Source organism: Nuphar pumila, chromosome 3 (genome assembly GCF_984573655.1).
Source record: "Nuphar pumila chromosome 3, dmNupPumi1.hap1.1, whole genome shotgun sequence".
NCBI classification, from domain to species: Eukaryota; Viridiplantae; Streptophyta; class Magnoliopsida; order Nymphaeales; family Nymphaeaceae; genus Nuphar; species Nuphar pumila.
The window spans coordinates 16,433,392-16,577,570 of NC_143251.1; the positions used below are offsets into that span (position 1 = coordinate 16,433,392).

The 144,179-nt window shown below is 37.1% G+C and overlaps 3 protein-coding genes and 1 long non-coding RNA gene across 4 annotated transcripts in view; 2 read left to right on the forward strand and 2 right to left on the reverse strand.

Moving 5' to 3' along the window:
* LOC149842127 (squalene monooxygenase SE1-like) overlaps positions 1 to 9,810 on the forward strand; it is a 14,641-nt gene extending 4,831 nt beyond the window's left edge. Inside the window, exons 4-8 of the mRNA XM_089998926.1 lie at positions 5,317 to 5,485; positions 6,233 to 6,451; positions 6,677 to 6,952; positions 7,130 to 7,408; positions 9,410 to 9,810. Coding sequence (XP_089855052.1) covers positions 5,317 to 5,485; positions 6,233 to 6,451; positions 6,677 to 6,952; positions 7,130 to 7,408; positions 9,410 to 9,514 — 1,048 coding nt within the window. The 3' untranslated portion in view covers positions 9,515 to 9,810. The remainder of the gene's footprint in view (positions 1 to 5,316; positions 5,486 to 6,232; positions 6,452 to 6,676; positions 6,953 to 7,129; positions 7,409 to 9,409) is intronic.
* Positions 9,811 to 62,824: 53,014 nt separating this feature from the next.
* On the forward strand, positions 62,825 to 86,527 carry LOC149842129 (uncharacterized). The gene is made up of 5 exons (XM_089998925.1): positions 62,825 to 63,319; positions 63,855 to 64,876; positions 64,956 to 65,117; positions 69,197 to 69,593; positions 84,599 to 86,527. The coding sequence occupies exons 1-5, from the start codon at positions 63,029 to 63,031 to the stop codon at positions 86,342 to 86,344; spliced, it is 3,618 nt and encodes a 1,205-aa protein (XP_089855051.1). The 5' UTR covers positions 62,825 to 63,028; the 3' UTR covers positions 86,345 to 86,527.
* A 5,742-nt stretch (positions 86,528 to 92,269) lies between these two features.
* LOC149842130 (uncharacterized) lies at positions 92,270 to 98,754 on the reverse strand. Its single transcript, XM_090001288.1, has 5 exons — positions 97,632 to 98,754; positions 94,055 to 94,112; positions 93,877 to 93,960; positions 93,656 to 93,797; positions 92,270 to 92,870 (listed from the first exon to the last, which is right to left on the reverse strand). The coding sequence occupies exons 1-5, from the start codon at positions 98,185 to 98,187 to the stop codon at positions 92,457 to 92,459; spliced, it is 1,254 nt and encodes a 417-aa protein (XP_089857414.1). The 5' UTR covers positions 98,188 to 98,754; the 3' UTR covers positions 92,270 to 92,456.
* A 2,118-nt stretch (positions 98,755 to 100,872) lies between these two features.
* Positions 100,873 to 117,930, reverse strand: LOC149842131 (uncharacterized). The gene is made up of 4 exons (XR_016430757.1): positions 117,840 to 117,930; positions 115,971 to 116,078; positions 115,350 to 115,712; positions 100,873 to 101,128 (listed from the first exon to the last, which is right to left on the reverse strand). It is a non-coding gene; the product is annotated as an uncharacterized LOC149842131 (long non-coding RNA).
* Positions 117,931 to 144,179: the final 26,249 nt, after the last annotated feature.

Genomic DNA, 144,179 nt, shown 5'->3' on the forward strand with positions numbered 1-144,179 from the left:
AAGACCGTTTATTGCATTTACTACTTCATTAAAAAGACCTTGTCCAAATATATCATCAACATCTAAAAAGTCTAAAAAAAACTCTTCTATTTGTATTGGAATAGTGGAAACATCAACACATCTTAAAATAAGTGTCATTTGTTCTTGATGACTTGCATCGGGTGTCCAATCAAGTATTATTGAAACATATTTTGCTTCTTTAATTTTTGACATAATAATATTTTTAACACTATTAGCTAACAATAATATCAATTCATTTTGTATCTTATGTCCAAGATAATGATTTTGTATTTTATTATTTTTAATACGTCTCATATGTTCTTTCATTGTTGGATCAAATTGTGCTATCATTTCAATTAAACTTAAAAAAAATTCAGTGTTTTCTTGATATATCTTCTCATTACGTCCACAAAATGCTAGGTTATTTGTTGCAAGAGTCTTAACAATGCCCATAATCCTTACCAAAACTTTTTTCCAATATTCTTTTTCTCTATTAATTTCTTCTTGAATACTTTTGTCAATTGTCTTTTTTTTCTAATAATCTTTTATCTAACTCAACCCAATCTTTCATGTTAGTAATATGTTCACTTAATGTTTCATGACTTTTTAATATTCTACTAAGGTTCTTCCAATCTTTACTTCCTTAATTAGCTAATTGAATTTTATTAGGTTTCAATATGAATATCTTACAACAAAAACAAAACACTTTATCTTCTTTCGAATAAATTAACGATTTTCTATCATGTTTTTCTCCATTTGATAATTCTTGATAATAATAGAACATAGAAAAATGTCTAGAGTCTTTATCAAGAGGAAATTTTCTTTTATTTTCTCTAATTGGGCCTCTTTCAACTAATAAATCTCGTAATTTTATATCTATTGTTGGCCACTATCTTGGGTCATAAATATTGATAGAATCATCAACTATTATTTGTGGTTCCCCTTCTAAATGTTCTTGAAGTTTCTCATTTACTTTTCCATGTTCTTCCTCTATATTTTCATGAATTTCTTCAGGTATTGTTCTTAGTTCTTTTAAATTATTGACAATTTCCTCACTTTCTTTCATTTCAACATCTTCTAAATTTTTTTCATTGTGGGTATTAGTATCATTATTCAAGTAATTTATATTTTTCCTATTAATAACAAACTTATCAAGAGCACCCTTTTGAGAAGCAACTAAATTTTTGATTTTTCTTTTTTTTCACGTTTTTTATGTCTAGATTCAAATTTTCTATAAGACATAATAATTTTGACAAGATAGAAAATGAAAATATAAATACAAGAACAATAAACCTGATAATTTCTTGAGAATGAATCCAACATTTGTTGGGCACACCCCACACGTGAGAGACCTAGTCAACCTGGACATGGAGCACATAAGATTACAAAATTTATTTTTAACATGATAGAGAGAGATCATTTGTGCTAATTATTTAAACAAAAAAAATATTAATATTCTAACTAAAATCAAAATGACTCTCAAAATCAAAAGAACAATCAAATGACACTCTGGGTCAAGAAAAGATGAATTAAGGAATTATTTGTCAAATTTGTGGCAAAAAGAATCACTTGGCTCTTAACTGTTATAATTGGTTCAATCACTCTTTTCAACCTAAATATATTTCTCGAGCAGACAGAAGATGTTTAGGGTCAGATTAATAACGAGGAGCAACAAACAAAACATCAACAAGATCAAGAGCAACAACACTAACCTCAAAATGATCAGGTTGAATCAAACAATCTTGAAGGTACCGTATTACAGTTAAATGTCCACAAGGCAAAGCAGGAGGCTCCCTGGGGTTCGAGGGAGGGCGTTCGCAAAGTTTTACAGCGCCAGGACAGCAATTGTAGGTGTGTTCATGCTAAGACCAGTGTGGCCAGGTCTCCGATCTTGGGTGTGGTTTCTTCATGTAATAATGATCCCCCTCTTTCAAAAAGGATAAAAAGATTAACCTCAAGTGTGAACACTAGGTTCAGGGCATAAATAATGCAGCCGGTTCATACTCGGATCAGTTCAGGTTGATCTTGGAATTAAAAGGTAAGTAGGACTTGACCACCTAAACTGAATACCAGTTAGAAGAAACAAGAATGATTTTCCTGCTATTGCATAATGAACTCAACATGAGAATCTCTTGGACTTTAAAAATCCTAGCATCGTGCATAACAGTAGTCAAGTCTGATCATGTTAATGTTCCTCTTTATAGTAGCAAGGCAACCTGGACCAATTTCAGCCAAAACCTTGAGCAGGTTACGTGATTTTTTCTCCATAGTCCATTTGAAGAAGAAAATTTTCTTTAATGTTGCATCACATAAACACATAATATGTAGATTAATTCATGAATAATTTATTCATATATGATCTAAATCAGCAAGAATGCAGGCATGAGGAGAAGAGAAAGTGACGAGTTATTAGCAATCAGCAAATCATTGTAGGAAAGAACCCACAAAAAAACAAGAGAGAAGATTATATATAACCACTGGATTTCTTTATTATAGATTGTAGAGGAAATCAATGTAAAGCAATTCACAGATATGGCATGACTAGTGGTAGTTAAAAGTTAAAACTGTTTTATTGCAATTCAACAATAAGTAAAATTGTGTATAACTACTCTGGATTTTCCTATTAGTTATGGATTTTGGAGGAAATCAATGTAAAGAAATTCACTAATTGACAAACTAGTGGCACAGTGGCACTCAAAGCCATTCTATTGCAGTTCAACAAAAAGGTAGTTTCTAGGAGTTGGCCAGTGCAAAAACCATAATGACAACAATAATAAAATGAAAGACACTTTAAAATCACATGGATTATAAAAAGATACACTTTTGTACAACATGCTATAGTGATTTAACATGGCACAAATGCCTTCAGTTCGGTACTAAGAGATGCAATTTGTCATTTAGAAAGAACCTTTCATAGTACAACCATCGTATAAAGATCAGCCTTTAGCAGGTCACAGATTGGTTGTGGAAACTATGAAAACTTTTCAGTTCTTTGTCCCTAACCAGAAGCCTGACAGGAAAACTAAAAACTAAAAAGCGTGTTCAAACTCTACAAAAGCTGCTCAATCCATTGACACACATGGAATGTTAGCTTTCTAGTTACTGGGGTTTAGGACAGAATTGGCAACACTGAATATGATGCCCAGTTCTGAGGGCTGAGGAGTCTGGTTTCACTCATCCTCCATGTCATCGACTCATCCCCCATCTTCATACCTTAAATCCTATGTTACAAGTTGTTTTGATCAGATCTGACCTTATAGATTTTTTGGATTCATCATGGCCAATTCAATAAGAATCAACCCTTTGGTTCAACCACTCTTTCAAACCCAAAGATATTCATCAAGCTGGCAGAAGATGTTCAGGGTCAGATTAATAATGAGGAGCAGCATACAAAACATCAACAAGATCAAGAGCAGTAACACCAACCTCAAAATCAATCAAACAATCTTGAAGGTATTACAGTTACAGGAACCCTAAAGGACAAAAATGGAAGTCTGAAGAGAGAGAAAGAGAGCATACCATCTTGGATTCTTGAATCTTGGGTGATTAGGAGATAATCGGAAGCGGCAGCGGCACCGGTGTGGAGAGAGAGAGAGAAGGGGGGTAGTGTGGGGGAGACAAAACGTTGTGCCCCCCCCCCCCTCCTCTCTTTTAAATTTTTATGTGGGTCTGGGTCCCCCCCCTACTATCGTGGTATAAAACTCATGAGTCATACTATGAAACTTTGGGAGAGGGTGATTGAGTCTAGGTTGAGGAAGGTTGTCATGATATCGGAGAATCAATTTGGTTTTATGCCTGGAAGATCAACTATGGAAGCTATACATCTTCTTAGACAACTTATTGAAAGATATAGAGAGAGGAACAAAGATTTGCATATGGTTTTTATTGATTTAGAGAAGGCATACGATAGAGTACCTAGGGACGTTCTCTGGTGGACAATGATGAAGAAAGGTGTTTCTCTCAAGTACATTAGTATAATTAAAGATATGTATGAAGGAGTAGTAACCAATGTCCGCACTTGTGGAGGGGTGACAACCAATTTTCCGATAACGGTTGGGTTACATCAAGGATCTGCTTTAAGCCCTTTCCTATTTGCGATAGTGATGGATGAGCTTACGAGATCAATTCAAGAAAATGTACCGTGGTGTATGTTGTTTGCTGATGATATTGTTTTGATTGATGAGTCTAGAGCTGGGGTTAATGCTAAGTTAGAATTATGGAGACAGACATTGGAAGCTAGAGGTTTTAAGTTGAGTAAGAGTAAGACTGAATATATGGAATGTCGGTTTAGTAAGCAACGAAGTAGTGATGGGAGTGTAGTGAAGCTTGGTGAGCAAGATATACCGGTGAATGATTATTTCAAATATTTAAGATCCATCATTCAAAAGTATGGAGAAATTGATGGAGATGTAAATCATAGGATAAAGGTTGGGTGGATGAAATGGAAAAGTGCTACTGGAGTGCTGTGCGATCGTAGAATGCCATTGCGGTTGAAGGGAAAGTTTTATAGGACGATTATTAGACCTGCTTTACTATATGGTACGGAATGTTGGGCTGCCAAGAGACATCATATTCAAAAAGTGAGTGTAGCTGAGATGCGGATGCTTAGATGGATGTGTGGAAATACAATAAAAGATAAGATTCGGAACGAAGAGATACGTAAGAAGGTAGGTGTTGCACCCATTGGAGAATAAGATGCGAGAGAATCGTTTACGGTGGTTTGGACATATTCGGCGAAGGCCTAATGATGCTCCAGTTAGAAGGTTGGAGAAATGGGAAAATATATTAGTTAAAAGAGGTAGGGGTAGGCCTAGGAAGACTTGGATGGAGATGATAGGAAAGGATATGAATGCTTTGAACCTCACCGAGGACATGGCGTTGGATAGAAATGATTGGAGGAAAAGGATTCATGTGGAAGACCCAAAATGAATTTCTTTTTTGGTTCATATCGCTGACCCCAATTGTTTTGGGATGAAGGCGTAGTTGTTGTTGTTGTTTTGTTGTGTCTGGGTCCCTGACCCATATGGGATTTTTGTGGGTCTAGGGCCCCTCCAAAATTTGGATGCCCTAGGCGGTGGCCTCAATTTACAATGAAGCGGGCCATGTGTGTGTGTGTGTGCGCGCGCGCCACAAGACGCGCATGTTATGTGCCTATGTGACATAGATCTCAAATGTGAAAATCTATTTGTGCACTCTGCCACTTTCTTGTTCTACTAATCTTTCTAAATTTTGAACTCTGAAAATAGCTTTCCAGTTTCCACTGCATCTTATGTTCCTATTTTTCCTTTGGGCATGACAGTTTTTTTCTTTTTCTAGTGTTCGGTTGGAACAAGGAACTGTGACTGCACTGGTTGAAGATTGTGGAATCATTAAGGGCATCAGATACAAATCTAAGAATGGTGATGAACTCAAGGCATATGCGCCACTTACAATTATATGTGATGGCTGCTTCTCAAACTTACGACGTTCTCTTTGCGCTCCTCAGGTAAGTGGAATTTTTTACGACAACTTGACTAGTATGTTTCTTTGGTCGATACTTGTGCTTCACAAGTCATGGATTCTTCTTTGCTTTAAATTATCTGTGTGTGGGTTATTGTTCTTGGGATTTTCTCAAGAGAAAATGCTATGTCAAAATGATTTGTGGACTTGAGAATGTGGGATTCGGATTTGACTCGAAAGTTCATTTAAAAAAAAATGGAACACAAGTTCAGATTTTTTTTATTTTTAATCAATAAAAAACTATTTTTTGAATATTTATATTAAAATGCTTTTTTATTGAAATAAAATTAAAATGTAATAAAATATTATTTAAAATATTAAAATAATGTTGTCCGTGCCAGTGTCCATGTTGGTATGTTTGAGTGTGTCCGCTCATGTCACTAAGGACATGCAGCCAAAATGACATGTCCCTAGGACAGGGGAAATGTCACAATAAGTGATTTTTTTTGGGGGAAATAAAATGAACATCATAATACAAATATGATGCAAACTGTAAAAATATTGCATGATGACATTACAAAACAGTGACGTTTTGTATTTCTCATGATTGTGTTGGGTTTTCATAGACTTTGAAATTCTCATGATAAAATCACGAGGGATTCAACATTTGTCTATGTTTATGACTATGGTATCATAGAAGGCTGTCTATCACACAAATTTAATTGCGCTGTGACACTTTTTATATTATCTTTGGTTTTTCTTTCCTTAGAACTAATATTTTTCACTTCAATAGGTGGATGTGCCTTCTTGTTTTGTCGGTCTTGTTCTGGAGAACTGCAAGCTTCCATACCCAAATCATGGACATGTTGTTTTAGCAGATCCTTCTCCCATTTTATTCTATCCAATCAGTGGAACTGAGGTCCGATGCTTGGTTGATGTTCCTGGTCAAAAAGTTCCCTCAATAGCTGATGGAGAAATGGCTAAATACTTGAGAACTTTTGTGGCACCTCAGGTATTAAAGGCTACCTGTACATACCATTTTTTGTTAATTCCTCGGTTCATCTCTTCTTAACTTTGACAATACAGTTTATGGTAGTGGATGTGATTATTTCTTTCATTATTTTATTGTTCATCAAGTTGACTTTTCCATATTGACTTTCCCTTCATGTCATCTTATTATAGGACCTTAATTGTTCTTTGGTGCTAACCTTTAAACTTTTTCTATTTTTTGCATCAGATACCAAGTCAGTTGCATGACTCTTTTCTTGCTGCCATTGATAAAGGAAATATTAAAACAATGCCTAACAGGATCATGCCTGCTCGTCCTTGTCCTACACCTGGTGCTCTTCTTATGGGAGATGCTTTTAATATGCGTCATCCATTAACTGGTGGAGGAATGACTGTTGCATTATCTGATGTTGTTCTTGTGTCAAATCTTCTTCAGCCTCTCCGTGATCTCAGTGATGCTCGATCACTTTGCAAGTACCTGGAGTCCTTTTACACCTTGCGCAAAGTAAGTAGCTGCACTGGATGAGATGCTTGTTTCGATATAATCTGAATACTGAGCAACTTTAGATTTTTTAATATAGCTCTTTTTTTTTGTTAACCATTGATTAATAATTTGATCAAGTTAACATCGGGGGATTTTTTTTTTTAGTTGAACCTTATCTTTTGATCCTTTTACCCGCAGCCAGTTGCATCGACGATAAATACTTTAGCAGATGCACTCTATAAAGTTTTCTGTGCATCACCTGATTTGGCCATGAAGGAAATGCGCCAAGCCTGTTTTGACTATTTGAGCCTTGGAGGTGCCTTCTCATCTGGACCAGTTGCTCTGTTATCTGGCTTAAACCCACATCCTTTGAGCCTGGTTCTCCACTTCTTTGCTGTTGCTCTCTATGGTGTTGGACGTCTTTTGATTCCATTTCCATCTCCTAGACGCTTATGGATTGGAGCTCGGCTCATCTCGGTAAGAGAATGGTTATCATGCCCATTTTTTTTACACAGAAAATAGGAATATCTCTGGTTATTCTTTTTGGTTTCTGTTATAATTTGTGAATATTCTGCAGCGGCAAACAAATATTGAAACCTTTTTCTATGAATGATGTCCTCTTTGTGTTTATAATACATATGGGAAAATTGGATTTATGAAAGCAAATTCCAAATTGCCATAGGAAACTACACTATAATTTCTCCATTTATGCTAGTGATTTATTATGCTGTTTTTTTTAATAATTGTAATCATTAAATCTTCCATTGAAGCACTTTTTTCATTATTGATTTTATCTATGCAATTAATTCGAGATCACTTCTACTGTTTCATCTGCTACACCTAGTAATTTGGTCATTTATAGATGCATCGACAGAATTTCCACAGATATGATCATTTATTGGCTTGTTCCACTCTTGAAGTGCTATATCTTTGTTGGCAGCTTTAGTTGCACATTTGGCTAGCTAATATCATGGTTATATATTTCTTTCCTTTTTGGTATCCTAGTGAATAGTTTTGTTTTCATGAGGACAAGCCTTGAGTTTTTTTATTGGGACACTATCACATTGGATATTGGACTTCTAATCCTGTATTTTATCCCCTTATACATTAGTCATTTAGTTTTTTTGTAAAACTTCATAAACATCACCATATCTCTAGTATCTAAAGCCGTATCCGCATGATATATCTGGGACATAACCACTGGTTAATCTGCAGACTTCTTAATGTTTTCAAGAACATTGTAAGCATGACAGCCTATGTCACAGTGACTCGGCCAACTAGGTGCCGCACCCATGTCGACGCGACGTGGGTGCGCGTGCGGGTGCAGCACCCGGTGTGGTCAACCTGACCCTGGGTGCAGTCAATGCACCCAGGGTCATTTATGTCCAACTTTTGGACTATATATATATATATATAATTTTTATATTTTTATATTTTTGCCGCACCCCTGCAACCCCGCACCCAAGTTTTTTGAAAATGCTGCACCCCCGCACCCGCACCCATGTGACATAGATGACAGCTTAAAAAAGAGAAAGGAGAGTCTAACTGCATCATTGTTGGGAATTCCAGCCCTCACAAACTTTGAGCAGCTTTCTGGAATCAACCAAATACTGATGTTTGAGCCACACAAAATGTTACATAATTATTATTTGGTCAATAGAATGTTCCTTTAACTGAAGTTATCAGTATAACCACCATACAAAACCGCATTGTTTTGTCTATCTGATGGGATTTCAATACCCATGTTAAAGCAAAGAAAACTGTGCAACCTGTCTGTGTATGTGTATGTGGGTGAGTACTTATAATTCAAGTAAACATCTCTTCGTAGTGAGTATCATAATGTATATTACTTTCATTTTCTAGAAAATTTATCTTCATTTTCTTTTTCATTTTAGTCTTATTGGAAAGACGTGAGAGAAGACAGTGAACCAAGTGAAGAGATTCCTATATGAATAAAAACTGCCAAATTCATGATCCTAAAATTACGGTTGAAGTAGAGTCAGTAACTGTTCTAGATCTTATTATTTAAATGATTTGGATCTGGTCGTAGTTGGCATCCTACATGTAAGGTTAACTGATGGATCCAGGTTTAACAGTATTCCCAATCACGTACAGAAACTTTTAACGTTCTGATTGGAATAGGTAAAATGGGCATTCCATTTTAGAGTAAACTTTTGCATGTAGGAATAATGAATTATAGGCATGTGAAGGTAAAAAGTGTCAACAGAATTGCTGGACATTGTTGAACATGAAATAGTAAAAGATGTTGAGCATAACCACTAGCTTTGCAGTTTACATGCATCAGAACATATAGCACTGCCATTATTATGAGCTGTATTTGGTTGATGATTGTCCTGACCCTTATGCATAGACTCCATTGCTGAACAATTTGATTTGGGGAGTGCCTTTTTATGTGGACATTTTTTTTTTGCTGAGAGGTGCTTTCTGGAGTCTGATTGCTTTGAAAATGCTGTGCAGGGCGCAACCAACATCATATTTCCAATTATAAAAGCTGAAGGTTTTAGGCAGATGTTCTTCCCAACCACCATGCTAGCATATTACAGGAGGCCCCCAGCTAGTTGAGTTCATGCCAAGCAATTTGTTGCAGTATATATGGCAACATAATGTTGTAATTCTGTGTTCAATGCTTCGATGTTGTGTGCCCTTGTTTGCATCTGGCAGAGTTATGCTTATGTGTTTTTTGGAATGGTTCAACATGTAGCTTTGTCGGCACCATTGTAATGGAGGCACTGAGAAATGTCAATTTTCTGTGTCAATTGTAGTAACTAGTATATGCTAATGTCACCCTTTTGGGTTTTAGAATGTAATCCCATAATCTTGTTAACTCTTTGTTATTGATAACTCACACGTTGGTATGACACTCTTTTCTTGTATTTACTTGGTAAGCAGCTGGGCATGCTCACATACTGCATCAAGTGCTACTGGTAACGAAGGTTTTGCAGTATATGCTGATCCAGAATTGTTTTCATCTACACTGGTTCTGAAATGCCGTAAATGGTGTCCTACACTGTCACGCTACAGGGTTACTTTTACCACCGTCCATGACCTTTTCTTATTTCTTGTCTTTCTCTTCCTTCCCCACCATTATCTGTAGCCCTCTTATCTCTGATTCTTTATCCCTTTTCTGATGGTGAAGTGCGGCCAGGAAATGCTAGTGTGCATCACCATTGTGGTACACTCAAGTTTATGGAACAATTTTCATATATATATATATATATATATATATATATATATATATATATATATATATATATATATATATATGGTACAAACGATTGTACCTACAATCTAGTTTGAATCTCATGATGTGAATTGTTTTGACACAATCTAACCTTATAGATGTGTTCAGCATGCTCAATTTAGTAGGAAATGACTCTTGGATCGTTTTTTCCGATGGGAAAACATGTTTTTATGAGTTGAGAAAAATAGATGCTTTCATAGCCGTTGTTTTTTTTATCACTGAAAAAAACGGTATACAGGTCAGATTCTGGCGGTTCAAAAGCTGGTTCCCACTAAACAAAACCTGTAGATCGCATCTACACTTTAGATGTGAGGAAAGAAAAAAAACAAAAGTGTGTGGGTTCTGCCCCATTTGCTAGGCCGCTTGACTGTAGCAAACCTTGACCCATATGTGTGTGGAGAGAGAGAGAGAGAGAGAGAGAGAGAGAGAGAGAGAGAGAGAGAGAGAGAATGGTAGTTCTACACCAATACCATGCGGTGGTAATAGGGATGCAAACGAATCGGGTTGGAACAACCAAAGTTCATAGAAGTTGCATACTTGATCCGGTCCATTTGCATCCCTAAGTGGTAGATTCTCTCTTTAGCTATGGTTTTAGTCAGCAAATGTTAGATCTAACTATACAATTATGTTTTAACATGTTTTTTTAGCGACTCGAAAACATTTCATTATAAGGATAGCCAAGGTGAGATCGACGAGAGATCAACCAACGAGGGAAGAAGCAAGAGATTACCACGACACAATGGCTTCAGCCATTGCAGAGAATGATCCCCATTTTGACGCAGCCATGTAGAAGATGTCAGTGAGGATGAATTTGCAAACAGTAAGAGGGTCTTGTACCTGGCCCCTGTGAAGACGATCATTACGTTCTTTCCAGACTCCAAGATTCTTGAACTTCAATTCTTACTGATTCCCGGCAAGGAGGAAGGATGGTTTGAAAGTATAAACATTCCCAGAATTGCACTTTTTGTTGGAAAGGCAAGTTGGGATTAAGCAGACCCTACCAGATATTATCAATGAGAAGAAATTACAGACTATGGGTATCATCCCGTGAAGGGAACCAGTTAGGGGAGTGGTTTTTTCATGATTTGCACGACACTCCTCTGGCTAAGTTTGTTAAGTATTTATAAATAGAGTTAGAGTTACAACTCGATTTGCGTACAATGCATCTCTCAAAACTATACAAATGAAATCACCTGAACTTCAGATCCAGAAACCCTCCCCTCAAGTGTTCTGCTGATTATAGAGACGAGGTCTGGACGACGATGATTTTGGACCTAGCTTGGAGTGGTGAGGATCTTGGACCAGTCCGCCCATTCCTTGTCCTGCAATGAGCTTTCGACTGAGAAACATCCCAGAATTGCACTTTTGATCAAGTAGTTCAGCATAAACATGATTTTCTCAAACCTGAAACTATACATTGTGGAAGGTTAACTTTTGAAGCCATTAAAAGATCAGATTATATAATGCAATGGAACAATCTAAATCATGCATTTAATGAAACAATCTCTCTCTCTCTCTCTCTCTCTCTCTCTCTCTCTCTCTCTCTATATATATATATATATATATATATATATATATATATACCGCTTGATCTAGAAAAAGTGATGGAATGGGCTGTTTATACTAGAGGGCAAACAATATTTTTCCAACAGATGATGAAAAATTCAATTCGTGTATTCATTGGGGTTTGAGTGTTTTTCTCTTGTAGGAAATTTTCATATTCGGAGCGAGTTTTTTTGCCTTGCATTCCAAATACAAATACAACTTTTTTGAAAAACTTCTCATTGCATAATAAAAGAAGGTAAGCACACATTAGAAACCACATATTAAAAATGATATATTTTTTAGATCTTAACCATGAAATTAACTTCATGCATAATAAAATGACATTTGTTTGCGAAAGTTTTAGTGGAAAATTGTATGTAATGTTGTCATTCCAGGAAACATGAAAACATGTTCTTTATGGGTAGCTGGGATAGGCGTTTATGGAGTTTATGCATTTGAGCTTTGTCAAATCGATCCTTCAGTGAAAATACAAAGGAGAAAAGGCCTCACTTCCCATCCCAATTGCATAAATGCCTATCTTAGTGCTGAGATTTCAAACTGGACCACCATGAGCGTTTGACCAAGATTTTGACTCGGAATACTACCCATCTCTTGCAGAGAGAGAGAGAGAGAGAGAGAGAGAGAGAGAGAGAGAGAGAGAGAGAGAGAGAGAGAGCCGAAAGAAATTCAACATTACCACTCATGAAGATCAATAAAATGTTGAACCCATGAATCGAACAAGAGCAAAGTCAAAACAAATAAAGAAAGCAAAAGAGAAAAGAACATCAGACAGAGAAAACAGGCTCACGCCGGAGCCGTTTGCCCAGATTGCGGCAAAAGAGAGGTAGCGCCAGTAGGAGGGAGCGGAAGATCACTTAGATGCATACACAAGATCGCATAAACATCTACCAAGATTTTATGCACCAGGTTTTGAATGTTAACCGGAATTTGACGAAAATGAGCATCATTTCGTGCCATCCCAACAAACCATCAAGAAGTAAGCAACCATGTTCGCCAGATGAACCTCCACCTTGTGCTGCGCCAAATACAAACCGGGCCCAAGATCAGATCTAGTGCAAAAAACTCCTCCTTAACAAACACTTCCGGATGCCTCCAAGTCCTGCTAAAGAGTTCCACAAATATTGGGCAAGACCAGAACAAGTGAAACATAAATTCTTCTGCAGCTTGACAAAGCATGCACCAACTCGGGAGCTGAATGCCCCACTTCTTTAAATTACTGTGGGTCTGGATCCTATCGTGCAAAATTAACCATGCCAGGACTCGAGAACAGGGAGAAGGAACCTTCTTTCAAAGCACATCCTCGAGCAACCAATCAGCCTCTGGGGGGAGCAACGATCTATAGACTTTTTTGGTGAGAAACTCTCCGCTTGGCGCCAGCGCCCACTGCAACCACTGATCAAAATTTCTGGAGTCCTCAAAATGGTCTCTAAAGCAGGCTAAAGCCCTCAACCACGATTTACGCAAGTGCGAGAGCGCCAAACCCCAGGTTCCCAGACAAACCGGGATAAGAGCAGGAGCCTCATATTTAGCAAGAAGCAAACGGGCACAAGGGTTATTCGGTTGGTAGGCCAACCAACATTGCTTGGCGACAAGAACAATGCTCCACAGTCTGGGCGCATGAATGCCTAAACCAACCATACGCTGAGGTAAGACCATCGAACGTCAACCAATCAAGTGACACTTACCCTTGAGTTGACACCCAGACCATAGAAAACCTGTCAGTAAGCGCGTCACCTGCTTCTCTACTCTCACAGGCAGCACAAACATAGACATGAAAAATTCTGGAATAGTTAAAAGAACATGTCTGACTAAGGTTAGACGGTCGACGATGGAGAGATAAGATGACTGCCACGAAAGCAATTTGCGCTTCACTTTTTGAAGCGGCGGAGCCCAAGCAACAGAAGAGAGGTACTTCACTTGTAACGGCAAGCTCAGGTACATAATAGGTATGTCAGAAATAGAGCAATTAAAAATTCTCTTTCTAGCGGCAAGCATATTGGCATGAACATTGAACATGGTAATAGAGCATTTGGTCTCATTTAGAGAAAGCCCAGATAGGGAGAGAAAGAACTAAATGATAAGCTTGAACCTAAGCATCTGCTGAACATTTGCATGACTAAAAATGATCATATCATAAGCATAAGTAAGAATATGACCCGGGAAGTCTGAAACCTGCAAAGGATCATTGAAACATGATACCGCAGCCCGCTTAAGCAAGACCACAAGACCCTCAGCAACAACATTGAACAACAAAGGCGAGAGGGGGCACCCTTGCCGCAAACCCCGCCCCAGCTTGAACTGGTCTCCTCTAACACCATTGATATTAAACATGGTCTGGGCATTTGAGACCAGCTCCCGCACCCAACCAGAAAAACAACGACCAATACCAAAATTTGCTAACATTTGAAATAAGAATGGCCAATGCACAAAGTCAAAAGCTTTATGAAAGTCTAATTTAAGGACAAAGTAAGGTTGACCGCTATGCTGCAAGGAATGAACAACCTCAGACGCCATGATGAATGAGTGTTGGACCCTCTTATTATGGATAAAGGCGAACTGAGAGTCTGAAAAAAATTGGTTAGCCACCGATTTCAGCTTATTCACCAAAACCTTGGCAAACATCTAATAAAGAACACTCATAACTGAGATTGGGCGAAATCGTGAAATATCAATGGCCTCATCATCTTTTGGAATAAGCGAAATAATAGCAACATGAAAATGATAAGGCAGTCTGGAGTTATGATAGAACTCGTCAAACATGCTCACCACGTCTAATTTAATACAGTCCCAAAAGATTCTAAAAAAGTCGACATGAAACCCATCAATGCCAAACACTTTTCAACCCGACAGATCCTTAATGGCCCTAAAAATCTCATCGTCAGAGAACCTTCTTTGCATAGATCTGGCTTGTTCAGGTTGAATTGACCCAACTAGGACATTACCAAAGATACCCTCTGCAGTTAACAAAGCAGAATATAAATCCTTAAAATATAGTGAGACTGCCAGATTAACGTGCTGATTGAGATAGGAAACACCCCCAATGGAAATAAAAGGAACGACCTTCCTCCTATGACGATGAGAAGCATATGAGTGAAAAAAAATAGTGTTGCCATCACCAGCTGCAAGCCATTTTACCCTAAACCTTTGCTTTCAACGAATTTTCTCTTTGACCCTCCAGCTTTTCAAGAGCATAGTTAATTCTAAAGACCTGGCCTGGAGACTAAGAAGTTGCAAATCAGAAAGAGAGCCAGGAGAAGACATAGACTGATACAACGTAGAAATCTCCTGATCCCATGCGGCCATTTGCTGAAATTCTCCATATTATGACTATGAAGCCAAACTTTGATATCCTTAGCTAGACGAGAAAGCTTATTTTGAACCCGGAGCGCCGCCCAATGCTCATCAACAGGTTTGTTTCAAGAATTAGCAATAACCGAGAGAAAATCTGGCTCCTGAAGCCACCATTCTTCAAATGCAAAGCTCCTGGTAGGTTGAAAGTCATCCCTCCAATGAGTGATGATCGACCCATGATCCGAGATAGAGGGAGCAAACAACACACACTTAACGTCGGGAATGAGGTCCAATAAATTGTGTGTGTGTGTGTGTGTGTGTGTGTGAGAGAGAGAGAGAGAGAGAGAGAGAGAGAGAGAGAGAGAGAGAGAGAGAGAGAGAGAGAGAGAGAGAGAGAGAGAGAATCTTAGGGAGACTAAATGTTCAGGTGCCTCAACTCGCATGGGATTTGGATTCAGAATGATTTCAAATCCTTGGGCAGCCTGATCAGTTGCTGTGATTCTGATTCGAAATCACAGGCTGCTTGAAATCTCATGTTCATGAGATTTCAGGCTTTTAGAACGCTTTCTTAGGTTCCCTTGAGAAAGCTATTCTGTGGGAATGAACCAAACATCCCCTAAAAGTGTGTTTGCATGTTGTGGAAACCCGAAGGTTTCTATGAAAACACACAAACCATTATGTTTCTATGGACTCCAGTCACTCCACTACGACAATGCAAATGTTGCCCTCTTTCTAATCATTGATCCTACTGTTGGGTTTTCCTCCTTTGTGGGGCCCATTTATTTGCTAATTATAGCTTCTGTTGACTGACAATTTATGGCATGGTCATTGGTATAACAAAAAGTCATTATTTGGAGGGTTTTCCGTGACATGACCATTGGAGGTCTCAATAGCTATTCATTATTTCCCTTTTCATTAATTGCTATTCTCATCTCTTTTGAAGAGAGGAGAGTGGGTTGTAAATAACAACAGTGTGTGTGTTTTTTGCAGCAGAGCAGTACGTGTGGTTCTGCTAGCAAGGAGTGCTTCATCACTTCTCTTGGGTTGCTTCGTGTGGTATGTTCTTCAGAACATTTGGTGAGGTCTTTCCTTTTCTTGTCTTTCTCTACACCTGTGTGTGTTTGTAAGGCTTATGCCTCTTGTGACCACTTTGTAAACTCTGTTTGAAGATAGTGGAAGGTGCTGACCTATCGGTCGTCATGGACGTACCTCAGTTTGAGGAAACCACGTAAATCTTGTGTGTTTCTTTTATTTATGTTGCTATATTTATATTGCTTCTATTGATTTACACTTGAGAGAAAACACTTGTTTTTCTCAACATTGGGCGTATGATTAGCTTGAATGGCACAAAGTGAATGACATGAAAAACAAAAATGAAAGATCTTTTGGTTTATAAAGATTTGGATGAACCCATAGAGGGTGATAGCGGCAAACCAGAAGAGATGAAAAATGATGAGTGAAAAAAGCTAGACCAAAAAGCTATTAGTTTTATTCGGCAATGGATTAATAATAGTGTTTTTCATCACCTCTCTATAGAAAATCCAATACATGGTCTTTGGACCAAATTGGAGAGTCTTTATGATAGAAAGACGACAGTGAATAAAGCTTTCCTATTTCGAAAGCTTGTGAATCTCAAATATAAAGAGGGTACTTCTATTGCAGAACATTTGAATGAGATTAAGAACATTGTGAATCAGTTGGTCACCATGAATATTACCTTTGATGATGAGTTGCAAGCCTTATTACTTCTTAGTTCACTTCCTAAAAGTTAGGAAACCTTGGTGGTCACAGTTAGCAACTTTGCATCTGATGGAATGGTAACAATGAGCCAAGTTACCAGCAGTCTGTTAAATGAAGAGTCAAGAAAAAAATCATGAAGTCCTTCTCTCTCCGAGGCACTTGTGATAGAAAATCGGAGAGAGGTAGGAGTAAAAGTAGGGCTCCGCACAATCGTGACAAATCTAGAAGCCGTTCAATCTTGAGTTCAAAGAAAGACGTCGAGTGCTATTATTGTCACAAGAAATGGCACATGAAACGGGAGTGAAAAAATTCAAGTTCAAAGAGCAGAACAAAGAGAAAAAATCAGATAAAAAGCAAAATGATACAACTGCAGTCACAGATGGTGAACTCATGATTATCTGTGATGATTCTAGCATTAATTTGATTGGACAAGAGACATATTGGGTAATTGATTCTGGAGCTTCATTTCATGTTACCTTATAGGTTGATTTCTTTACTTCTTAATCGCAAGGTGATTTCAGAAATGTTTGAATAAGAAATAAATATGTGACAAAAATTATCGGTATAGGTGATATTTGCTTGAAAATAAATATTGGCTGCAAATTGTTGCTTAAAGATGTGAGACATGTACCGAATATTCGACTAAATTTAATCTCTACTAAAAAGTTGGATGATGAAGGCTACAACAACAATTTCAATGATGGAAGGTGAAAGCTATCCAAAGGTTCTCTGGTGTTAGCAAATAGAAAGAAGACTTGTTCTCTTTACACTATGCAAGCAAAGATTTGCAAGGGTGTTGTGAATGCTGTGGAGAATGACTCATCCACCGATCTATGGCATAGAAGGCTCAGGCATATGAGTGAAAAATGATTGCAAGTTTTGTTCAAGAAGGAGCTTCTAGGGGAGATAAAAGGCACATCTTTAAAAACATATGTTCATTGCTTTCATGATAAACAAAATAGAGTATCATTCCGTAGAAATATTGCATCTAGAAAATCTCATGTTCTATATTTGGTATATTCTAATGTATGTGGTCCTTTAAAGGTTAAGACATTTGGTGGTGCACTATATTTTGTTACTTTTATTGATGATCATTCTAAAAAAGTTTGAGCTTATACACTAGAAACTAAAGATCAAGTTCTAGATGTATTTAAGTACTTTCAAGCCATGGTTGAAAGAGAAACTGGTAGACAGGTGAAATGTGTGCGCTCGGATAATGGTAGTAAATACATTGGGTCATTTGATCAATATTGCATCAATCATGGCATCAGGCATGAAAAGACAGTTAAAAAAACATCTCAACAGAATGGGGTTGCAGAGAGAATAAATCATACCATTCTTGAGAGAGTTAAATGTTTGCTGTCACATTCCAAATTGCCAAGATCTTTTTGGGTTGAGGCAATGAGGACAACAGTTGATCTTATCAATTTGTCTCTATCTATTCTGTTGAATGACGATGTTCCAGAGAAAGTTTGGACAGGAAAGGAAGTCTCTTATGACCACTTAAGAGTATTCGGTTGTAGAGCTTTTGTTCATATTCTAAAGGATGAGAGGTCCAAGCTTGATCCAAAAGCAAAGCAGTGCATATTTCTTGGCTATGAGCATGAAGAATTTGGCTACATATTGTATGACCCAATTGATAAAAAGGTTGTCAGAAGCCAAGATGTTGTTTTCTTGAAAGATCAGACAATTGAAGACATTGACAAGCTTGAGACAACTGAGTCTAGCATTGCAGATCTTGTTGACTTAAATCCTCTTGATTCACCTATTGTTCAGGATATCATTCAAGAGATGCAAGCATCTCATGATAATGTAGAGGAAGAAAATGTTGAGCCAAAGATTGAGGGGGAGCAGTTACCCCAAGAGCCACCTCTACAGTCACCGTTAAGAAGATCTGTTAGAGAGAAACAATAGTCTAGAAAATACTCTTCACATGAGTATGTGATGATAACAGATCAATGAGAGCCAAAGACTTATCAAGAAGTTTTGGAGCCAGAGATCTTGTTTACTTAGATCCTCTTGATTCACTTGATATAGCTGCAAGTATGAACTTAGAAGTTAAGCAACTTGATATAAAAACTGCTTTTTTGCATGGTGACTTAAAAGAAGAAATTTATATGAAACAACCTGAGGGTTTTATTGAGAAGGGTAAGGATCAATTGGTTTGCAAACTGAAGAAGAGTTTGTATGGATTGAAGCAAGCACCGAGACAGTGGTACAAAAAATTTGATTCTTTCATGACTGAGCATGAGTATTCAAGAACCACCACAGATCATTGTGCGTTTGTGAAGAAGTTTCTAGATGGTAATTTTACTATTCTTTTGCTTTACGTTGATGATATACTAATTGTGGGACAAGACATAAGCATGATTAAGAAGTTGAAGTTTGAACTGAGTAAGTCCTTTGCCATGAAGGACTTTGCTCCAGCAAGACAAATTCTTGGGATGAGAATTGTACGTGATAGATCACATGGGCTGATCTGGTTATCACAAGAGAATTATATTAAAAAAGGTTCTTGAGAGGTTAAATATGGACAAAGCAAAGCCTGTTAATTGTCCACTTGCAGGTCATTTCAATCTTAGCTCAAGTCAATGTCCTCCAAGTGATGAATAAGAAAAGGAAATGCACAAAATTCTCTGTGCTTCAGCAGTTTGTTCTTTGATGTATGCCATAGTTTGTACTCGTCCAGATATTGCTCATGCAATTGGGGTTGTTAGTCGATTTTTGTCAAATTCGAGGAAAGAACATTGGGCAACAGTGAAATGGATTCTAAGGTATCTTCAGAGCACTTCAAAGATGAGTTTGTGTTTTGGAAAAGGTGAGTATGTTCTTGATGGGTTCACAGATTTTGATATGGCTAGTGATGTCGATAGTAGAAAATCTACTTCTGGATATTTCATTACTTTTGTAGGGGTAGCAGTTGCATGGCAATCAAGATTACATAAAATGTATAGCTCTCTCCACTACAGAAGCTGAGTTCATTGCCATCACAGAAGCAAGTAAGGAATTACTATGGATGAAAAAATTCTTACAAGAGTTGGGATTAAAACAAGAAAGATACGTTCTTCATTGTGATAGTCAGAGTGCAATCTACTTAACCAAGAATTCCTCTTTTCATTCAAGATCAAAACATATTTATGTTAGATATTATTGGATTTGTGATGTCTTGAATGATAAACGGTTACATCTTGAGAAAGTTCACACTGATGATAATACTTCAAATATGTTGATTAAGGCATTGCCTAAGGACAAGCATGAGAAGTGTCGACTCTTGGCAGGAATGTTCGAAGCCTCCACATAAGTCGGGAGGGAGAGAATTGTTGGGTTTTCTTCCTTTGTGGGGCCCATCTATTTGCTGATTATAGCTTCTGTTGACTGACAATTTATAGCATGGTTATTGGTATAACAAAAAGTCATTATTTGGAGGGTTTTTCCTAGCACGACCTCAGAGGTCTCAATGGCTATTCATTTTCCCCCTTCTCATTAATTGCTATTCTCATCTCTTTTGAAGAGAGGAGAGTGGGTTGTAAATAGCAACAATGTGTGTGCTTTTCTGCAGTAGAGAAGTACGTGTGGTTCTGCTAGCAAGGAGTGCTTCTTCACTTCTTTTGGGCTACTTTGTGTGGTTTGTTCTTCAGAACATTTGGTGAGGTCTTTCCTCTTTTTGTCTTTCTCTACACCTGTGTGTGTTTGTAAGGCTTATGCCTCTTGTGGACACTTTGTAAACTCTGTTTGAAGATAGTGGAAGTTGCTGACCTATCAGTCGTTGTGGACGTACCTCAGTTTGAGGGAACCACGTAAATTTTGTGTGTGTTCTTTTATTTCTGTTGCTATGTTTATATTAGTTCCATTGATTTACACTTGGGAGAAAACACCTATTTTTCTCAACACATGTTTCAATGGAAGAAGACACCGTGTCAACCTGATGCATCTTTGATCCCCAAAGAAGTGAACAAAAAATCTATATGCTATTATACTCCTTGAGAGAATCAAAATAAAAAATAAAAAATAAATACAAAAAAATAATAATAATCAATCATCTATCTCTCTAATTTATCTCATATAACAAGTATTTATAGAAAAAAAAAACTAATTCTAAATTGGATATGAGATAGATCCATTATATAAAACAAAAATCTAAATTTAAATAAGAAAAACCTAAACTAAAGTTTGATCCAAATGGATCCCTTATATCTGAATGTCATGTGGACTGCTCTTGCATCATTCTTTCTGAGTTGAATAAGACTTGCCCTCGAGTTTGTGTTGCTTTCACCTCTTCCAATTCCGCTAAAGTCTTGAGAACTAAAGAACCAATGTAGTCGACCACTGTAGGGCTGGTGCCTCCAATTTTTTAATCATCTTATTCAAATTTCTGTTGATTTGAATTATGCATTTGTCCAACGATTCCTTAACATCTTCTTTTAAATCTTGTGTCATCACTGATTTTGATTGATAGGCTTTGGCTTTGATACCAAATTGATGCACTTTCAATTCTGAAATACAAAAAAATCTTTTACATTATTCTACTCATACATAAGGAAATGAAAATAAAAAGAAAAATAATAAACAAATAAAAAAATATCCAATCATCTATCTCTAATTTCTTTAGCATAACAAATATTTATAGAAAAATAAAAAAACTATTTTTAAATGGAATATAAAATGGATTCATTACATAAAAATAAAAATCTAAATTTAAATAAAAAAACTTAAACTAAAGCTGAATCCAAATGGCTCCCTTGAACCCGAATGTCATTTGGACTGCTCCTGCATCACAACCCATGTGTGGAGTTGTCTTTTGCTTCATGCAATCATGGCCTAAAGGCAATACATGCGGCCAACCAAGTAGTATATAAAAGCAATGTGTTTTCTTTAAGGACATACTGAAACTAAGTCCACCCCTTTCTTTGGCACGTGAAGGTAGGGGTGTCAACGGGTCGGGTTTACCTAAACCCGACACGAACCAAACCTTATAGCGTCTGGGTATGGTGACAAATAAGAAGATCAGATTAAGACCTGGGTCCGAACTTGAAGGTTCGATTAATACATGAACCTAGGTATATAGTTTATGAATTTTTACACCATATTCGATCCCGACTTGAGTTTCGATTAAGACCCACAATTTTCAATATAAAAATGATAAAAAAATATTATTTTACCAGGTCTGGTCTGGGTCTAGTTCGTGCAATTTTTATCAGGTCCATGTATGGCTTCTCTATCTTATAATAGACCTGATTAGACTTAGTTTCAGACCCGATACCATACCCAAAAATTTAATCTAAATCTGATTCCACTTGGGTCCGAACCAAATATTTGAAATGCGAGGGCATCGTCGAGATACAGATCACCCACAATGCTTCGTAGATGCGAAATACAAATTGAAATGCTGAAGCAGAAGCAATTGATGTTTATCAAAACCGCTAAATCCTCCTTTTACATATCTTTTTTTCCACATCCTTCTCCTTCGTCCCCCTCTTCCCCATCACAATCTTCCTCCTCATTTCACGATCTCGCCAAACCAATGTCTGAGACAATAGCAAAGCATGGTTATGGCTCTCTTTTCTGCTCCGCTTTGGTGCCCACACTCAATCCCCACATCACCCACCTCATTATTTTCATCCCCAAGCTCAACCCATCTTCCCTCTTGCACTTCTTCAGCTGGTTGGATCACAACCAACTAGCCCTGAGGCACCATCCCAGCCTTTTCTGCATCCTCATCTACAGGTTGCTCAAGGAGGATAGATGTTCCTTGGCCACAAAGGATCTCTTGAAATCACTAGTTGTTGATCATGACTATCCCTTTTTCATTATATTTTGGTCATACATGGGCATAGTAGCTATGTTTCATGCATGGTTTCATGCGTTGAGGAGAGAGGTGGGCCCATTGTCCCTCAAACACTTGAAATCGCCTGGTAGAAAGCCTTATCCAAATGAAGCATAATTAAACGTGCTTCATTTAGATAAACATAAAAGTAAAATTGTTTACTGGTTTTCTTTCTAAAAAAGGTGGGTAACTGATGTAGACTCGGTAAGCATTGATCCAAGATCCAAACGTATCTCAATATGCATGGAAGCTTTTCACTAAGATAAGTCCGAACAAGACTTTGCAAAATAGGGTTTTCGGGAACCATGCGATCTGTTTCGATAGAGAAAATTCAAAGGAAAGTTGTGCGTGACTCGCACACCTTTCCAGTGAATCCAAAATCACTAGATTCGGATCAGGAATGTTCGTTCCACGGACTCACAATTGGGACAAGTAATCAAATTTATGACAGACTCTCTAGACTTGGTGGACAACCTGTTCAAGGAGGGTTTTGACTTCTTAGACTACAGAGTTTGCAAAAACTCCCAACAGATGAACTAAATGTCAGTTTCTGACCTTTTCAAAAAATTATGGCTTCGAATTTTTGAGTGACCCTACGCACCTCTACTAAATTTTAAAAATCCCTGACGAGCTAGTTGTTAACTAGTCTAACCAGCTAAGTGGGTTTTAGTTGGCCGCGTGAATCACCCCAGATTTGGGCACTCATATGAGGGTTTCAGAAGAAACTTTGAACTTCACTATTGTGTAACCAAATGTTAGCTAATCAGACTAACTTTTAGATTTTGATTTCACACCATAAATATTCAGATATTCAAAAATTAAGAAGCCCTACACAACATGCTCTAACAGTGAATATAATATTCAGACTTAAGAAAAGTGTCGAATGATGGATTTTTTTGGATTACTTGTAGGCTGAATTGGTTAAAATGAAAACATGAAAATTATAGATTTTTGTCTTAACTTTCTACATAATTAAACGGATTAGTTTTTTATAGAGGGAATCATGAGAAATGCCCAAAATATGGAACATTGTTAACAGTGTTCTGGACGGGATAGGATCTGACAGATTCTGTCCGACCGATTGCTTGCTAGGGAATTTTTGGGACCTTGCTAGCCGAATAAGACCGTGATTTCAACAACAATATTATAGATATGTGTCTTAGCTTTCCAAGAAGCCTAAGAACACCAGAATCAAACCAGTATTTTGGCAGATATAGTCGATTCTTTGGAGTTGTCCCTGACAACTCCAGAACCAGAAATCTGATTTTTTGGAAATGGACAAAACTCAATGCTCAGAATCACAAGAGGATGGAAATCACTTTCAAAATATATGAATGCTTCTAATATTTATGCAATCACTCAGGAACAAGTTGTAGCTTTGATAAATATCAGAAATACTAAGATCTAACATGTTACGCTAATGAAACACCAAATAAAACTTGTTATCTTTGTGTAGGTCATGTTGGAATGTTGTGGTGTAGCAGCAAACTTCAGCTGAATCACTTGAGTAGCAGAATGTTGCAGACCTTCCCAAACTCTATCATCCACAAACTATTGCAGCCATAACCAGCCACTAGACAAATTCACACCAATAAGGGATTCGACCCCAAACCCAAGCATCTCTCTCAAAGAACTTCCAATTTCCTCCTTTCTTTCTTTTTTTTCTCAAAACAAAAAGACCCCCCATGGTCAACCACCATGGTCTCTTAAGGCCTGTTGGAGGGTAGAATGATGATGCCACCCCCAACTCCAATCACACCAAAAGGGGAGTGTGCTTCTCCAAGGTGTCGCCCGCTTGCCCAATGCATGGGCTTCTTTTAAAAATGGGCATCATTGCCTCTCCAACAACCCTTTTTGACCTTCTATGGTCAAAATGATTTTAAATGAGGGTTATAGAGGTCCAATCAAGGTGGTTCCATCTGGACTTGGGCTTGAATTGGATCTTGAATAAGATCCAAGATCCAAATGATGCTTTTGCCCCCAAAAACCCTTCACAATATTAGGTTTCTAAATCAGAAAAAAAACTATCCTGATTACCCCATACACCCTCTAGTGTCACAAAACAATCCTTTACGACACTAGAACTATTTGGATATGTAGAATCCGACTCCTAAAAATAAAATAAAAAAACAAAATAAAATTACATAAAATAAAGGTTGACGATAAAATGTCTAAAAATATAATTCCATGAAGAGCATAATAGAATCAAGTGAAGGATCAAGGCGAGCATCAACTAAATTGCAGATCCACTAAGACAAGGAATGTCTTGCAAGTGGGTGGATCGCCTCGGGTAGCGATGCTCGGATTGGGTCTGGAGAGTTGGATTGGGATCCGACTCCGCTTTTGAACTCTGAACCTATGGATGCTCTGCATCAGTAACAACTACCAAGGGGAAGTGAAAACCATTTGCTTATATCTCTCCCTTATAAGGGAGAGAACTCACTTTAAAAAAATATATGAAAATTGAGAGAGTAGACCCCTCCCAAAAAAGGCTTGTTATGACTTTACCTCTCTGCCCTTCTTTCCTCCATCTATGCACATCAGGTACTTTGATTCCTTCTATGGTATCAGAGCTAGGTTGTTGTGTGCATTTTTTCCCTTCACCTCATTGTTTGGATCGTCGATCATTGTTTGATGCTTAAAGTTGCAACAATCATAAAAAAACAAGCACAAGAAAGAGGGTCTGAGATCGTGGACACCAGACTTCTCCGGTCACTGCATTGGGTCACTGACAATGATCATTTTTTTTAAAAGAAAAAAAAGAAAAACAAAACAAAAAAAGGGGTTTACCCTTTTTCTTTTCAATTAAGAAGAAAGAGGTTTTTAGAAAAGCCCTTGGATTTTTTTTGAAAGTCCTGTTTTAGGGGTTCTATTTTTTTTCAGTACTCCCATCTAACTTTTTTGAAATTCCAGAAAAATGCTCAGAGTTTACGAGTTTGTCTCCTCGATCTTTGTTTTAGCTAAAATAAAAAGAAATTATTTGTCTTTTAAATTTTTTGGTATTTGCATGACAAAATAAGTTTGATATCATGAATTTGTTGATTATGAACATGATATTTTATGAGTTCATGGCTAATGTTGTTTTATTTATCTACTTGTTAAATGTCGAACATATCTTTATCATGTTTTGCCATCACAAAATACTTAAATTCAGAAAAATGACTAGTAGGATTTGTGCAACCGAATTGGACAAAACTGATAAATTAAATGGAATCAATTTCCATATTTGAAAAAAAATGATTCCGCTCATTTTGACCTTAGAGGACATCGAGAATGCGCCCAATATTGAAATAAGAGACCCTGGTGACAAAGCTACTAAAGCAAACTATTTTTCTCAAATATAAAAGAGAGAATATGTTGGCTTGAACCATTATGCTCACCTACATGGATGACAATCTAATTAGGGTATTCAAAGATTACCTTATAACAAAGCCTATGTTTGATGCTATCTCAAAAATATGATATCACCTCTGAAACTTACATTCAATTGTTTTTTGAGCAATATAATTCGTATAATATGCAATAAAATGACATTATAGTTGACCATGTGAACGAAATGCTAGTAACGACAAAGGATTTGGTGATTGCTGAGAATGTGATTCCCAATCATATGCATATATCCATCATTCTGAAGTCTCCTATCTCCATGAAATATGGTGCAGAATGTTCTTAGACTGAACTCAAAAAATCTAACCTTGGAAGAACTTTCTGCTCAACTTGAAATTGAGCAGTAACATATGTAGCAAGAAAAGAAAAGTGAATTACACTTTGTAAAAGATGCTCCAAACCACAAGTACAACCCTTCTAGATGCCCATATTTTAAGAGAATTTTTTTAAAAGGTAATGGCAAATTTGATAAGAGAAAAGATCCAACATTCTGCTAGCTGCATACAACCATCTCTCAGGCAAAGTGCTTCAAGTGTGGAAAATCTAGACACTTCAAAAAAGGTTGATGGAGTTAGACAAACAACAATAATAGCATGAACAACAAAAATGGCTAGTAAAAGAAGATGCATGATATAATCTGTGTGATATCAGAATTCTCTTATGTAGACCAAGCTCTTTCTGGATAGTGGGTGGACTCTCAGGGCGACATGTCATATAGCCATGAGCAAAGAAGAAATGGTAGACATGATCAAGTATAAACCTGGTGAACATCGGGTGTACATGAGAAACAACACCTACTCTGATATTATGGGTGTTGGGACTTATCGTATTGAAACTTTTAAAAATAATATTTTGTTGTCAAATGTCTTGTTTGTATCGTCCATGAGACATAATCTATTGTCTCTTCCAACCTTGGTTGCAAAGGGTTTTGAAGTTAGATTTTTACCAGAGAAGGTACTATGAGAAAACATGGTCGAGTCCTGTTTGATGGGGTTTTTGATAAACAATATAGTCTCTTGAAAATTTATGATTATGACATAGATAAAATTCCTTTGTTTTCTGTTTATATTGACAATGTCTTTAATGTGAATGTAAATGTTTTGCACCAAAGACTTTGACATACTAATTTAAAAAAAATAAAGAAACTTGTTGAATTAAATCTAATACCTGACTTTAATGAATTTTTGTTTCACAGATGTGAACCCTGTATTTATAGAAAAATAACAAAAAAATATTTTTCATATAATGTAATTAGAGTATTTCAATTATTAAAAACCATACACACTAACATTTGTGGTACCTTCAAGACTCAAACTCATAAATAAATGCAATATTTTATATCTTTTATTGATGACTTTTCAAGATATAGTTATGTATACCTTATAACTTATAAGTATGAAGTATAGATAAATTTAAAAAATATCGTCAAGAAGTCAAAAACCAACTTAGTAGAAAGATTGAAGTTTTATGGTCGGATCGAGGAGAAAAATATACCTCAAATGAATTTTTTGAATATTGTAAGACAAATGAGATCAAACCTCAAACTACGACTCTAGACACTCTTCAGCAAAATGGTGTGACTTTAAGATTCAATAGGACCCTTCTTAACATAGTTAGATGCATATTATCTAATGCTTCATTACCCAAAATATTTTGGAGAGAAGCAATACATACAACAACATATATTTTAAATAAGGTTTCTTGTAAAGCTATTGTCTCTACACCTTATGAACCATGAACAAAAAGAAAACCTAACCTAAGTCACTTTCGTAGATCGGGTTCAATAACTCATATAAAGTTTATACAATGATCAAGAGATAAACTCGATACCAAATCTATAAGGTGCATCTTTATTTGATATCCCAAAGGATCTAAAGGTTATATATTTTACCACTCTGATAAGAGTTTAATCAAAAGTAGAGATATTATATTCTTGGAAGGACAAAGCATAAAATTAATTATTCATGAAATAAATGAAGATAATCTTCTTGATCTGTATACTGACTTTGATGACTCGCAAGAACATTTAAGTAATAATGAACCATTTATAAGTTCATCTTCTTCTCATCAGTCTTAGGTTGACTACAAAAGGTCTAGAGCTCTCCCGTCATACTTATAACTATTATGTCTACCTGTCGGAGAAACTATGTTATATTTTAGACATGAATGATATGAAAGATAATCTGTCATATGATGAGGCAATAAAATCATGTGAGTTAACAAACTGGGTAAAAGCCATGGATGAGGAAATTGAGTTAATTAAGAAAAAACAGGTCTAAGAATTGACTGATTTGCCTGAAAAAGAAAAGCCATTGGATATAAATAAATTTTAAAGAAGAAATTCAAGTTTGATGGTAGTATTGATAAATTTAAATTGAGGCTAGTAGCTAAATGGATTTTCTCAGAAATAAGGTTAGATTATGTTTACACATATTCACATGTTGCAAAATTTACCTCGATAAGGATAATGCTCGCTATTGTAGCTCACTACGACCTAAATTTACATCAAATTGATATTAAAACAACTTTTCTTAATGGTGAGTTCAAGAAAACTATTTTTATAGAATAACTTGAAGGCTATATAATAAAAAGCAAAGAAGATAAAGTATATAGGTTGAAAAAATCCTTATATAGACTAAAGCAATCACCACATGAGTGATATTTAAAGTTTTATAAAACAATTACGTTGTTAGGATTTGTGGCAAATAAATTTGACCACTATATTCATGTCTGAAAAAGTGAGAGTAAATTTGTTATTCTCTCATTATATGTGGATGACATTCTTTTAATTGAAAATGATAACGATATGATTGTCAAAACCAAGTCATGGTTATATTCTCAATTCAAGATGAAAGACATGAGAGGGACAACCTATGTTCTTAGAATTAAAATCACTTGAGATAAAAAATTTAAACTTTTAAGCTTGAGTCAAGAAAGGTATATAAATCATATACTCAAGAAATTTAAAATGAGTGATTGCAAGTTTGTTAGAACACATATGGTAAACAATATCAAATTTAGTAAGAATGATAGTCCCGGTGATGGATAAGAAAGACTGAATGTCTCTTATGCACAAGCTATTAGAAGCTTGATGTATGTTATGCTATGCACAAGGCTTGATGTCAACTTTGTTGTTGGCCTCGTTAGTCACTACCAAAGTAATCCTGGTTGGCCTCATTGACAAGCAGTAAAAAGAATATTTTGATATTTAAAATAGACTATAAACTTGAAATTGTGTTTCCAAGATAATGCTTTAGAATTAACCGGATATTCCGATGCTGACTTTGCAGGCAACATAGATGATAGTAAATCAACTTCTAAATATATTTTTCTTCTCAGAGAAGGAGTTGTTTCCTGGTTTTGTAAGAAACGAAGCAGCATAACTCAGCATACTTAGGAAGTAGAATATATCGCATGCAATATAGGTGTTATATTTGCCGTTTAGTTAAGCTATTTCATTAATGATTTGAAGTATGATATAACCAATAAGCTAGTTCAAATTTATTGTGATAACCAAGTTGTCATCTCTCTTATGAAGAGTGAAGTGGATAATTTTAAAAGTAAATAAATAATGATAAAATATTATTATATTCATGACATGATTGAAATAAATAAAATCAAAGTCAGTTACTTACCTACATCTGAAATGATTGTTAATCCCTTAATAAAGAGCATATTAGAGAAAATGTACTCGAAACATGTATCATATATGAGATTAAGATATGTCTGATAAAACATATGACTAGATGAGTAAGTAAAGTACGTATATAACTCATTGCAGGAACATTGATGCAAGTGAAATACGAGGTAAACTCACTCTTTCTCTCCAACTCTTGAAATCGCCCTAGAGAGGGTTTTATCCAAATGAAGTACATTTGAACATGCTTTAAATGTGCTTCATTTTGGTTGTTGATAAAGATGAAAGTTGTGAAAAAGTAACGGCTAGTCAGTGAGATGAAAACCACCAGCTTATATTTAGCCCTTATAAGGGAGAGGGCTCACTCAAAAAAAAATATAAGAAAAACTGAGAGCATACCTCCTCCCGAAAAAGGCCTGTGACCTTACCTCTGCTCGTTTTTTCCTCCATCGCACATCAGGTAATCATAGAGGGCTCAAATGGGTGAGTTTTTTCAAGGATTCTAAGGCCCTGCTGAAGTTTTTATCCCTCTTACTCTGACGAGAACATGACCCAGCATGCCCACCAAGTCTTTCATCATATGAAAAACTTGGGTTGGAAGGTTGATACTTGGTCCTGCAACGCCTATCTTGGAGCCTTGAGGGCGTCTGGCGAGATGGGGTCTGTGTGGGGGTTCGTGCACGCGATGCTGGAGCTGAGCATCATCTCCATGCCCCATTCTCTAGCCATTGTGGTCGATGGGTTATGCTCGAGGGGGGGATCCAGAGAGCCCTCGACTTTTTGGAGGACATGGGTGGTAGAGGGATCAAGCCCAACATCTTCTCCTACAATTCCTTGATGGAGGCCCATTGCAAGAACGGTGATTGGGAGAAGGTCCTAGACTTGGTCGATAGTTCGGGCGTCGACCGGAAAGTCGCGACATATACCATTCTGATCAATGGGATGTGCAATTCCGACAAGATCGATAGAGCTGAGGAGTTGTTTGATGAGATGAAGAACAGGGACATGGTTGGGGATCTATGTCTATACCTCAATGATCAATGGGAATTGTAAGCGTGGGAACATCAAGAAAGCATTTGTTCTCCTTGATGAGAGCATAAAGGCAGGCTTGACACCAAATGCTCATACTTATGTGGCATTGATCAATGGTCTGTGTAAGCTAGGATTGATGGAAGCAGCCTCCAGTCGTTAGTGAGATTTAAAGGAAGGGCATTGATTCCAATCAAATTATACTCCACACAAGGTATTGCAAGGTTGGAAATATGGATGAGGCTTTCAACCTGATGTATACCATGGAAAAGAAGGATACGCACTGGATGTTTACACATACAGCACACTAATCAATGGGTTGGGTAAGCTGAATAGGTTTGAGGAAGCAAAGAGGCTTTTGTATGTCATGGTTGATAAACGGGTGTTTCCAAATGTTGTGAGTTATACCACTTTGGTGGACATTCATTGCAAAGAAAGGAAACTAGATGAGGCCATGAGAGTGTTCCATGAGATGGGTAGGAACAAAATCAGGCCTAGTGTGCACTTACAACGCTTTGATCGATGGGTACTGCAAAAAGGGGAAGATGGGGGTTGCTTATAAGCTTAGGAACGAGATGGAAGCAGAGGTTGTGAAGTGTGATGTTTATACGTACACGTCGTTCATACGTGGGAACTGTTCGCATAAGAAAATGGAGGATGCACTCAAATTGTTTGATGAAATGTCTTCAAGAGGTCTTCTTCCCAATGTGTTACATATACTGCTTTGATATCAAGGTTGGCTAGAAATGGGAAGGCGGATGATGCCTTGAGGTTGTACGAAGAGATGATGGAGGCGGGCTTGACTCCTCATGATGCTTTGTACTCTTCCCTTGTTGGTAGCCTCTATATAGAGAAGTCGTGACAGTAATCGGATTTTTCAAAGGTCGGAATCTGGAGTTCATATGCACTTTAAATGTGAATCTGGATCTTTTCTTTTAAACGTTGTAGTATGATTAATTGATTGGTTTTATTCACAGGGAGGCCTATTCTGTTTCATGCCACTTACCTGGGAAAGTGCTGAGCAGGCAACCCTGATGTAATCCTTTCTGACTATGAATGAAACAAACATCAGTGTCATGCTGGCTCTTCGACCACCTACTTGTTTTTATGAGTAAATTCATTCTTATGAAAGCTTTTACATGAAAGGCCCAGCTAGCAGGATTTTTTAAAAAATCAGTGTTCATTCTCATGTAAGTAGGGTTGCAAATGGGTGGAATTTGCAAAAATTTGGTTGTCTCGGATCCGAACTGACCAGACTCTTCAATGTACTTTGGGATTCAAAACCCAAACCTTTGGAATCCTAAAACCTTTCCTTTTACATAAGAATGAGAGAGGATCAAGTCAAAGGTGAGGCACCATTGACAGTAACACTGTGTGAGGCACCTTGGATGTTATCTTAAAAATAAATAAATGACACCCATCAAAACAGTGAATAGGCTCATTGTGAGCTGCTCATTTTTAAACCATTATGATGTCGTCCATCTGAAACACAAATGACATGGAAAAAAGAGTGGGGCCCATCCAAGTGATGGACATCTCATTTGTATAAGTTTTGGATACTAGATGCTGTTCATCTTGAGATCAATGGCATCCAGAAGTGCTGGCAAAATATCGTCAAAACACACTCTATCCTGATCTCATTTTCATAGGAATGAAACAAAAGAAGCCCAAGGGTTCAAAGGGGTCTTAAATCTTTTAGAAGCCAAAGAAGGAAACACAAATTTATCATACGAACAGCAACCAAAAAGATTGGTTCATCAATAGCAACTCGTGCTTCTAGCAGCAGAATTGTAAGGTTTGATGGGCTTTTTAACAAAAAGGCTCAGGATCTATGTTGATCTTAGCTATCCAACTAATGCATCTAGATGATTATGGTCAGTCAATGGCAGCTTGTGCTTCCTACAGCAGAATTGGAAGGTTTGATGGGCTTTTTAACAAAAAGGGTCTTGATCTATGTTGATCTTAGCCGTCCAATTAATGCACTAGAAGACGAGTGTCAGTTGGGAATGTGGACTAATCTTAGCTGTTGGTTGGAGGGCTAGAATTGAATGCCGGATGGATCATGTTGGTTGGAGGGTTAAAATTGAATGTTGGATGGATCCCATCATCATTTTTTGGATGATGTTAGCTGTTGGTTGGACGGCTAGAATTGAATATAGGATAATTTTAGCCGTCCAACCAACAGCTAACATCATCCAAAAAATGATGATCCACCCTTGGTGACGGAATCTGTTCTTTTTTTTCAAGGATAATTTCTTGATAGGATCCACCTTTTATATGAAATTCCATGTCAGACACCTTTTTTTTAATTTTTTATACAAACCTAGGTTTTTGCGAGAGTGGACAAAGTTAAACCTGACGTAACACCTAGTAAATTTAGGTTAGATATTTTTAGGGAAAATTTCATTTAAGGGACGATCTTTTCCCTATAATTCCAAATATGCGCCACTTTTCTGAAGTTTCAATGAAAACAATCAAATAGGGACTTAGCTCAACACGTGATTCTTTTTCTCATTTTTTTTGTAAAATCTAAAATTACTCATTCATAATTTCATCCTCATTAAAAAAAACAGTTTGAACTCTTAATGATGAAGCTTAGATGGTAATGTGACACGTGATTTAACTTGAGCTAAAGGACAATAATAAATGCAGACCTGTGTTTGACAGCTTTAAGAAAACAAAGGCCTATATTTAAAATTTCAAAAACAAAAGGCTCATATTTGAAATTAAAGGCAAAAGGTTGGCCCACATAGTATTTTTAAAATACAAAAAGTAATCTTCTACCCTTTTTTTTCTCATTAATTATTTTTTTTTTAAAGGCAAGCTGAGGTTAGGTATACCCCTACCAGTTAAACAACTGTACCATTAGGTTTTGAACCTGCAACGTCCCAACACAAGGTGACGTGCACTAGGTTAGGTGCTCCTACAGACCCCGTTGGTCTTTTCTTTCTCATTGATTAATATGCTTGTTATGACCTAAATCTGTAGGTATGCTACCCATTATGAAAATATGTGTCAAATCTGGGTTTGAATCTTGAATCTGGGTTCTAGTTTTAGATCAGAATCAGACTTGGATCTCACAATAAACCTATTGAATTTCAAATTAAAAAATGGGTTTCATTGAACACAATTTTGACCACAACCAACTTTAATGCTTATTTGGTTCTAACCTGGAATAAGCACAATTATACTTGTTGATGATCTAACCAAAATTCGTATATATGCTATTTAATACAAAACTATGGGCCAGATCCTATTTTTTAAGATTGGCTTTAGTTTTAAACCCATATCGGACTTAGGTCTCACAAATAAAGTTTCAAATCCAGTTAAAAAACGAGACCTTGTGATGTGGGATCCACTGAAACGAGTAATACCTATTGATTTCCATGTGAAAAATGGGCTGATTAGCTTGATTCTAGCCCTTATCAACTATAATGCATGCTTTCCAAAGTAGACCCCAATGAACATAAATATATTTGTCTTAGATCCGAACCAAATTAGGATATATGTTATCTAAAACTGAAAATATGGGCAAAATCTATTTCGGACCTGGGTCAGAACTCTGATCCAATTTCAGTCATTTGTAGGTTCGTGACATCTAAGGGCGGGGAGGGTGGATGTAAGTTCACAAGGTGTAAGAGGGTAGTTAGATATTTCTATGAATTTCGAGGGGCCTATCACATATTTTTAGTGAATAAGGTTAAAATAGAAACTTAAAAGCACTTCAAAATCTTTATTTGATCATTGTCAGAAAAGACTTGGTCTGTGACAGGGATTTCAGAAAATGTGTTAGGGTGCGTTTGATTGTTAGAGATAAATTCTCTCTTCTGATTCTTACTTCCATCATAAAAACTTCCATAAGTTTTTGTCCCAAGGAGAATTTATCTTGTGTTTGTCATGTTTGGAAGAATATGTGGAAGAATTTATCCAGTGTTTGATTGCAAAAATGAAAAAAGTCACAGTTTAGGCCTTGTGAGGAATAAAACAATACAAAATGAAAAACAATATCAAAAACACAAAATCACACAGTGAAGAATCAAAACAGGATGAAAATAAAAAACACATGGTCACACAGTGAGGAATCATAACAATACAAAAACCAAAACAAAATGAAAATCAATATCAAAACAAAATCAATATAAAAAACACAAAGTCGCACAGAGAGGAATCAAAACAAAACGAAATTCAATATAAAAAACACAAAGTCACACAAAAGCAAAGACTATTTGGTTTTGCTTTAAAACTGAATTAAACACATTAAGATATTTAACTAAAAAAAACTAAAATTCACAATAAAAATTAAAAGACCCTAAAATTTTTGGTTTTGCTTCCCCTTCCCCTGTGCTGCACCAACTATATATATATATATATATATATATATATATATATATATATATATATATATATATATATATATAGAGAGAGAGAGAGAGAGAGAGAGAGAGAGAGAAAAATGGCCGGCGATGGCTCAAATTTTAAATAGTTTGGGTTGATAGGGTTTTTGAGACCTTGGTGTGCACAGTGAGGGAGATTGAATTTTTACAGCATGCTTCAGAGAGGATTTCGTCGATGCACTTATCAAGCGTTGATCTTGCAGAGGCAAGGGCTGGGTATATTTAGCCTCCCCTAGATAACTGTTTTCCAACCATAACTATCTCCTTGAATTCCCAAGCATGTTGAGAATCTAATAAGATATGGGGGCCACCATTAAGATTATGGCTCTTGGCTCTTGGGGTTCCATACGTTAAACTCTATTCTCACATTGAATCTAAATCATACAATGAATCTAGTTTTTATACTGAATCTAGTTCCTGGATCTAATATCTTTCACTTGGCCATATAGGGCGAACACACGTATTATATCACAACTTGTGCATCATATATTATATATAACATTTCATAATAAAACATGCATCCAATAATCCATACACAATTTCATGGGTTATATCATCATTTAAATATTATGTTTGTCTCACATGTTATGAGTTATTTTTCATATAATCATATGAACTTTTTCATCATTCATTGTCAAGTACAAGTTTTTACACATGCTATAAGGTATTTCTCACATTGTTATGTGGATCTTTCCATCAATTATATTCAGTTATGAGTATGAGATCTTCACACATGCTATGAGTTATTTCCCACATAGTCACATGGATCTTTCTATCATTTATATTCAAGTATGAGGTTTTCGCACAAACTATAGGTTATTTCCCACATAGCTATGTACACTTTCTGTTATTTTCAAATATAATATTTTTCACACATACTATATGTTATTTTCTACAATGATTTTATATTTTCATCATCATATGAACTATAATACTTTTCAGATATGGTCTGGATTTAACCATGGCATTTTCCTTGCATGCACTATTTTTATATAATCATGTAAGTTTCTCATCATGATATAGTTTAAATCATAACCCTTAATATGTAATATTATATTCAAATAAATATATCATATTAAGGCATCACTTTCTTAGTTAACCATGAGGTTCTTATGGCTCTTTCATGACTATATCATAGGACATCATCATGTCTTCATGCACACTAGCAAACTACTATAGATTTTATCAATTCATGGATTCATGATAAAATATGATTTGCCAAACATAGCAAATACTTTTACTTTTCAAAACCTTCACCATAGCCAATACTTTCACTATTCATGTGCATCATCATCACATGCAATAGGCTTAAACTTTTATTATAGATAAGTGTATGTGGATTTATATCCAATGGGAGTTATCCTCATTATCATTTGAATATGCCAAACATAATAAGTTCATTGCAAGGCTTTAAACTTTTCAAAATTGATAGTAAGCATATTAAACAATAAACATGTCAACATATAAGTTCAGATCTATTACTGAATCCACTCAAAAAATATATATCTAAATCTATTGGATTTATATGAGTTCATATCCAAATTCGACTTTAGATGTTATCATCAAGTCCAACACGATCCATATTAAAATTGGATCTCTATGCAAGCTTAAATAATTCAAACAAAACTTGTGTCATAGCACCATAATCCAAATTCAAATGGATCCACACCACATATCCAACATTATACTTATCCGGATCTATCTGGGTCAAACCAGGACTTATATATAATATATTATTAAGTCCAAATATTTGGCTTGATACTATCCAAATCCAATATAAAACTTGGACCAAATCTAAATCCATATCGCATATATGGGCATTATACTTCTTTTTGATCCATTATAAAACATGGATTAAATTTGGATCCATATTTCATATCCAGACATTATACTATTTCAGATCCATCATAAAACCTGAATCAAATATTATTTCTAAAGAAGATGATAAGGAAGGTCACTTGCTCTTCATTTGGGCAGCAAGTCAAATTTGAAAGAGAAGATCACCATATTCTTTGGTAGATCTAGAACTCAAAACTGATGGTTGTTGAAGTTATTTTATTTTATTTTATTTTTGGTTTCAATGAAGAGAAACCCTCGTTGGAAACCGAGTCACTTAATGGGCCTGCCTCCCTGTGAGGTAAACCCGGGGTGGGGTCACTGACACCCAAACCCTTATGGAGCCTACTAGTTAAAGACACCCACACACCCAGTGATAATCAAACTTGAGACGAGGCATTCGAGAATATATCCTTTGTGTTTTAGCACACCAGGCCCCCCTATATTTTTTTTTTTGATAATCGAAGGAAAAAAAACCCATCAACAACTGCACCTTGGCTAGCATCCGGTTGGTAAAACCTTTAAGGTCCCTTTTGCCCACCAACCAACTTCTTTGCAGCAAGAGACACCACCTATGGGTTTCGAACTTGTGACGTTCTATCTTGTTTCCCAATGGCATTATATAAATAGATTGATTCCTCCTAACGAAGAGTGGATTAAAGTTAGACCCAAGGGGTTTGGCGTAGTGGGATGGGGCCTAGACTGTTTGATGGGCAGTCTAGGTTCAAATCTCATGGGTATCACCCCTTGCGTAAGCCAAAGCTTGGCAACTCCCCGGCATCGAGGGGTAAGCCCTCAGAGTTTTATGCTGACAGGACAACAACCGTAAATACGACAGGCTGAGCCAAAGTTGCTAAGTCTCTGTACCAGGGGCGGTTTCTCTGCGTAAAAAAAGAAGAAAAAAGAGTGGATTAAAGTCAAGATCTACACCCTCTGCATGAATCAATGTCAAATAGGTCTTACATTTGTATGCCGATTTATCTTAATTGGACGTTTGGTTGGAAATAAAGATGAATCTGCTCAAGAATGGGGTTGGTGGCACAATATTATTCAAGATTTAGAGAGAATATCTAACATAAAGATTGAATCACCTACAAGGAACTTGGTTCAACTGATAAATAATTTTGTTGAATATCTGGTTAATGGGTAGTTGTTAATTTAGTGCATTTATATTGTAATGAGCTAGTGAGAAATTTAGCTAGATCAGCTGCAAGAGGTTATAATAGAACTTGAAATTTTGGAAAAACATGAAAATCACCTCTAGAAGCCTTGTTTATATACTTTGTTTAGACCCTATTTTTATAAATTAATATAGCATTTGACCCAACAACAATTAATAAATATGAAATTCAACTTTAACAAAAAAAATATTAAAGAACACATCAAACGAGATAGAATTAAAACTTTACCCCCTCCTCACACACACACACGGCCAGGCGTAATAATGGATGACCCAATCATCGTTAGGGATGGCAGTGGACCAGAGTTGGGCCAGCGGACAAGGTCTTCACCCTTGCTCCGTCTCAAAATTATGCCCTTCATCCCCCACACGGGTTTTGATTTTAACCTCTATCCTCCCTTTCATTCCCATTTCATGTCCTCCATCCCCAATTCAAACGGGACGAGGCAGGGTCGAACTCGTTTCCCATTAGTCCATCCTTAAAAAGTATTTTAGCATTTTACTAATGGGGATCAGGGATGGAGCGGGTCAAAGGAAGGCATGGCAAGGGAAAGTGTAAGTCCATCCCTGCCTTCATCCTTGCACGAGTTTTGATTTTAACCTCCATCCGTGCTTCATGTCCTATAATATCCCTAGTCCAAATGGGGCAAGGCAGGGCGGGCCTCATTTTTCTTTGGTCCACTGTCATCCCTAATTGTCGGACATGCACCAAGCATTAGTTTAAGGGAATTAACAGTGGTCATGACCGACTCTAATTCGCTAGGCAGAAACAACAACAATGGACAAAATGGTTGTCCACAGGTATGTTATGCCCTATATACATATAAAGGAAAACAATTAGGTGCTTGAGTTTTATTATATAACTTGATGTCAGATTTAAGGGAATGTTTTTTGCTAGTAGAGTAAAGTAAAAACAAGCAAATAGAGTGTTAGTAAATAAATGATATTACAATTAAAGGGCATTTTTATAAAATTCTAATGGAAGTAGAAAGTAATAAAAAAGAGAATGTATGTTATAGAGATATGTTAAATGGATCTACAAAATAACAAAAAAGCAAATAGTTCAAAAGCATTTGTTGATTAACAAAAAATATCCTTTGAGATATATAGTTTAAGGGTAACTGGAATATGTAAATCAATAAAATATGTAAACTGATATGCATTGGGTTTTTCATAGTTTTTTTTTTTAAATTTCATCGTACGGATGTGATCTAGATGTTTGGTTTTATAAAAACACTCTTGGATCATCCAATTACGATGCATACAAAAGATTTTTTAAGGTTTGAAAATCAATGTCCCAGAATTTTTATAAATATTCAAGCATAAAAAATAACATTTCTTGATTCGATTACAATGACCCAATAGTCGATTCCAAGCAAATGGACCACGCTGAATGCATCTGCAGGGTTAGATTTGCAAAAAAAACTTATGAAAATCAAGATTCATACCAGTCTACATATTTTACTGGTTTACATATTTTAGTTTCCCTATTGTTTAAACATGTTATGAAGGCCCTCACAGTTAACATTACTATTGGTATTCGATTTGCTAAACCTATTTTGAGTTTGAACAAGATCTTTATGAGCCAAGCCACAAATAGCTTGTCTCATTTCCCAATTTCAAAGTTACTAATAGAAGAGGCTGACACAATGCAAGTAGAAAGATTTATAAATAAAAAAAAACACTGACAACTTCAGACAAATGTTGTGAGATGGGATATAAAAAAATTATGTGCAAACCTAGATATATAGGGTCTGCAATTTGTAACCTAGCAGGGAAAAGCATGCACACAAGCATGTCTAGAGAGAGAGACTTAGAAAACCCCATTTTATACTTAAAATTGAGAGTATGGTAATATTGGATGCTCTTCTCTATTAAAATATTTAGAGAACTATGTGAATTGCCAAATGCAGGAACATTTGAGAAGTACCTTCACTATTTCATGCCACTAAGAAAAAAATTGATTGGACTCATTAGTGTGTCATTGGGACTGTGTTAGAAACTTAGAAAAAGTTCAAACTGCTTCTATATTTTAATATTATACTGTTTTTTGAGTTATTTTAATTTAACCAAAACAACAAATAACTGAAAAATAATAAAAATTTATTAGAAATTAACAAAAACAACAAATAACTAGAAATAACAATTTCATAAATTCTGAACTCTAAATTTTGTATGAACTATCTAACCTCGTAGGCCTCCCTTATGTTTATAGGAAAATAATCGTAATCCCAGCAAACCTAAACTACCATATCTCATAAACACCAATTAGGAAATCAGCTCCTAATTTTACTAAACTACTAGAAGGAGATATGAATCAATTATTAAGATCCAATCTATTACAAGGACCCCAAACAAGAAAATATTCAAACTAAATAATATGGATCTCAAATGATCCAATGAAGGATATGGAATCAGATATGTATCACTCCACTTTTTCATTATTCTTTTTTGGTTGGAGAAGACTTGCTCTCAAGTTTTGATCCCACTTACGCATCTTTCAATTGTTCTCTAACTATAGGAAGTAATGAACCATTAGAACCTCTGGATGGCACATATCAGCTAGCAATAGTACAATCCGATCCGAAGAATATTCAAGCAAGTGCGGGATGAAAAACCAATCATCTAATGGCGCTTGGTATTGTTCTCTAGACTGAACAAACCAAGTAAAATATACTCTGATATGTGTCAGAATGTTCTTCTCAAACCACCTATAATCTTCAACTACATCTTTTTGTTGATATGGATAAAGTAGATGTAGTTTCAGTTTGATCCAGTGTAAAGAACTCTATAAGAAGATAACCTGAATATCTTGCTTTATCATTCTGTGATCCACATGCTGATGATGATGCACTCCAAACATGTTTGGGTTCTAAGACAAGTCTGTTTTAGGTGAGGTGGGTACGGGTAAAATTTGGATCTAGATAGAAGATAAGGGATGAGGTAGTTCTTTTGGAATTGAATGAGTCAGTTTAGGATGATGGACTTGGTGAAGATTCTATTGGATCACAATCGGATAAAAAACATAATGATTCGTCAGATCCAAAATGGAATAGGTCAAATACTGGACTGAGGGTTAATGGGAGTAGGTCTAGTTTAACTCTGATCTAGATCCAAGATATATATGGGTCTAGTCTTGACCTAGTTTGGTTTGGAATTAGAGCTTTATTAGGGCCTGATTAGATCTAGTTTGGTTTTGGATACGATGGTTCAGACCAAAATCAAGGGACTAGACCCAAGCCAGAGGTGGGATACCATGGACCAAACACACAATACCTAGAACCGGGGTGTTATGAGTTAGAACTGGTGAAAACCAACCAAAAACCAAACTAAAATGTTGGAAACCAGGTCTTGAGGGTATAAACCAGTTTGACTGGTTCCCGAGTCATGAGCTTTCTGTTTGCTTCAGAAAACCATGTGAGGGTTTCCTGCAACACAGTAGAGTGGTCTTTGACCACTGTCGTCAGCACAAGGAAAAGACGTTGGGTTGTGGTTGTCCTGACAACCTATCTGGTCTAACGCCAAGTCTCTAGACGATGGTCAGTCGATGGTAGATCCCTCTCTCATCTGTGATGAGAGAACGAAGATAGGGGTTGTGAGTTATGACTCACTGGTGGTAGATCAAGCCTTCATCGGTCGACCCCATCTGGCGGGAGGTAATCAACAGTGGGCTCTTGGCCTATCAAAAACTGTGAAAAAGAGGAAGGGGATCCGGTTGAAAGGTTGTCTGGGGGACCAACTGGGGTTGGAGGAGCACCACTCAGGCAACTGGTGAATGTCCAGGCATGCTACTGATTGTGGGTGACTGACCTCCATTGCCTAGCCCGCCCCTCATCAAAAATAAGATAACAGAGGTGGCTGGATGAGGAGAAAGAGGGCAAGAAAAAAGAGGAAGGAGCAGACAAAGGGGAACCTGACACCATGAGCACCTCGGGTAGGGGAGGCCCCCGCATCTGTCGACAAAGCGACACCAGTTTGGTCAGAGGTGGCAGAAACTTGAGGGAGGGCAAACAGTGGGGTGTTGGAAAAGGAGGAAGGGGCAATAGCAGAAAGGGAAGAGAGGGTGGAAATCCTCATATGACGTTATGCACCAAGGGGCTCGCACTTGGCAGTAGGACGATCGACAGTGCCTCGTCGCTGCTTGCCGGAGCCTCCTCCCTGTTGCACACTGACTGCAACCTTATGATCGTCGATGTTGTGTCACCGACCTTTTGACAAGGGTTTAACTTTTGGGCGCATCCTCTTCGATGGGTCATTTTTTAGATGTTGTTCAAAACAGTTGACTTATTGTTTGATCGCTATAAGTCGATGATTTATCATCCTCTGATTACCTTGTATATTGTTTATCTTCTTCTTTATGGACACAATCTCATTGTTCAAGAGGACAATCTTTGTCAATGACGCCCTGTTTGCTGACAGTGCTACCAATGCATCTTTGTGTTCACTTTTCGATATCGCAAATACAATCAAGATTTTGGCTCTGATACCAATTGATGTAAATCATGATGGCTCAATTTAAAAAAAATGTAGCCACTATAAATTATCTAGAGAAAACAAAAAAATTAAAGAAAATGCTAGAAAATAATAGAAAATTATTGAAAATTAACCAAAACAAATAATAACTGGAATAAACTAATAATAATAATTTCTAAATTCTTGAAATTCTAAACTACGAGTTGTCTAACCCCCTAAGCCTTCCCCATATTTATAGGGAAAGAATCATAATCTCAATAAACCTAAACTACCATATATGATAAACACTAATTAATTTTACTAGACGACTAAAAGGAAATATGAATTAATTACTAAGTTCTAATATTCATTACAATGACCTAAAGCAAAAAAATATCCAAACTTAATAATATGGATCTCAAATGATCCAATGAAGGATGTGGACTCATATATGTATCACTATGCTCCTGCATCACCTAGCCTTGTTGACTCCATCAAGCCAACACCTGGTGTAGGCAGCTATTATGCATGGTTTCCATTTGCTCGACCCAAACCATAGTCACAAATATTGTTAATAGTTTAAAAACAGTATAAATTTTAAGAAAATAATTGTATTGTCCTTCTAAAATAGAATCATTTAAAAAATGCCTAGCTAAAATTGTAAATTTATAACTTTTTAGGACATTTTATCCTTCACAGAAGCGAACCTACTGATGTATGTGCGATAGATATGTACAATATCTGAAGGACACAACATCTCAATAACAAGGATATTCACATGAAAATTTTATGGACCTAATAAAATTTGCATAAAATACTTGCGAATATGACAACTTGAATCCTAGCACAGCAGATTCACATCTGAAATGTGTGAATCTTCTGAGATTCGCAAGCTCAATGTAATGCCCCAAAATTTTAACCCAAAAATTATTGTTTTTTTAATACTTTTAAAATTAACAACGAAAATCATTTGCTAAAAAGATCGGTTAAAAAGATTGGACGGGTTACAGATCTATCAAACCATATACTAAGTTAATTTAAGTTTATCAATCACATAAATAACTTGATTTAGTCCTATTAATTTAGAATAACATCAGAGTTAAATTTAATGTCAATCCAAAAATCTCTGAGAAAGAAAAAAGATTGACTCACGACCTGTCGCAACATCCCGCCATTGCTAGGCCTACTTACTCAGTACCCGTATTTATATTTTTGGGGTCAGACTCTTCAAGCCTTAGTGAAAGGTACTAAACCAACACAGGTAAACTAAAATCATTATATATAAAACATACTCCAAATAAATTTGAACATCATTTCAGACAATTATTCATGTCAAATATACATTATATCACAGTTGCATAACAAGACTAAATTTTAGAACCCAATAATAATTTTATGCATGGGCAGGTAAAAATGCATGCACTTATCAATGCAGAAGTGTAGATCATTCATGCACACAACAAATCTATCTCAAAGATTCAAGACTCCATTTTGGGCACTTCGATACATGATTCAATACTAGTGTCACTTTTATGCCATGCATGCTCATTGTACACATTCACATTCATTCATTCATGGTCATCAAATACTATTCATGCCATATCATTACATGTCACACATACTTTAATGCACATGCATTGGAAATTGAGTACAAACATTCATCCAGTGGCATGCAATGTCATGCCCATTCAAAGCTTAAAATATGCATTTACACCATTTCAAGTTATAATCACATACACAATTATCCTTCAAAACAATGTATGATCATTAACGATTCATACTATGCATAACTAATCTGGTCAGCATTTGGTTCAAAACCCGGTTAGGTGAATAGGCAAGACTTCTATTCACGTATGCAACTTGTTGAAACACAACGCATAATTTGCATAAACATGTAATAAGACCATCTAGTTTACTTTCACCTAAAAAGGTTGTCAAGAGTGCTTTGACATCGCAACTTGATTGCACTATAGCAAGGACAAACTCTTAAATGAAGCTTACCAAGAATTTGCGAACCATTTTTTTTTTACAAAAGTAATGTCATACTATTGAACCCATTTAGACCCAGTCCCAATGGGGACTGGTCTGACCCACTATGGACTGGATTCAGGTTTGATCTATTATTGGGTCAGTCCCATAAATCTGCATAATTCGGTTATATATTATTATTATTTATTTTTTTTATCTTGTGCATTACCTTGAATCAAGCCCAATTCGTGTGTGTTACAGGCAAACACACACACATACACTCAACTGTCCCCAACTGTGTTTTATTGTGTTATATATATATATATATATATATATATATATATATATATATATATATATATATATATATATATATATATATATATATATATATATATATATATTAGATGAGCTGACCTAGTCCCGTGAAGGCATTGTTTGATCCATGCCTGAAACCAATTGGGTCTGATCCGAGCCACCTCAAGCCTTTTATGCATGACTGATCCAATCCAAATCTGATCCAGTTAAAATCTCATGATCCAAACAATTCTTTGGTCCAACATATTGAATGACAGTAAGAACGAGAAGTGGTAATTTTTCAAAGGCCAGGATTCGGGAAGATACAGAGCATCCATAACACTAATTATATGATCTTCTGAAATATATATATATATATATATATATATATATATTAAGACAACTATATGGTAGCAAAATAAGTGAACATATATATTGAAAAATTGAATAATCTTCATAGAACAGAAAACAAGTAATCAAAAATTACAAATATAGATAATTTGCCACAAAAATGTGCAACTAATAAGTGCATGATGACAAGCTTACCAATAATTCATAAAAACTAATCATACCATATAAATGAAAGCACATAAGGACACATAACTTGTGTTATGTAAGTGTCCCTTTCTAAGTTAAAAGGATTTTTCTAACAGGCTGGACCAACTCCAGATAACATCACCAAATATCACTGTATGAAATTGACTTTAGCGACTTGCAGTATCAACCTGCAATAATCTTCATATACACAAGTATTTACATGGCTGACACTTTGTCTAGAGCTCAAACAAGCTCATGTGTAACACCCATACCAACTCTTGTGATTGTACAGACATGGAAAATAAAATATTTGTCAACGCTGGAGACTGATTCAATTTAGAGTTTGTTGTTATGCAATCATTCCTATTGGAAGGGCATCTATCTTGATTTCCATAATGGACACACACATGTGTGAGTGCATGCATATAGACATGCACCACATGAGCACATGTACATACACATGCATGCACCCTCATTCACATAATGTCCATACTTGGCTAATCCTATGCCAGTCAAGTCCGATAAGCTTAGGAAGACCGGAGGCAACATGGGGTTGCCTCACCTGCCTATGACTCAAAGGAAACAGCAGTAACTTGAGCATCGTACTTTCACGAAGCCAGCAGCAACATTTGACTACTATATTTTCATCTAGTCATCATGCCTAGCAAGTAACAATGACCTTTTGAATCCATTGAAAATCATGAAAGTTTCCATAGACATGCAACCAGTCATTTTTTTTATATGTGCCTTGAAACAGATCAGATCTAGCCCACTTAAGAACTGGTTTGGTTCATATTCAAGAGGGTTTAGAACTAATCCACAACTGGATCAGTTCTTGAACCTCTTCCCAGTGATAGTGAGAGGGTCTATCCAAGCTTTAAAAAATATCTCTTTTTTTTTCAAAGTGAACAATCACTACAAGAAAAATGCCAAATAGCGACGGACTTTTGCGACAAAATTTTTCTGTCGCAAAGTTGCGACGGATTAGCGAGAGAAAAACATCCGTCGCTAAGTTCGTAAATATTTACGAAATTAGCGACAGACAAACATCCGTCGTCAACTCCCTCGCTAAGTAGCGACGGATTAGCGATTGAAATTCTATGTCGGAAAACCCAACGCACTTAGTGACGGAATAACTTCGTTGCTAGTTAGCGACGAAGTTTGCGACGGAAAAATTCTATCACAAAAGTCCGTCGCTAACTGTCAATGTAAATCCCCTAGGGCACGAAATCAAATTTTTTTTTTACTCACACCCCGCCGCTCTCTCTCTCTCTCTCTCACCCACGCCACTTTCCATCCTCTCTCCGGCTACCACCCCCTCCCTCTGTCATGCCCTCCGGCTACCACCCCCCTCACGCCCTTTGGCTACCGCCCCGTCCCTCTCTTTGGCTACCGGCGACCGCCCCCTTCATGCCCTCCGACTACCGCCCCGTCCCTCTCTCTGGCTACCGATGATCGCCCCCCTCACGCCCTCCGACTACCGCCCCGTCTCTCTCTCTGGCTATCTGCGACCACCCCCCAGTCTCTCAGGTAACTCCCTCCCCCAGTCTTCTTCTTCTTCATCATCTCCTTCTCGCCCTTCCTCTTCTTCATCTTGTTTCGGTAGGGGCGTCGCCCCTGCCGCCTGTCGTTTTTCAGCAGATCGGCAGGGGTGATGCCTCTGCCGCCTTTCTCCTTGGTCAAGAAGGGTCGAGCCCTCCTGCCTCTTTCCTCTCTTTCAGGCAGGGGCTTCACTCCAGCTACCTTATTTTCCAGCAGAGGCGATGCTTCTGCCCCTCTCATTTTTATGATAGGCAGGGGCAGAGCTCCTGCCTATCTCTATTTTTTTTTTGGCAGGCAGGGGCAATGCCTCTGGCGCCTTTGCAGTTTTCGGCAGGGGCAAAGCCCCTGCCCCCCTTATTTACTAAACAAGCAAGGGTGAGCCCCCCTGCCACCTTGGGATGTCTGGCAGGGGCCCTGCCCCTACCCATGTTTTTTCTCGTATGGCAGGGGCGATCCTCCCAGCCGCCTTTGAATTTTTCCGGTAGGGGCCTCGCCCCTGCCTCTGTTTTCCTTAGGCATGCAGAGGTGAGGCGCTCTGCCGCCTTTGGATTTTCGGCAGCCCCCTGCCTCTTTCCTCTTGGTCAGGCAGGGGCTTTGCCTCTACCGCCTCGTTTTTTGGTAGGTAGGGGTTCGCCTCCTGCCTCTGCCACCCTCTTCTTTGTGAGGCAGGGGCCTTGCTCCTCCCTTGATTTTCGGCAGGGAGGGCGAGACCCTGCCTCCTACAGTCTATCAGGGGCCTCGGCCCCTGCCACTCGGGTTTTTCGACAAGCAAGGGGCAAAGCCCCCTGTCTCTGTGTGTTTTTGACAGACAGGGAGAATGTATGAGAATAGAAGTGTTCTTATTTTTGGAGTACAGATTTCATGCTAGACATGGTAGTGGTTAGCGGGATATTGGAGTGTGTTTGTTGCAGGTACATGTTTGATATTGTTTTGATATGAATGATTTGAATGTATTACAATGTTTGATGTTTCTTTATCCATGTTTGCATGATGTTATTTTTTATTTGATTATGCCTTTTATATGAAATTGTATCATGAATTTTTTGTTCAAATGAATATATTTGTGTCATCATAGCATTATTAAGATTTTCTTTTAACTAGTGATGAAAATATATGTAATATTTTAGGATAAAATGACTGCAAATGGTGAATGGATGTATCGTAGGATAGTTGATAATGAGGTGTCGCATGAATATATGGATGGTGTTGACAGTTTTATTGAATTCGCAATGGCAAGTGTCAGTACAGTGGATCCTACCAGTCGGATCAGATGCCCATGCACGATGTGTAAGAACAATTGATTTGTAGAACCTCATGGTGTTAGAATCACCTATACAAGAAGGGTTTTGTTAGTGGTTATCAAAATTGGACGCTTCATGGTGAAGAATTTTGGAATAATTATGACACAAGGGTGGATGTGGTGCACAATAATTCATATGTGGACCTCATATTTGATGTCGTAAGACCAGAAATGGGTTCTGCTTTAGGACATAGTGATGCACCAACTGGGGTAGAGGAAGAAGCAACAAACGATGCAGCTAGTACATTCTATTACTTACTTAGAGATGCTAATGAACCACTGTGTAATGGTTGAGAGTCACACTATCCTGTCTGCAGTTCTTCAACTACTGAATTTGAAGTGCGAGTTTAATTTGAGTCAATCATGTTTTGACTGTTTGTGCTCTATTGTGAAGAGTATGTTGCCCAAAGATGAAAAATTGCCACAAAATCTCTATCGTGCGAAGGTTATGGTCAATGCTCTAGGTATGAGGTATCAAAAGATAGATGCTTGTCCTAATCACTGCATGTTGTATTTTAAAGATCAAGAAAAAAGCAGATCATGTCCATCATGTGGACATCCTCTGCTACTTCTCTCTTACCCCTAGATTGCAATATTTTTATATGTCTTCAAGGACAAATAAACAAATGATATGGAATGCAAATAAAGTTCAACATGATGAAGACAATATCACACATCTTGTTGATGCAGAAGCTTGAAGGCACTTTGATCGTACTCATCAAAACTTCGCTTTGGAAGTAAGAAATGTTAGGTTAGGTTTATGTACAGATGGATTTAATCCATTTGGAGGTAGATCAACCTCATACTCGTGTTGGCCAGTATTTGTCACCCCATACAACCTTCCTCCAAGCTTGATGTATATTTTCTTATCCCTATTGATCCTTGGACCGACGTCTCTCGGCCAAAATCTTGATGTATATTTAAGGCCATTGATTGACGAACTGAAAATATTATGGGATGACGGTGTTCTGACATATGATGCCCACAAAAAATAAAACTTCAATATGAAGGTTGTTGTTTTATGGACAATCAGTGACTTTCCTGCATATGGTATGTTATCTGGTTGGCGCACACATGGGAGATTAGCATGTCCGTACTGCATAGAGGATACAAAATTGTTTAGATTGACGCATGAAAGAAAGTCATGCTGGTTTGATTGTCATCGTCGATTTCTACCCAACGATCATCTGTTTTGACGACAAAAGAATGTGTTTCGAGCCGGCACAACTAAAATAGAAGGTCCACCAACAAGGTTGTTTGACATAAAGATTTTAAGAAGATTGCAATACTTTCCATATGGACTGACAGATGCTCGTAGGGAAACACCCTTTATTGGATTTGGGAAGGATCGCAATTGGACAAAAAAATCTATATTTTGGAAACTACCATATTGGCCAACCTTATTGATACGACATAATTCAGATGTTATGAATGTGAAGAAAAATACGTTTGATAATGTATTCGATATAGTAATGAACATGAAAGAGAAAATGAATGATAATCCGAAGGCACGTATGGATTTAAAAATTGTATGTAAAAGATCAGAATTGGAACTCAAAGAGTACAATGGCAAAGTATTGAAACCAAAGGCAAGGTATGTGCTTGGTACAGATCAAGTAAAACTGGTATGTCAATGGTTGAGACATTTGAGATTTCTAGACGGCTACGTTTCTAACATTGCTCGGGCTGTGAAGATAGACGATGAACAATTATATGGGTTGAAGAGCCATGATTGTCATGTCATTATGCAACGGTTGATACCCGTAGCATTCCATGATATGTTAGACAAACCTATATGAGAGGTACTGTCTGAGTTGAGTAGATTTTTTAGAACATTGTGCGCAACTGAAGTTGTAGTATCTGAGGTAAATAATCTAGAGAAATCTGTCGTAACTACTATTTGTCAACTGGAAAAGATATTTTTACCAACATTTTTTGATGTTCTAGAACATGTGGTCATACATTTGCCATATAAACTTAGGGTTGGTGGACCTGTGCAATATCGGTGGATGTACCCATTTGAAATGTATATGTTTATTTAAATTTTTCTTTTCAATACTATTGAGAAATTTATTGTAATTCGAGATGTATATTGTTGACAGATGCATGTTTGACCTAAAGAAAAGGTTTAGAATAAAGCAAGAGTAGAGGGCTCTATTTGTGAGGCGTACACCTTGAAAGAGATTTCAAATTTCTTATCTATGTACTTTAAACCTCGCATTCCAACACGTTACACATGCCCACCTCGTAATGATGATGCCGAACAATTAACTGGAATTGACAAATTGTCTATATTTCAACCACTTGGACATGCATTTGGCAGTTGCCGGTTAAGACTCTTGGAAGATCAAGAGCAAGACGCGACACAAATATATATCCTTTTCAATTGCTTATCAATCGACCCATACATGGAGTAAGTATAGTTAATACATAACATTAAGTTCTATACGTGTGTACATGGTTCGGTAAAATACGTTTATGTTAAGTGTAGACGATTTGATCTGGAATTGAAAAGAAAACTTTCACAACTCACTGATGCAGGAGTACAGAAAGAACGTGAAAAAAAATTTGTGGCATGGTTGAAAGAGTTGGTAAGGACAATTGTATACATTTTTCCCTTTATACAACAATAAGATATTTGTCGTGATCATAGTCCTTGTTTGTGCTTGTAGGTCCACCGTGGTGATGTTAAAGATTAAGGAATATGTGATTTACAAAATGGTCCGTTTAAAGTTGTGCAGTGTTACAACAGGTACATCGTAAATGGTTATTGTTTCCATACAAAAGACTACGATGTCAACAAGTCAACAATGAATAGTGGCATGTGCGTCAAGGGTAGCAACTATGGTGAAAATGAACACGACTACTACAATGTTATAGAAGAAATAATGGAGTTGACTTACTTAGGAACAAATAACAGGTTAACTTTATTCAAGTGTCAATGGTTTGTTCCCACAACAACTAGAGTCGACAAAGTCTCAGGCATTGTGGAGGTGAATGGTAAGTCAAGGTTTGGAACATATGAACCATTCATATTAGCCTCACAAGCTCAACAAGTGTACTATACATCATATCCGACTACAAGAAAGTCAGATGGAAATGGATGGTGGGCAGTTTGTAAGGTGAAGTCTAAACTATACCCCGAGTATGATCAGTTACAGGAAGACAAGATTGATGAAGATGATAAATACTACCAATCAGATGATATGTATGACTTCTCTTATGGTCACGATGCCGCACATGGTATGCATATCATATCTCCATTGGCTGATGACACATGCATGGAAGAATGTGATCCAAATGATATACGAAGTGGATGGACGCTAAATAAAGAAGAAGAAGATGATGACGAAGAGGAGGAGGAGGAGGAAGAAGACTATGAAAGTCAGACAAGTGATGATGAGTAGTCATTCACGAGCTAGTGAAATACAACTTATAATACAATTTGATCTGAATGATCTAAATGATTAGAATGATTTGAATGTATGGAAATGTATTGTATTGATTTGAGTATATTGAAATGTATTACAATGTTTGAATGTCTTGCATGAAGTTTTTTTCAATTTCATATGAATGATTTGAATGTATTGAAATGTATTGTATTGATTTGAATATATTGAAAAGTGTTGCAACGTTTGAATGTCTTGCATGAAGCTTTTTTTAATTTGATATGAATGATCTAAATGATTAGAATGATTTGAATATATTGAAATGTATTGCAATGTTTGAATGTCTTGCATGAAAGTTTTTTCAATTTGATCTAAATGATTAGAATGATATAAATGTATTGAAATGTATTGTATTCATTTGAATATATTGAAATGTGTTGCAATGTTTGAATGTCTTGCATGGAGTTTTTTTCAATTTCATATGAATGATTTGAATGTATTGAAATATATTGTATTGATTTGAATATATTGAAATGTGTTGCAATTATTGAATGTCTTGCATGAAAGTTTTTTCAATTTGATCTGAATGATTAGAATAATTTGAATATATTGAAATGTATTGCAATGTTTGAATGTATTGCCAGTATATTTTAATTTGTTAGAATATGGTTCGTGGAGGATACAATCGTCGAGCACCCAATGGTAGCCAATCTGAGCCTTCATCTTCACAGGCTCCTTCGATAGGTATATCATTTAAATAATTGTATATTTGATTAGTTAAAATTTACATTATATGAATTTCTAACTCATTGTTTTGTAGGTGCTATTTCACCTACACATGACCCACATACATCGTATGCAAGGTCTTCTCCGTGTGACCCACGACAAGTAATTCAAATAGTGTATATCGATGGTCGATCGTAAGTATTTCATTGTCACTTGTTCAATATTTAACTTATAAAAAAATGTATATTGACGATCGATTGTTAATGTGTATCTTTTCATGTGCAGTGCGAGATTTGAGCAACAAGAAGTAATACGAGAAATTACAAAGTCATTACTGCATCATCTTCTAGGACCGGTAGCACAATGGAAAGAGTACTCGAGAGAGGTCTTGGACAATTTAATTTTCTCATTCATGGTATGTAATCATTTATCATAACAAGCAGTGTTTTATTGAAATATGTGCTAATGTTCTGAAAGTATTTATAGGCCTCCCATCGCTTTGTGAGTGCAAACGAGAAGAATGACGCGAGGGTAGTGTGGCAGAAGGTAGATGCCAATCGATTTGCCAACATGTTGCACAATATGAGGACTGCAGCAAAAAAAATAGCAGGTGGGATAGATGATTCACTGCATTGGAAGGGCCATGGGCCGACTACTGTCAAGAGAGATTATTGGGAGGGCATGTGCGACAAGTAAGCAAGCAATGATTTTCGAAACCGCTCAGCAAAGGCTGCATAAAACCGATCAGCGATGCCCGATGCGCATCTACACACAGGTGGATCTAGGACTTTTAGGAACCACCAGAAGAAAATGGTAAGTCATCAATATATATATATATATATATATATATATATATATATATATATATATATATATATTATCAAATTTGTGAGTATTTCTGCATACTTATTAATCAATTTTTTATATCATGTCACATTGCACGAAGCAGAAAAATGAAGCATTGTGCCTTACAAGGATGTGTTTGTTGAAACACATAAACATAAGAGCATGAGAGATTTTGTATCAAAGAAGGCGAGAACAACAACAATATGTATTTATCGTATTAATAAACATTGTAATATACAAGTTACTTTGAATTATGTTTTCATAAATATTGTAATTCTTAATTATTAATTCATATTCTAAATTTTATTTTGTAGGAGTCATACGAGCAACAAATGATACAACGATATGGCGATGACTCCACTCAGCATCCGTCTTTTGATCCTGCAGCATGGGTGACTGCTACATGTGAACCCAAAAAGGGTCGTGTGTTCGGGTTTGAGAGTAACATGAACACCACACCAGTCGTTGCCTCCTGCAGCCCAGGCTCACAGAGTTCTCCTGCCAGCATCAACTCCCAACGTCCTATTGACTCTGTTGTGTCTTGGAATGATGTTTATCAACCTCTTGAGGACAAAATGCAATACTTTTTAAATAAAGTCGTTCCCAACCTTGTCTGCAATAAGTTGTGCAACTTTTTAAAAAAAAGTAAAACTTCATCTGCATTCAACATGAGCTCAGGTACTCGTCAGGTATGCATGGTTGAGTTGCTATAATTTTTTTCTTATAATTTTGTTAATGTCCTTCAGTTTATTACTAGTCTATTTGTTATTCAAACATTTACTTTGTTGCATTAGATTAGATGGATTGCATATAATTTATTTTATTATGTTTTGTTTATAAATACTAACATTTTGGTTCTCTTTTGTAGGATGATGGAGATGATCAACGTAGAGGAACTGATGGTGGCATGGAGGAAGGGGCAGATAGACAAAATGAAGAGGATGATGCCCAAAATCTTGGCAAGGATTAGATTTTTTTGTTTAATTTGTTTGACAAACTTGTAACTAATTATAACTTCGCAAGGATTGTACTTGGTAGTTAAAGTTTGCTTAACTTAGCATTTCTGGTTAATTTGTATGCATTTTTTATTTGTACTGCCTTTTTATAAGCAGAATATATGAATTATACGAGAAATTTTTCTCGACTTTCAAAATATTTAAAAAAAATATATTTAAAATTGTTATAACAAATTAGCGACGGATAATATCCATCGTTGTTCCATTGCCAATTTGAGGTGGTCGTCGGTTTGTGGCGGAATTCAAGTCGTTGCTACTCTGTCGCTAATTAGCGACAGATATTCATCCGTCGATAAATGATAGTGACGGAAATAGCAACAGATTAAATTTCGTCGCTTAACCAAATTGGTCTCTGTTTACTGATGAATTTGCAACATACATGATCTGTCGCTAATCCATCACAACATAGCGACGGATTGGCGACAGATAAATTCTGTCGCAATTTAGCGACTAGGGTTATGCGACAGATGATATATGTCGCTTGTCCATCGCAAAATTCATCGTAAACATGTAAAACGACGGATTAGCGACGGATAGCATCCGTCGCCATTACACATTTTTCTTGTAGTGAATATTGATCGGTCTTGGCAAAGCCAGGGACTGATCCAAAATCGGTTTTACTTACACATGCATGATTTATCCATGTGTGGATCAATCCATGCAATCGGGTATCGATTTAAGTGTTCAATAGATATGAACCGACATCAATCCCAACTTATACTAAGATTGATATACAGGTTCAGATTAATTTGCACCCGGAGTATGCTCGTGCATACAAGTCTTAATCTACGAGTATTAGATTAGAACCCCTTCCTCGATCGTCAAAACCGTGAACACCAAACAATGCACCGTAAGTACAAACCGAATGTTCCCCGAACTGTGGTTGTGCTTCCTTGTCCAGCCACAACTCCACTAAAGTCTCAACCCTCCAAAACTGTGTGGAGGAAGAGAGGGTTTAAAGAGAGAATTGAAAGAGGAGATAGAGACTAGAAGATAAAGAGAAGGGGTGTGTGTGGGTGGGTGGGTGGGGGGGGGGGGAGAGTGTGACCCCTCTCCTTAAATAACTATTAAGATTTTAAAATACTAATAGTTTCCTTTTGTTTTCCCCTTTTCCAACCCGCTTTATTTTCAAAGTTGCTTTTTGCAAACCAATATTTTGTTTCGACTTATTGAATGCTTAATTAAAAACTTTGAATTATTAGCCTATATATATGTATATTTTAATAAGTTTTGATTTTATATTGGCTTACCATTTGTAGAGGTTCCAACCATGGTCAAGGAACCCACTAAGGTGGGACATCCCACCCTAGGGATGCTCTTGCTAAAAAATAAATCTTAGAAAATCTCTAAGTTTGCTTTTATGATTAAAAGGCAAGTTTTATTTAGGAAACTCTTGAAATTTCTTTCACTTTGGCTTAAGAGGATTTTCATAACAAAGTTTTTAGATTGTATTTTTTTTTCTTTTTTCTTTAAAATGTAGGAGCTCCATTAGGTCGGGCCCACATAAGTGGATGTCCAGCCCATTGGACTCCTATCATTTTATTTCTTAATTAGGATTAATTCTCATAGGGTTTCTCTTTTGAATTTCAAATCTAATTGGGATGCAAACCCAAATAAGGCATTCAAATCAAATCTATGTCCATACCCTACTACAAAATCTAAATCCAAACACAAGAATTCAAATCAAATTAAATTTTTAATACAATTTCACTCAAATTTTTTATTATTTAATAATTTTTAAAAATTACAGATGATGTGAACCTTCAAGAATTTAAAAGCTTGAGCTTGGCAAGTTCACTCTATGCAGTTATGAACGTCCTAACTTTTGTGCAAACATCATGTGAATCTTCTTTAACTAAAAACACATATAAAATCAGGATATATGTTCTCAAATATATGAACTAAATCTCTTGTTAATATTATATGAGAAATTTCAACATTCATAAAAGTCCACATTCACAATTATATGCAAAACTCTTGTTAATGCAACATAAATCTATTTAACATGTGAATGTGTTAAGGTTATTTTGTTAATGTCCTTACCTTCACATGTTTCCTAGTTCAAGTTTAGTATGTTCATTTCATACATTTACAAAGTTTGCATAGATGACTTGCGAACCTCCTTCGTATATTTGCGAACCTACAGAACCTTCACATATTTAGCATGCAAACTTGTCATGTTTGCAAATATTCTCATTACCTTTATGTAAATCTACTAACCCTTACGAGTTACATCTGCGGAGCTTCGTTGTGTATATATAAAAGTTGTGTTTCATATTTGATGACCAATTTCACATAACATTAGGGTTTTTTTGTGAGGGTTTTGTGGTCCCCAACTTGTTTTATAGTGATGAAGGATTGTTCTTGCCTAAGCTCCGTCGCAAGGTGGCACATCATCAATGAGATTTTTAGCATCTGGTACATCATTGACAATAAATAATTTTAATAAGCACAAGTTTCACTCATTCTAATGGTTGAATAAGTTATTTAGAAAAACATTGGCATGAATCAATTATTTTTTAAAACAATGACATGATTCTCAAGTTTTTTTTTTGCATGTTCAATAGTTTATTCTATTTTTTTTAATTATATCTCATGTGAATCTCTTTTACTCATTTTTTTTCTTAATGTGGTAAACTTCTATCCTTAAATTTGGTTGTGTAGGAATTGTTTATCTTGTATTATAAAGATAAACGGAAAAAATGACATGATTCTCAAGACAATTTTGCATATTTAATGGCTTATTATATTTATTTTATTCAATTTCATGTGAGACTTCTTTACCCACCTTTTTTCCTTAATGTGGTAAGCCTCTATCATCGAATTTGATAGTGTAGGAAATTGTTTATCATGTATTGTAAAGATGACAAGAAAATAAAATATCATGAATGCACCAACACTTACTGGTCGATTATAGAAATATGTAGGATATGTACATGTTATAAAAAGCCCATTTAAATTACTTTTTCTATCATAAACCTTGTGTAGTATATTGAATTTATTATATCTTGAATACTGATCTTTCTAGAGAAAATACCTAGTAGCTAATAATTCATACATTTTTTTTACAATAGAAGGTAGACTTTTGGATCATTAGGGAACTTGCTTTATGGCCAAGAGCATATGTTTCTGATGTAATTCACAAAAAATGTATCATTAGTAAGATGAGATTGAGATTATTGCAATCAAATATGTAGCTTCAAAAAATAATAGCAGGTGAGCCATTTGTAAGAAAAATACTTATAAAAAAAAGTTGTTGAGTTTGTATCTAGTATCATGTCTCTCATCGAGGAAGCATTTAAAGAGGGAAGTGCCAGTGAGCAGTCAGTGAGTAAGAATTTGAAGGAGCTATGACTTTTGATTCCCTAATCATTATTAACATGTAGGCCCAACTGGAGGAAGTAGGAGACAAAGCTACTTGATATTTATTAAAATTGATTTATTATGGTATACTAGTTACAAATACACACATCAATAAATAATTAATCTACTCTTAATCGAATTAAGGTGGGTGATGATAGTGATAAGAGGGTGAAGAATGGAGAGGAAGAAAATCATTTGATTGAGAAGGAAGTGCATGTTTCCATGTAAAGGTTGTAGTCGGTCACAAGGTCTAGTGATCAAATTAGGGCTCATGGACATGTACTTTCTAAATTTGTTGATGTGTATGCACTAATGAACCAGTTTCATTATTATTTATTGATGTATATAGTTGTACCTAATATACTACAATTAATCAATTTGAATATTGATTTAATTATTATATTATAATATGTGAGTATGTATGAAGTATGTTTATAAGAGAATCAACTATATATTAAATTCATGATCATGTATTTAATGATTTAGGTGTGTAATAACATATCAATTATTTGTTGATGTATATAGTTGTAACTAGTATACTATAATTAATCAATTTTAATATTGATTCAATGATTTAATTATGATATACAAGTATGTATGAAGCATGTTTATAAGATAATTAGTTTGTAAGAGAATCAATTATATATTGCAATTCATGATCATGTATTCAATGATTTAGGTATGCAATAGTGAATCAATTATTTGTTGATGTATGTAGTTGTAATTAGTATACCACAATAAATTAATTTTAATGAATACTAAGTGGCTCAGTCTCCTGCTTCTTTCAATTGGGCTTGCAGGTTAACAATTATTAGAAAACCAAAAGTTGTAAAGTCTAACTTCTATTAGCACTTCTCTCTTTAAAAGCTTCATAGATGAAAGGTGTGATACTAGACACAAACTTAACAACCATTTTTTCTATAAGTATTTTACTTACAAATGGCTCAACTGCTAATGCTTTATAAGGTGCTTATTTGATCACAACAATCTTGCCCTCATCTTACTAATGCTATATTTTTTGTCAATTACATCATAAAAATATGCTCTTGGCTATGGAACAAGTTTCTCATTGATAAAAAAAATCAACCTTCTATTGTGTATGAATGTATGAATTATTATCCACTAGGTATTTTTTCTAAAAAAATCAATATTCAACATATAATAACTTCAATATACTACACAAGGTTTATGATAGAAAAAATAATTTCAATCGATATTTTTATAACATGTACATATCCTACATATTTCTCTGATCAACCCATAGATGTTGGTTTATTCATGATACTTTACTTCCTTATCATTTTTACAATACAAAATAAACAATTCCCTACGCAATCAAATTCGAGAATAGAGGCTTGCTGTATTAAGGAAGAAGGCAGGTAAATTAGACTCACATGAAATTGAATTTTAAAAAAAAATAGGTTATTGAATATGGAAAAATAATTTGAGAGTTATGTCATTCTTCCATCATCTTCTTTATACTACAAGATAACATCTTCTTTATGCTACAATATAAACAATTTCTACACAACCAAGTTTGATGATAAAGACTTACCATATTAAGGAAAAAAGATAGGCAAAGGAGACTCACATGAAATAGAGTAAAAAATTTAAATAGGCTATTAAATATACAAAAATAACTTGTGAATTATGTCATTGTTTTCTAAAATAACTGATTCATGCCATTGTTTTTTAAAATAATTGATTCAACCGTTAGGAGTGAAAATTGAGTGTACCAAAAAATCTTGTCATTGATGATGTGCCAAATGCTAAAAATCTCAACAATGATGTATCGTTGTGCGATGGAGCTGAGGCAAAAAAAATTATTCCTTGACAAAAAACAAGTTGGGAAGAACAAAATCCTCAAAAACTGTAATGTTATGTAAAATTGGTTCTCACGTGTGAAACACAACTTTTATGCATACGAAAAGTCAGCGTGCACAGTGCTTCACAAATGTAACACACGAGGGTCAAGAGTTTCACCCAAAGCTAATAAGAATATTTGCGAACCTGACAAATTCACATATTAAACACGCGAATGTTCAGTAGGTCTGCAACTAAGGTCAAAAGGTTCACATATACGGAAGAGGTTTGCAAGTAATCTACGCGAACATTAGAAGGCCATCCATAAATGTATAGAGCAAACATGCCGAACTAGAACAAGAAAACATAAGAATGTAAAGACATTCAGAAAATAACTTTAAGACATTCACATGTTAAATAGGTTCACATTGCATTAACAAGAGTCTCATATATATTTTTTTTGAATTTATAACCCGAAGAAACTGCACCCGACACAAAGACCTGGTCATGCTCGCTTAGCCCGACATACCTACTTTCGTTGTATTGGAAACATAAAACTCCAAGGTTAGGACCCCTTCCCCTGAGGCCTATGCTAAGCGTTGGCTTTCACAAGCGGGGCGACATCCATGAGAATCTTGTTTGGAGTTAACTTAAGGACATAATTTTGTAGTTAGGCATTCGAATGCATGTGACATCACATCAATTCACATTACCCATTTCTCGATGCAATATTTGGGGAATTCCCATTTCCAGTATAAGTAGATGCACCACATATCCAAGAAAAAAAAAAGATAATGGTGCAAATTTGGTTGGCTTATCCCGATTTTGACAAAGGGATTAATACTTTTTTTATATATATATTTACCCAAATATTAGCCCTCGTATCAAAGACCTAACCGCGCTGGCTCTGCTTGCCGTACTTATAGTCACTGTCCTTACTGCTTAAAACTTTCTAGGGTTACCCTCCACAAAGGGATGGACGCTTCTCTCCCGTGCTAGTGTAATAAGTATGATGGTGGCAATAATTCATAGAAAGCAGGTGGATAACTCGACTTATAGATGTTTTCTTTATGCAAAAATTGACATAATTGTCCTTACGCATTTCATTGTCCCTACACCTTTCAAACTTAAAATGATCAATCGAATAAAACTTTTTTTTTTTTTAAAGGCAAGTTGGGGTTAGGCTGACCACTACCAGAACAACACCCGCCCCATGTGGCAGAGGGATTCGATCCTTCATCTTGACACACGACCCCGCTTACCACATGGGATACCACCTCTTGTATCAATCGAATAAAACTATGAGAAGGGACAAATAAGACAATGGGTGGGAAAAAAAATGCTCACACTTTTTCTTATGTTGTTAGAATCAACTCTAGGGCATGTTCGGTTCATTCCGACAAAATCGCTTTTTCAGATTTTCCTGAGAAAGAGATTCTAAAAGCACTCATATCTCATGTTCTTCCAAACATAAGATTTCAGGTAGCCTTGATTTTCAAATCATTATAATTCGAAATCAGGGCCACCCAAGAGATTTCAAATTTCACGGGTTGCCCTGATATTTAAAATCATATGATTTGAAATCATTCTGATTCCAAATCTGAGTGCGAGTTGAGGAGGAGAACATACCCTAAGTATAAAGGCGTGCATATTTACATCTGCTAAGTGGAGTGTACCAAAAGTTTTCCTTCAAAATCTTTCATTTTTTTTTCTTAATTACAAAATCACGTTTAAAATTCACAAAATAGAGATTGTCATGTGCACCATCATGTCCACACCATAGTGACAAACGTTTTTATCGGCAATTTCTCATTTTTTCAAAAAATTCGTGAGAAATTAAAAAAAAATCCATAAATCTCGCATTTTTTTGGGCAAAATCTTGGCAATAAAAAAATTAATTAAAACATATTTTTTATAAGAAAATATTAATAAAAATTATTTAAAAATAAAAATACATGATTTTTTTTGCGATAAATAGCCGTTTAAAATGTAAATATCGCATTTAAATCACGGTATTTATGTTTTTTTTATCAATCTCGCGATATTTTGTAAATCTCACGATAAATTGCCGTTTTAAACTTTCAGGCAATTTCTGGCGCGAGATTTTAATAAATCTCGTGATATTTGCCACACTAGTCCACACCAAACTTTTGTGGGGGTTTTCAATTTTCCACCTGAGTTTGTGCTTAGGTCAAGCAGACGTCACCTGTATTAGAATTTTTTTTTTGTTTTTTATTTCAAGATGAGGAACATGCCAAAACTCATGTGTGGGTCCTCTGTTTCGGTTACAATCAAAATGTTAATTACTTATATCTATTAAAATGACTATTTATGCACTTTTAGTATACATTTATCATTTAATTTAGAAAAAGCAGAGCGACCCTTAGAGTACATATGATCATTGCCTTAACACGGTAAAACTCCATGGGCATCCACCTCGACTCTCAGGCAACCTCCTGCTTCGGAAAGGGCACTTAACGCAGAGACTTGAACCTTGAGTAGGGGAAGTCCTTCCTAACTATGAGCTTGAGGTCATACGGGTTGAGATAAAATGACATGTTTTTAAACAACCAATTTATGTCAACTAAATGATTTTAGTATCAAACATGTCTCTAAAACATAAATTATAAAAGCAGGTGGCTAAAATGGAGAAACTGAAATATGTAAACCAACAAAATATGTAAAACTAGTATGAACCGAGATTTTTATAATTTTTTTTTTTGCAAATCTAACCATGAGATGCATTCGCTGTGGTCCATTTGCTTGGAATCGGAATCGGAGAAATGTGATTTTTTATGTTTAAATATTTACACAAATTTTGAACAGTTGATTTTTAAGCCTTAAAAGATCTTTCTTATACATCGATTCAAGAGTCTGTTAGAAAAAATAAAAAAAACCTATGAAAATCTCTGTTCTTTACATATTTGGTTGGCTTACATGTTTTAGTTACCTGGCTAAAATGTGATTACTAAAATGTTAGACAGCCTTATATAGATTATTACTCTAAAACTTTTGGGCAACCGAAAAAGCCTGGTCTTTGAATAGGCTCAACATGATAGGGTTTCCACATTAAAGGCAAAACTCAAAAAACATCTTGAACTAAGCACCACAAAAGCCTATGCACAATTTTTTTTACTGAGGCAAAATAATAAATTTAAATAATGGGGTTAGTGCAAAACCAAGGTTAAAGTTTTAAACTAACAACAGTCGATCGATGGTAGTTTTTTTTTTTTTTTTTAAACCTTTAATCTAAAACTAAGAAGTTTAGTATTGGTGCAGACTTGATGATGTTTTTTAATTTCTTTATATTTTTTTGAGTCACCCTGCCTCTTACTTTATCAAGAGTGAGAATATTTAGTAGACTCAGTGAATTAAATTAAATGTGAAAAGGGGGAACGGTAAAAGAGAGAAGTGGTGAGGGTAGCAAAGTAATAACCAAGAAAAAGAAAAAGTCAAAACGAGAAACGGATCAATCTCCCTCATATAATCCTAGCAACGATTTACCCTTCAAGACAAAGAAGTGTAAAGAGAGAGAGGGAGAGAGAGAGTTGAGAGTGGTCTGTTTTGGGATTGTGATGTGAGACCAAAAAGCGAGTCCTCTCGAGCTATAGACCAGTCCGTCTGAAAACCCGGTCGAGACCCAAACCCATGGCCACGACCGTCCGGAAACCGGCGGGCAACCGAGAAACCGTCACCTGAAAACCGCCCTGGGATGACCCAAAACCAGGCACGGGTTGGTGGAGAGTCGGGAATTCCCCATCCCATGTTCAAGCCCTCCGAGAAGCCGACGGCTGCCGTCTCGACCATGTTTTCCGGCAATGATTCCGGCGGCTCCGACTCGCAGTTCTTCTCCGGCTTGCTCTCCGGCGCCATGGCCTCCACGGCGGACTCTGCGGCCGTCCTCGTTGTCGGCCACAGCCCCGACTCCAAATCCTCCGCGGTCCAGCTGCAGCCATTGCTGATCCCCTCGCCGGAATCCTCCGGTTTCATCCACCACGACCAGGTGGGGTTTCCCTCTACTCTTTGGCTCTTCGCCGAACTCTCTCCCACTCTTTCGCTCTCGCTCGCTTGCTCTTCGGGAGATGGGAATTTTACTTTTGTAGTTGAGCTTTGTGATGTGTTAGCTTGATTTTGTTTGCCGGAATGTTGGGGTTTTATGGAGTGGTGTGCTGTATCGTAGGGTTTGGCTCTCGTTTCTGGGGCTGTGTGTTGATTGTTTCGGATAATTGGCTGCGTTTCTCTAGGGTTAGGGTTTCCAAAATCCCCATTTTTTTACTCCCCACCTTTCGTTGTTCTTTTTGCTGATGTCGATTCGAGCTCCGGGTTTGAGTTTTGCAGTTCAAATTTTTTTGCATAATTCCCAGAAGGTTTCTTCCTTTTTTAGTTTTGGAATGATCGTCGTGTGTGTGTGTGTGGGGGGGGGGGGAGGGTTGTCATCCAACTCTCTCTCTCTCTCTCTCTCTCTCTCTCTCTTGCATGGCATATGGTAGTAATTGAGGGGTGTAGACATTATGGTGTTTGATGCTTGCTGTGCGCAGGGTCACTTCGAGATTTCGTCTCCACGAGTACTGGCTGAAGTTGATCATCCGGTAGCCCAGGTTCAAGCACACGTTCAACTCCAATCTGCGTACTCGCACCCTTCGGGGGCGGCAGCCATGACGGTTACTCCTCTGGTACAGCAGAAATCTCAGGAGAACACAAATGCGGCACCTTCGTCGGATGTGGCTTTTGTTGTGCACTCGGATCAGAAGAATTATCCTGCTCCCCTTCCGTCGGATGATGGGTACAACTGGCGCAAGTATGGGCAGAAGCAGGTTAAGGGTACAGACTACCCTCGGAGCTACTACAAATGCTCCCACCCTGATTGTTTCATGAAGAAGAAGGTGGGGAGGTCGTCGGACGGCCTTGTGACCGAGATTGTTTATAAAGGCCAGCATAACCACGAACCACCACAGCAGACTCGGCGTGCCAAAGAAAGCGTGTTGTCCTCAATTGGGAAGAGCGAGGGCGCGGATGGGAAAGACAATGAAAAAAGTAGCGTGTTACAGGGTGGGACTGCTCCTGGTGGAAGGAATGATATGGTATCAGTGAAAGACAATTTGGCATCGCGTGAAGACCGTTTAGGTGTTGTCGCGCATGTTGCAAGGAATGACAACATTGATAAGAAGGTTACTCATTCGACTTGGTTGGGCAATTCTGTAACTGTTGCTGAAAGGGTGCCTTCTGGTGGGAGTGGTGGAAGGTATGGGGCTTTTGATGGAAAAGCAACCAAGGCTTCTCAAGGGCGCATGGTTACTACTGGAGGAAGGGATTCACCTGCTAGATCCACCGGGGGGAATAAAAACTTACATGGGAAAGCACATACAGCATCACAAACCCAATCCATAACTTATGCTGGTGGGAACCTTTATGAAACCAATTCTTCCTTAGCAAGAAGAGATCACGATGATCGGCCTGCATCTCCTAGACAGTTTTCTGGATCCAGTGACTTTGATGATGAGGGTGATGCTGATGTCATGCTAGATGGGCGGCATGGCATTGAGCCAGTATCCATACAAAAGTATGGCCAATGGCATTGTTTGCTCATGTTTTGATATACATCTAAATGGTTTGAGACTCTTGTGGTTCATGCATTGCAGGAACATGGACACTCTGTTGCTTGATTCTGCTCCCACAACACCAAAGACACCAAGGGAGCCTAGAGTTGTGGTTCATTCAACCAATGAAAAGGATAGTATGGATGATGGCTACAGGTGGCGTAAGTATGGGCAGAAAATTGTGAAGGGGAATCCCAACCCCAGGTGGGTGTTCTTTTCTACCAAACTATTATGGTGGTTGTCTCCTTGATCTTTTATGTTCTGCCTTAGCACTGCATTTCCGATTGAAGTTCTGTAAAGATGTGAATACACCATTTGAACATTGCTCACAGTACCTAGGTTTGCATCGATCTTACACTGGCCTTGCAGTAACTAAATAGCATGCAAGATTCCAAGTTTCTTTAGGATTTACTTTTAGCTGTTCCCATTAGCGTTTTAAGTCCAGTACCCTTGTTGTAAGTATCATTCATTTGATCTAACCTAATGTTAGATAAACAGCTGTTAGTTTAAGCCATAAAATATTTTGGGAAACTTTAGGTTATTGGGGATTATGGCAAGATAAGGACAGTTCAATTGTAGGGCCTTAATACAAGGATGTTGGCTGTTCTCTAGCTTGAGAAGTATACTGATGTTTACCCAAACAATGAACTAGTGGATCTATTACTATTGGGAAGAAAATTTCTGCAAGTTGGAAGTTGAGATTAGCATAGACTGGCATTTGTTCTTGGGATTTTTTTTAATTACAAATATCTTTTACGTGATTCCTCTCATTTCATATTGTCAGCACCAGATGATTCTAGGAAAAACAAATCATGTTCTGCACTGGAGAATTGCCTTTTTTTTTTTTATGACATTCACGAGAGAACAATCTATTAGAATTGTTGGTGCTTCTCACTGCAGCAAGTTTCCAAAAATAGTAGCTAAAATGTTCTAAAATCTTCGGCAAGCAAAGATGGCATGGTGGTTTGTTCTCAAGTGCTGCAGGTTCACTATGTCTAGATGATGCCAGAAGATAAAGCAAATGCCACTATTGTGGAGACATGCATTTTTGTAGCCAGTATGAGATGCCTGCTTGTTTCTGAGTGATAGATGGTTACAGTGGTAAGCATGACATACTCCTAGTGTGCCATGAACTACTTTGTAGATATTAGATTGAAATAAAAGCAATCATGAATAAGATCATAATTGCCTAAAAGTAGATCAATTTTTTTAGATAAAACAAGGTTGCTAGAGACTAGAGAGGGAAGCAGAATCAAGAAGGATTGTGAAGACCAAAAGTTAAAAGTGAGTTTTTTTAGTTTTACTTGATACGGGAAGGAATAAGTGACTAGAAAGCATTTAGGAAATGGGTTAGAGAGCCTTTTAGAATTTAGAAATACAAAGAGTAATAATGTTTTCTATATGATAATACCATTAATCTAGCAAACCAAATTCTTATTCCTTAAACTAAAGCATAGATCATATGCAAATGAAATCCTTTTGTAATCGGAAGATGTTTTAAATCATTCTTCAATAGAACAAATGTTTTCAATAGTTTTTTAAGGCATTCTATTTATCAAATAAACCTCCATAAGAGCGGCTTGGGCCCAAAACATTTCTTGATATAAGAAGTGTTCTAGTAGTCTCAACAATATGTTAGTGTTTCCTTTTAGCTAGTCCATTTTGTTGAGGAGTATAAAGACATGATTTTTGATGAATAATCCCATGTATGACAAGATAGTTTTTGAAATCCTTTAATACAAATTCTCCTCTGGAATCGGTTCTAAAGATTTTAATATTAGTTTTAAATTGAGTCTTTGTATAACAATGAAATTTTTGGAAATAATCAGATATTTCAGATTTGTGTTTAAGAAAATATATCCAAGAGTGTGTATTATAATCATCAACAAAAACAACATGATAAGATACTCCTTCTTTGAATATAACTGAAGCCGGTCCCCATACATCCGAATGTACCAACTCAAATAGTTTATTTGATATAAAATGACTTGGCCTAAAAGGTAAAGATTTCATTTTACCAAGGATGCAATCTTCACAAACAAAAACTCTTTCTTTATAACTTATAAGAAATGAAAACAAATGTAATTTTGACACAATAGGATGTCCTAGTCTTTTGTGCCAATTTTCTATATCTTTCTTTTTCACAAAATTAAAAAAAATATGTTTTGATAATTCAAGATTGTCTATAACATAGAGATCTTCTCTTCTATGGCCTCACCCAATCGACTTCTCGGACTGAAGATCCTGTATCAAACAATTATTAGATGAAAACAAGATTTTACATCCATGATCTACAATTTGGGAAACAAATAAGAGGTTTAAATTTAATTTTAGTATTACTCTAATATTTGGTACAAAAAAGGTTTGATATTTTTGTAAAAACCCAAAACCTTTGATTTTTAAAGAAGTTTTATAAACGGTTGAAATTTAAGAATCATTTGGGTTAGTATGACATTCGGATAGTGTGGACTCATTTGGGGTCAATGCATGTGGATACGACCGTGCTCGAGAAGAAAGAAGATTGATTCTTGAACATTGGTCATAGTGCTTCCATGAGTTGTGCCAAGGATAATGTGCCGATGCATTTAGAGTCATCTACACAATTTCTTTCAAGAGATGGTTCCACCGAAACCACCTTTTTATCATCTCTTTGATATTCTTTCTTTCTTTTAGGGCAAAAAGGGTTGATATGACCCGACTCATAGTAATGATATCATATTAGTTTGCCACTCTTCTTGTATTTATGATTGCCTCTTTTATCATTTTGGCTCCTTACATAATCATTAAAATTTCTTTCATTGTCATTAATTCTTCCAAAATGAGGGGGCTTATAAGCCCTTGTGTGATTGCTGGGTCTTGACGTAGCAAGCATGAATTCTTCCTCTTTTAAAGATGATTTTTTTAACCTATTTTTCTCCATAGTTAATTCTTCAAGAGTTTCAATTATGGTAGGTACACATCTTTTATTAAGAAGGGTCGATTTAGTCTCTTCAAATTCGGGTCTAAGCCCATTAACAAATTGGTAGAAATGCTCACTTTGGCTCTAAAAGAGTCAATTCATCCCAAAGAACAGAGAAAACATTGTAATATTCCCTAATGTTCATCTCTCCTTGGGTAATAATTCTCACCTTATTTTGCACATTGCATATGTGAGTTATATCCTTGATACTATACGTATTTTTAATATACTTCCATGCATCACTAGCAAAATCAAAATTTGCTAAGCTAAAGCATTTTTTGATGTCAACACTATTGATGAGCCATCTAATTATCTTGGAACGACCCATTCTTCATTCTTTGTATTTGTTCTCATATTCGGTGACGGCTTTAGACTTTTCTTCTTCTTAAAGAGCCACTTTCTTTCTATTTTTCTTCTTAATAAGTATAAGTTTAGGCTCTCTTTCGGTGCCATCTACCAAATTCCATAGAATTTTTTTCCATATTTTATGTTTTACTATTGATGTCCACATCTATTAGTTAGTATCATTGAGTCTTACGGGAATAGCGACAACCACTTCTCTTTCATCCTCCATTTTTACAATAACGAGAGAGAGATAGAGAGATAGAAAAAAAGGTAGCAAGAATTTTGTTGAAGAGAACTTTGATGGTGCACTTTCCAATGCAACAATCCTACGAACTGATGCTTTACCAATTTCATGATCCTCCTCTTGGCTTATCCGAATGAATCACAACCCAAGAACACCAAGTCTCTGATACCATGTAATGAAATAAGAGCAAAAGCAAACAAGAGCTTCTTATGGGCTTACAAAAACACAACCAACCCACAAAAGAACCGCTTATGGATCAATCCACACCACCCACACAAAGGCCAAGAGACTAAAAATAAGAGCTTTTATATAAGATATAAGGGGAGAACCCCTATTTATAACAAGATAAAGAGATAGGGAATAACCCAACTAGCTCTTAGGCTGCTCCCAACGGTCACATTCCAACGGCTAATTGAAGTTATAAAAAAGGTAAAAACAAATAAAAGGTACAGTCAGCTCCTACTAGGTTGACCTCTATTATAAAGTAAAAAGACTGAAATATCCCTGATGGGTATTTTGGTTTACATACATATGGACATACATATATATTAATATATATATATATATATATTAGAAGCACAATCTTAAGAGTGCATTGGGCTGCATTCATTATCTTATGACGGTTTGATCTTCCTTTAGTACATATTCTCTTTTGGAAGTTGATAATGCACAGTTTCCCCAACTGTTTTGGCTCATATTGTTTTGCTCTAATTTTTCTCCTTGCTATACCTATAGGAGTTACTACAAATGCACACATATGGGATGTAATGTTCGTAAACATGTTGAGAGGGCTTCAAATGACTCAAATGCTGTCATTACAACTTATGAGGGAAAACACAACCATGATATGCCAGCTGCTAAAAATGCTAGCCTTGATACACCAATCAGTCCTGGTGCTAACACTGACAAAAGGTTGAAGACACCCAAATCTGCTGCCGTTCAGCAGTCTTCAGCAAGGCGGGCATCTTCAGGTCAGGGTGGACAGGAAATAGCATATTCAAGCCCTGCTAAAGGATTTGGAAGTAACCAAGGCCAGGGCATGAGATCAACCTCTTCTAAAGCTGGCACAGGATCCAAGAACCAAAATTCTTTGCAACAGCCTTCAATAGATGAAAATCTTACATCCGTTTCAGTGAGCATTCTGAACTCATCTTATGGAATCTTTTTTGCTTTGTTTATTTTGTTCTCTCTGCATGCCCTACTTCATTTGTCTATTTCATGTAATAACTCAATTGTCTCATATATCTAATCAGTACTACTAGGATGAGGTGATGTCTCTTGTATTATGATTGGTTGGACATATTATGTTTGGATTACATGTGATGAACCCACAAAATAAGAGATTTGGTGAATTTATCATGCTACAGCTACTCTTGAGCATAGGTAATAATTTTTTTAGTTGTTTAAATCAGTACGGCTCCTGAGCTGACAACTTCACACCTATGAGGCTCGATTACTGCCCCTAGGTGTGGTACACTTTTTCTCTAAAGGTGTTTGGTTGATTTTATATCCAGTAAGCTGCAAATATTTTGCAAGCAAAATAGTTTCATTTTTTTGGTTTACTTTTTGCTCTCTGGGATTATCTTTTCTATCCTGTTGTATTTCTTCATAAGTGTATTTCCTTGTCTTTTACGATACTCATCGTACGTTAGCAACCATATTTCTTTGTCTTCAGGGGGTGTTGGTTCTTGTAACTGCAATCATTTGTATTATATTTCTTGTGTTACTTGTTAGTATCTGAAAGTTTATTCTGTCACATGGAGATAGCTGTGGATATGGGGATATGACCATTTTTAAGTTGACATATGATGGGATACCGAGCAGAAGTCAAAATGGAGCATCTGTATGACAGTCTATTATTGCAAAATCTGGTTGCTGCGGCTTTGAGATTGTGATTTATTTCTCATCATGTTCATGTTGCAGCAAGCAATTTGAATTTCATTAGATAGGCTACAAGAAGACAAGTGGTACATAAAATTTCGTTCTTGACTATATTGAAATTCTTCTGGGATCTATTTAACTTAGGACACATTTTCCAACATCTGCCTTTTGAATGATGAAATGGTTGGACAACAAAGTCCTTTGGCCTTTGTGCATTATTTCCCTTTTTCTCTCCATTGAACATTATGATATTTGATCTTGTTGTCAACTAGGAGTGCTTCAAGTTCTCACTTGTGGAAGATTTTGTTATAATTTATGCAAGTCACAAGTCATCAAGTGTATTTTCTATCAATATTTAGTCTTTAGAACCAATAATATTATGTTAACAAAATTATGTTGTGATGCAAGTGAACTTGTTGGATAATGACCATGGCTTTATTAAGAGGAAAGAAATTTAAAGGAAACATTGTACAATGCATATTTGAGAGAAAAGAAATGTATAGCAAAGGCCCTTTTCAGATGACGTTTTGATAACAAAGTTTTTAGTTCATTTTTCAAAGTTGATCTTTTCAAACCTCTTTTTGAAACATAATTTGGTGTTTTCTTTGAAATGTGGGTGATTGTTGGTTTGCTAAATCAAATTTATCCATTCACACAAGAGGGTTTGCGGGGGGGGGGGGGGCGCATTTACTCAGTCTTGCAGCTCTTTGGTGGTGAGACAGATTAGAAATATAGGAGAGGAAGAAGACAATAAAGAAGAACAAGAGAAGAGAGCGGAGATGAGAGAAAAATGGGCTAGAAAATTTCTGAATGGGGATGGTGTCCTACTAGTGGTATTTATAGAGTATTACTTGTAGCCCTAATGAGGGTTGTGAACAATAATAAAATACATTCGATAATATTACATGTCATATGATAGGGGCACCACTTCTACAAAGATAAGTATTACTTTACATCTTCCTATGATACAAATGGCCAAAATACCCCCTGTTAGTCAAGAGGGCTAGGTTTACCACTCTCTCAAGTTGTGCATGGGTAAGAACCATGGTTGCCGGTCGAGGAAGCGGGGGACTTTCAAAATTTTAGGAAGCGGGAAGCGTGGGATGACTTAAATGCAAATCAAGAATCGTCTCGGAAGCGAGGGAGAAGCGACAAAGGGGGAAAAAAATAAAAAATGAAAAAAGAGGGGAAGCGCGCTTCCCAAAAAAACTTGGTGCTTCCCAGTGCGTTTCGGAAGCGCGACGTTTCACGCTTTCGAAATGCACTTCAGGGAAGCACACTTCCCCAATAGGCTAGGTGCTTTCGGTAACTCTGGTAAGAACCATGCACAGCTTGGCCTGCAAGTCCCAATGCAGGCAAAAGTTTAGTAAATAAATCTGCAACATGATGTTCACTGAATATAAATCTGGTCTCTACCTCTTGATTTTCAACCTTTTCTCGAACAAAATGATTATCCAATTATATATGCTGTCTTGTTGTGCTGAACTGGATTGACTGAGATTGCAACAACGCTTTTATTGTTGCAATACTGTATTGATTGTGTGGTAGGCTATGTAACACAAACACTTTTAAAAGGTCAGTGCGTCGACATGGCTACCGCAGTGTCAGGTGCGGTGAACTGCACCGGAGTCTATTTCTGTCCAAAACTGGACTCAGTTAACCCTAACCAAATCCAGTTTTATCTATCTTATATACATAAATACGTATAGGCACACACACACACACACAATATATATATATATATATATATATATATATATATATATATATATATATATATATATAGGGAAACCAAAATATGTAAACTAGTAAAATATGTAAACTGCTATGAACCAAGATTGTCATAGTTTTTTTTGCAAATCTAGCCCTGAAGATGCATTCAGCATTGTTCATTTGCTTGAAATTGACTATTGGCTCATTGTAATCGGATCAAGAAATGTGATTTTTTATGCTTTCATATTTACAAAAATTCTGAGCCGTTGATTTTCAAGCTTTAAAAGATCCTTCTTATACATCATAATCAATGTCACATGGGTGCGGGTGCGGGTGCGGGGATGCGGCACTTCCAAAAAACCCGGGTGCGGGGGTGCGGCAAATATATATATATAGGACTTATAACCAGTTTTTTTTGTTTTGCTGGTGTGTTTGTTTGAAGACTTGTTACCCACGTTCTGCTTGTTGTGTACTTTGGTGCAACGGGACAAAATTAATGAACCGAAAGGATTGGCGATCTGATTGACCCAGCCTGCTGCGTTCTGCTGACTGTCATGATTCAATCATGTCTGAAACTCCTTGGTGTTCACGAAAAAAAATAAGCGAAAGGTTTGATGTGGTTTGTTGGAGAGAGAGTCTTCACGAGGCCTACGGCTCCACCGCCAATGCCACGCCACTGCCTAGGGTTCTTCAAATTTCATTTTATATACAGTTGCACACAGATCTCCAGTCTGGACTCTAGATGACAGCTAAAAGAAATTTATTGGATTTGACATGTGGAAAAGAGAGGTCTACACCAGGCTACGGCTAGATCACCCATCTCGTCAGGAGAAAAGTGAAGACTAATAGCCACCAAGGCTACCACCACCATTATCATTTATTATGGAGAGAGAAAATCCTTGACGAAGAAAGATCGGGATGCCAACGAAGCTCGTCAGATGTTGTGGACACAAGTGCCCCTTTATAAAACAAGAGCAGCAACAGCAAGCAGGCATCCACGCTTCGGCTGTTCCGTCCTTTCATTCTCTCATCACTACCTGCAGGGATCCAGCAAGGGGTGGGGAGAGGTGAAGAATCTGGAAGTCCTCGTCAGGGAATAGGCAAACTCTAAAGAGACCGAAGCTATCAAGGCCAAAATCAAAATCCAGCAAGGGGCGTGTCCCGCTGCGTGGTCAGCCGTCAGCAGAATTTTTTTTAAAAATTCCGCAACCCATTTCACAGGGCAAAAATTTAAAAAAAAAAAATCAAAAAATTGGACCAAAATGATCCTGAGTGCGGTCAACGCACCCAGGGTCGGGTTGACCACAGCCGGTGCCGCACCCGCACGCGCACCCGCATCGCGTCGCGTCGACACGGGTGTGGCACCTGTCTGGCCGAATCCCTGTGACATAGATCATAATCTAATGATCCAAGAGTCTATTTCTACATGCATCTAGTTCGCATCCGTACGGTGAAAATTTATTAAAAAACAAGAAAACCTGTGAAAATCTCAATGAGTTTACATATTTGACTGGTTTATATATTTTAGTTACCCTATATAATATATATGTATATATAGGTAATACATCCGTGCTAAATGAAATATGCTAAATATTTTTTTGGTTTTTTCGTCTTATTTTTAAATTCTAAGTGTATAGATGTGATCTATGCACTTGATTTTATAGGGATCAACTCTTGAAGTGTTTGATTTTGACATGGGTGGGTTTTTATAAAGTTTGAAAAATCAACAGTCCAAAATCCTTGAAACTTTTGTAGGCTCCAAATATCATTTTTTTTCATCAAAAACACATGATCCAGGTGTGGATTCCTAGTAAATCGACCATGCCCAATAAATTTATGGGGTCAAAACCATGAAAAATCCATTTAGCATGTTTCATTTAGCATGGATGTATATATATACACACGTACACTTTCGCATTCAAGTTCCTTGAAACTATCATGTCGTATTGTTGCCTCCTGCTCGAATAGTCCGGCCTCGCCGAAGCGCCCAATCGGGATCCCTTTCTTTCGACGTCCCCGTGCTCTCCAGCGTGCAATGTGAGGCAGGCTTGCCACACAACTAGTGCTACAAGGGCCTTCACGCGTGGCTGCTGTGAAGGGATGATGGAGAGATGGTTGTCGACCCAAGAAGAATAAGGAGTTCAGTTTATGCTTAACAATAGTGTTTGAGCGAATGCCCGACAACTACTATTGTCGTGTCGATAATGGCGACACTCTAAGCATGAGAGAGAGAGAACTCCACTTTAAGGGGAGGGCCTCCGATTTCTTTCCTTCAAAAATTTCCCTTTTCCCAATTACAACGTAACATTATATGCTTAAACCCTAAGACCCATTTTTACCAAACTATTCTTTCTATCTGAACTAAGGACTTCATGAGCCTCACAATCGAAGTGTGTTTAAGTTACCTGCACTACAGGGGAAGCATCGTGTAACACATCACTCCTCCCCTCAATTCTCACCTTGTCCTCGAGGTGAGAAGGACGGGTAACGTAGTAGTAGTTCATCGAGGTTCTCCCATGTAGTTGCTTCACTTCCTTCCCCAGTCCATTCCACCAATACTTGGGTTATAAGCCTTCTATTGCATTTGATCCTTCTTTGATCATGGACCCGTAGTGGTTGACGAACATCTTGATCCTTGGATGCTGGCAAGGGCTGCAATAGCTGAGGGGGTTCTCCTTTGAAGGGTTTCAATTGTGACACATGGAAGACTGGGTGGATGTTTGACTCAGCTAGCAGCTCTAGCCGTTAGGCGACTTTGCCAATCTTCTCTAGAACCCAGTATGTTCCATGAAAACGTCTAGATAGCTTGTGCTCTCACCTTTTGCCACATAGGTAGGGATTTCAACAATACCCAATTGCCAACCTAGAACTATCGCTCGCACTACCCTTTGTCATAATTTTGCTTAATTCTATTTTGGGTGGCATGGAGGTTGGCTACGAGGGTCTTGAGTAGCTCGTCCCTATCCTTCAGTTAAACGTCAAGGGTGTTGATGGAAGTTGTGCCAGTCCGATGACTGTATGCGGGGTGGTGTGCCGCTGTAGATCGTCTCAAACGGAGTCATGCCGACCATCGAGTGGTGTGTGTTATATGCCCATTCTGCCCATGTTAGGAGGGTGGACCACTGGTTGGGCCTTTCTCTTGCAAAACAACGTAAATATGTCTATGCATCGATTGAAGACTTCTGTGCAATGAAATGAGTGGAAGTGCAAAGCAAAAGCCACTAAGGGCATACACTAGCATAAACACAAAGTGCACAAGCACAAGTCCACTATGGCACAATACAAAGAGCTGACAAGGGCTAATATAAGAGTGCACAAATGTAAAAAATACAAACTTTTATTGATAAAATGCTTAAGGAAAGCATCTCTTGAATGGGGATAATTAGTCCCTATTAATATACAAAAAACACAAGGCTTAAGGCCATTGGGAGCTCCCAACGCTATAATTATAGCCATTGGGATTGCTCCAACGATGACTCTATGGTCATTTGACCATAGTGCCCCTATGAACTATGAAAAAGACAAAATATAAAAAGTGGAAAGATGACAAAACTGTCCCTATTGGACATACCTAATTATACATGTAAAAAGACAAAAATTCCCATGATGGGCATTTACCTATTACAATATATATATATATATATATATATATATATATATATATATATATATATACATATTTTAACACCCCCCTCAAACTTACGGTATCATCACCGAAAGTTTGTTAAGGAGGAAGATAAACCGAGGTGCAGAAACAACTTTAGTAAAGAAATCTGTTAGTTGATATTTCGATGTAACATACAACAACTCGATAGTTTCTCTCAAATATTCACCACGTACATAATGACAGTCCATCTCAATGTGCTTTGTTTTCTCATATAAGGTGTGGTTGTTCGCAATGTAAACTGCATTCTTATTATCACAACACATCTTCGAAGGTTTGGAGATGACTACTCCATGTCTCTAAGAAGGTTCATTAGCCACACAAGTTTCATTGTTGTCGTAGTCATCACAGGATATTCAACTTTAGTTGAAGACAATGATATTTTTTGTTACCTTTTGCATCTTGAAGAGATTAAAGAATCGCCTAAAAATACACAAAAACCAGTTGTTGAGATTCTATCATTAGGGTTTCCTCCCAAATCAGTATTAGTATAAGCAATTAAATCTAATTATGAGGATGAGGATGAGGGTAAGAAAAGCCCTTTAGTTATTAATTTTTAATGTATATGACAATCCTCATGACTATACTCATGTGCACAAAGGTTGGGGTGTGCTGAAATTGACTTGCTCTATGAACTGTGTGAGCTATATCTGGTTTGATGATAGACAAGTAGGTGAGGGATCCAATTAGTTGTCTATATGGTGTAAAATCTTCAAGCAATGTCCAATCTTCAAGCCTTAACTTGGCATTTACAACTTTAGGTGTCTTCACCTTCTTGTCATCTAAAATTCTTCACTTAGCACAGATGTCAGCAACAAGTTTCATTTGAGATAAAACATATCTTCTGGGTGAGTAGGCAATTTTAATTCCTAAAAAACATCTCAAAAAACCTAGATCAGACATATTAAAAATTTTCTTTAAAATAATTTTGATTTCATTAGCTCCTTTGTCATTTATTGTAATAATCATACCATTTACGTACAATAGAAGTATAAAAATGTTAGTATATGTATTCTTCACAAAGAAAGTAATGTCAATATAACAAGATCGAAAACTCAAATTAATCATAACAAGCCTTAGGAGCTTGTTTAAGACCACACAAAGTCTTCTTAAGCTTGAGAATTTTATCCTTTTCGACATCAAACCCAGGCGGAGGATCCATGTAAACCTCTTCGCTAAGTTCTTTATTTACAAAGCCATTTTTGACATCTTGTTTTAAATATGTTATTTTTGGATAGAAGCAACAACTATTAAGGTTCTCACACTTGTCATTTTAGCTGCGAGTGCAAAGGTCTCTTTATAATCAATCCCATATTCTTGTGAGTATTCTTTGGCAATTAACCTAGCCTTGTATCTCTCTAGAGTTTCATCACATTTAGTTTTGACCTTAAACACCTATCTGCATCCTATGGGCTTCTTTCCTAAATGTAAATCAACTATTTTCCAAGTGTGGGCCTTGCGAAGGACTTCTAACTCTTTATTCATGGATTCAATCCAATGGGGATAATTTTTTATTTCATTATAATGTGACGGCTCATGGTAGGAATGAAGGATTAACAAGCAAGCTCTATAATTTGGTGCAAAAGAATCATATGACACAAACCTATGTGGTGGAATGAAAACTCGGTCGGATCTCCTAAGTGTTGTCTCCTTTGTGGGTAGGTCTTGTGAATATTTTTCATAAGCACATGGTTGATTTCTTTGCTCACGTCGGGTGGACTTGTATATTATTAACATGGCTCTCAACTAAATTATTATCATTATAAGAAGTCTCTAAATTACCATTATTATCATGGTGTTCATCATGAACATCATTATCTAAAGTGTTCTCACTAATAAAACCATCATTGTGGTTTAATTCACAATCATTGGATTCACAAGAACGATCTTCTTTCCTTAACAAGAGATCAAACAAAAAAGTATAGTCTACTTCCTCTTTGTTATCCTTTTTATCAAAATCATTCTCGTTTTCTAAGAAAGTCATCCTTAGACACATAAAGTTTGTTGGTTTTTTGATCAAAACATCAATAAGTTTTTTTATTCTCTTCATACCCCATAAAAACACATTCAATATCTTTTAGAGACAATTTATCATTTTTGTGAGAAAACACAAAGCATTTGCAACCAAAGATCCGTAAACACTTGAAATCAAGTGTCATTTTAAATAATTTTTCAAATGGAAAAATATTTTGTAAAGATGAGGGCATTCTATTTATCAAATATGTCAAGGTTAAAACGGCTTAAGCCCAAAAATTCTTAGGGATATCTCTAGAGATGAGTAGGGTTCTAACGGTTTCCATGATATGTTTATGTTTTCTTTTCGCCAACCCATTTTCTTCAGTTTTAGGACAAGATCTTTAATGACAAATTCTCTTTTGTTTTAAATAATTTTAAAAATCATTCGACATATATTCACCACCCGAATCGGACCTAAGTATACAAATATTACTTTGGAATTGACTTTTGATCATCATGTGAAATTCTTTAAAGGATGAGAAAACAACCGATTTGAAGAAAGTAGACCCATGCATATCTAGTAAAATCATAAATGAATATAACATAATACGAATAACCACCTTTCGATATGATCGAAGAAGGACCTCATACATCCGAATGCGCCAGCTCAAAAGATCTCTTAGAAATAAAAGTTTTATATAGAAAATGAATAGATTTCATTTTCCCAAAAATACAATATTTGCAAGCAATATCTTTTTTATTTTAAAAAGTTTTCCCAAAAGGGAAAAGATGCATCTTTGAAAAACTTGGATGTCCAAATCTTTTATGTCAAGTTTTAATATCTTTGTCTTGGATATAATTACAAAATGATTTGGATGGAAGAGACAAAAAATCCATGTAGTAAAGATCTCCTCTCCTATGGCTTTGCCCAATCAACTTCTCGAACTAAAGATTTTGCATGGAGCAACCCTTAGATGAGAAGGAGATTTCACATCTAGAATCTAAAGTTTAGGTTTCATCTGCGGTAAAAACATATGTAGGATAAGTTTGAGTTAGTGCATAAATAAGAAAAAATATTCTCATGTGGAGTCATATGAAAGGAAACTCTCGAGTCAAGAATCAAAGAACACATACCTAGAGGAAAGGAAGAAGCAATGCCTCTGTTAGTTGACAAATTTTTGCTTAATACTTCTTAGGTGTGCGTTCTCCAACTGAAGCCACCTTGTTCTTAAGCTTTGGACATGCTGGTTTGATGTGACCTGGTTCATTACAAAAGTGGCAAATAATCTTTTTTGATCCTCCAATGTTATTTTGCCTCCCAAAGTGTGGAAGCTTGTAAATTCTTACATTGTTGCGAGGCCTAGACACGCCAACATTTCATCACCTCCTCTAGTTATCCCAAGACGAGTTTCTTCTTGGCATACTTCGGCAAGAACTTCTAGAGGCAATAGGAAAGTTCTATAGAAGAGGGATGATTTCACTTGTTCATATTTTAGGCGTAGACCATGCAAAAATTGAAGAAAGTGTTCTTTTTTCATTTGCTCACGCTTAAGTTCCACATCCTCGGCGGCTATTCACTTTGGTTTTAGGAGTGCTAACTCATCCCATAAAGGGGTTAAAACACTAAAGTAGTCACAAACACTTATGTCTCCTTGCTTAGTAGTTATAATCTTTTCTTGCAAGTTCTTTTTGTGTATAGATGTCTTTCATAAATGACCATGTCTCATTTGTCTTTCTAAATTTGGCAATGTTGGTACATATTTTAATATCAACATTGTTCATAAACCATGCAAGAATCTTGGCATGGTTACTCTCCCAACCATCCACTTTTAGTTGGTAATCGTTAATGGCCTTCGTTTGATTATCTTCTTCAAGAGCTTTTTTTGTGCCTTGAGTTTGGTGAGCTTTAGTTGAGGCTTTAGAATAGTACCCATCACATATCTCCAAAGCTTCTTCCCCTTGTGGTGGTTCTCTATTGCGGAAGCCCACATCATGTAGTTAGTACCATTAAGCTTGAAGGAAAAATCTATCTTAGCATCTTGCTCCATATTAAAGAGGAGGAACAAAAGAGAGAAGAGTAGAGAGAGAAAATAGAAAGAACGATAAAAGTGGCCAAGAACACGTCTACCACGATCTTTACGAGTACACAGTCCCTTGATTACCATGAACAACTTGTTCCAAGGTCCGTCGGTTCTGATACCATGTAATGAAATGAGCGGAAGTGAAGAGCAAAAGCCACTAAGGGCCTTAGTTGTCAAAGGCGGTGCCCAAGCACAACCCCACCGCCTGGGTGATTGAGTTTGGGCGAGGCCCCTATTTTACTGCCTAGGCTGGGACCACCTAAGCCCTAAAGCCTTTTTTGTCTTTTTTTGTTGACGTTGACCACAAGTATAGAAGGGAGAAAGGGGCTTTCCCTTTCTCGTTTTCGCTCTCTCTCTCTAGGATTTTGCAGCAGCAAGAAGAAGAAGAGGTACGACTTATATCTCTGCTTGTCTCGTTCTCTCACTCTCTCTGTTTGATTTTCTCACTCTATCGCTGTCTCGTTCTCTCACTGTCTCGTTCTCACTCTTTGTTTCTCTCACTCTCTCGCTGTCTTGTTCTCACTCTTTGTTTCTCTCACTCTCTCTAATGATCTCGTTTTCTCACTCTCTCGTTGTCCCGTTCTCACTCTCTGTTTCTCTCACTCTCTTGTCTTGTTCTCACCTATGTGTGTGTGTGTGTGTGTGTGTTTGTGTGATTTGTTCTGTGAAATCATGAACACATGCTTAGTTGTTATATTTATGTGTGTGTGTGTGCTACTTTGCTTTTGGGATTTTTTCGGTGAAACATTGAAAGCATGCATAATTAATTTTAATTGATTATGTTTTTTATATATGTGTGTTTTTGATGAATTTTTCTATAAAAGTCTAAAAGCATGTTTAGCATTATGAATTATGTAATACATTATTTATATATGTATGTGTTATTGTGCTTCTGTGAAAGGTTGAAAGCATATTTTGTTTATTATACTGAATATGTTATGAATAATTGAAATATATATATATATATATGTATATTAATATATTTTGTGAAAGCATGTGTAATTTTGTACTTGTGGAGGGGTGACAACCAATTTCCCGATAACGGTTGGGTTACATCAAGGATCTGCTTTAAGCCCTTTCCTATTTGCAATAGTGATGGATGAGCTTACGAGATCAATTCAAGAAAATGTACCGTGGTGTATGTTGTTTGCTGATGATATTGTTTTGATTGATGAGTCTAGAGCTGGGGTTAATGCTAAGTTAGAATTATGGAGACAGACATTGGAAGCTAGAGGTTTTAAGTTGAGTAAGAGTAAGACTGAATATATGGAATGTCGGTTTAGTAAGCAACGAAGTAGTGATGGGAGTGTAGTGAAGCTTGGTGAGCAAGATATACCGGTGAATGATTATTTCAAATATTTGGGATCCATCATTCAAAAGTATGGAGAAATTGATGGAGATGTAAATCATAGGATAAAGGTTGGGTGGATGAAATGGAAAAGTGCTACTGGAGTGTTGTGCGATCGTAGAATGCCATTGCGGTTGAAGGGAAAGTTTTATAGGACGACTATTAGACCCGCTTTACTATATGGTACGGAATGTTGGGCTGCCAAGAGACATCATATTCAAAAAATGAGTGTAGCTGAGATGCGGATGCTTAGATGGATGTGTGGAAATACAATAAAAGATAAGATTCAGAACGAAGAGATACGTAAGAAGGTAGGTGTTGCACCCATTGAAAATAAGATGCGAGAGAATCGTTTACGGTGGTTTGGACATATTCGGCGAAGGCCTAATGATGCTCCAGTTAGAAGGTTGGAGAAATGGGAAAATATATTAGTTAAAAGAGGTCGGGGTAGGCCTAGGAAGACTTGGATGGAGATGATAGGAAAGGATATGAATGCTTTGAACCTCACCGAGGACATGGCGTTGGATAGAAATGATTGGAGGAAAAGGATTCATGTGGAAGACCCAAAATGAATTTCTTTTTTGGTTCATATCGCTGACCCCAATTGTTTTGGGATGAAGGCGTAGTTGTTGTTGTTGTTGTTGTATGTGTAATTTTGTACTTGTGTAATGAAATCATCTTATTAGTAAAAGAATTAAACATATTTTTATGTATATTTTGTGTACTTTTTTATATTTAATTGGGGTACCGACTAGTTCGACTAGCCCTGCTTAGTCATTTTAAGGGTTTACAGACCAGGCACCACGCAGCGCTTTTGACTACATAGTTATATGCTTAAACCCTAAGACCCATTTTTACCAAACTATCCTTCCTATCTGAACTAAGGACTTCATAAGCCTCACAGATGAAGTGTGTTTAGGTTCTTATTAGCCACACTACAGGGGAAGCATCATGTAGCACACATCCTTCACACCCGCACTTATCTGACATAGGTGGTAGGTTGTTCCAATAAGTAAATGTCTCAGCATCAAATTTCTACTATTTGGATGCCATGTATGTATATATAGGGAAATGAAAACCTCTCCAATGAAAAACCCTCACAAACCTCCCCAATGGACGTTTTATTGGATTTTTGATATTTTTTTTCAAAATTCTAGCTGTACAAATGTGATTTATATGCTTGTTTTTATAGGAATCAGTTTTCGGAGCATTTGATTCCGATGCATGAATAGGTTTTATAAGTTTCAAAATCAACGGCATACAATTTTCATAAATTTTGGAGGCTCCAAATACCATTTTTTCTATCCAAAATTCATGATCCAAGTGTCGAAATAGTAAATCAATCATGCTGAACACCTGTATGGTAAGAATTTTGAAAAAACACCAAAAAATTTCATTGGGGAGGTTAGGGAGGGTTTCCATTGGGGAGGTTTTCATTTATATATATATATATATATATATGTGTGTGTGTGTGTGTGTGTGTGTGTTTTCCACTTCATTTCTAGATCTTGCAACTGTTACTGCTTCTTACCATGCCAGAAACCAAATGAGGACTTAGTTTGACATAGTATCCCTTGGTAAATCTTTGTGTAACAGGATCACTTGACCAGTCTGCACCCGTACTAGCATAGCTACCTTAATCACCTCCAAAGAGGGTGAACTAGGAACAGAGTATATCAAGTCATCTTTTCATGTCCCTTTCATATACCTGAGAATACACATCATGATGTCTATGTGCATGCTTTTAGAATCATGCATAAATTGTGCAGCTTGATTTACCACAACAGAATATCTGGACATGTAAATGATAATTATTGTAATGACCAAACTATACGTCTATAACTTTCTGGAGAGGATATAGGAGTCCTTCCATTTCCATTCAATAAGCACTTCAAATCTGATGGTTTCGAGGACTCTGAACCCGTGGACTACATTTTGTTTTGGACTATTTACCCTTTTATGAGATTTGTTTATCTCTCTCTTTGTGGCATTTATTTTTCTCTTGCATGTCCTTTTCCTATTGTTTCAACCTTTGAAACAATGCAATAGTTTTCCTTTTCGAAAAAAAAAGAGACTTTATTGCAAATAAGCAACCAATGGTATAAGCTTTTGGGTGAATAAATGATAAGAACCGTTTCGCTTGACCTTTCCATCTCTTTGAATTAGGCTCTGATGGTGGTGGCCTTAAAATGGCCAGAATTAGGTGTCATCCAAACAACAAGAAATCCTGGGTTTTCATGGCCTGGTTTACCAAAAACCCAAGTTTTAATGAAAATGAGATTGGTCAAAATCTTGGTTTTGGGGGCTGCATGAAGTCACTCCTAAACTAAGGATTGTTTAAACGTAGGTTGCATCATCATTAGCAGCCTTGTCCAATCTACATGGATGTGGCTTTCTCACTCCAGATTTTCACAAACCTGAAGTCATGCCATCTTACTCATCATCCTCCTGGTTCCTTCAACTCATGATTTTTCATTTTGGATAATTTATCAAGTAGCTATTTAAAGGCACTCCATTTTTTCCTTTTTTGAATGTGTGACCACTAAACTTCTTGTAATGTACACATTTTTTATCTTTTCACTCTTTGTTACTCTTGAGCTTGACCTTGATAAACATATCTCAACAACATTCAATGGTCACTTCATTACTGTCCAATGCTTAATATTGAACAGTCCGTCTTTGACAATGTCAAATAGTTTGCGTACTTAGTTATCAAGACACCCATTTATTACATAACATTTGTGTCATTTCTCATCATGTCATGTATCTAATGCTGATAGATGTTCTTAAAAACCGACCATCTTGTGCACTAAAGCCCTAAGGCTGAAACTTTTTGTGCTGCAAGACTGCAATGTCTTGTATTTTAACCATAGCCTATTTATAATTTATCTGTTCGTTAAGCTTATGTTCTACATTGTGCTTTTGATATTGCAATTTTTTAAGCCACTGTGTCAACTCTATAATTTTCTGTACTAACAAGTACTGATCATCTGTAAATAGCACATGCCATATGACCTTGTGTTTAAAGGATTCCAAAGAAGTGTGGACTTGGTGTTCTTATTGTGACCCTTTTCTGATTGGGATTATGCTCTTCTTCTCACACATACTTCTAACAATACATCTAAATCTGTGCTCTTGGTTAATTTAATGTAGTCATTTAAGAAAACATTTTTCGTAGTGTTGGTTTGTCTAGTTGTCTCAAAATTCAGTAATAACCATTTCTATGATTGAAACAATCATGTTGAATCCATCGCTCGCTCTTCATCTTTCTGGAAATTGGTGTATAAAAATGGCTTCGCTTTTTCATGCTTTTTAGGTTCTTGGTTTTGTTTCAACCCTAGTTGTTTTTGGTTCTTTTGTTTTTGTTTCAACTATGGTTGTCAATCTTATCCTGCTTTGGCTCTGTGCTCTTTTTTATGTAAATCTTTCTAATTGATTTATGGTCTTCTTGCATATAAGCTGTTGTGGATTATCTAACCTCTCTCCTTATGCAGGCTGCTAATGATTCTTCTAATGTTAAAGCATTGACATATCCATCAATGCTTACAAAAGAGCCATGTGCTGTTATGGTCATGACAAACCATGCGTTGAGCATTGGACAAGAGTTTGCTGATGCCAAAAGTTGTCGTCGAGCTATAAAAGAGATTGCTATTGCACTACGGTTTGATTTCAAAACCGTTAAATCCAATCCAACTTGCTTTACAGCAAAGTGTTCGAAGGAAGGATGCCCATGGCGAGTACATGCTTCAAAGCTTCCTTGTGGTCCAAGTTTCACAGTTAGGACTCTTAAAGGAATACATACTTGTGGTGGGATTGGTAACCTCAGCCATAAACAAGCATCAGTTGACTGGGTTGCAAGTGTTGTAGAGCAGCGGTTGAGAGAAAATCCTCGATATAAACCGAAAGAAATTGTTCAAGATATTCTTCAAGAGCATGGCATTGCTATATCTTACAAGCAAGCTTATCGTGGAAAAGAGCGCAGTATGGAGAACATATATGGATCCTATGAGGGAGGATATTGTCTTTTAAATGTATATTGCAAGCAGATTCGGAACACTAATCCTGGAAGCGTAGCTTTGGTCTTGACCGATGAAACAGAGCATCGGTTTCAACGCCTTTTTGTTGCTATACATGCTTCCATCTATGGTTTTGTGAATGCTTGCCGGCCACTTCTTGGAATTGATGGAGCTCGTCTAAAGGGAAAATACTTTGGGGTTGTATTTTCAGCTACAGCAATTGATGCTGAAGGTGGATTGTTTCCATTGGCATTTGGGGTGGTTGATGTTGAAAGCAATGAGAATTGGATGTGGTTTCTATCTGAATTGCACAACTTATTAGAGCAAAACATGGAAAGTATCCCAATGCTTACTGTCCTGTCAAACAGACAGAAAGGCGTGGTGGAAGGAGTTGCAGCAAATTTCCCCTCTGCATTTCATGGATTTTACTTGCGGCATCTGAGCGAGAACCTTAAAAAGAAGTTTGGAAATAAGGCATTGGTCAGACTCTTTCTGAATGCAGCTTACTCTCTGACAATAACCGACTTTGAAGGTAATATGGAAAAAATTGAAGAGATCTCAATGGAGGCTGCTCAATGGATCCGGCAAATTTCACCTCATCAATGGGCTACATCATATATTGAGGGAGCTCAGTTTGGCCATCTGACATCCAACATGGTGGAACAATTCAATAGTTGGGTTCTTGAAGCCAGAGACCTTCCTATAGTGCAAATGATCGAGCACATTCATCAAGGATTGATAAACCGCTTTCAGAAACGACTGGAAGAGGCCATAACATGGACAACCGTGTTTGTTCCATCCATAGAGAAGCGTCTGTCGGAAACGCTTAGCTATGCACGTCGATGCCAAGTCTTTCAAGCGAATGAAGTGGAGTTTGAGGTCCTCTCCACCCAAGGAACGCATGGTGTGAATATCTGCGATCGGTACTGTTCATGTCGCGGTTGGCAGATATATGGCATCCCATGCACTCATGCTGTTGCAGCACTCCTCTCTTGTCATCACGATGTTCATCAGTTTGTTAACAAGTGTTTCACAGCAGAAAATTATAGGAAGGCATATTCACAACCGATACACCTGATCCCAGATAAAAGCCTCTGGATGAAACCTTCGGATGTATCAGAAAAGTGTGCTGATAATGATGATATGATTGTACATCCACCATTATCTCGAAGATCATCAGGACAGCCGCCCAAGAAGAAGATTCGAACCAAGGATCATCCTTGACAAACTTGTACATTGAGTTCACTACAATTTAGAACGTGTAAAGTGCTGCACTGGTATAAATGTTATATCAATATGTGGTTCTTAGAGGAAAGAGAACAAGGCATATTATTTATAAACTCTCCCTCTCTCTCTGTGACAGAAAAAAAATATTTCATAATGGAACCAGTCAGAATACAGAAGCATGTGAAAACATACATCAAAGAAGTGGTAGTGATGAGATGTCACCCACTACAAATCACAAAACAAAAGAGCAGCGATAACCGAATAACAAGTCTGGACAGAGGTAATTCAGCATCCAGACGTCAAAATAGTACCCTGTTAACGCCAATCCAACGCAGTTCTTGGTTTGGCCATTTCCTTCGGACCCTGCAGGTGATCTCCCATTTCAGCTGCTCCAGTAGGTGATCCGGTCTCTTTATCTCGTTCATGAATATGGGTCTGTTGTGCTCAAACCAGATGATGCTCCATGCCGAGAGCAACCAGACCCGTACGAACTCCCATCTCTTTCCTTTAGACCTGAGAAAATCAGCATTCAAGACTTGTCTAGGGAACAACAGTGTCCCAGACGATATCCATGTCATCCCAAGGCAGCCGGATGAAGGTCTGTACGAAGGAGCAGTCCCAGAAGAGATGTTAGATAGATTCCTCATGAGCAAAACAGATGGAGCATCTGCTGGCCAGATTAAAACCACACCTACATTTCGTCAGCACTTTGCAGTGAATGATTAACCAAGCTATCAATGATCTCTCTAAAGGTAACCCACCCCCCATACTTAATCTTTTGGCATCCAAACAGGAGAAGGGACACCCAATGCCCCATAGAACGAAGCCACCGTGAACTCACCATTGTGAGACAGGTTCCACGCGATTACATCATTATGATGCCATAAAGAAACCAAGGCCAAATCCGGTGTTAGTGCAGCCCATTGTTGAAACACCACCTCGGAAGGGTCCCTTCTCAAAACCCAACTTCTCTTACAATGCTGAATTTCCTGCATGCAGCGTGATACAAATCAGGAAATTCATCCCTAAGCTAATGATTGCCCTTCTGATTGTCTTGCCAAAAGAAAGTACGGGCACCATTACCAACCCGAACCTTAATAAATTGACAAAAAACATCAATTACCGTCATCCACCCATTCCAAATTTCAGAACCCCCTTCCCATTTATAGTTCTCCGACCAATTTCAAGGCCATTTCGACAAATCATATTTTTCTGAAAAACAATGAAAAGTCTACCATCTTTCTTGCAAATCAGCCATACCCATTTACCAAGTAGTGTCATATTAACTCTCTCTCTCTCTCTCTCTCTCTCTCTCTCTCTCTCTCTCCACATATAGACACAGCAATGGCAAATCTAAGTGTGGATTTGCTGTTGCTTATAGAGATGATACACTGTATTTGTTTAATCTTCCGTAATTGCTTCTTATCCTTCAATAGCATCCTGGGATGTAATTTGTCTTTTATGGTGATGTAAGCGTCTGTTGAATAATCTGAGGTCCTTGCCTAGCCGACCAGTTGAATCAGTTGAACCACGAGCTGGAATAGAATGCCGTCCTAGTCTGCACAGGCTGTTTTTTTTTTGCGGTGGCCCAAGTCATCAGTTATCTTCTTGTTGAGAGAGAGAGATTCTGATATTTCATTCACCTCGGTAAAAATGGCTTTACTTGCAGAGTTGTTAATACCATTTCTCAAAGTTCTATGTTCTAAATGTATGGGACGATTTACATGTTTTCAGGTGGCGTGAAAATCAAGGCTACTGTGAGTTCTGATGTCGGGCTTGAAAAACTCAAGTGGGTTGGACACTACCAATTAACAGCCCAACTCAAGTGTCACGGGCTAAATTCCAAGGCCAATTTTTTCGCCTTTCAAGCTAAAGAACGTCCATGCAGCACTAGGCCTCACTAGGCCTCACGGCTTAATCAGCCCAAGTTGTCAGGGACAGAGAATTTTTTGCAAATCCGTGATGCACCAAACTGCCCAATCTGGCCAGCTTAACGGCCAAAGGCCATGCACCAACACTTTTTCATATGTTGAATCATTTTATTGGCCCTGTGCACCACTTCGTGCACAACTGCCTAGTGAAAGCTAATCAAGTGCATCTTTAAATGCATATTCTATCTAGTCTATGTCAATTACTGCATAGTCATCCCATACCAATTATCACTTTTGAAAAGAGTACAAACTTGCCTTAGCCTTGCGTGCCATGAAGCATATTGCGACTCCATGCGCACACTACAGTTAAACCTTGTCACTGAAGGAACAAGACCTTGTCGCCTTCTGTCTGAAGACCAGTTGATGATTGAACACCATAGCGAAGAGCATCACCCAAACTCACTCGCCAACGCCTAGGCATTCACTTGCCTAGCTCCAAGTTACCATACTTGGTTAGAATCACCTAAGGTGATCCCTGCGAGAATTAGCCCTAACCCACATGCACCCACGTGCGTCCAACCGCTACGCATGAGAAACTTTTACAAGTTGAGAGGTCTTTAACCAAATCTCTAAAGGCAACATCCTCTGATCCGCTGTCACTGCTTAACCAAACAACGCTCTATGTTTGTACTGTCACACAACAATGCACTAACGATGATACCATTGCCTACCGTGTATCGTGCTACCACCACACATCACCGATCAAGCCAACTCATACTGCACACACATTTCTACACTCGATGCATTTTTCATTCCGTAAAGCTCCACATTGCACCTGCCCCATTCCGATGGCTCGGTCTGGGATATTCTCCCTCACCCAAATCATTGTCGCCCTCGATAATACCGGTGCAGGTAAGAACACAATCTTAACTGATATGTCAGTTTTCCTTTGTACTTATCTTTTGTCTACTTTCTTTTTTTCATCTTGCTTAACTTGGTATGGTTTTCATCCATATCGCCGCAACCTTTAACACGTCAAGTCTTATTCTTTAACACGCTTTTGATAACTTAGACAGTGGTCTTCCGCTGCATCAACATCAAACATTCTTTACTCGTGGGACTCCAGTGCAGTCCCATACACAAGCGGGTCATCCTTGCCCGCACGACAAACTTGTCTTCATGCTCATGGTTGGAGTGTCTTCCGATCTCAGCATGGGCAATTCCAAGCTCTCTGTGGTCCTCGTAGAAAAGGATGACCATCAACGCGTGCCGCAAGGATATCAACTCCCTTAAAGTGCCAACTTGCATTTTTCCAATGGTCTAAACTAGTTCTCAAATGGAGGGATGCCTACTTGCGTATCACCCCAAAGTGATCATTCAAAGTGTCTTCTTGAGCACTCGTCCTCACAAAGGGCAACACGACCCAAAGTTACAACTCTCATCTAGAGCCAGCATACTGCAACTCTCATCTGGAGCCAGTAAAACATTTTCGTAGGAACTAAACTGATAAGTCACGAACATCAAATTTTTTTGCACACACAATCCATAGAGAAACTGCCGACTCAAAAGACCAAAATAATGAGCATTCTGCTCAAGATGAACACTCTGCTAACCCACAATCTCGGGAAATAATATAAAAGTTTAGTTGAATCTCCCATATCTAAAGGTGCAAATCCATCCAGCTAAATCTAACGTGCATTCTCTGTATACACAAGGCAAACGTCACACTCTAGTTACGAGCCTAACACACAATTGATAAGAATCTTTGGCTTATCCACGTTCTCTTAGCCAATTGAATAATAACCTTACACTTCTACTTATCATCGACAAGATGACCCATACCACCCTACCAATATCTTGCTTTTATGCTTGGTCAACAATACTTCAACTACGCAAATTTGTGTAACCAAGATAAACCATCAGTGTTCACTTTAGTGTTGCACTCAATGAATAATAAGGTCTCCGTGAATCTTTTTGCTCTCATGCCAATTTTGTTACAAACTAAATTTTAATGCCAATTTTTTTGCCTTTCAAGCTAAGGAATGCTCGTGCGGTACTATGCTTCGTGGCCTAGTCAGCCCAAGTTGTCATGAGTATAGAATTTTTTGCAAACCTGCAACATGCCAAACTGCCCAGTTTAGTCAGCCTAACTGCCAAATGCCACACACCAACACTTTTTCATGTGCTGAATCATTTCATTGGCCCTACGCACCATCTCATGCGCAATGGCCTAGCGAAAGTTGATTAAACACATCTTCTAATGTGTATTCTATCTTGTTCATGCCACTTAGTGCATAGCCACCCTATACTAACTATTACTTCTGAAAAGGGCGCAAACTTGTTTTAGTCTTGCATGTCATTGAGCGTATTACGACTCCATGCATACGCTACAGCTAAACCTTGTCAATGAAGGAACAAGACCTTATGGTCTTCAGTCCAAAGATCAGTTGATGATTGAACACCATAGCGAAGAGCACCACCTAGACTCATTTGCCAATGCTTAGGCATTCACTCGCCTAGCCCCAAGTCACCATACTCGGTTGAAATCACCTAAGGTGATCCCTACGAGAATTAGCCCTAACCTACACGTACCTCCGTGCATCCAACCGCTACGCATGAAAATCTATTACTAGCCGAAAGGTCCTTAACTAAATCTCCAAAGACAACATCTGTTTAACCAAACATCACTTCATGTTTGTACTGCCATACAACGATGCACTAACGACAATACTATTACCTACCATGTGTCATGCTACCACTGCACGTCACCGATCAAGCCAACACATACCACGCGTTCCTACACTCGATGCATTTTTTACTCAGTAGAGCACCGTAATGCACCTGCCCCCATTCCGAAGGCTCAGAGACACCAAGAATGCCATTATTTTAACTATGATTTATTACTTATTATCGCTCATACAGCTGTGAACTGGTTGGGTATCCGGCTGATCACAATGCACACAAACTCTACCAAATAACAAGCACCATGGTTTGAGTTCCGATATGTTGAATAAAAAAATAAAATTTTGTACCCAAACTACATAATTTTGAGGAAAATACTTGGGTTAGTCCCAGCCCAAGCTTAACCCCCATGTTACTGAGGTCGAATGACATTTGGGTCAGCATTTTCTCTGTCGATATGCCAACTGAAGTAATGCAGTAAAATACACCAGCCACTAGCATCTTGTGGAACCCTCATCAGGATAACAAAGTGAATAAGCATCACTGCTCTTCTACATCCACAGGCGCACCGGATGTGAATTGTTTGAGCTTGAATCACATAATCTATGTGCCGAGCTTTCTTATGTCTGAGCATCAAAGAGGGAAATTAGCAGCTCCTAAACCGGATCTTTTAAACATCCTAAATGCACATATAATTAGAGGTATTTTTGCTTAAACTTAACCGTATAAATTTGTTTATCAATGTTTATTTACCAAAAAACATTCTTCAGATCAAATAAATTTAACCAGAAAAGTTAATTTCTTTCATCTTTAAGTTTAAGAGTATAAGACAGTCGCTCTAAAACACATCTAAACATAAAAAATCTCACCTAAAGCATGTTTTTACTAAGAATAATCTATAGCATCTGATCATAACATATTTCCAAGTTCAAATTAAGCAAACACCTATGCATGAAATTTTCTAAGCCGTTTAGGAAGGTTTAGGAGATGCGGCCATTTAAGACCTACACAACTCCATTAAAGAGATGAGTAAATTATCTTTCTTCATTTGTAAACAATACCATGTAAGGACTGTTACAATTCAGTAAAGTATTTTCCTAATAATAGAGTTTATAATTCCACCCGTAATTCCGAAGCAAAATCAACAGAAACATTTGCAGGCTATGCCACAGGATACCCCAACTTACCCACGTGTCATATACCATTGTGTACTATTCTTAGTGCAAAATTAAACGAAAATGTATCGCGAATCATTGTGCCCCTGATATTATAATTTGCAGGACCGAAGGTGCAAGGCACAATATTCACAGGTGGAACACGCATGAAATGGGCACATTCGCACATTCTCATAGCATCCTTGCACACATAATTGCATCTCGAATGTGGACATTAATTTCTTTGCAAAGAATGTTCCACGAAACCAAAACCAAGAAGCATTCATTTTTTACACAAAAGGGGGAAAACAGCAAAACACTAGATAAGCCTGCAGCAGCTCCCAGTGGTACAACTTTCGGCCAAAGAAAGATTTACATTTTGACATTTGCTATATTCGCCAATTAAACCAACATCAGACCAACTCCATCAGATGAATCAACTTTTATAGACAGAGAGCTGATAGTCAAATCATCCACAGCTTTTGTTAATGCCGATTTTCCAATCTTTAACTTCCCCTCTTCATCCTTAATCTCAGCTTTGCTGATATCTACCAGCTCTTCCTCAACAGCAACACACTCACTAAACCGGTAACAGCTTATAAGATGGTCATTTGTTATGCCAGCTACCTGCATGAATGTGTATATGACAGTTGGCCCTACACTTCGGAAACCCCTTCTAACCATATCCTTGCTTATCCCTTCTGCTTTTGAGGTTTTCACAGGCACCTGCCGAGGGTAACGGAAGCTACTCACAAAAGGTTTGTGGTTCACAAAACTCCAACAGTAGCTGTCAAATGACCCAAACTCTTCAACAACCTACATGAAAACACCAAATTTTACACAAGCCATTAACCAATTATTAAATAGAATGCAAAGTACCACAGTTGCAGAGGCTAAGTGTTAAAAATAAACAATACATATGAGGAACCAAAGCAGCACTTTTTGGCAATGCTTCAAGAAGTATGCTGGATAAAGCATGAACCTTAGTAGTTTAAATCCCGCTATGTGACCTCAGGACAAGCTTACTGCCTAATAGCGGCTAGGTGTCTAGGCAAGTGGCTTTGTGGGGGCATCAAGGTTGGAATTTTATTTTTCTTTGTAATGTTTAAAACATTATAATCACGATTTGCTTGTGTATTTTGAAACATTTAAGTTTTCTTATTTTTATGATTTTTATATCTTCATTCTAAATAATTATACGCTTTTCTGGGTCTTTAGGTGATGCCTAGGCGCTCAACTAAGCACCACCTGACATTTTTTACTACTAAGGCTCGAATTCCTCAGCCGCTAATTTCATTAACTTCCTTGGTTTAACACAATTTATTAAATGCCTTTAAAATTTTAATATTCAAGAAATTTGTCACATACATAAATACAGATTCAATTAATCTGAAACACAGAAAAATGTTAAAAAGAAAGCAAATTTTCCTAATTGTAAAAAAGTAGAAAAAACTGAAGCATCAATTGCCAGCAAAGTCAAGTATCAGAGTTTCTGAAGAATTTACTTGAACAAAAAGCTGTAATGCTGACAATAATTGGAAAGCACAGCAAATTATATAGTACGGCCAAGCATCACAATAAGAAACCAAAAGCAGAGCTACCTTCAGTATCTGCCTAGCATTTTCAATTATGGAACGGAGCTTTAATTCTGATAATAGGGAGCAGCCAATGCTTCCTGGTGCTGTGACCTTTTTCTCACTCAGTTTGGCAACCATAGTTGGCTCAAAATCAGCAAACACTTCCCTGTACAAACATAAGTCAAAAGAACCATCGGTAATAAAACTATACAGCTTTCATTGAACAGGAATGGCAAAAGCATTACCGAAATATGTGCCTTTTACTAAGGATAGCCGGCCATGTAAGTTCAGACAGTGCTCCTGACAGGGACAGCAATTCAAACAACTTTCTGCATTGGTGGATGAAAAACAAGCATCCAGTATTTAATAAGTTGATGCTCAATCAATCGGCTATAAACCACAAAACTGAGTAAAGACACTTACTTATCATCATGAACAGGCAATCCCCATTCTTCATCATGAAAGGTAACATAGCATGGTTCTGAGTATTAACAAGCAAACAGCATGATCAGTAAACTGAAACGAATTTACAAGATGCCGAAGGATGCTCTGAACACACACACACACACACACACGCCAAAAAAAAACTTTGCTGCACCTCTCTCTCTCTCATGACAATGTAACATAAAACTTTTTAAATATCAAAATACCATAGTGTAGCAGTAAATTATACCATAAGTTAAATTATTTTCAACGTTAATCTGTTTGTGATGTTTATAAAAAGTTGCAATTTGTGAAGGTTCTTTTCATAATGTAGCAAACCGACAGCCAAAATAGCATGGGAAAAGGAGAGTGAGATTATAAAGACAACAATTCCTATTATTTAGTTGAATTTTATAAATACCATATTTTAAAAAGTCATGAATAAAGAATGATAACAAAAAAAGAGTTGACGTATAACAAGAAAAGAACAAACTCGAAAAGAAACACCAAACATTGATATTGAAGGAAATGGGAAAGGGAAGGGAAAAAGTAGCATTAATGGCAAGTTGGCAACAATGTGTTCATGACATCATTTATGTTTCTATCATAATGAATCTTAAGTTTTTTTTGTTAATTGTTTTTCCCTGTTACAATTGGTTGATATTGAAGGAAATAGGAAAGGGAAGGGGAAAAATAGCATTAATGACAACAATGTGTTCATGACATCATTTATGTTTCTATCATAGTGAATCGTAATTTTTTATTGTTAATTATTTTTTCCGTTACAATTGGTTATGAGCATGCCCATAGTCCCAATATACACATTTGTCAGAAAATGAGGCATCTGAAGTCCTCCAAAATAATATGAGGTAATATGCATCATGCACGTCACCAACATGGTAGAATAAGTGTTCCTTAAATTCTTAATGAGTTTTTTTCTTGTTTCCAATTTTCACACCCAAAACATGCAAAAAAAAAGGATTCCCCAATCTTTCTCAGGTTTCAATAGCCCAACTTTGCAGGACAGCAACACACACACACACGTGTATGCCTGTGTGTGTATTAGCTACAGTCGATTCCTTTTTTGGGGGGGTTATGCAATCAGGTTTTTCAGGTGATTCAAAAATTAACAGCTGCAAAATGCACCAACTTTCTCAACCCCATCAAAATGATATTTTTCGTTCAAAAGAAAAAAACATGATTCAAAGGGTTGATTCCTATGGACCATGTCTGAACACATTTACGATGTCAGATTGAGTAAAAACCACTTGCAAATATGATTTCTCAATGAGATTGTAGCTACAGTTGTTTATAGCAAACATATATATATATATATATATATATATATATATATATATATATATATATATAGAGAGAGAGAGAGAGAGTAATGGGTTGGTGCCTAACGCTTTTTGTGCCTACTGCATGCCTACCAAACTTTGGAAATATTGTTTCTATTTTTTTCTAAAATCTGACCACACAGATGTGATCTAAATGCTTGATTTTGTGGGAATCGACTTTTGGATCATCCAATTCCAGCACCAAGTTAGGTTTTTATAAGATTTAAAAATCAGTGGTCTACAATTTTAAAAAATATTCATTGCTTAAAAAATCATCTTTTTTCTCAAAAAAAAAATTTGATCCAAGTGTGATTTCCTAGCAAATCGATCATGTAAAACACATCTGTAAGGTCAGATTTTTGAAAAACAACATGAAAACCCTTATCCAAGCTCGGTAGGCATGCAGTAGGCACAAAAAGCATCAGGCACCTCTCTCTCTCTCTCTCTCTATATATATATATATATAGAGAGAGAGAGAGAGAGCTACATTTGGAAGAACAAAGCAGAACACCACACAACTACCTTAGAGTATCACATTAGCATTGGGAGATTGAATTCCTAAGACAACAAACTAACTGATGTGAAACTGAAATGGGAGCCAAAATTAAAGTGTAGTATACCAGCCAGGTGAAGTATCACTTGTGTGCAAAGAAGTTCTCACAGATAATTGAGTAACCCACATACTTGCAAATTGCCTGAAATGGTCGGCACTGGTGATGTCATAAAAATGTGCAATTGGGACGACTTAGATGACATGGATTGAGATGCCTACACCCCAAAATCACACATACAAACCAAGTTTAATTGATATCTACATACATCTACTTAGGTCCTTACAGCCATTCCTACAGCAGTGAGATCACTAATGATCCAAACCAGTCCCCTAAGAACATAAAAGAAGTAGACACATTGTGTTGCCTTGTTTGAAATTTTGAACTTTAGTGCTTTGATTCATCTTTCCTATTATGTTGTATGTTTGATCTTTCATTTTGTTTTGTTGTTTTTTCAATGAAAGTAATCCAAATCATGGAATGCTTTGCTCAAGGCATTTTGATTCTTTATACACTAATATGTCCATCAAGAATGTTGTAAAAAGCATATCGGAACATGTCTTAGAAGGGCTAGGGCTATGGATGTACTGTATCATATCATAAGAAACAATAAAGAGCCTCATTTAAAAAAAATTACTAAAATCAAAAGAATACAACAAAAATAAAGATAGCTAGGAGAAACAAATAATGCAATGGAAAAAAGAAATCAAAATTAAGCATTGTTATCAACTAAATATACATATGCACTACTAAAACCTGCTAAACAATATATAGTAACTAACAAAACAAAGTATTTACTATTAAGAGTTGCATTAATCAAGAAAAGGGAAAGATTCAAATCTACCTAAATTTGTCAATCATGTCAAAAGATAATAAAATGGATATATCTTATGATGCAGTAAGATACATCACCGTATAGTATGATACAGGATGATATAGCCTGATAATCATAACCTGGTGATACTTGATGCAGTATTGTATCAGTCTGAGGGCCGATGAAGCACTATGGCATATCATATCATAAGATATGATCTCCCGAACAAATATACATGTATATAGATAAGAAGGGACAGGAAGATTGTAACTTTAGGTGTGCTAAACCTGGTATCAGTTCACCAACAACATTTCAATAACTCTTGAAGGAATTTGTTTTTTGTACTGTTTAGGAGTATCATTTTGAAGCACGAAGCAGAACGCACACCAACACATCAAGCGTTGGTATTCAATAAGAAAAAAGGGCATCTAGTTGCAGAATTTCTCTCTACTTAATGTACTTCTTTTAGCTCAAAACCAGTTTGAACATATTTTTTTACTAAAAAAACAAAATGAAAACATATTGGACCTAATGTTGATGTCAAGCATACAGATGGACTTCAACTAGACCACAATGTTAAGAAAACAAGGAGTTGCTGGATCCTTTTCTGCGACATCCAATGCTACTACAAAATCAATCCTTACAAAGCATGTTAAACTAACTTCGCACATAAAATAAAATCACAAGCTACAACTTCAGGAGTTTGCTGAATAGCTGTTGAAGAGATCGAAACAAATCAAATTCAGAAAACAATTGAAACAGCAAGCAGCATTCGAAAAAGAAAGAAACGAATTCATTTTTTCATCAAAGGAACAAAATGTTGCGCTAATAACCACCAACAAACGGAATTGTCAAAGTAGGACCGTGCCTACCGGTGTTTGATGTGATCCACGGACACCTCTTCTTGGACTGTTCCGAAGGAGGAGGAAGCATTGATACATCGACACTATCCGGAACAACTCTACCAGGCTTAGGCCCATTACTCGGTTTCCTTCGACTCACGCTTCCGGTGCTCCTTCTAGAAACTATCCTCCCTGTCGAAGTGCGGCTGCACGCAGAATCCGTGGAAGCATCCGAAGAGCAGGAGGCGTTCAACGAAAAATTAGAATGCAGCAGCACCTCGTGCCTCCGCAGAACGTTACCAACTCGCGGCGAAGCGGACGAAGCCACAGCCTTCGGCTGAACCTTACAAGGAGGCGAAGCAACAGCGGCCAAGTCCCCCGGAGGCCGAACCGCGACGGCCTCTCCGGCCGCCCCTTTATCAGCAGCAAGAGGGCAGATTTCGCGTTTCTCCTCCTTCTGTGGAGGCTTCGGCGAGGGCTTCCGCGCGACCATCGACCTCGCCTTGTTCCCGGCGGGCCCTAGAACCGAACGCGCCTCTGACTCGACGGAAACGTTCATGGACCTGACCTTCGGAGGCCCCAACATTGAGCCCTCTCTCTCTCTCTAGGGTTTTGTGATGTTGCAGCTCAACACGAAAATGGGGAGTCTTGTTGCCTTGTATATAAGTTCTTCTGCCACGAATCGACCTCTTCCCGACGATCCCATCATCGGTGGATGCAATTTCTCCACTCTTAACCTTCAAATTGCTCAGGCTTGATTACTGAGAGGGTTAGATTTAGGGTTTGAGAGAGAGGGGGCAGAGAGAGGGTTGGGCAAATTTTCTTACCCAGAAAATGAGTTCTATTCCAATCGTCCCCCTTTGTGGGATCCTTCAGATCCAGACAGAGGGGGAGAGAGGACAAACGGGGTGAAGAGAGAGAGAGAGAGAGAGAGAAAATAAAATAAAAAGGGAGAGGGAGGGACGAGGCTTAGTGATGGGGTTTAGAAATGGGCGACCGGAGAAACCGGAATAGAGCAGGTGGGAAAATGGTTGTAGCCGGTAACATCAGCCGACAGCTTCCTGCTCGGCTCAGGTCACCTCATTTTTAGTAGAAAGAACTGAAAAAGAAGAAGAAGGATGCAGATGAAGTCACCCACCCAAGCCAATCTCTCTCTCTCTTGTTTCTACTCTTATTCTTTATTTTACCTTATCTAATCATCGTTAGCGAACCTTGCAGCATGTCATTTATCATACCTTCGCGTGGCTTCTAGAACCATCCGTCGTATCGTATCGTTATTGGGCTTCAAATATGTTCGAATCGCGTCCAAGACCTTATGCGTCTTGGGGTGTGTACGCCGTATCCGGAACGCCAGAGTCCGAACCCTGACGTCCCAATTTTTCCTTTTTGAAGGTCGTTTTGTCTTTCATCTAAGTTGGTTTCAAACACAGGACAACTCTCCTGCAGGGATCGGTTTGTCCTCGAGCGGGGTTTGTCTCGCATTTCAAACCGTCACCCTTGCCCGAATCGCCCCGCGATGGGCTCAACGGCACGAGTCTCAAGGGGATGGATTTGTCCGAACACCGTAACAACATTTTTTTATTTGAAAAAATCATGGTCTGGTCAGAGAGAAAGGAGAGGATATTTCAAATTTCGAATCTTCCCACAGTTGAACTTGAGAGGATTGGAGACGCGCAGATCTCAAGGGCGCTTTTGTTGGAAGCAACTATTATATTATTTATTTCTTCTTATGATTATCTCAGAAAGATTTTCGTTGGTTTAAAAAATGGTAAGCAAAACTGCAAAAGATCAGAAAAGGAAAAAAAAAAAAATCCTTAAAACATTGATTGGTCTCTGCCTTGGTAATTCGAATTAGCACCAATGATCCATAAAATAGCATCTCAAGAAAAAAATGTTAGGCCAAGGAAAAACGCTCATCGCTGACCTCACGTTGGCAGCCCTCTGGTTGGTAAATCCTTGAGGGCTGCAAAGGACGCCCCTCATGGGTTTCGAACTTGTGACGTCCCTTCAATTTGGAGACATTCACAAATCTGACATAACTTTCCTGGTGAGACCGGCAATGGAAGAATGAGCGAGTGCAACCAACGTTGGCTCCGCTTGTCTGGCAGGAGCAGTTAGTGCACGTCACCTTATGTTGAGAGGTTGCAAGTTCGAATCCCAATAGTATAGTTGTATAAATGGTAGGGGTCAGCCTAACCCCAGCTTTCTCAGTCGAAAAAAAAAAAAAAATGAGCGAGGGAAACCGGAGACATGTTTGTGCAAGAGGGAATATGTATGTTTTATATGTGTGCGTACATATGTGCCTCCCAAATAGAGGTTTTATGTCAGGTGGCACTTTTGAATAATTATCACATTCATCTCAACTTAAAAACTATGTCACAATGATTCGTAGACTCAAGGATATACGATTTGGATTCAACTAGAAAGTTCATTTTTTTTTCAAAAAATGGAACAGTAGGAGGCAAAGTTTTTAATTTTTAATCAATAAAAAACTATTTTTTTAATATTGTAACATTAAAAATAACTTTTTATTGAAATAAAATTAAATTATTATTTAAAATTATTAAAATAATGTCATACGTGTCAGTGTGTCACCAAGGACACAGCCAAAACGGCGTGCCCCTAAGACATAGCTAAAGATAAGTACAAATGAACCTACTTAGTATATTATTTTCTGATTTATCTTTGCCTGATATATAAATGAAGTTCAATCATCATAATAAAAGGGTCGCCAAATAAAATACCCTTTGATGAAAACCATCAAACGCCCCCACAAACCTTTTTTGTGCAAATGTCTAAATTTCTTCTTACTGAAGTTGGGAGTAAAGAGGTAAACACTAATAATGGAATGACAAATTCCAAATCTGATTCGCTAAATGTGCTCTAAGAAAATTCTTTTAAAATTTAGATATGACGGCATACTACGGTTTTCCTTCCAAAGTATAGCATGCTTGTTTGTCATGCTGTGAAAATTTTCTTTCAGAAAAAAAAAAGGAAATAACAAAACAGCCGGCTTTAGGTTGGTGTTTTGACAGAACTCATGTGGCCAAGCTTCCTCATACCTGGATCCAATAGCCTTATAAAGGTATTTGGGCGTCCACACCTCTATTCCAGAAATCACCACTAATATTGCATGAATAAACTTTTAAAACTACCAAAGAGACTAAAATACCCAATTCAAGTGTCACTGGAAATTGGTTGGCTAAGATGCCTCATGGCAGATGACATGAAAGCCCTCAAAGTCACAAAACTACAACAATCTTTTAGGCAGTTTCCAGAAATCGATAGTTGATTTTTTTTTTCTGAGATCCAGTTGACAGATATATATATATATATATATATATATATATATAGCCTAACTTCAATAATGGACATGACTAATGACATCATTTATGAAAGTTTCGGATTCCAACCCAGTGACTTGATGCATGATACTGAGATCAAAATGGCCATTTCACCCATGCGAGCTTGTTCACCACGTCCCTTTACAGCAGAACTGAGATCATCATAGGATTCTGAAATGGCAACTGCAAAAAGAATAAGCCACACAAGCACACAATACACCATTAGTGATTTTGATGAATGTTCAATGACTGTGCAGGACACCTGATGAAACCATCAATCAGTTACAAAACCTGGACTGGAAAACATGCCACTTCACTCAAATTAGAATGTCATTTAAGATTAAGATATCCACTCTGAATCAATGTCAGAAACAAAGATGAGCCTTGGGGCAGCTTGTCTTTGGTTGATAAACATTGCTCGTGGGCACGGACATGGGTTCAATAGGCCATGCCCAAATATTACAATACCTAGAAACCTAAATGAACATTATTCTAACGACACTTCAGAAAATGACATACTAAGCTACCCTTGTTGCTCTACAGCCATGTCCCTCTGCTAACAAGCCAACATCCAATTTTTTTGCTAAAAATTTCTGGTGCAACTGATGACTATTAATAGCAGTCAACAGATACTTGGCAATCCGAAGCCAATTTCATTTATTAGTTTTTGGAGCATGAAGCGCACAATCAACAACATTTTTCGAAAGGAAAAAACAATGTCGTTAAGAGAGAATACATTACAGAACATTAGAACATTGTATGCAAGCCTAAAAATAGCATTCTGTTCGAAAATTTTAGTTATTCATCCTAAAACTCTTTTTTGGCATATTTACTGCACAAGGCTTGAAATTCCATGATGAATTTCTTGCAGCCATTAGGGACCATGGCCACTACGATTGATGGTTGTTGGCTGCTAAGTGTCTAGTTACTTTGGCATGCTAGGGTTTTATAAATAAATATGAATAAATAAATAAATACATATATATATATATTGTAATTTCGTATCTGTATACTGATCAATGGCAGTTCTGTAATATTTTACTTTTCAATATATAAAAGAAAGTGAGAACGGCACGACTCTGTCTTGGGAATAAGGCAGGTTGAAACCAACGGGGGCTCCGCGTGATTGGTAGGAGCTGTCAGTGCACATCTCCATGTGGTGGGACGTTGCAAGTTCAAACCCCAGTGGTATGTTGAATAATAACCGGTGGGAGTCTGACTAACCCCAGCTTGCCTTTCAAAAAAAAAAAGGCAGGTTGAAGTCCCAAGCACCTCATCCATGTTCTTCCCTTCTCTTTCAAAACAAATATGGTATCGGAGCATAGAATTCTTGAATCTCAACCACGAGCCTGAAAGACCATGCTTTCTGTTTCTATGTTTTCTCACTTTATATTCTCTCATTAGTTCCTAATATCTATTCTTCTTTCTTTTTTGTGAAACCCTAATTCAATCTTCATTCTTTTTTACCATTTTTTTTATTTTCCTTGAGCTATTTCATTTGTTACTGCCCTTTCCCTTCTTGTTTCCTTGCTGGATCTAATATCATAATTTTCTGATACTTCCAATCAAATATGTTTTTTTTACAGGAAAAAAAGTGTACATGCATATTCTAAAGAGTGGATACCAATGAACTGAACCTTAACCTCTAATTTGAGAGCCTTCTTCCAACGAAATATGTTTCTGTCCTTATGTTAAAAAAATGATATTTTGTTCATACTTAACATTAATTCTCATTGGCTGGAGTGGAGAGGGGTTTATGCGAAGAAGGCCCTCATCAAAGAGGTGAGACTCGTTCTCTAGTAGATATAAGTGGAAGGGGCTTACACCTAGAGTAAATAATAGGCTCAATGAGCTGCATTTTTTTCTTGAAAAAAACACCCTCAACAAGCTGTAGGGACTCCCTTTGCATAGTAGGTGCTTCAAGCAGCTTCTGCGAGTGCAGCAACCATGCTATAAGAAGAACAGTGGTTTGGTAGTGATCAATCACTTTGTAAATTTTCATCATTGACATGTTCTGTCAAAGTGGATGATACCTCTTTGTTATAAGTAAAGTCAAAACACATGGAATCCATGGAATGGAAAGCAGCAAGTTCCATTTACGATGGTATCATTCAAGTAGAATAATTCATATGTAGTCAAAATCGTGCTTCAGTGGCCAACTAGGCACCTAGTCACAGGCCGTCTAGTTGGTCTCTTATTAATCAGATGAAACATGGACTCTTCTAACAGGGCACCGCACCCGCGTCGCACCCAGGCGGGTGTGACACTTGGACACAACTTCCTTTGTGTTAGGTGAAGTCAACCACACTGAGGTCCATTTCTATCCAAAAGTAGATTCAGTTAACCCTAATCAAGTCCATTTTTTCTATATATATATATATATATATATATAAAATGCACACACATACACACAATGTTAACTTAAAACTGTTAAAAATTATATATATACCTTCCCCGCACTTCCGCACCCAAGGCTTTTTAAAGTGCCGCATCCGCACCCGCACCTATGTGACATAGGCCCCAACTAAGTCGACTAGTCAACCTTGACGAATTGTGAGGATAACTTTGGAAATTGTTTTCATTTTTTGTTTTACAAACAAAAGAAATGAAGGAGAACCTCTCTCTCTCTCTTACATTCATCTTCTTCTTCCTCCTCTTGTGATCCTCTTCTTCTTTGTCATGTTTGATTATTTTCACTTCAAATTTGGACTACTTATTTATGTAATCATGCAATCTACTTTTGTATGCCTAATTTAACTCTAATGGTTGGGCAAGGAATTTGATAGTATTGAAGTTGTTGAATAACGGGTGTTTTAAGATTTTGCTGTTGATAATAGGATTAAGTAGATTATATGTGGACCACCCTGGGGGTTGCCCACATGGCCAGCGGAGGGTAGTTGTGACGGTTCTGAGATGAAGGCATCAGATCAAACCCCGGGTGTCTGTAGCCTTCAGAGGTGGGCCAAGTAAGGCAGGGTGGTTGTGGGGCTCCACCCAGGATTTTCCTCGCTTCGGTGAGGGTTCCTCATCGTCAGAAGAAAAGGTAGATTATATGTTCAATTTCTTAGAGAAATCTAGAGTATCATCATTTGTTTTTATTTGTAGATGTTTGAAATCAGTCCACATTAACGCTTCATTATATTAATGAAAATCATGAGGTGATGTCTCTCACTTGAGGAACTTTAGAGGCCAACAAACCAACTGGTACAACTATGTTCACCTCCTTTCTTCTTCAATATTTCATCAAGATACCAAATTTACAAATAGGATTACCTACACAATATAGCTCTTGGACAGAAGCAGATAAATGACGAACAATTCTTTAATCGTTTAAAGAGTCTGAGACCAAAATGTGAACGTCAGAGCACCCCTTATACATGAAGTGTTGATAGGACTAAGTGTTATAGAGCTAAAAGTGTTGAATGTATCGGATAGATAGAGGCATATCACATTCCTTTACCCACAAGACTTGCAGCTGCACATTCTAGTGCTCCAACTAAATCTGCATATTGAATTCCTTTACCCACAAGACGAACCTCAGAACATAATGGAAGTTGTGATTCTAGTAATGTGATACACGAAATAAAATTGTCCCAAAAGAAGTCCAATAAATAACATCTCTTCAACTGCAGTAGCTCATGATGACATTGCTACTTACCATATGCTCCCTTGAGCATGCATGAGCATCAACATCCAACGGGAATTCCACAACATGAACTCCCCCAATGACTCGAAATCACATAATTTCTAATGGTTACAGCAACTCCAATGTGTACCATCTGGCCCTGTTGGTCCTATTGCTACCTCAGAGTCCTCTCCTAGTTTCACCTCAAACTACCTCTTTGTCCTCCTGGTTCCTAAAGTCAAGAGCATCTTTCCATATGACTTATATTACTTAGTATTTGACTGTATAATTTGTCCTACTCTCACCTCTATGTTTTGTTGACAGAAGTTAAAAAAATAGGTAATCTAAACTCAAATGACTTTCTTGTACCAAAGGTCATACATGTTCCTAATTGAATCTAAATCTTCCCTCATTCTTTCAGTGGTCTGATCATGGATGCAATGTATATTTTTTTCAACTGGTTGTTGAGTGCAGAATAACCAATTAGGAAAGTAGATTGGTTAAGTTTGTTGTGGCACAAAAGACCAGATTACTCATAATCCTAGGTTTTATTATTTTTCCTCCTTTGGAAGGCTCTTGTACATCAAGTGATGCAATTAAAGTGTGATGATTGTATGATGGGAAAATTGATCCATTACCCTTTTTTTCTCAAGAGAATTGCTTAGTTGTCCATTTGAAATAGTTCGTAGTGATATACAGGGACCTGCTCTTATTACTTCAAAAGGTTGTTTTCTAGATTATGTTGTATCTGTGGATGATTGTAAACATAAATCTGACTTATTTTCAATTTTTGCTAAGTCAAGTAAGCCTTTACATCTAATTCATTTATATGCATATCATATGTACATTTAAGTCCAGTAAGAGTCATATATGTATGTATGTATGTATATATATATATATATATATATATATATATATATATCATATGCACTCATATGCATGCAATTCATTGATCTCATGATAAATCCCATTTGTTACTTGCTACTTACTACTTATTCTATCAGCAATTCTAATATGAAACCGATTCAAGACATGCAAACAACTTACATTTCGTCCTTTATACTATTTTGTAAATGCATAGGAAAAAAGGAAAAAATCTTAAGTTCTAATGAATATTATTTTACTGCAGACCTTTTCATGTGGATAAGAATTTAAGAAAAAGTCATGGATTATTATGGCAATATCATAATTTTGATTCTTTTTAATTCTGAAATCTAAGACTTCCTAATCCTTATCCTAAGCTCTTCTTATTGGCTTCTCAGTTCCCACTCCACATGAACTTTGAAAAGCATTGCTTCTCAATTCCACTTCCATTCCCAGTAACCAAGAGATGAACAGCAATTTCTAGCACAAAAAGATGCATGAGAAAAGCTGAGGATCACAAGTGTTCAAATATCATGTGGAAATTGGGAGAGCAATAGCAAGAGAAGAGTAAAATAAACGCTTACAACTTACATTTGCTATAAACACTCTCTACCTTAATTGATGTTTAAGTGGTTGCAAGATCAATGTCAAATAACTCTTCTAGATATCTTCCAAAGCTAGTATTCTATAGAATAACATGGAATAAATTTATCTATATCAGCATAGCATGTGGATGGCTGGTGACCTAAAACTCCATCCTTTTTAATATAATATCTAATGCAATTTATTGGTTTATGTGATTTTTTCATGGTTTTGCTTCTTAGGAACCTATAATATCACAAACATGTCATCTTGTATGTGAAAGAAAAAAGGCAAAAATCAAAATTCTGCTCTACATAACAGAACTCTGATTTGTTAGATAGAAAAATTTAAAAGTTTCCTAATATACATACAACATTATTTCTCAAATCTGGCATAAGAATTTTATAGTCAAAATAATGAAACAACATGATACTTTTGTAAATTAATTATGAGGAACATTAGCCATATCAATACATGTCTCCAAAACAAACTCATTTGAGATAATCATTGTTGCCATATAGAAAAGATCAAAAATTAGACTTGTTTACTAATAATATCAAAATAGACAAAAAAATAGCAGAAATACAACATGATTTAGAAGACAAAGTCAAGCACATAGCTCCAAACTAAACACTTGTGATCTTTAATATTCAACAAATGCACCAAAATTTGACCACATTTTCTAAAACATGAATGCAGTTTATTGGATCCTTGGTTGACCTATCAAGGATCCTTTCCTTAAGTAGCAGATGCCGAAATTCTGACTGCTTAGAAGCCATTTCACAAAAAAAAAGGAAAAATAAAATTGCATAATACATGAGAAAAAGAACATGCAACAAGAACGATGGTTCGAATCAGTGGTCAACTCATTTATCTGATCAAGGTAATACTGTGAGTAGAATAACAAATGGCAAACATGCAACTGAAGTAATTTATATAAAACACAATGTACCCTGTACGTAATATATAGAACACAAAGGACAGTATACAGAAATTCTTAATTGAATTGGTGGACAGATCTTTAGATTCTAGTTTACATCCCATATTACAAGAATGAGTAGAGAATCCTACTAAGCAGTAGAAAACTCATGAAAAGTCCAGCAATAAGTTTGATTATAAATATGAAATGTGAAAGTGAGAGAATCAGTTGCAACAGATTGGGACTTCTTGAATATTTGATCATTTGTAATCATTAGTAAACCTTGCACATGAAAATAATAGTGACAATAATAACAATTATAATAATAGCAATAAGAATAATGGAAAGAACCTACTGTTAGAATGAAGAAGCTCCAGACTTACCTGCACAGGAGAAGGAAGATGACAGAGAAGAGAATAGGGACTGCAGAAGGTCACGGCTAAGATTCGATAACCGTGACTGCTCTATTCAATAATATATATATTAGTGAGTGGGTACTGAAATGCCCTTTAATGAACAACTAATATTACAACATAACACAGCATTGCGTGTGAATACGTGATTGCATATGGATACGGGTCCGGGTCCGGGTCCAGGTTCGGATCCATGGACTACTTCTTTTCACCCTTCCTCAAGTTGTACATGGTCTTGGATCATGAACAATTTGCCTTTTAACATCCAAAACCTGTCCTTCGTCAATCCTTTTGTGAATACGTTTGCAACTTGCTCTTCAGTTCGGACAAAATTGGGTTTAATTTTGTTTTCTTCGACCTTTTGCCTCACAAAGTGTTGGTCTATCTCAATGTGTTTTGCCCGACTATGATAAATAGGATTGAAGGACATATTGATAGCACTTTGGTTGCCAAATAGTAGGAGTGATTGAGCAATCAATTCTCCTATTTCTGTGAGGAGATGCCTTATCCATGTAGCCTCCACAGTCGTGGCAGCCATTGATCTGTATTTGGCTTTTGTGCTCGACCTAGCGACGACTTTCTGCTTTCTACTGCTCCAAGAAACCAAGTTCGACCCAAAGAAAACGCAATAACCAGATGTCGATCGACATTCATCTGGATCACCTGCCCAATCAGCATCAACATAAATAATGATCTCATGTGCACCCTGGTTCAGCCCATTCTTTCTGTACACAAGCCCATCACCGACAATGCCTTTTAAATACCTTAGTATTCTCTTACCTACCTTCATATGTGACGTACAAGGTTCATGCATAAATTGAGACACCTGATTGACCGAATATACTATATCAGGTCGAGTGAATGTTAGGTATTGTAACATACCTACTATGTTGCGGTATCTAGTAGGATCTTCATATAGATCGCCCTCTTTAGAACTCAGTTTCTGATGTATGACACTTGAAGTTCCCAAGGGTTTGCAATTCATCATACCCGCTCTACTGAGAACTATGTCACAGGGATTCGGCTAGGAGGGTGCCGCACCCGCATCGACGCGACTCGACGCGGGTGCGGGTGCGGGTGCCGCACCGGGTGCGGTCAACCCGATCCTGGGTGCGTTGACCGCACCCAGGATCATTAAGGTCCATTTTTTAAAAAAAAAAATTTTGCCCAAATGGGCTTCTCGAAATTTTTTTAAAAAAAAATTATGCTGAGTCAGCTGCTGACAGCTGCAAAATAATAAAAAAAACCTATTCCCCGACCCCCTTTATATATATATATATATATATATATATATATATATATATATATATATATTACATTTTTGCCCCTGCCGCACCCCCGCACCCGGGTTTTTTGGAAGTGCCGAATCCCCGCACCCGCACCCATGTGACATAGACTGAGAATGTCCACTGTATACTTATGTTGAGTGAGAGTAAGAATATTACATGTCTTGTCGACTTCTACTCCAAGAAAATATCGCAGATCTCCCAGATCCTTCATCTTAAATCTCTGATTCAACAATTTCTTTACTTTCTCAATGTGAGTTCCACAGTTTTCTGTAACGATGATGTCGTCTACATATATCAATAGGAGAGTGGTCACATTTTGCTTCTTGTAGATGGATAATGAATGATCTAGAAGAGACCTAGAGAAGCCGTGTCTCTATATCTCAAGAGAAAAACTCTCGAACCAAGAATGAGATGCCTGTTTCAAACCATATATCGCTCTTTTTAATCTACATGCGTACTGATTAGCATCTTGTTTTGCATATCCAGCGGGTTGCTCCATATAAACTTCCGCCTTTAAATCTCCGTGTAGGAAAGCATTTTTAACATCTAGCTGACTTAATGTCCATTCATGCTCAATGGCTAGACCTAACACAATCCAAATGGTCCCCATTTTCACAACAGGACTAAAAGTTTCATCAAAATTCTGCCCTTGTTCTTGCGTAAACCCTTTGGCAACAAGTCTAGCCTTATACCTTTCAATACTCTCATCTGGTTTATATTTGATCTTATACACCCATTTCGATCCAACCACATTTCTGTTGGATGGTCTGGGCACAATCTCCCAAGTTCCACATTCATGTAAGGCTTCTATTTCTTCATTCATCGCTTCAATCCACTTCTTAGAGTTGGCAGCTTGATAAAAGGTGAGAGGCTCATCTTCTTTGTTTATGGATGTAAAAAACAATTGAAAATCCAGTGAAAAGTTTTTGTAACTGACCCATCTATCAAGTGGATGTCGAGGCCGAGTAGACCTCCTGACAACAAACTCCTATGAGGAAGGAGTTACATTAAGATCCAGACAGGAAGCAAAGATGGGTGGAGGTTCTTTTTCACGTCGGGTGTAGATGATGCCCTTGTACCTTCCTGTTTCCAAGGGTTGCGCAACAATTTCTTCTGGTTGTGATGCATTTTCTGACTCCTCACATATTTCCTTCTGACTACAGTCTTGAGGACAATTATCATTAATGTTGGAAAAAAGTTCAGAAGTTAGCCATGGATAATATACCTCAAGATTGGATCCTGAACTTGAGATGTTAGTTGGTTGATTATCAAAGTTCATCTCATCAAAAATAACGTTTCTGGACACTTTGATGCGTCTACTCGAAGGATCATAGAGCTTGTAACCCTTATAGTCATCTGCATACCTCACAAATCTGCACTTCAAGGCTTTGTCTTGAAATTTATGCCTTAACGAGCTGTCAATATGCACATAGCAACAACAACAACAACAACTACTACGCCTTCATCCCCAAAAAAATTTGGGGTCGGCGATATGAACCAAAAAAGAAAATCATTTTGGGTCTTCCACATGAATCCTTCTCCTCCAATCATTTCTATCCAATGTTATGTCCTCGGTGAGGTTCAAAGCATTCATATCCTTTCCTATCACCTCCATCCATGTCTTTCTAGGCCTACCCCGACCTCTTTTAACTAATATATTTTCCCATTTCTCCATCCTTCTAATTGGAGCATCATTAGGCCTTCGTCGAATATGTCCAAACCACCGTAAACGATTCTCTCTCATCTTATTTTCAATGGGTGCAACGCCTACCTTCTTACGTATCTCCTCGTTCTGAATCTTATCTTTTATTGTATTTCCACACATCCATCTCAGCATACGCATCTCAGCTACACTCATTTTTTGAATATGATGTCTCTTGGCAGCCCAACATTCCGTACCATATAGTGTAGTCGTCATATAAAACTTTCCCTTCAACCACAATGGCATTCTACGATCGCACAACACTCCAGTTGCACTTTTCCATTTCAGTCACCCAACCTTTATCCTATGATTTACATCTCCATCAATTTCTCCATACTTTTGAATGATAGATCCCAAATATTTGAAACAATCATCCATCGGTATTTCTTGCTCACCAAGCTTCACTACACTCCCATCACTACTTCGTTGCTTACTAAACCGACATTCCATGTATTCTGTCTTACTCTTACTCAACTTAAAACCTCTTGCTTCCAATGTCTGTCTCCATAATTCTAACTTAGCATTAACCCCAGCTCTAGACTCATCAATCAAAACAATATCATCAGCAAACAACATACACCACGGCACATTTTCTTGAATTGATCTCGTAAGCTCATCCATCACTCTAGCAAATAGGAAAGGGCTTAAAGCAGATCCTTGATGTAACCCAACCGTAATAGGAAAATTGGTTGTTACCCCTCCACAAGTGCGGACATTGGTTTAGCAAATAGGAAAGGGCTTAAAGCAGATCCTTGATGTAACCCAACCGTAATAGGAAAATTGGTTGTTACCCCTCCACAAGTGCGGACATTGGTTACTACTCCTTCATACATATCTTTAATTATACTAATGTACTTAAGAGAAACACCTTTCTTCATCATTGTCCACCAGAGAACGTCCCTAGGTACTCTATCGTATGCCTTCTCCAAATCAATAAAAACCATATGCAAATCTTTGTTTCTCTCTATTTCTCTCAATAAGTTGTCTAAGAAGATATATAGCTTCCATAGTTGATCTTCCAGGCATAAAACCAAATTGATTCTCCGATATCATGACAATCTTCCTCAACCTAGACTCAATCACCCTCTCCCAAAGTTTCATGGTATGACTCATGAGTTTTATACCACGATAGTTTGTGCAATCTTGTATATCACCTTTATTCTTATATAGAGGCACCAAAGTACTCTTCCTCCACTCATTAGGCATCTTATTTGTCCGCCAAATCTTGTTAAAAAGATTTGTCAACCATTATAAACCTTTCTCTCCCAAGCATTTCCAAGCCTCGATAGGTATACCATCTGGACCAATATGCACATAGCAAATAGATCCAAAAACACATAAATCATGATAATCGGGATGAATACCAAAAATAGTAAAGTATGGCGATCTGTTTTCTAACAGTGCCATGGGAGACGATTTATCACATGCACTTTAGAATGAAAAGCCTTTGTCCACAAAGTAATAGGGAGATTACTATCATGCATCATGCTCATTGCACTCTCAACAATATGTCGATGCTTCCTTTTAGCTATCCCATTTTATTGAGGTGTACGTGGGCAAGACACTCTTCTCCTTATTCCGTTATGCTGGAGAAAATCAATAAAATCACTAGAGGAAAACTCTCCCCCTCCATCACAAATGTAGAATATTTTCAGAGAAATGATTTTTGATGAAATAATAGAACTTTAGGAACAATCCAAAGACTTCAGACTTATGCTTCATAAAGAATATCCAAGTGTAACGTGAATAGTTGTCAACAAAGATAAGATAATATCTGCTACCTGAATCAGAAGCAATTGGGGCAGGGCCCCAGACATCAGAACATATGATTTCAAAAGGCCTTGAAGCTCTTTTATTGATGGAATTGAAGGGTAAAACACGACTCTTACATAAGTGACAACTCGGACATTTTATTTTATTTATTTCTGAACCCATACTAGACGTAGGAATCAAATTATTTGAGACAAGTTTTTCAATAAAATGACGACCACAATGACCCAATCGACTATGCCAAAGAATTGGCTTATTACATTCAGAAATAGCGAACACACACCCAGAAGAAATTAATGGTGGATGCTGATGAAGCTTCAAGGATGAACAAGTGGAATGAACTGTGGAGGAGGGATCTTCTTGAAAAATGTACATGTTGCCTGATCTCTTTCCCTGAGCGAATGTCTCCCTCTTGTGAAGATCCTTGACATAAATAGAAAAGGGAGTAAATTCAACTAGGCATTAATATCATCAACCAATTTTGAGACGGAAACAATATTTTTCTTAATATTTGGTGCATGGAGAACATTTGAAAGCTTGAGAGGAGACTTAGACATGGGTGTAATAGCATTTCCAATGTGTAAAATGGAGTGGTGAGAAGCATCTCCTGTAACTATACTATTTCTACCAACATAAGGAATAAGGCTTAGGAGTTTACTCGCATCACCTAAAACGTGGGTTGTTGCCCCTGAGTCAACATACCAAATGCCTTTATCATTCTGCTTCATATTCAGTCCTGCCAGTGCTGCCAATAGTAACTTTGTTACTTCTCCCCCAACCTTTGAGATTCCTGAGTCTTTCTTAGTCTCTGTTTGCAAAGATTTTCCTTTATTTTGTGGATTGAACTAACAATTTGCTTTAATATGCCCCCTCTTGTTACATAAAAAACATGTAGGAATGGACCTTTGACTTTGCTGATTGGGAGGAACATTAGGTGTTGGAAGTAGTCCGCGACCCCCAAAACCATGTCTTGCTTGTCCACCTCTGCCTCGAAAAGCACTACTTTCTCTTTCATAGATTAGTTTTGTAGCGAGTATATCTTGAGTCCCTGAGTGCACATAATTTTCTTCAGAATAACCCTTCAAACTCATCTCATATTGTAGCAATTTTGCACGTAGATCTTCGAACTTTGGAAGCTCTGGAAGACACAATAAGGACGTTGTCAGAACATGATAATCTGGCCCTCAACTCGCTTAGAGACTGTTGTACTTTATCTCTATCATTAACCACACATCACACGATAGCTAGTTGATCCGTAATGCTCTTCATTTTATTCAAGTATTCCATGATAGACATAGAATCTTTCTTTAACATCTGAAATTCCCGCTTAAGAAACACAACTCTAGCCTCGGATATTTGCGAATATGTCTGAAGTAACTTGTCCGGATTTCTGAGAAGCACAGTAGAGGATGCCCCTTTATCATCTTCCTTTTCCTGCGAAATAAATTTTGGAGGGGTTGGAATTGATCCATCCAGATGTCCCAAGAGATCTTGGCTCCTTATGAAAGGAACAATCTGTCTTTTCCAAGTTAAGAAATTGATATTATTTAACTTCTCAGAAACGAGTTGACTAAGAAAGTTAGAAGAAATACCTGTTTGTGGGAAGAAGGAATCCATTGAGAAAAACACAAGAAGAAATTGATGTTAAAGAGGAGGGAAAAATTTCTGGATCAGATTCAGTCTATTGAAGAATCAGCCACTTTTAATATTCTACCCCCTTTTTTTTTGCAGAAGTTAAAACAGGAAAATTATATCCTGACGTGAACAGCGAGCATGACTGGTCTGATCGTGGCTACACTGAATTGGTTCCAAATTGATAAAATCCCTCATTGAATGAATAAATGGTCTCCAAGAAATTTTGTAATATGGAATAATAAAGATGATAAATATAAAGCAAAGGTATTCCAGATAAAACCAGATTAGCAGCGGACAATTCTGTCAATGATCCCCTTTAAATGAAACAAGGATAATTGGCAAATGAAAAGGAGGTAACAATCAATATTTTCAATGTGGAGAAACGTTTCTGATTTTCGATGGAGGGGATTTCAGAAATGAGCAAGGAGTAAGAATGAGAAGATCTCGACTGAAGTAAAGAGATGCAGATTAAGAGACGTAGATGGGAGAAAAATACTAATTAAGAGAAGCAGAAAGGCTGAGATTGGAAAATCCAGATTTGGATTTAAAAGAGAGGTATAGACGTGCAGGAAAAACGCTGATCTGAAGAAAGATGCAGGAAAAACGCAGATTCAAAGAAATATAGATCTGGGTTTAGAAAAGAAATAGATTGAAAGTCTGGGTTTAGAAAAGAAACACAGATTGAAGGGAGATACAGATCTGGATTTGAAAGTTAGATCAGAAAAAAAAAACGCTGATTCAAAGAAGATGCAGAAAATAGAAACTCAGTTTTCTCGGGTTGAATTTGAGATCTCTTTGGGCATTCCTTTTGGAAAGACAACTCCAGGCTCAGCTTTAACTTGACTGCTCTGATACCATGTTAGAAGGAAGAAGCTCCAGACTTACCTACACAGGAGAAGGAAGATGACGGAGAAGAGAATAGGGACTGCAGAAGGTCACGGCTAAGATTCAATAACCGTGACTATTAGTGAGTGGTTACAAAAATTAGGGTACTGAAATGCCCTTTAATGAACAACTAATATTACAACATAACACAGTTGCGTGTGAATACGTGAATGCATATGGATATGGGTCCAGATCCAGATCCAGATCCATAGACCACTTCTTTTCACCTACCCCAACAACCCACACCCATGCCATGGTCTAGGTGTTACAGTCAAATTGACAAGGGCCCCATGCTGCATGAAGATCAATGGTATTGCATTACCCTGGTTTGATTGAGCTTCAGAAGCAAGTCTTGGAAGCAACATGCAACTGAAGTAATTTATATAAAACACAATGTACTCTGTACTTAATATATAGAACACAAAGGACAGTATCCAGAAATTCTTAATTGAATTGGTGGACAGATCTTTAGATTCTAGTTTACATCCCATATTACGGGAATGAGTAGAGAATCCTACTAAGCACTAGAAAACTCATGAAAAGTCCAGCAATAAGTTTGATTATAAATATGAAATGTGAAAGTGAGAGAATCAGTTGCAACAGATTGAGACTTCTTGAATATTTGATCATTGTAATCATTATTAAACCTTGCACATGAAAATAACAGTGACAATAATAACAATTAGAATAATAGCAATAAGAATAATGGAAAGAACCTACCCCAACAACCCACGCCCATGCCATGGTCTAGGTGTTACAGTCAAATTGACAAGGGCCCCATGCCGCATGAAGATCAATGGTATTGCATTACCCTGGTTTGATCGAGCTTCAGAAGCAAGTCTTGGAAGCAATAATTCGCCACCACTTTCCACAATCCCAAACTTCAATATCTGGTCACCAAGTTGAATTCCATCTTCAGCAGCTGGTGACTCATCAGCTATTTCATCAACCACAGCAAAGGCACCCTCATGATTGGATCTTCTTCCATGGAGCTAGAAGAAACTTGAGCCATAGCATTATCAGAGGAGCGGGGTGAAATAACAGAACGCAATGAAGCCACATGACTTGACTCCTCACCATCAGCTGAAAATTCCATTAGAAGTGGATTATGAGACAGAAGATGCTTGAAGTTAACAGCATAATCTAATCTCACAGTGCTTAACTAACATCTTAGGTGAAACTCAGACATTCATAATTATTTCCATCTTCCTCAACAAGTAGAGAAAATAATAAAGTTTAAGCCTATGAGTTGTGCATTGAAGGAACCAAATGATTACTAAAACGGAAGGGAAACGTAGCCAAGAGAACCTATAGTCAGGACCAAAGTTATAATACAAGTACCTAATTTTTGGGAAGGAAATGACAAATTACAAGAATTCCTTGCTGAATGCAGAATTTGCAAGTTCTTCTCAATTTTTGAAGTGATATCTCTGTGATCACTACGCAATTCTGTAATAAAAGCAAAACAAATCATCTATGACATTCACAACAGAATTCCAGATACAAAGTAGGCAGTATGCACTATCACAAAGTTGAAAAGGAGTGCAACATGCACTACTCATATGTAAGAAAACTACACAGAAGTATGCACAAAACAGAAGATTTTAACATTTTCACATAACTCTAAATTTGTTTAAGAAAAGATTAAAGTTTTTACACAGAATCCTAACAGATAATGAAATTTATGCAATATTTCGCCAGAGGGGCACTCTTTAGGTTCATATGAAGTCCATTAAATGAAGAAGTTTCAACTTTTGACTGCCACTAGATTTATGATATTAACTAGTGCAGAGAGTGTACAACTGTACATGATATTTATCTGTCCTGTAATAAGACAATTTTGAGCTAAGAAAATTAAGCATAATCAACACTTCCAAATTACTGCTAACATGATAATTTACTAGACATGAGTTCAGTTAAAAAAACAAATCTAAACAGAAAACCCTCAACCTCAACCCTTTATCTAGTTCTCTCTATTGAGTTTAATGAAGAAGAACTCTCTTGAGACAAAACAAAGCAGAGAGAGAGAGAGAGACGCAAAAGCATGATAAAAAAAAGGGCATCATAGATCCCAAAAAAGACTGCTAAAAGAAAAGGTGTAAAGAGATCTGGATCAGCTTAAGAGCTGAATAACTCATCATCTTTTTAGATGAGGATAATCAAGGACCTAAGTAAATTTCTTATAACATACATGCAAATCGAAGAAGGCAACAAATGTAGTCAACATCCATTGATATTATTTATTCCAGTGGTAGCAACACAATCTATCCAATTGAGCTCTCCGCATAAGCTCTGCCAGTTAGGATGAAAGAGAAGTCAAAGTGCAAGCTATGCAATAACATAGAAGCTGGGAAACAAATGTTGCTAAAAGTTTTCTGAAAGATGTCTCTAAGAACTCAGAACCTCAGCAATAACGTCATGTCAATACCTTCAAGAAAAATCAATCCAAACCAAAAAAAAATCATACAAACATGCATCTTAGCAGAAATATTAAATTGCTAAGTTTTCCCTAACTCATAAAATAGGAGGTTTGAGGAATGCTACTACCCCCCCTGCTGTCAAAATCATCATCATGATCATTATCAGCCTTATCTCAACTACATGGGTCAGCTTTATTTGTCCCGTTTTTCCAATCCATCATATCAAGAGCTACAACCTCTGTTGCCCTACAATTTCATATACTTCTTCTTATGGCCTCCCTCCAAGTACTCAATGGTCTTCCTCATCTCTTAATTTCTTCCAATTGAATCATGTAAATCTTTTTCACTAGTGTTTGTAATATGTTTATGTGCAACTGTTCAAAGTTGAAACAAGATGGTATTCTTTACTATTACACATATTGGTGGTACTCCTATAGTCTTCTAATATCAACATACCTAATGTGCAATCACTGTAAAACAACAGTGCCATTCACTCGTATTCTTGCAAGTGGGCACCTTCGGCTTTAACAATAGAAAGAAGAGATATATCAGACATATGTGTCACAATTAACAGCACACTAAGAACAATTAATGTGACTGGAAACTAATCTTAACACTATATCATATATCATATTCCCAAATAGAAAGATCTTTCATAGGCAGCATCAAGCATGGGACATCGGAAAGACAGATTCCCAAACGCACTAACCAAAATTCCAATCATCTATTACCAAATTTATATAGAAAATAATAAGATGTCAAAAAGTGAGGGAAAAAGAGAAAGGCAAACCTGCAAGACGATGGCGATCTGTCCGTATAACCATGACATCAATGTCCGCTCGTGGAAAACCCTTCACAAAAAAAAAAGCATAAGCAGAGTTTAGAAATATCAGAGCGCCTTTAACTTAAAAAATGAATAGCGAATTTAAACTGAAAAAACAACCGACAGACGCAGAACGGTTGATGAGTTATCTCACTGAAACTCTTACAATTTTTAAACAGGCCCCATTGGATGAGGAGTTAAGACAATATTTCCATCAACCACACGGAGATTATTTTAACCCCAGAAGAGGAAACGATTGAAGATGACACGCAAAACCCTTCATCGGTTGATACGATAACGAAAATCGCCAGAAAAGGGGCGGAATGAGAAGAGAGAAGAATTCTTTTTTGAGGGGGAAAGAGGGGAGCTCGCCTCAGGGTCGACAAGGTTGCCGGAGATGCCAGGGGCGGTCAAGCGGGAGACAATGGAGTTCATCTCCTGTTCCATCAGCTCCCTCTGCTCCATCAGAGACATTGTCCCTTCCTTCACGTTCGTCCCCACCATTTCCCCCTTCTTCCTCTTCTTCTCCTGCAGCGAACAGAGGAAGGCAACAGAGCCAACAGGCCCCAAAAGGGTTTGGTGTAGTGGGCTTGGCCTAGGCCGTTAGGCAGGTGGTCTAGGTTCAAATCCCCATGGTTTCCACTGTCGCTGAAACAGAATCCGACCCATGAGAACAGTTTCTACGAAAAAGTAGTTTATCGTGTAAAATGGCACACCTGTCGATGCAAATCCGCAAAGCCATGTTTGTTTTGGCATTGTGGGTTCTAAGAAAATGTACGACCATCGATGTGTTTCTGTGAAAAACTTGAATTTTCCATGACATGCAAACGCCCCCAAAGGGTATGGCTACAGAATTTTACGCTGTTAGAACAGTGAACGTAAGTACAGCAGGCCGAACCAGCGCAGCCTACGATTTGGGTTTGGGTATCAAAAAACATTAAAAAAAAAATTTTGCTAAACCCAAAACCATATAATTTAAGGATCTTTCACCAAACTTGTGAAATGCTCGGGTCAAACTTGGTTGGATCTGATATCCTACAAAAACGATAACCCAAATCCCGACCTGGCGAGTTTGGGTCAACCCAAATGATACTCAGCTCAGGGCTTTTTATCCCCATACCCATATAATTTAAGGATCTTTCACTAAAAATACATGTAAAACAGTCAGGTTAAGCTAAATCGGGTCGGATATCAGACAAAAACCATAACCCAAATCCCAACCCGCATATTACTCAGGGTGGGTTTGGGTCAACTAAAATGATACTGAGGTCGGTGTTTTTTATGCCCATGCCCATATAATTTAAGGATCTTTCACTAAAAATACACATAAAATAGTTGGGTCAAGCTAAATTGGGTCGGATATTAGACAAAAACATAACCCAAATGCAGACCTGTATGTTACTCGGGGTGGGTTTAGGTCAACCCAAATGATACTCAGCAGAGTGTTTTTTATGCCCATGCCAATATAATTTAAGGATCTTTCACTAAAAATACATGTAAAATACTCTGGTCAAGGTTGGTCAGATCGGATATCAGGTAAAACCATAACCCAAATTCTGACCCGCATATTACTTGGGATGGGTTTGGGTCAACCCAAACGATACTCAGCCGGGTGTTTTAATGCTCATACCCATAAAATACGTTGGATATTCGACAAAAACCATAATCTGACTCCAGATCTGCATATTACTTGGGGCGGGTTTGGGTCAACCCCAATGATACTTAGCTTTGTGTTTTTTATGCTCATACCTTGGCATTTGGGTTCAGGTCGAGGCAAGTACTCAATACACACCAGACCCATTGACACCCCTAGTGCAGACCACATTCGTGATGGGATGTGAAAAGGTCAGATGTTATCCAACACCTGACCCGAATCCAGCTCTTATATGTCAAGAAAATTAAATCCCATTAATAATTGGATTCAGATTTTATATAGAATTTTATACCCGAAATCAATGGATATCTAGATCCAATAATATGCAAATGATCAGATTCAGTCTTAGCCTTGATCCATCTAATCCGAACGACGGGGGACCTGCTCAGCCAACATCTGATTAGTCAGATTCAGTAAAGACTGCATGCTGATCTAAATTAAGTATCCTGATAAATTCATGATATTTTTGTGTATCGGACAATAGCACGCTATTTTGAAAATATTGCAACATTCTGGCCATTAAAAACAGCGATTATAATATTGTTTTTTGCAATATTTTCCAAATATCAACCACACTAGTCAGTGACAACTTAAAATTATCACCTTGCTAGTCGTTGTTTGTTTTGTTATTTTAAAGAAGAAACCACTCAACACTTCTTTTGAAATTGCATCTACAGCCTCTCTTGCATCAAGTATGGATGTTACCATCATATAGATTGGAACAACATTTTTTTCTTGAGAGAAGTTTTGATTGCATCTCACATGTGTTCCAAAGGTCAATAATGAAAGTTTGTGTGGCTTGACAAATTGAAAGCCCATTTGGCTAGAAAGGAATCAATGCATCTTCAAGGAAAAAATCTAGCAATCTTGATTGCATTTTATACCAACTCGGATAGGAGGTGAAGGAAAGGGCTGCATGCAAGTGGCCAAGCCATTCTTCAGACTGGTTGGGGAGAAGTTGGACTGCGATTTGAGGCTGACTCACCGTTTGTGGAGATGACGAAGGAATCATCAGTCTCTGTGTTTCGGTTGGGGGTACACACGACTGGTTTTTGCTGGGTGTTACTTCTACGTGCATGTGTTTACATTTGGGTTTATCTGAAATTTTTATGTGCGCTTTCTGCTCTTTTTTCTTTTCTTTTGTTCCTGCAAATTTATTCTTCTGTTTCCAGCTGTTACTCTCTCTTGTTTCGTTATCATGTACTGATTTGGCATCCAAATGATAACTCATCATAGGATATTTAAAAAAAAATAACCTAAAATATCCACATAATCTCGAACTGCATATATATTAGTGGGAGGGTGTTATGTGTTCTCCCCCGAATACGCAGGATTTGCTATAGTGCATGTTTGGGGGTCCGAATGAGTGCCACATGTATAAGCACGTGGGGCTTTTATCCCCGTATGTGTCAGCGCGTAGGAGTTCGATGCGTTTGCAAAGACTTAAGTATATTTTCCTGCCATTTTCGCCATAAAACGACGGTTCAAAAAAAAGACAAAAATGTCCTCCATCCAGAAAAGGGAGGATGATCTTGACTCTTCAAAAAGTTCAAACGTTTCATTTTCGCCCTAAGCAGTAAACTCCTATGCTGCCAGTGGATCACCCTTTGACAACGCACCATCTGCTGTAACATGAGCTCTCTTTGACAATGCACCATTTGTCGGCGTCTGCTGTCGTCGGAGCACCCTTTACCGTCGTCTGCTGCCCCTGAAGTACCTTTTGATATCGTCTGCTGCCGTCAGAGCACCTTTTGTCGTCATCTATTATCGTCGAAGCATCCTTTATCATCGTCTGCTCGTAAAAAATAGTTGAACTACCAGAGAAATCGATATTTTATCTATTGTTCATCATGATATCAGGGTGCAGACGACAAACTGAGTAGACAGAGAATAACGATTTACAGCAAAGATAATGGTGGCAGCATCGAACTGAGTAGACAGAGAGCAGAGATTTACAATAGAGATCAGAACAGAGAGTAACGATTTACAGTAAAAATCAGATCAAAGAGTAATGATTTACAATAGAAATCAGACCAAAGAGTAGCGATTTACATCAGAAATCGGATCAGAGAGTAGCAATTTACAGTAGAGATCAAATCAGAGAGTAGCGATTTATACTAGAGATCAGATCAGAGAGTAACGATTTATAATAGAAATTAGATTAGAGAGTAGCAATTTACAGTAGAGATCAGATCAGAGAGTTGCGATTTACTGTAAAAATCATATCAGAGAGTAGCGATTTACAGTATAGATCAAATCAGAAAGTAGTGATTTATAATAGAAATCAGATCTGATTTCTACTGTAAATCGCTACTCTCTGATCTGATTTCTGCTGTAAATTACTACTCACTGATCTGATCTCTACTATAAATCGCTACTCTCTGGTCTGATCTCTACTGTAAATTGTTACTCTCTGGTCTGATTTGTACTGTAAATTGTTACTCTCTGATCTGATCTCTACTGTAAATCGCTACTCTCTGATCTGATTTGTACTGTAAATTGCTACTCTTTGATCTCATTTCTATTGTAAATCGCTACTCTCTGATCTGATCTCTACTGTAAATCGCTATTCTCTGATCTCGTTTTTACTATAAATCGTTATTCTCTTATTTGGTCTCTACTATAAATCGTTACTCTCTGATCTGATTTCTACTGTAAATTGCTACTCTCTGATCTGATCTCTATTGTAAATCGGTGTTCTCTGATCTGATTTCTATTATGAATTGCTACTCTTTAATCTGATCTCTACTATAAATCGTTACTCTCAGATTTGATCTCTATTGTAAATCGCTACTCTCTGATCTGATGTCTACTGTAAATCGCTACTCTCTGACTAGATTTCTATTGTAAATTGTTGCTCTCTGTCTACTCAGTTTGACGTTATCACCATTATCTCTGTTGTAAATCGTTATTATCTGTCTACTCAGTTTGACGCTTGCACCCAGGTATCATGATGAACAATAGACAGAATGTCGATTCCTCTGGTAGTTCAATTGTTTCTCACAAGAAGACGACGATAAAGAGTGCTCTAACGACAATAGACGACGACAAAGAGTGCTCTGACGGCATCAAACGACGATAAAGAGTGCTTCAGTGGCAACAGATGACAACAAAGGGTGTGTCGTCAAAGAGAGATCCTATTATAGGAGATGGTGCATTGTCAAAGGGTGATCTGAAATGTTTAGGGCAAAATATTGTGAGGATCTCCTATTACGAAAGAGGAGTTTATTACTTAGGGCAAAAACAGAACGTTTGGACTTTAATGAGTTAAGATCATCCTCCCTTTTCTAAGTGGAGGATATTTTTGTCTTTTTTTAGAATCATCGTTTCATGGCGAAAATGGTGAGAAATAGTACTTAAGTCTTTGCAACCGCACCAGACTTTGATGCTAACTGATGCTGACACACACGGGGATACGAGTTCTACGTGCTTATATACGTGGTGCTCATTCGGACCCCCGAACACGAAACGTTTGCTATAGTGCATCTTTGGGGGGGGGGGCATATAACCTGCTTCGTATATTAGTTGTCAATCATTCATCTACCAATACTTTTGCATACATTAAAATCCATAAATATTTGGTACTAATGAAGAAACAATAGTATTGGGTAGAAGTCACCTTTTACATCTTTTTTCATTTTTTTTAATCAAACATTACAAATCTGATATATATTTTATTTAGTAGGAAACACGTTCTGAATCATATAACTATGACATATAATCAGGTTTTTAAAGGGCTTCAAAAACCAACATACAACAATATATCCAAATTTCATGGATCAAAGTTGGAACCTTTGTATCAACGCGGCTCCGCGTGGTTGGTAGAAGTTGTCTATGCATGTTGTGGTGGGATGTTGGAGGTTCAAAACCTAATGATAGGTTGAATAATAACTGATGGGGTCTCCCTAACCCCAACCTGTGTTTTTGAACTTAATAGTTCCATAACTTCATTAGTACCAAATACTTTCCCCATAAAAAATATATGAAAATATCAACCTCCAATAAAAGATAAATAATAAACAAATATGATGGTTTGCCAAAGTTTTTTAACAGATAGCTGGATAGTCGGCCATCACTCTCATAGCCCAAGATGGTAGGTTCAAATCCCAAGGGTGTTTATCTCTCAAGATTGGCTACCAGGAAAAAAAAGACAAATGATTTGATAAAGTTTTTTAACAAAAACTATGAACAAAACCTGAAGTCAATAGTTGTGAAAGAAAAACTAAAATGGGCCATTCAAATCATAGTCACTTCTGCATTTGTAGTTGAACTTGATTGCTTATACCATTCTTTGAGAAGCATGTAGATTTAGAGTTAGTTTACTTCAAATCATTCAAGGGACACGTTGTTCCAATTAAGCAAAATCAAATCAATATTCTTCAATCTCACATCTAACTTTATATATAACCTTTTGATTATCACTCACATATGTAAAGTACTTAACGCTTCTTTAATAAGTTTGACATGCTTTTCAAAACAAAATTGCCCAAAACTATTCCATTTCTTCTCTGTTGATCGCCAACAAAGTGCATATACACCAATTATGAAATGCAACAATGGTAAACTTTTTTTCTTTTCTTTTTTCTTTTTGAAAGGAGACCCCTATTAGAGCAACAACCACTTTATGTGGCAGAGGGATTCGATCCTGGGCCTTCAGCTTGACACAGGACCCTGCTTACCGCATCGGATACCACCTCGGTGGTGCATTACAATACCAGTTAGACATCTCTCTTTGCAGTTCAACGTTTTAAATATGCTTTACCTTCTATCCATATAGTTCATAGGTCAAGTATGTCTTTATTTCTTTTAGCTGGTGTGTGTTTGTTTGCAAGAATGCATCCATATCCAAATTGTATTGTTAGGCACCAACATGTTCTAACATTTTGTACCCATGTCAAGAACATCCAAAGTTCAATATCTGAGGTGTGATGGAGCGATGATCTAATAGCGTGCAGATGAAGATGAGGAGAATGTAGATTTTGTAGATGGCCTTCTTCAAGAAGGGATGTGCAGTTTGCTTTTGTTTTGCTCATTCTCTTGAGTAAGCCCTCTCTCTTTAAATAAGGGAGAAAGGATGTGAGAGATTTTCACCCTCTTGAGTAGTCGATAACCCAACGTAAGTAGGACTTGTCAATTTTTCTTTAAAAAGAGAAAATTAGCATTCATTTTACATCGCTAAGCTTATCCAAAATAAAACATACTTCATTTAGATAAGGCCCTATTTTGAACGGTTTCACACATTGGAGAGAGAGTGGGCACACCTCTCTCTTCAACGGATGAGACCCTCCGTAAAAACATGGCCATGAAAGTCACATATGATCAACATCTTTCACTTGGCCATGTGAAACTAATCATGATGCAGGATTTTACCTCTCATTATTGGGGTATTTCACTTGCATCAACATTCCTGGAATGAGTTATATTTTTTAGTTTCTCATTCAGCTATATGTCTTCATTAGACATATCTTAATCTCATACATGATACATGTTTTGAAAATATTTTCTCTGATATGCCCTTTGTCAAAAGATCAGCAATCATATCAGACGTAGGTAAGCAACTGACTTTGATTTCATTCCTTTCAATCATATCATGAATATAATTGTCATTTACTATTATATGTTTACTTTTAGAATTATTCGCTCCACTCTTCATAAGAGAGATAGCAACCTGATAATCACAGTAAATTTGGACTGGCCCATTGGTTATATCTTACTTCAAATTATTAATGTAGTGGCTTATTCAAATGACAAATATAGCAGTTGCATTGCATGTAATATATTCTACTTCTTAAGTATGTTGAGCTATGCAACCTTACTTCTTATATGACCAGTAAGTTGCTTTTCTTTCGAAGAGAAAAATATATCTAGAAATATATTTACTATCATCTCTATTGCCTACAAAGTCAACATCAGAATACTCAGTTAATTCTAAAGTATCAGCTTAAAAACTTATTTTCAAGTTTATATTTACTTTTAAATATCGAAATATTCTTTTTACTACTTGTCAATGAGACCAATTAGGATTACTTTGGTAGTGACTAACGAGGCCAACAACAGAGTTGATATCAAGCCTTGTGCAAAGCATAGTATACATCAAACTTCTAACAGCTTGTGCATAAGGAACACTTAGCATCTCTTGTCCATCACCAAGACTATCATTCTTACTCAGTTTGACACCTTTTACGACATGTGTCCCAACATACTTGCTATCACTCATTTTAAATTTCTTGAGTGTATGATTTATATACCTTTCTTGACTCAAGTTTAAAAGCTTTGAGTTCCTATTTTGAGTGATTTTAATTCTAAGAACATAAGATGCTTATCCCATGTTTTTCATTTTGAACTGAAAGTTCAATCATGACTTGGTTTTGACAATTATCTCATTGTTGTTTTCAGTCAAAAGAATATCATCTACATAAAGTGAGAAAATGGCAAATTTACTGTCATTTTTTCATACATAAACATAGTGGTCAAATTTATTTGCCACAAACCCTAATGACGTAATTGCCTTATAATACTTTAAGTACCACTGACATGGTGATTGCTTGAATCCATATAGAAATTTTTTTAACCTATATATTTTATCTTCTTTGTCTTTTATTATATAGCCTTCAGGTTGATTCATGAATATGGTTTCTTTAAGTTTACCATTAAGAAAAGTAATTTTAACATTCATTTGATGCAAATCTAGATCGTAGTGAGCTACAATAGTGAGTATTTTTCTAATTGAGGCAAATTTTACAACTGGTGAATATGTGTCAACATAATCTAATCATTCTTTCTAAGAAAAACTCTTAGCAACTAATCTTGCTTTAAATTTATCAATACTATAATCATATATATATATATATATTTAAATCTATTTACATCCAACAACTTTCTTTTTCTCAAGTAAATCAGTCAATTCCCAAACCTAGTTTTTCTCAATGAACTCAATTTCCTCATACATGGCTTTTACCCAATCTGTTGACTATCGTGAGTTTATTGTCTAATCATATGACAGGTTATCTTTCATCTCATCCATATCTAAAGTATAACACAATTCTTCTGACAAATATACATAATAGTCATATAAGTAAGACGGAGGAGCTCTATACCTTTTGTGCCCAACATGAGACTGATTAGAAGAAGATTGAGAGATTGTAGGGGGGTTGTCATTACTTAAATGTTCTTGTGAGTCATCAGATTCATAATACACATCAAGATAATCATCTCTGCTTATATGAGGAATGATTTCTTTCATGTTTTGATTCTTCATGAAAATAACATCTCTACTTTAGATTAAACCCTTATTTAAGTGGTAAAATCTATAGCTTTTGGATTCTTTGAGATATCCAGTAAAAATACACTTTATAGATCTGGTATCAAGTTTATTTTTAGATCAATATAAGCTACTGAACCCCATCTACGAAGGTAACTTAGATTAGGTTTTCTTCATTTTTATGATTTATAAGGTATAGAGACAATAGCTTTACAAAAAAACTCTATTTAAAACATATGTTGTTGTATGTATTGCTTCTCCCCAAAATACTTTGGTAATGAAACATTAGATAACATATATCTAACCATATCGAGGAGAGTCCTATTAAATCTTTCAACTACACCATTTTGTTAAGGTGTACCAAGAGTTGTAGTTTGCGGTCTGATCCCATTGGCCTTGCAATATTCAGAAAATTCATTTGAGGTGTATTCTTCTCCTTGATCAGACCATAAAACTTTACTTTTTTTACCAAGTTGGTTTTCGACCTCTTGATGCTATTCTTTAAATTTTTTAAATATTTCATACTTATGAGTTATAAGATATGCATAATTGTATCTAGAAAAATCATCAATAAAATATATAAAATATTGCATTCTTTTATGAGTTGGAGTCCTAAAGGTACCACAGATGTCAATATGTATGATTTTCAATAATTTAGATGCTCTAACTATATTATGTGGTAAAGGTTTCCTTATCATTTTTTCATAAATACAGGATTCACGTCTATGAAATGAAGATTCATTAAAGTTCGATATTAGATTTAATTTAACAAGTTTCTTCATTTTCTTTAAGTTAATGTGTCAAAGTCTTTGATGCTAGACATTTACATCTACAGTAAAGACAATGTCAATATAAGAAGAAATCGAAGAAATTTTATTCATATCAGAATCGTCAATTTTAAACAATCCATGATGTTTATAAAAAAACCTATCAAACAGGACTTGACCATATTTCCCTACGGTAACTTTTCTTGGTAAAAATCTAACTTCAAAACCTTTGGCAATTAGGTCCAGGACAGATACTAAATTACATCTCATGGACAACACAAACTAGACATTAGACAACAATACATTGTTTCTAAAAGTTTAAATGTGATAAGTCCTGACACTCATAACATCAAAGTAGGTATTGTTGTCCATATACACCCGATGTTCACCAGGCTTATACTCGACCATGTCCACCATCTCTTCCTTTCTTATTGCTATATAACGTATCACCCCAGAGTCCACCCACCATCCAGAGAGTGCCTGGTTCGCATAAGAGCATTCTAATATCACACATATTATATCTTGCATCTCTTTTTGTTGGTGATTCTTGGTGTTCCTTCCATTATTGTTGTTTGTTCGAGTCCAATAATCTTTCTCGAAGTATCAAGGTTTTTCACACTTGAAGCACTTGACCTGGGAGGCGGCTGCCTGCGGCTTGCAGAATGTTTGACTTTTTCTCTTATCAAATTTTTCATTACCTTTAAAAAAATTTTGCTTAAAAGGTAGACGTCTAGTAGGGCTATGATTGTGATTAGGAGACTATTCAGAATAGTGGATATCTGCATACGGTCAAGGATAACATTCTCAACTATCGTCAAGTCCTTTACCATAACAACCATTTTGTTCACATGATCAATAGCATTATCATTTTCTTGCATCTGACACGAATTATATTATTCTAATAATAATTGTATATATATTTCAGAAGTAGTATCATATTTTTTGAAAATGGCATCAAACATTGACTTAGTTGTAGGGTAATCTTCAAAAATCTTAATAAGGTCATAATACATATAGGTAAGCATGATGGTTTTGGCCAACATGTTGTCTCTTTTATCTTTTATAAATGTTGATTTGACCTATTTAGTAGCTTTGGCACCACGGTCCATCATTTCAGTAGTAAGGGCATTCTCGATGCCCTCTCAAGTTAAAACAAAAAGAATCCTCATATTTCAAATGTGAAAATTGATGTCATTAAGTTTGTCAGTTTTGACTAATTTGGTTCCACAAACCCTACTTGCCATTTTTTTAAATTTAGATGTTTTAAGATGGCAAAACATGATAAAAATAAGTTCAATATTCAACAGGTAGATAAATAAGAAAATATTAGACATAAACTCATAAAATATAACTTTCATAATAAGCAATTGCATAAAGAACTACCTTGTTATTTAATGCAAGTACCAAAAAAAATGTATGACAATTAATTACTTGATTTTCAAAGAAAATAAGCAAATCTACACTTTCTGAGCACTTTTCTGTAATTTCAGAAAAATTTAGAGAGGAGTACTACTAAAAAATATTATCCAAAAGAAAATCAGAAACCTAAACCTATTATGGATAATATTTTAGAGTTCAGGACCCCTTTCTGAAATTATCAAAAAAATTGAGGTTCTTTTCTGCAATTCAAGGATATATTTGTCAAAAGTAATAAAGTGCAGGGGTAGTAGTGTAAATTTATTGTAGAATGACAAAATAGATAATACACTAAAAGGTAGGGTCAAACATGTAATTTAACTACACAGGCACTGCACCGATAATAGCAAATAAGGCTAGGGGTCTACAGTAATTTCACCAGGCAGTGACTTGACTAAAATTACTGAAAAAGACTAGGGGTAAGGTTGTAATTTTCTATGGTGAACCGTATAAAGAGGATCCAAAATTTTGAGGAAAGCCAGAAGCTTTCGAAGCTTCTGGTAGTCCTGTGCAATAAAAAAAAATGTCGGTGCTTTTGGTGGACGACGCCGATTGGGTCCGATCAGCCTGCTGGATCAGTTGCCAAAAAAAAAAAAAAACAAGTAGATCGGCAACGAGTTTATAGATGACAAGTGCACAAACTTTCAAATCTTTGTTTGGATTGACGAAAAATAAAAAAAATGTTTCTGACGGCGAGAAACACGTCGTTGGATCTGTCGGTTGGATCACTAAAAAAAAATAGCGATTTCAGACGGCGAGAATAAAGAAAAAAAAATATATATATATATATATATATATATATATATATATATATATATATATATATATATTTGTTGTTGTTGTTGTAGCGAGGTTGCCGGATGCCGACGACCTCCTGCAAAGTACCGGTGAAGAGGGAGAGAGATCGCTGGTTACTGGCGACCCTCTGAGAAAAAAAATTCAGTGAGCCAAAACAACAACAAAAATCTATATATTTTTTTTGTTTTGTTTCTTTTCTTTCCTCTGTCGCAGGCCCCGATTTGGGGTTTGTGTTCCCTTTCTTCTGTTTTCTTCTTCTTTTTTTATGGACTGGGGTCCCTGATATCGACCCACTGTCTTTTCCAATTTTTGATTTTTTTTTAATTTTTCGAGATCGCCCAACGTCGGTGACCTTCTAAAACAAAAAACAGAAGGTCGCTGGTTATTGGAGACCTTAAAAAAACTTTTAGTTTTTTTTTTTCACCTCCCTTTTATGTATTGAGGTCGCCTGATGTCGATGACCTTCAAAAATTGACTTTATGTAAAAAAAATACAGATCCCAAATGGGTTCTCTGTTTTTTTATTATTTAACAATAGAGTAAAAAAAATGTGAGTTTCTACTTGCAGGGGTTTTCCCCAAAACAAAAAAAAAAATTGCTTTTTTTTGTCACAGTCAGACCCGAATTGTAGGTTTGTAATCTCTTTTAAATGTAGAGGCAAAGGTCGTTAGAATTCGGTGACCTGACTAATAAATCAAATAAACAAAAATCACTAACCATTGTTTTCTATTTTGATATTATGTGTTCGCCTGACAAATGATGAACGGTGGCTCCAAGCGGTGAGCCCCGGTGACACGTCTCTGCATGCAATACGAACTTGGCTCTGATAGCACTGATGGAGCAATGATCTAATAGTGTGTAAATGAAGATGAGGAGACTGTAGATTTTATAGATGACCTTCTTCAGGAGGGGATGTGATTCCTCAGGTTTGCTTTTGTTTTGCGCATTCTCCTGAGTAAGCTCTCTCCCTTTAAATAAGGGAGAAAGGGTGTTGGGAATTTTCACTCTCTTGGGTAGTCGATAACCCCGCATATGTGAGACTATCGGCAACCGTTTTACAGCTTTACACTTATCCAAAATGAAGCACGCTTCATTAGGATAAGGCCCTATTCTGGGTGGTTTCAGACGTTGTTGGAGAGAGAGTGGACCCATCTCTCTCCTCTATGCATGAAACCTTTCGTGAAAACATGGCTACTAAGGTCACGTATGACCAACAAAGTGCACGTCCCTTGAGGCTGAAGCAACAGGCTCTTTGGTGGAAAAATAGAGCAGCCGAAGGGTATTTGACAGCTTGAAGGAGCACCATACGACATAGAGTCCATCTCTTGAACCAGGGTTTCCCCTTGTTAAATATCAATATGAAAAAGAATGCTGACACCCCATATCCAAATCTATGGCTTTTTAATACATAAAAGCATCTTTTTCCAATAAATTAAAGGGCAGTACCATATAAAATGTAAACAGAATATTAACGATACTGAAATCATTTATACAAACCGATTTTAGCTGGATTTGATAGCTCATTCTAAAACAGGGATCATACAAGCATCATACATTTCATTTGTGCCATCATCTCTTAAACGTTTTCTGCTTAACCATATGTAAAAAAAAGATATAGTCTGCGGTAGTTTGATGCAAGGATTTAGGATTTGATCTGAAGGTTGCTTTTGCCCTTGCATGTTTTAACCTTAGATGATGACTTCAACCCATTTGCCTGTTTGCAAAATGCAGTACTTCGCTGTCTTGAGCTTTTGAACTACATTCCCTAGATGACCTGCCTTACTCGCAGTTCAGCTTCTCCTGTTCATTCTGGAGACTCTTTCGAACAAACAATGCTATGAAAAAGCCTTCCATGAAATCGGTTGGATCTGTCCTCAATAGGTGCTCCGCTGAAGTAGGAATGTGCGTAAATATATTCCTAAGCAAAAAAAAGTGTACCTTAAGGGTACGTGGACGGTGATTTTAACAAACATTGGATGTGGTGGACGTTCGGAACGGCGTCTACCGCATCCTTAAAAAGGTATTATTTTTGTAACACCCCTTTCCTTGTTACAAAAATAACAAGACGATTGGAACATATTAAAAAAAAGTCAGGGGTAAGGGCTCTCTCTCTCTCTCTCTCCTTTGCGGTTGGGGGTCACCGATGCCGGGGATGAGGCTGCCGTCGAGGCGATGCGAAGCCGGCAAGGAGATGCAAGGCTGTCATCGAGGTGATGCGAGGCCACCGGGGTTGAGGCTGCCAGCGAGGTTTTTCTTTTTTTTTTTTTGGTTTAAATCAAATTTCTTTTTAGGGCATTTTTAGGTTTTCATATGTGAGGGTAGGGGTGGCAATTTCTGACACAACCCGCCAACCCGCCTCTTAGGCAGGTTCGGGTTGGGCTTAAGCCAACCCGTTTAATAAACAGGTCGACCCGCGTAACCCGTTTATTAAACAGGTCGGGTTCGGGTTGGGGGTATGCCAACCCGCCAACCCGGCTGACCCGTTTAATAAACGGGTTAGGCGGGTGGGTCAACCCGCCAACCCGCCAACCCGACCCGTCAACCCGACCCGTCAACCCGACTACCTGCCAACCCAATCCGTCAACCCGCCAACTTGACCCGCGAACCTGAAAACCCGTTTACCCGACCCAACCCATTTATTAAATGGGTTGGCGGGTCGTGTCGGGTTACCCGTTTATTAAACGGGTCGGGTTCATGTTTGCCACAGCTGACCCGTTTAATAAACGGGTCGGGTTCGGGTTGAGGTATGCTGACACGCCAACCCACCAACCCACCAACCCACCAACCCGACCCTATTGCCACCCCTATGTGAGGGTTTTCTTAGATTAAGAGCTTTTGTTTGATTTTATTGATTAGGGTTTCTTTTAATTAGGTTTTTTTTTTTTCATTGATTAAGGTTTCTTATTCATTCTTTTCCCATCAAACAATGGACATTTGTTGAACTTGGAACAAAAAGAACGAACCGAACCAATGTTGTATTCTTTATGTTTGTTCATTTCGTCCAGTCTTGGACAAGCCATCAAACAAACCCCTAAAGGAGCCCACCTATATGTAAAAATGGATGAGTTTATATACCAATCCAGTGTGCTTGATAAAGGTGTCCTCAACTCTCAGTTTTACCTTGCAGTGAACTATTAAGTGAGCCGATTCTTAGGTGAGGGTTTTCATCTATCATAAAAAAATAAATGATAAAGACAATTTAAAGTTTCAAATATGGGGAAAAAACTCACGTCACATCCATGATGAAGATACTAATGTTTAATACTGATAAAGAATGGCAGTTGGCAAGATTGCCTTTATTTATTTATTTATTTGAATTATGAAATGACCCAATTGTTTAAAAGTCGGCAGTGCACCAGCATCATTCAATGTTGCGTCTGGTTGAACAAATTAATTAGCCATAATAGCATATAACAAATTAAAGCGTGAACAGAATTGATTTTATGTCGTTTCGTTTTTCTTTTTTACCTGAAGAAAAAACAGAGTTAATTTAATGAATGATAAGATCCCATTTTTTGAGACTCTCTGATAAATGGTTGTGAAGGTGCTGAGAAGAAGGCAACAGATCAAACCCCACTGGTGCATGAGTGTGTCTGTAGCTTTCAGAGGTGGGCCGTAGGCCCGTAGGGTGGTCGTGGGGCCGTTCAAAGTTTTTCTTGCTTCGGCGAGGGTTTCTCGTTAAAAAATAAATAAAAGGAGTCCCTTATGTGATTTTGTGACCAATTTTTTTTTTTTTTTTTGAGTTGGCGCATTAAATTTTTTTTAGGGAAAACCCACTTTAGGGCCAACCTTTTGCGTCTGATCTCATAAATGAGAGCCACCATCTTCTGAAAATCCTCACATGGACCACAAAGTTAAGAAAGAAAGAAAAATGATCACATATCTTCGTAAGAAAGAAACAGGTCAGTATTTTAAAACATTTGATTGTGAATCTTATTATTGTAATTTGATGAGTTAAATACACACTGCAAGCATTTTTACTAATAGTTCAGACAGAAATGACCATATATTATTGCATGATATGACTGAGGACTCATTTTGATGTCATTTTTTAGCACCTTGGTTCCTCTCTCCTACCTCTTTCCCTATCTTGGTACCATCAAATCTGACCTTATAGATAAATTCAACAATGTTGATTTAATAAGTGTGGACCCTTGTATATTCTGTCAAAAAAATGTGAATTTTCAAACCACAATTTTGTGATTGGGTGTCAATCCTTGATTTTTGAATCACCAAAAAAGTCCTGCACACAAGTCTGATTGGGTGATTTAAATGTCAATCTTAATGCATGATGTAAATCACATTCACAGAGTCTGATTTGATGAAAACAACTTACATTAATGAAATCTCAAACAGGGTCATGAAGATAGGGATGAGCAAAACCCATTTGACTTTTGAGAGCTTATTACTATATATTTATTATCATATCTTTTTGTTATTGGAGAGACTTGCTTTTTTTTTAAGACTAGGACCTCTATGAAGCAAAGGAAACCAAGGGTGAGGTCCCACAACCACTCAGACTTACGTGGCCCACGTCAGACAGCTAGTGATACACCCTTGCGCCAGTGGGACGACCTAGGGGTGAACATCGGCCTGGCCTGACCAGCTAATGGACCGGGCCGGCCAGATAATGACGGGCCAGCCGGCGCCAAAGGCCTGGTTTGAGCCTGACCGTTGGGGTGTGAATTGATTTGCTTCAAGGCTGAAAGGGGTCTTTACTCCAACAATGGGGCCTATTCAAACCCAAATCAGCAGAGTCGGGCTCAGTTGGGGTTGAATAAACATCTTCACCGTCCATTGCATCATCCCACTAGGACCTCATGGTCCTTATGTACATTGTTAACGGTGAGGATGCCAGTTCACTTTTCTAAATGTTAATTGACAGATCACTGGATCTGCTCTCGAAAGAGGTGTGGCCTAAAACAGCAAAGGAAAGGAGATTCTAATCATTTACGGCCAATCTCTAGCGGGAAAGTGACGGGAAAACAAGAGAAACTTAATCCCAATGCATTTTTTCCTACTTCTGTTATGAAAACTTTTCCAGCCATAAGTTGGCTAAAAAACAATTGCACGTCACATTGCGACCAACCCATCGCCGGAAAATTGCCGGAGAATAAAACTACGGTTTCGTTCTCCCTTTTCCAGAAATTATCCGATCAACGTTGGCTGGAAATAATGTAATGCACAGCTGCACATCGTATTCCGGCAAACCCATAGCCGGAAAATGATAAATTGTTGACAAATTTGGTGAAAAAACTTCAAAATTAACTTTTTGGGCGTCATCCAGACGGCCGCCAAATTTTTGTGAGATCTTTTTCAAGCTCACATTCTGCTTCCCCAAATGCATACACCAAAAAATTTACATTTGCAACTTCTACAGCAACCCCATCATTCTTGCAACACCTAAAAATTAGTTTACAATCGCTATATATACAAGAGGGGAAAACAATCGTGAAAAAGAAGAACAAAAACAAACATGGAACTTCAAAGCACCAAGAATCAACACATTGGACACCTAAAAATGGCATGTTTGAGGCAGGACCCTTCATCAACCACCATTTTTGTGTACTCAACGGATCTAAGATCACCAGGCACCCTCTTCCTAACGCTTCTTTTCTCCCTCCCGTCGATGCTCAACCCCTCCAAAGCAGCCACCGAGTACCACCAAAGAGCGGTGCAAAGAACAGAGAACGCCCTCCCAAACAACGCCAAGCACAACAGAACCAACACTACCGCAACCAGCAGTCTCCAATTCCCCCGCACCACCCCAGACCAAACAAGCCAATCCTTCTTTGCACTAATCTTCTTCTCCCCACGTCTCTCTGCTCCCTTCTTTCCGCCAGGAGAAGCAAGAGGACTCTCTTGTAGAGGTTTTTGTCCCTGAACTAAGCTTTCGATTGGCTTTGTGGGAGACTCGGGAAACTTGTCACTCACTGCGGCAGGTTTTATGTGATCTTTGTAAACTTTTTCTTCTTCTTTCTTAAGCCTTATTACGACTGGAACCCACCCTGTTGAATTGGAGTGGACGAACCTTACGAACACGTTATCAGCCTGTGTGGCGCCCATCTGGGTCAAAATCTTCTGCTTTCTGGCCTGGAGGTCTTCAGACAGGACGGCGAACCTGTCCAAGCCTCTAGAGGAGAAGGGGTTCTTGTTCTTCTTCTGCTTCTTCATCGTTTTCTTTGTCGGTGTTGAGAGGCTATCGACTAGTTGGTCATCACCGTCCACGGAAGAAACCTTCGCGCAAGAGAACATCGAGGCGGAGAAACCGGAAAAGAGGGACTCTAAACATTTGATCTTCACCAAGTTGAGATGCAGTTCATCCTTGACGATATTTAAGCCACTTGGGAAGTAGCAGAAAGGACCACGAAAACTTCGGAAAGTTTTCTCTTCTTTTTTTTTTGAGAAAATTTCAATGTAAAGCCAACTTTTTCCCCATAATTTCAAATAGTCCAAAAATTCTGATAACAGTTAAATAGGAACCCTATCCCCAAGGTCAACATCTATCATCTTAGAAAAAACTGATTTTTTTCATTTTTGTTCTTTCAAGAGTGAAAAGTATTCGTCCCAAAAAAAAAAAAGAGAAAAAATAAACTATTTGAACTCACGTTCAGGTGGTGCAACTCGCATGTTCCATTCCCCAGGTAACCCGTGAGATTTTGAAATCTCATGGGTTATCCTGATTTCAAATCTGAATTATTCGAAATCATTTGAGGCTTTTATAACCACTTTCTTAGGTTTTTATAGAATGCGATTATGTGAGAACGAATTGAACGTCCCTTAAGGTATATGTTTGGTTTGATCACATGAGATTTACTTTAGAAAGTGAATCTAAATTTAACTATATTCTAACAACAGCTAAAGATAACTTTTTTTTTTTTAAGAAACCCCAAAACAAACTCATAAAAAATGAATTGATACAAAACTTTCAAAAGTAAATCTCATTTGTATGCCCTTCATTCTTTATGAGGTCTCATGAGATTTAAAAAATGAATCTCTTTTAAAGGTATTTTCATTTTTCAAAAACAACCAAACATATGATTAGTTGCATTCAAATGTAATTTGGAATCTCATGCAAACTAGAGACATTCTCTTGTTTGCACATTTAACCAAACATGTAATTTGAAATCTCATGCAAACGAGAGAATGAATCTCATTTGCACAACCAACCAAACATGTGATCTAAAATATCATGCAAAGCCAATCTCATGTAATTCAAAATCACATGGATATATATGTGATTTGAAACCATATGACTCAATATAATATTTGATTGGAATCACATGAGATGCAACCAAACATACCTTAATGATTTATTGATGAATGGTGAAGGTCACTGTTTGTGATTTAACTTGAGTTAAATAATAATATTAAATGCAGGTTATTGTCCGACAGTTTAAAAAAAAAAGTTTGTCTGATATTCGAGACTTCGAAAAACATGAGGGCATATTTGAAATTAAGGACAAAATATACTGAAAGAGAATTACATATTTTCCCACTTTCTCTACAGTAATTTCCTAAACCCACTTCCCTTTTGAGAATGAGCAGTAACCCCCTTATTGACTTTTGTTGAGGCCAATGGTTTGGAAGTTATAATTTATCCTTCTTATAATCATAGAACAACAAAAGATTAGGGGCAAAATGATAATTTTCACTCTTCAACTTTTTATGAAAATAAATTAGGAAGTGTTCGGCAATTGAGGTAATAGTTAATGGGCAGTTGGGAAATATAAAATTTTCTTTTTAGTAATGGGTTGTGGATGCGTGGGGCGGAGGGAAGCGTAGGGTTTGAACGGGTCGTTTGTACAATTGGGTAAGTGGGTGGGGGTCAAACAGCAATAAAGAAATAAATTTGAACGTCAGAAGGATAAAAAATAAAGCACTTTGACTGACTGAGATGCTGATATGGATTCAATAGCCTAACTATTTGGATTGTGGTTCATTCTCTTGAACCGAGTCAAGGTCCGAATCTGATGTTACGTCATAGGTATGGGTGTGAATGGGTCGGGTTTACCTGGACCTGACCCAAACCAAACTCTATAGGTTCCGGGTATGGTGATAAATAAGAAGACCCGATTAAGACCTGTGTTCAAATCTGAAGGTCCCATTAATACATGGACCCAGGTATAGTTTGTGAAATTTTATATCAGACCCAGACCCGGCCCGAGTTCCGATTAAGACCCACAATTTTTCAATGTAAAAATGATAAAAATTATGGTTTTACCGGGTTTGGTTCATGTAGTTCTTATATGGTCCGGGTATGGTTTTTTTATAATAGACCCGATTAGACCTAGGTCTAGACCGGATACGATATCCAAAAATCTGATCCAAGTCTGGTTCCACCTGAGTCTGAACCAAGCCCGACCCGTAGACACCCCGACGCTAGACTTTTTGAGTTGGTTGGAGACATTGCTCACACGATAGTTAGCAAAACTCCGTTTGGAAGATGTGCCTCACTAAAACTTCGAAAATAAAAAAATACATTGAAACTCAGTCTTTTAAAAAATAGTACATGAAACTTATTAAACAAAATACTTTTTAAACAACATCATCTTAGGTTTAATGATTCTTGAATCTAAATCTCATCATTCCTATGTCCTAACTTGTTTTTCATAAAAAAAGGCTCATATATATATATATATATATATATATATATATATATATATGGTGATGGGAGTAACAGTGGTCCACTGTTACAATGGATGAAGGAACATCGCTGATCGTGCGGTGGTGCTCTTTTCTTTGTGCAAAAAGGTAATTTAGGTGCGGTCTTGACCACCAGCCGCTAAAGACCTGAGTGGAAAACAGGTCTTTAGCGGCCGTCAAGAACCAACGCTAAATTACCTTTTTTGTGTGTGTGTGATTTCGCGCAAAATCGGATGTTCAAGGAGCGTTCGACGGAAGACTGTCCATAGTTACTCCCATCTTTATATATATTAGAAATGTCTATTTTCTTAACCCCATTTTATAAAATTAAAACTGAATTAAACGTGTTGCTGACTGTTTTTAGGACTTTATTTTATGCCCTTTTACTCATCCTTCTCTTTTAATGCGAGTCCCTTTCAAATAATGTATTCAGTGTTTATCAAATTTTGTTGTTTTAAGTATTGCTAAATATATACCAAGGGAGGGCTCCACGTGGTTGGTAGGAGCTGTCAGTGCAGGTCTCCTTGTTGTGGAAAGTTGCAGGTTCAAAACCCCAGTGGTACCTTGACTAATAACTGGTGGGGTCTAACTAACTCTAGCTTACCTTTAAAAAAATCAGTATTGCTAAATATAGTCCATACATGACTTGGTCAATAATATTTGGGAGCATTTGAATCCCTCGAATCTTAGATCCGAGGATCTGAGATTCGGTTCCGGCCTCGTCGAGGTCTGAATGCATTTATTTCATGTCATTTCCTAAGAAAGAGCTTCTTTGGTACGAAATAGAGTCTCTTTCTTATAAAGGATGAAATAAACATGTCCATGAGAAATATGTGATGGAACCCACATAATAAATACAAAGAAAATAGCTTTTCCATCAAAATGGGTTCAGGCCTTCTTCCATGGGAAAGCACTTTCCCTCTAAAGTGGTCATTACAAAAATAAAAAGAGACTTCCTTTGAGTGGGAGTTTAACGGCACCTTAGTGTGTTGTTCCAATGACTGGGTTTGTATTTGAAATTTACCTATGACAAAATTTCTGTGAATCGACAAATGCATTAGAAACTGAATACCTTGAATCTCAAATACTAAAATACACGTATTGAACCTGGCACGGGGTCCACATTGAGATAGAGGAAAACTAACTTTGAATCTTATCCACCAGGAAATCAAAATTTGACATCATTTTCCAATATGGATTCATGTATTATTCTCAGTAAGAGAATGATTCCCATTTGTCCCATTTCTCACATGCAAGCAAACGTGAGATTGGGTGCCTCATGTGATTCAAAATCACATTAAACACCCCATGATTTTCAATGGCACCAGATGCAAATAAACACCTGCGCCCCAAATCTAATCAGATCCAAGGAATTCAAATGCAATAGATAGTTACCAGGAAATGAAATAAATATATACAAGAAGCAATGCGTGAAGCAGAAGCGGGGAAGCGAGTATTAAAAAGTAGTACGAAGAGGAGAAGTTAAGCAAGTGCATGAAAAATGAAAAGAAAACATAAAAAATAATATGAAGCATGGGCAGAAAGCAAATAAGAACTAACCCAAACACAAATATAAAATAATATAAAACCAAGTTGTAAGCTTGAAAAAATAATAGTTCTCTAATATTAAAAATGTAGAAAGTAAGGAGGAAGCGAGTGAAAAGTGACAAGAAGCAACAAGACAAAGGGAATTGATTTGTAAAACAAAGTGGAAGCGGGCTTCCGACTAAAAGGATTCGAGTTTTCCAAAACTTTTCCTCCTTGTAAGAAGCTAAGAGTTTCCCACTTGAGAAGCAAGCTTTCCCATGTACTAAGAAGCTTCCAGTGACTATGATACAGCCTAACGGTTTGAGACCAATCACATGCATAGTCATTCTTGTAAAATATTTTCAGAGGAAAATGTTTCTTTTTGAAATCTCGCACATTTTTTTCTGAGATTTATATTGTTTGAAAAACATGTTTCTTTCACAAGATTTTATTTGCTGAACAAAGTAAAGCCTTCGAGATCAATAATCAGTCGAGCGAAAATGCATATGGATCACTCAATCGAGCCTGAAAGGATCGATGTAAGACTTTTTCCCAAGACTAGTATAGTTTTTTTTTTCCTCTGGTAGGCAAGCTCGATGATGATGGCCTCAAAGGGGTTTTTGAACTGTGGGATGAGGCCGGGGCCGCTATGTGGGTGGTCTAGGTTCAAATCCCATGGGCATCACTCATTGCGCAAGTCAAAGTATGGCGTTTCCTTGGGGGCAAGGGGTAAGCTACAAACTTTTACGCTGCCAAGTACGTTTGGCGGAGCCATTACGGTTAGGTCTCTGGTCCTAGGTAGGGGTGTCAATACGTCGGGTTTGGTTCAGACCCAGGTGGAAACCGGACTTGAATTGGAATTTTGGGTATGATATCGGGTCTACTATAAGAGAAATCATACTCAATCGGATAAGAATTGCAAGAATCAGACCTGAACCATACCTGATAAAATATTATTTTTATCATTTTTACAATAGTTTAAAAAAACTCGTCGGGTCAACCCAATGACATGGTTGACTAGGCCTGGATTGCCCAATTACTGATTCAAAAACAAGTACACACTCATTTTGTACAAAACTCAGCCGAGTCACCAAGTTGACCTGGCCGAGTCATGAATGATTCAATCGAGTAATTAGTGAGTCATGCACCCACACATATATATAGTATTTTATATAAAATTACATATATTATATGAAATATAATATAAATATTATGTATTATATATATAAAAATATAATTATACATCTATTAATAAAAGTATACATTAAATATATTATAAAAATATAATATAATATATATTATATATAATATATTGATAAAATACTTTAAAATATACATAATATATACATATATTTATATATTTTATATAAAATACAAAGTTAACGTAACCTGACCGAGTCACAGGTCACTCAAGAACGAGCTTAGTGACTAGTCAATGAGTTTTAAAACCATGATTTTTACATTGAACAATTGTGGGTCTTAAACGGAACTGGGGTCGAGACTAGATCTGGTATAAAAATTCACAAGCTATACCTGCGTCCATGTATTTATAGGAGCTTTGGGTCACCATACCCGGACCCTATAGGGTTTGGTTCGGGTAAACCCAACCCGTTGACACCCTAGTCATGTCAATGGTTAACTTTGAAATGACCATAATGATGGGTTGAATGTTTCAACGCCTGAACGAGATACAAAGTCAACGTTGACTCAGCTGACGGAAATTTTGCAGGCTTGTTAGGGCATTTTTGTCTTTTCAAAACTAGAGATGGCGCGTATAGAGTCTTTGACCCAGCTCGGATTTTACCAAGTGGGACTCGATCAGGACATTGACGTGGTCTCCACACATAAAACTCTGAAATTGAAATGAGTCCAAATCAGTCCCTACCTTATGTATTTTTTTTACAAAATAGTCCTTGATAAGTAGGGGTGGGCATAGGGCTGGTCCGGCCCACTAACGGAGGGGCCTACTAGGCTGTTGACTTGGCTGGCTCGGTCAATGGCCTAGTTCTTAACGGGTTCGGGTTTGAAGAGAATCCCATAACCCGGTTGGGCCAATGTGAGGTGGGCCGGGCCCAATCCTAAAATGCATAAATGCTTGACTGAAATTATGGGTTAACGCAAGAATAGAAAGTTTCCATGCAATTAATTCTTAAACAGTAATAATTAACAAATAACAAGTTCGCATGCAACTAATTAGGTAAATAATAATAGTTATTCAAGTTACTATTTAATAGTTAATTTAAAGAAACTTTATATTATTAAAAAATTAATAAATAATTCATGCTCATCGAGCCAGTCCGGTAGCTTGCGGGCTAACCTGAGCCCAGCCCACGTATATAACGGGCTGGGTTTAGGCCCGGTACCTAACTGGCCCAAGCCTAGAATCATGACTCAAACCCTGCCCATGGTAGACGGGATTGGCTTGGCCCATCGAGCCGACGGGCCGGTTGCCCACCCCTATTGATGAGGGAAGAACAGTCCTTTCATAATTTTTTTGCAAATTAATCCCCACCTTGTTCAGTATTTACAAAATAGTCCCTATGAGGTCTGAAGTTCTGAACCATCAATTTACCTTCCCTTAACAGGTTTCGGTCAGGGGTGAGGGACCGCTGTTAACCTCAGGGGCCAATATGCAAAGGTTAACCAACAGGCATGGACCAATTTGCAAAAGCCAATAAGGTGAGGATTAATTTGAAAATGTCTAATAAGTAAGGAACTAATTTGTAAAAAAACCTATATATAAATAAAAGATATATAGGGTGCTTATGCAAAAAAAAACTGTTAAAGACAACACTCAGGTTAGAGGATGGGTGCTTTTATGAATCAAGAGATGTTTGAGGGAAGGTCCCGTTTATACTCTATGGCAACCTCCAGATAACAGTATCACCCCTCAGAGAGATCCAAGGATCGTTTAGATTTTTTTAAAATTTTCTTTGAATAGGGCTTTGAATCAAAAAATTTTAATTAAAGTTTTTATAATTAATCTTATCAGGGCTTTTCTTGTATTTGATTAGGGCTGTTTTTTTTTTCTTTGTTTAGGTTTTTTTATATATTTACTGATAAACCACCCTAGGATTAGAGACCTAGCTGCACTGGGTCTTCCTTCCATACTTACATTCGTTGTCTTGGCGTAAAACTTTGTGGGCTTATCCCTTGCCCTTAAAGAGTCGCCATGCTTCGGCTTGCACAAGGAGTCAGCTCATGGAATTTGAGCCTAGACCGCCTGCCTAGCGGCCTAGGCCCCAACCCACTATGCCAAACACCTTTGGGACTAATTAGGGTTTGAATTAGAGTTTTTTTTATTTAATTGTATGGTTTATTTTTTTTGTAATTTAGGGTTTTTGGTTTATTTATGATTTATTTTATTGTATTTTAAGGTTTTATGATTTATTTATAGTTTTTCGCATTTATATATAAAAAACATGAATTCTTATTTTTTCTCAAATTATCTAAAATTTAAACATTTTTGTACTTGGATCCTGAGATCCATATTCAGGGCTAAAATCTATAATTTTTTGATAAACTTTCATAATTAGATCTAATATGGCATTCATTAAAGCATTTAAATATAAAAAATATCAATTCTTATTTTTTTAAATTACTCAAAATTTTATTTTTTTAATATTTAGATCCATTCTAAGATCCATAGTCAGGGCTAAAATCCATAATAAATATGTTAAAACACTCGTGTGGCTGGGCCAATCATATCCGACCCATCATTCATATTTGTTCAAGCTGTCCACACAATGTCAAAACCAAACGCTGGACACGATAAACACAACCTCTTGTTCAATCAAAACAAACACTGAACCTAGTGCAATTATTACAGAACAAATAAGACATGTGTTCTGACGGCAAGGATGCTACCGGTGGGTTTTGAACTTGTGACATCCCGTCAACTTGGTGACATTCATTCACCCATAGGTTTCTTCTTGTTAAGTATACAAAATTAAACACACGCACCAAAAGAAAGACCATAAAAAAAAGGCTGACTTATACACATGCACACTTGGCCGAGAAGAATCACACTCAGGATATTGTGGTCTATTGATGGCTACTAAGTTAGCTCAAGATGGCAGAGGTCACATTATTGTAGCCTTAAAAAAAACATGATTCCCATGATGGAGATTTTGGAAACATCACGTAAAAACATTTCCCTAGCCTATTTTCTATATTTTGTAGTTTAGTAGTTTAATATGTGGTCAAGAAGAAAAGCCCCAAGAATGAAACCCTATCTGT

Bases quoted from the DNA above. Each gene is read 5' to 3' on its own strand.
- LOC149842129 (XM_089998925.1), top strand. From the start codon at position 63,029: ATGACCCAAAACCAGGCACGGGTTGGTGGAGAGTCGGGAATTCCCCAT. The intron at 65,118-69,196 runs GTGGGTGTTCTT...CTATACCTATAG, and splicing joins AAGGGGAATCCCAACCCCAG to GAGTTACTACAAATGCACAC. The intron at 69,594-84,598 runs GTGAGCATTCTG...CTCCTTATGCAG, and splicing joins AAAATCTTACATCCGTTTCA to GCTGCTAATGATTCTTCTAA.
- LOC149842130 (XM_090001288.1), bottom strand. From the start codon at position 98,187: ATGTTGGGGCCTCCGAAGGTCAGGTCCATGAACGTTTCCGTCGAGTCA. The intron at 94,113-97,631 runs GTAGGCACGGTC...GTTAATACTCAG, and splicing joins GTGGATCACATCAAACACCG to AACCATGCTATGTTACCTTT. The intron at 93,798-93,876 runs GTAATGCTTTTG...ATGTTTGTACAG, and splicing joins AGTAAAAGGCACATATTTCG to GGAAGTGTTTGCTGATTTTG.